Raw genomic sequence first — 140,558 nt, forward strand, 5'->3', positions numbered from 1 at the left:
TTTCCTTCTACGGGTTCTCTTGAAAATATCTTCATTTTCAAATTTTAATTTTTATATTCTTTTCCTCTGCAACTGGAATAATTTTTTTATCGAATCTGTAACAGAAATATAATAAGTTTAATTGCAAATAATATTTTAACACGTGAAATGAAATTGAAACAATAAAGATATTAAAAATAATACTGATGAAATTCTATTCTTCAAAATTCAAATAAGCATGCAAAAAATAGAGATGGACGAGAAAGAAAGATTTTATGTAATTTTATTACTTTCATAATAAATTTTGTTACAAAGTGCATGGTCAGAAGTCTCTACTATACACAATCCTACTCTTTTGGTAATTCTTACTTGCTCTCTGATTGAGTTTTGATAATACTTCTGTCTCCATTTCCCTTTTATCAGAACTTCACTGAATTCGGAGCCAATATATTATATATTCTCCGCTTAAAAGGCCGCTTTGCAGCAGCATAGACTAGAATTTACAAATTCTGCAGGTTCAGCAGCATAATTTGTAATGAAAAGCTTGAGGCATGTTATTAATATGTTATTCATGTAATTTCCGAAAACTAATAGTTGGAAGTTGTCCCTCGCTATAAGAACTTAAACTTTCATGTTTGAATATAAAATATTTTCTTAATGTAATCTATAAATAAATTGAGTTGAAAAGGTTTGTTTTATGTGGGTTATGTAGTTGTTAGAATGTAGAAATTTGAATCCCACGTGAATTTGATAATGAGAGGTTGGTGGCTTTATATTACCACCTCACATGCAAGTGTCGTGCACAACGGTGTGATTAGGGATGGGCATTTACCCCGCCCCGCTCGATCCCGCCCCGATCCCCGCCCCGTTCGGGTCGGGGATTCGGGGAATTTTTCGGGAGCGGGGCGGGGATCGGGGAAATGTTTATAAAAAATTCGGGGATCGGGGCGGGGTCGGGGATTGGTGTCTCCCCGCCCCGATCCCCGACCCCGATTATATATATATATATAAATAATAATATATTTATATATATTATACTAAATATATTATTAAAAATAGATAAACTTTATAATATAATTAAAAGTAAAAAATAATCTTTATTTTTATTGATTGATTATAATTATATTGTAATATAATATATTTTATAATTTAAAATTGTTGTTTATTTATATTATAAATCAATTTTAATATGATTTGAGGTTGAAAATATAACATAATATTATTTTATTAGGAGTTTGTAGTTTGTTTTTGAATTAAAAAGTATATTATATATTATAAAATTATTATGTTTTTATTAAAAAATAAAATTCCCCGAAACCCCGCGGGGAACCCCATTCCCCGTTCGGGGTGGGGATCGGGGAGGAAAATAATCCCCGTTCGGGGTTCGGGGCGGGGTCGGGTAGGGGTATTGAATTCGAGGATCGGGGTCGGGGATAGCACTCCCCGCCCCCGAAGTGCCCCGTGCCCATCCCTAGGTGTGATGGTACATGACCGGCGTGCGCCCCATATGGGTGTGTGCATGATGATATCATCATGTGCCTCAAGACGCCGCCGCCTCGCCACGTCACAACTCGAGTCCAATTGAAGGGTGTTTTGGGCGAAAAAAATTATTGTTGTATAAAATTAAAATAATTATAAATTTAATAGTATTTTAATGTGAATATACCGATTAATTTATTTTTTGTATTTTATATATGAAGAATAAAACCCGAAGAGTAGCGGCTGCGGGTTCCTACGTTAAAAAAAAATAAAAATTGATGTCCGTTGCGAGAAATCGTAATTGTATATTCCGTATTTAAAATCATTAAATCTGAATATTTTATTTTAACTGATTTTTATTTTCGGTTATGTTTTTGTTGTATAATATATACATGAAAAAAAACGTTTGTGAATTATAAGAAACCCTAGCAGCCTCTCATCTCTCTCTCTCTCAACTTTGATATATACATAAATATTGTTCTCGGGCAAACTGAGGTGTTGATCGCCATGATCATTGCGGTGTCTGTGAATGGATCGATTTAAGCTGTTTTATTAAGGAAGCGAAGAGCACCAACCCATCATAGCGTAAGTGGGATAATATTCACTTCAACAATAATCTAGTCTTCATAGTGGGGCTATGCGACGTGGATCATTTATATATCTTCTGGCTTGTATCTGTTAAAGCGACGATCAAATTAGATTTTATTTTTTTTTTGTTAATTTTTCGGTCTCTGAATTATTTCGTGTTTTCATCTTCGTGAATGGTCATTCTATAGTTCAAAACTCATCACAGATTGTGTTCTTTCGTCAAATCTCAGTAACGCCGTTAACAGAAATGGGGTAAATTCGTCATTTTATCTCGAGAACGGCTCTTTTGTCTAATTATTTTGTGTGATTAAGGCCTCATTTGTTTACTGCTTAATGATAGCTTAATGAAGTTAATTGACTGCTTAAGCTGATTCATCTCATTTGGCAACCTTTTTCATAGAGCTTAGCCTGCTGAGCGAAACATATAAACTGCTGACCCATTCCTGCTTGGATTTCTATCTCATCAGTTCAGTAGTGTATTAACACAAAGTAGTTTGAGGAAAAAATAAATTAATGCTGATTTTGTAGCTTTGTGGTGTGCAAAAAAATATTTTTACAATTTATGAATTAGTTATTACTTATTTGCACGAAGTCATTAAAAGATTCTTTCATTGTTTATTTATTAATAAAGATTTTTTATAATTTTCTCAATTCAAATAAATATGATTACATTCAGTGACATAATAATAATTATTATTATATGACAATTACTTAAGCTTAAATTAATTAATTAATGAGAAAATTAGGAAATAAAATCATTAAGATAAAAAAAATATTTATCAAATGATATTTAATATTCAGCATTCAGATATTTTATTGATTCAGATTTTTCAGATATATTATTCAGTCAGATATAACTCATTCTGATTTGCCAAATGGCCCCCAACTCACATGCACCCCCTTTAATTGTATTACTCTCTCTGTCCCCTTAATTTTTTTACACTTTTTTTGCATTACTCGACACATTTTAAAGCGCATATAAAACATAAGTTCATATCTTTTTTTTAATATTTTTCTTTTTTGTATAAAAATTTAAATAATAAATTTTTATTCAAAATAATTTATCAAACTATATTTTACAAGTGTGTCCCCGTCTGTAAACAACAATTGAGGGGGTTGGGGAGCACAAAATTTGACACGAGTATAATCAACCCTATCTCCTTCCTAGCCTAGCTCGAGATCTCCCCGATACCAGCCGCAGCCTCCTTCCTTCCGATTAAACATAAATTAAACAACTTTCTCCCAAAATTTTGAAATATTATAAAATCATTCTCTTGTATAAACTTTAACCTCCAATCTAAAATCACATTCGTTCCCCCCGGATCGTATATCAGTTGGTTGGATTGAATGCCGTACTGGAATAAGTGATTGAAATCCTACATATCATCCCTTACCGCTCGTAAAAATGAAGTTAGGACGCCTCCACCTGAAATGCAGAAGAGCTCCTACGAGTGCATTTCCGGCACTTGCATGCACGCGAGGTTTTCGATCAAATGCCGCACTGGAAGCACTAACCAAAGCCTCTGAAAACAAAACCCAAAACATTGTGCTCTACAACTACCCTTCTTTCTCTGCTGCTTACTCTGCTCTCTTTGCATATCTCTTTCACTCCCATCTTCAGTCACCCTGCCTCGTTCTCCCGTTTTCGGCGGTTGAACCCCTCAGGTACATTTCGTGTTTCGTGTATTTGCATGCATGAAAACATTTACTCGTTACTCCCACGGTCCCACTTAAACCGACTTGTTTGACTTTTCTCGATCAAATTAACCAATTTTAAATAGGGTTAATTATTAGATTGGGCACTTACTTCACACCAATATATCATCTGGGGCACTCTTGAATTTTCGGTCTCATTTGAAACACTGTTTTCAGAAATTGTATCAGTCTTAAAATTAAAAAGTTAAATTTAACAACAAATCGACAGTTTGAGAAGCGTTACTCATGGGGATTTAATACAGTAAGCTATAGAGATTGTGTAGGTACGATTAATTGAATTTCTGCGTCCAAAAAATGGCTATATATGGATTATTAGGGTTTTTCATAACCCATCTTTTCCACCATCAATTTTACCCATTTTTTGGACACAGAAATTCAATTAATTGTACCTACATAATCTCTATAGCCTACTGTGTTAAAGTACTATGAGTAAACTTTTTAAATTGTCGATTTATTTTCAAATTTAACATTTAATTTTAAAGACTGATACAAATTTTGAAAACAGTGTTTCAAATGAGACTGAAAATTTGAGAGTGTTTCGGATGATATATTGGTGTGAAGTGAGTGCCCAATTAGATAATTAACCCATTTTAAATATATTTTATGAAAAAAATATAGATAATATTTTTTTTCCAAAAAGTTACTAAGCTTGGTCAGTTTGACCAAGAGAAGTCAAACATGCTAGTTTAAGCGGGACGGGGGAGTATATATTACCCTGAGATTGTTTGTAATTTATTGCATTTGTATGTGTAAAGAGAGCAAGCTATGCATTTCTACGTTTGGATTGTGGATTTTGGTGCGAAGTAAAGGAATGTAAAGCAAATTTATAGGGAGGTGAAGTGATATTTCTTTTGGTACCGAGTTAGTGAGTTATTTTACTCCAATGGTGTAGGGTTGAAGATGTATGCATTGATGGGCTTAAGACGTGTTATTTTCTTGATTTTCTTGGACCGAGAGGGTTTGCTGCTGAGCTTTCTCGGAGAACGATGTGCCAGTAAGCATATGTGTAGCTTGCTTTATAAATAAAGATATTTATGAAGAAAAAAAAATGTAGTTTGTTTGCTATTAAGTTGATGATGGTTTTTTCATTCAGTTTTTGTTTTTGTATGTGTCAGGGTGATAGCATTTGATCATAGAAAATCTGTGGTCTCCAAGATTACTATACCAGAAGACTGTAGTCAAAACCTCATTTTTCATATGGACACCGAGAGGAGCAGCTCTACCATCGCGTATGAGTATTTCTCTGCTAAACTATTAGAGATGAGATCTAATGATGTAAGTACAAGGGTTGATTTCTTCTTTGTTCAAGTTTTTTTCTATCTTAATGCTTGTATAAAATTTAATTTCTAGTAACTGACTCTTATCTGAATTCTGGAAGTACTTAAAAATAAAGTTTATTATCTGCCATTTACGAGACCAGTTTTTTTTTACTGTCGAGTTATTTCAACTATGTTATTTCAAAGCAATACCTTTGCATGGCTTTGTCTTTATTATATTTAAGTTTTAAAATAAACCTGTCCAGTAAATTGTTTACGCGGAATCAGCTATGAGAATCTAGTACTGATAAATTGATGGTACACTGCCAGGGCCAGGGCACTTTTCACTTAGTGTTCGTCATGATGTACCCTGAGGAATTCGTAATGTATAGTTGGTCTAAGGCTTATAGGTAGTTAAGATGTATCACGTGTACGAATTGGTTTTATAGTACACGGAAATCAGAGAATATATGGTTTATATGTATCACAATGACAAGCAATTGAGATGCATGTGTAACTGTGCTGGTCTAAGGACCTGAATATGAAGACATGTGAATAAAGAATGTCAAACGTTTAGGTTTAACTTAGGTAAAAGATGATTAGTACCAACTACCCAAGGAAAGACAGAGAAGGTAATTAGCACCTACATTAGGGGAAATGCACTCCTGGTTCAGCCGGACAAGGGAAGGACTTTGTGCCCACACCCAATTCTCTATAGTTTCTTTAGATCAGAGGTTATCAAGTAGTGACAAATGTTTTCCTTAACACAGCCAATAAGTTTCACCATCTCTACTGTGACAATTTTTCATATCTAAAATGCTTGTATAAAATTAATTTCCAGTAATTGACGTTTCTCTGGATTCTGGAATCACATATGAATAAAGCTCAATATCGAAATTTAAGGAGACCAGTTTCTTTTGTTAATGTGGAATCATTTTCAGCTATGTTTTTGTTGAATTGCACCTGCCGCAAGTTTAAAGTTTGAATTTCAACACGTTTTTTCACATAGTTTTGTCTTTTTATATCTAAGATTTAGAATTAAGCCTGTCCAACAAATCGTGTACATGGAATTAGCTATGATTAGTTCTGAGTGTGTGCCATGATTTACCCTGAGAAATCCAGAATGTATAGTTTATATGTCTCACATGTTTATATACCTTTGAGATGGATTAGTTGGTATAAAGCTCCAGATAGTTTATATGTATCATATATTCAACACTGTTTTTCTAGTACCCCTGAAGTCTTAGAATATATGGTTTATGTGTATCAGATTTTTAAACAATTGAGATAGCTGTGTTGGTTTAAGGACCTGGATCTGAAGTTATGTTAATATAGAATGTTTAACAAATGATTTTAACTTGGTTAAAAGATAATAGGTACCAACTTGGCAACTGCCCAGATAAAAGAACAGCAAGATATTAGAACCTACATTAGGGTAGATGCATACAGCCAATAAGTTTCACAATCTCTACTGTGGCCTTTTTAGTTGCAATAATACACAAGTGTAATAAAAACGTTCTTTTATTCAGGCTGAGATCATAAATCTGCTGAGCTGGAAGGAACAAGATCGTGTGGAGAAGGTTCTCAAGTATATTGAGGATTTAGACCTCCGCAGAGGGACACTGGAAGATGTTAAGGCGTTCAGTATCGGGCTTAGCGAGTGTCGTTCACATTTAAACTGCATCATTAATCCACATATGTACAAACAGGTTACTGAATACTTTGACAATCTTCAGGAATCACTTTAAAATGTGCATTATTTTTTAGTGATCTTCTATCATTTATCATTTACCTTTCCTGTGAACGAGACTTTTAAATTTAGAATTTTGCATTTGACTGTTCGTCAGACCATGTTCAGATGTTCTTAATTTATGAGTGATTGTTTGTTCTATGATACTTTGTTTTTCCATCTTTGAGTCCCTGTGATGGTGGTAGTATATCTAATAGTTTAAATTTTTTAGAGGTTGAATTCTTCTTTTTAATGACTTCTGCTGTTAACTGGTGAAGATATTGTTGTTTAGTAAGGTTCATTTGAAGACTTTAATATGGTTTTAAAGTTGAACCAAGTTTCTTCTGAGCAGTTACTCAAAATATGCGCCAAGGATTTGATTAGCAAGGGGAATTCTCAAATTCGTACTCGACAGGAAGAAGCAATAAAGTTTCTGGACAGGGTATTTAGAGTTCGGCTTGGCAGAGGATTTTACGGGGACTGTCTGGTAAGTTTCTTTTTCCTAAGCTTTAAACTAGATGCTCCTATTATATGTATGATGATAGTTGTAAGAGTAATACTGCGCGTTTGACCTTTCCTAGGCCAGATTAATTTGCACTAGTTACCTCTGTATACCTATATTTACCTCTATAACCTGTATTTCTAAAAGTAGATCATAAATATGCATGCTTAGTGAGGCATATGCTATTTGTTTTTTCCAAAGTATTACAACCACTCTTCAAATGCTTTAACATAAATTTGTTTTTTGTTATTTGTAATGTGAGCAAAAACTTTATCTGTTTGCTTTTGTTCTAGGGAGTTCGGGCAGATGGAAATCCAAGTTTAAGTGATGAAATTGGCAAAGAACTTAGCAGAAGAAGTTCTGCAGCTGGATTAAGGTAGTTACTTCAATGGATTAGTGAACCTTTTGTAGCATATGCAGTACCTAGTAATACCATAGCTGATCAACCCAATAGTTATGTGCACCATTGAATTACTAAAAGACCTAACACCGGACGAGGAATAAATTTGTCAATTAGAAATTTATATTTAGTAGTATATAGTTTATACATATTTATTGTATGGAAATACATGTGTTTGTTTATATGTTTATATTTGGGCCTACGACTTGATCAAATACGATATTTAGTAGGTTTTTTATTGTTAAGTAAACATAGCATATCATTTCGAATGATATCGGAGCTCTCATACCATGTTGAGTAACCATACCTCTTAAAACCTCAAAGTGTTAGGAAGACGATTAGGAGAACTGGGATCTTATATTATTATATTTTAAAATTTATAATAAGCATTAAGCCCCCTTCTTATGGGTCTTAGCCCATTGGGTTATGTAGGACATGATTATTGGGTTATGTAGGCAATATGAAGTGCAGAAGTAGCTCGTTCAGACAAAAATTTTCACCGCTATTAAACGACTCTGTACTTGCTCCATGCATTCTAAGATTTACCAAGTTTTTAGTGCTTTAATAAAACAACTGAAAGGTTAAGTCTGTTCCCTTTTTCTGTGATAGTACAGTCGGCGAATTATAAAGCTTTACTATTTGCTTAGTCCTAAGTAATGCTTGCAGCTTGTCCATGCTATTATTGTCTTCATTAGCATATAAAATTAGACAAATAAACTTCCTGCTTTCTTTACTCTGGTAATAGAGATGGTTTTCTTTAAAAATTTTAGCTACTAACTTAAATAGTATGATGTTAAGGAGGATAGACTCCCCCTTAAACATGACAAAGTTTGTAGGTCAGGCCTAGGAAGAAAACTAGAAAAGCCCAATCTTGCAAACTCCAGTGTTTGTCACATAACATGCCTCAAAAACCTTACCTAGGGAACTCGTGGTATCCATAGCCAAGTAAGGCCATATATGTATATTAGCTAAGTCAGCCACAGACTTACGTGAACATAGGCTATGGTTGTATGCCCATCAAAACTAAGGGTGAAAACCAGAACAGAAATCACCAGATCATAGGAAGCGAGCCTCGTTAATCTTGCCACGTTAATCTAGTTCGGAACTGAAGACTATAAACCCACATTACAGAAATTTTATTCTGCAATAACATGCTTGCCATAATGCTATCACAAAATAAGCTAATTCAAAGAGTGATTACATCAGGCCTATAGGAGCTGTTATATACATGCAAGGGAAAAATTTGAAGATGTGCTTGAGGAGTACGGATGAGGGCACTGATACATCTGAAGTTGCAAAGGTGAGTAGCACTTTAATATCGACTAGGTTTGTTTTATATTTCATATCAACGTTCGTCAAACATAACTTCTGGACTTGGTTCTCTATTTTTACGTCTTAATGAATAAGGCATATGGTGGAGGAGGTTTCCCATGCTCTAGCTCCTTCATTATTCGAATGGATGAGTACAACGAGTGGCTATCGGTGAATACAACTTAAAGATGCCAAGGTATAGTACAATGGTGTCATACTTTCTTGTATGTTTATTATTTTTTCTGTCTTTCTTGATGGCATCTTATATTCTAAAATGTAATATGTGCAGAATAGGAACATTTATATGAATATGCTTATAAATTTGTGCTTTTAATACTTCCTCTTTTATTCCAACAAACTGTGTTCCTCAAATTTCATAATATCAGACTGGACACTATAGCCTCACTGCTTCAGTATTATCTTTTTTCTGTTTCTAGCTACTCAGATAATTGCAGGTAAACATGCCTTGACAGATTCATCAATATATTTCTCCATGCTGTCGTACATGCTTTCTTGGCTTTGTTTAGACTTAAGAGTACTTTTGGTTCTGTTGACCCCTGCTGCTTGGCTTGTGATATTCTGATGATTTGGCTCTTCCTGATCGTATTTAAACACCTGAGCATCATGTTTTGGGAAACTGTTTATGTGTGTGCATGTAAATAACCATATGGCAGATTCAGTGGCTGCTCAATGCCTCTTGATTCTTGAATCAGAAGAAGGAATTTTGAATAAGTTGTAAATAGTTTCTTTAATGTATACCATCTCCAATTACAAGGCGTGCAATGCAGCAAGTACATCTTGTTGAATTCTTTAACTGAATAATGTGCATGACATTTACCAACCCTAGTCTATTTAGTTTGCTGGGCACCCAGCAACATTTATGCCTTTGGCTGTTGGGCAAGTTGCCAATTCGCAGTGTTCACCGTTTGTACCCCACCAACTCAGTCCAATATCCTCCATGCTCAAAGAAAAATATAAGAGGACTGCCATGAAAGCCACCCCAGCATCTAGTGCAGCTGAGAGGATATAATTATATCTTTGCCACCATTGCTTCCGGTAACGGAAGACAAAAAAGTTGAAAATGGTACCAACAAGGATCCATGCATTATAATTTAAGGGTGTTGCTGGTGGCATTGCCCCTGTTGCCCCCAGAAGTACTGGTAAATTAATCAGAGGAATCCATGATTGTTTTGGAAATGCCTTGTGGAATAGCCAGACCACAATTGGCCCAAGTGCACCTCCAAGGAAGAACCAGTTCATGGAACTATAGTTTCCTTGAGATCCGAAAATCCTTTTAGGACCCACCAAGCCCCATATAACTGATGCATCAAAAAAGACCCGATCACCAGGGCAGGTCCAAGGACTATCAGCTGGAAGTAGATCATCTTGACATATGTTCTCTATACTCTCTAGCAGCCACCATGCTACTGAGAGATTAATAGTTCCGGCAATGATAGTTCCTATGAACTTGAATGGACAAAAGCATAAAGTAAAGCAGATGTCTCAGTTAAGAGTAAACTATAAATGGCAGTAAATAGAATGTTTACAGATTATTGTTTACCTGAACTAAGAACATTGATCTTGGAGGGATCTTCATGTAATGCCCCAATTTAAAATCACTTAAAAAGGAGACAGCCTGTGCCATGCTCATGTAGCCGTAGGTTTTGAAGCACACATTGGCTATTGGTCTCCCTGGTAATATAATTCCCATAATATACTCCGTGATTATATTCAATCCTGGTGTCTGCATGTGATTGATAGAAAATTATTTATGATTGGGGAAAATGGCCAAGTACAGCAACTTTACATGCATGATTTTCAAAGTCTAGCACCACGGAGTTATTTGATCTATGTATGCCTCTATGAACGTAATGCAGAACTTTATTGATATACACATGTGAATTTCCTTTGAAATTTTAATGCAGAGCTCGAGATGTTCTCGTGGCAATGAATGTGTACTAATAATCGCCAAAATTTGGTGTACATAAACTTTCTGCTTAATAACCTGATTGGTAGTTGCAGTTATAATGCTGATCGGAAGGGTGAAGATGAAGGCAATGACACAAGCAAAAAGGAGGCCCCACCATGGCATCTGCACTTGATCGTTCAAGAAGATGCATAATACAAGCGAGACTGCCACTGTTACTACAAGCAACAAATAGAACCACCAGGAAGGTATGTCCTTGTATCTCCTCATCATTTTTGTATGGATATCATCCTTGCCCTTGTATGAAGCCCGAAATCGTTCATAGATCTCCCTGTGTATACATGTACAAATATTCATTTGTAAATTCATAACTCATAAGGTAAAAGATCGTGTATTGTATATGTACTGTTAACTTGAGCAGCATTATTTTGTTATTTTTGGTATTAGGTAATGATCTTACTGATAATAATTATATATTCATGTCTACAATAAGGTTTTATAAACAGACAGAAAGGCAGCAGAGATTATATATGTGCAAAATAAACAATGGAATATCAGAGTGCATGTAAGAAAAATTATATTTGAATGAGGCTTATGCATGTTTAAGAAACTACAAGTGTACAGTATAAAAGAGATACCTCCCGTGGAAGAAGCCAACATGTGTCAGAGTAGCTGCGATAGTAGCAAAACCAAAACCATAAGTGAGTGCAAAAAATGTGCTTAAATGTATCCGTCCTTGCTCATTATAGTTCTCAAAGTCTAACTGGAATTTGTCATTGACAATATTTGATATGTTATACTTCTGGCCATCATGTGTAAACAAGTGTGAGGAGAAGATTGGGAAGTTCTTAGCACTGTATACATTCAACCCCCAGTATGCAATTGGCATGACAATGTAAATTATCATAAAGTACCCCAGGAAGACATTGACAATGGCAAAAAAAGGGCTTATGAGGGGGCTGAACAAGAAGGAGGCCACCACAGACCAATCTACTGTTACAGAACCAAGTCCAAGGCCTCTCATCCCTGATCCGATTTGCTGACCTGTGACTGATCCAGAGAATGCCCAGCACACCCAGGAGATGGTTGAGAGAGTTGAGAAAAGATATCCTGGGATCAAGTACCAGGAAAAGCTGCAAATTAATGCAATAAGGAAGAATTTTGCCCTTGACATGCGTTCTTCATCCTTTTCATGCAAAGCCCTGAATCATCATTGAGATGAAAATACCTTCGTTGGTCAAAAATGAACATGTAATACTTCAAATAAGGCATTAAATGGCTCGAGTTATTACAAAAATTGAACTTTGCAAAGAATACACTACAGAAAACAATTTTTGTTAGTTATTCCTATTACTGAACTTCAAAATAGTCTGACATGTCTTGCATGTCAGAAACGATAACAAATCTGAGGCATCTGCTGATTCCTGTAAAGATAATGTGCATATTGTTTCAGTGAAAATCTCAAGCCTGTCTGTTAATCTTATGTTTCATTCTACAAGGTACTAGGATGTAGATTCCTTTTAAAGCTTCTGTGTTATGGTAATTAGTAACTGCAATCTCCTTTTCTTTTCATGTTAAAATTTTTAGGATGCTCAACATTGTACACTGGTTTGTGGTTTTTTTTTGTTTATCTTGGTTTGGTGCTTCCTTAAAAGCCTAATTTTTTGCATGTGTACCTGTTTAATCAGCAGCTACTGATATTATCCATAACCATCTATCAGGTTAACGACAAATCCTATATTTTGTTTATTGGCAGTCTGGCACCTAACAAATGCAGCTCTCTGTATCCTGGCCCCTCTTTGTCAAATGAGGTACATCTCAAAGCTTTTGGATTTAATGTACCTGACATCTGTCATCGTTTATTCATCCTCCGGTGGAATTTGCATTATTATTTATTTATTTAGCAGTTATTATTTACTCTGTACCACTCTATCAGTAAGAATTCTACAGTCATGCTATCTTTACTTTTTTAAATAGTGGTATCTTTTGATAGATATGTGAAGTGAGAAAAGATATATAATGACACTGTTGTCTACTATATGTAGGGCATATACATGGCAGGTAGGGATAAGCTGTCTTGTTTGTTATGTAAATTGCCTTCTCTTTGCTCCTCTTTTAGGCATGTGACTGATTGCAGAATTGTTCTTGTGCAATTGTTTCTAAATTGAAACCTCTATCAATTAATAACCTTATTTTCTGAATTTATCAAAGATAAAAGTAAATATATATTCATAGGGATCGAAAATTATGGGAATTAAGAAAGCTTAGTAATCTATCGAGGCATATTTTCGGTGTGTATATATATATATATATCATATCCAGGGATCTGAATATTTTCTTATTCCGGGGGAGCGTAGGACACTGTTGCTGAGCACATAAATTCAAATCTATTCATCTGGTCCACAGTCCACATCCTATAATTCTGGTTGGCTACAACAACTTGACCAAACTCTGATTCTAATTTCCTGAAAAAGATGCTTACTGCAAGTTGTTCTGTTAGCTGTAAAGAATGTTATTTTAAAGCAAGAGCTTATAATCATCAGACCTGCATGTGACCTATGGGTTATTTGTAATTATTTGTAATATTATATGTCTTTGTGAAAGTGAATCTTTGCGTGGTTCATTATTTTAACAGTTTTACCTGGGTAAATATTTGTTTTGATAATAACATTTGTTTTTTTTAATATATTTTACCATTTTGTTCAACAAGTTCATATCATGCAAATTATCTGGTATCAAATCTTTATTAATCAAGTAGCTTTCTGGTAATTAATTAGGTAATGACTTGTTAGTACAATTGCCTAACTTCAACTTACATTAATTTTAGGTTTGTACTATCCTTCAATTATAATTAATCAATTTTCTGAATTTTAGTGTTTGGAGGGGTAAGTGTAGCAATCATCAAGAGGTGGAAACTTTGTGGACAACTAGGAATAATAACAATTATGAGATGATAGAAGCACAAAACAAAAAGAGACTTTCACTGTACAGTTAAATCTCGATAAATGAATACTATTTGATCCGATAAAACAACTCACCGGAAAAGTGAGACCTGAACCAGAGTGCTCGGCCACCACATTTGTGCCGGCTCTACCACATAACTCCTAAGTAGCCCTGCCCATCCATATCCTAGAACCTGCATATTCATAATACGAATTACAGCACAGAAATTTCTGTATGTATGTTAGTGTGGATATAGGTATGTTTACCTGGGTAGTGATAATAAGCAACCATCCAGCTACGAAGGATATGCTGCGGAAGTAAAATGCTTTGATGATGGTAATAATGCCAACAGCATAGGCTGAGCCACTTCCAAAGGCAGCTCCAGCATTAGCAAATACTGAAATGAGGACATGTTCCTTGATATTAAACGGACCAGGGTTGAGCGAGAACGATCTCGACCCACACCCTGGTATCCGAAACTTTGTCTCTGGTAAAACCGCAGCCAGAAAATGACCAATTGGAAGTGTAGCTACTTGGACAGTAATTTGCGTTATAACAAGTGGCTCTGTCCGGTAAGCAAAGAACTGGTTGAGAAACGAAAGAAGGCAACAAGACAGTAGCCCCAAGAACCACATCCGAAATGTCCACACTGGTAGACTAGGATCATCAGTGTTCAGAACAGTTAGTCGAACCTCCTCTACCGGCGAAACATCATCCTCGTCTTCATACTTGCCGATATCCGTCGAGTCAGCGGTTGCAGTCGAATATGGTGGCTGGAGTTCTAAGGTTCCCATGCTTAGAAAATGGGGAGGGGAGTACGGATGGTTGGTTGGTTAGTTTCTTAAGTTGTAGTGTGTATATGTAGTGAGTTCAATAGTCTAATATTGCTGTGCATGGTTGTCATCTCACATCTGATCTTGATCGCCTCAAGGCTAAAGTTGACTTGGCCGTAAGGAGAGCGGGAGAGGATTTGTTTGCTCTTTTTATCTGTCTTTATTTTCTAAATTCTTATTCGGGTGTCGGCTAGCTTTAGATTAACGGATTTTCTGAGCACACACTGACAACAACTTTTTAATTAGTCGGTGAATTTTTAATTGGCTCTCATCCCATTAATAAGATGGCCTCTGCATGCACAAAAATTCCCACTAATCAAAACCCCCACCTATGCAAAAAGTAGATGTTAGTGTGTGCGCGGTGTGTTAATATTTCAACTCGCAACCGCATCACGAAAAAGAAAAATCACATTTTGCGGTGTGGTGCGGGCGGTTTATTCGGTGTGGGCGGTTTGATGAACACCCCTAGCATAGGCAATATTATATAAAGTTAATTAGGTGTAAAATATTTTCGGATTTTCGAACAGTAGTATGAACGTGTAATACTGAGCCTGTGTGGATAATGGAGAAGTGCCATATTTTGATTACAAAGTATAATGCAAGTGTGGTGCTTGGTGTTGACCGTTGATTGTGTAATGTGGAATAATCACTTTATTTTCTATAAAGTAGTCCAAATAAGTTTAGCACAATTTCTCTTTTTTCGATTGACCCAGCCTAAATGTCACTCACATCTGCACATACGGTAAATTGGTCATATAAAATATTACTAGGGAAAAGTGCCAAAATATTAGATAATTTTTATTAGGTTAAAATTTATACCGCTAAAATATTGTATATCAAGAATAACTCGTATATACGCACACAATATATAAAATAATTTAACATAAAATCACTGAAACTTGTCGGCATTATAATGCTTGAGTTCCATGTACATGAGAGAATGTTTACAAATTTTTCGTGTTTTCACATGGGTATGTCTTATTGTCTTAACAAACGCCAAAGATACAAAGAGAGGGATTAAAATATAAAACAAAAGGAGCAAATCCTAAGTTTAGAATATTGTTAACGAAATCCGAATCAGTTTTAAGTTTTTACAGTTTACTGAAATCCGATAAAAAATTAAAATTACTTTTTTTAAAATACTTTTGTAAATTTTATAGATAGTAACTCTCTTTTCTAAAAGGAAGTTGTTTTGGATTGTATTTGGTATAAATTCGTATACAAAATTGCTTTTAGTTGTAGATAATATTTTAACAAATTATTTAATAAACTAGTAAAATTACAAAAAAGAAGTTAAAAGAAGCTTATTATTTTTTATAAACCAAAATTCTCAATATGAATAACAGCCCGTTGGCAACGGGCTAAAGTTATGACTTATACATTATGATTTAACAAGACTTATGACTTAACGTGACTTATTCAAGATTTTTTTTTTTCACTGATTAAGTTTGGTTTCCATTCTATTATATCCGGGAATTTTTTAATATTACTTTGAGGCAGCCATGAGGACCCAAAAATTGAAACCAAATATTAAAAGTAGTGTAGGATCGTGTAGGATCATGTCACTGTAGTCTGAGTAATACTCCGTATTAGCTAAACAGTTAACGTCGATCTCATTTATTTAAGTTGTTACTCCCTCTGTCCCATTTAATTGTATACGTTTCTTTTCAACTGCTCGACACGCATTTCAATGTTCTTATAAAATATAGTTCCGTAACTTATTTTTGAGATTTTCTTTTTCTGAATAAAAATATAACATCCAAATTTTAATTCAGAAAAAGAAAATTTTAAAAATAAATTACACAACTACACTTTACAGGAGCATTAAAGTCCGTGCCGCGTCCCCGTCCCCCAATATATACAACTCAGGGGGACGGAGGGAGTATATTTTGTCTTCTCGGGTAATAGAAAAATTGAAGATTCGGAATCCGGTTTGATAGGCACTCCATATTCCATGAGATAATATTAAAATCTAGAATATGAGATAGATTCTAATATTACACGTCATCCCATGTGAAGACAATAAATTGAGCTTGATAAGGTCAATTAGTCAACTCTATTATTATGTTGTTTATTCTCTCACCAATGAAAACCGATTTCATTTAATCTCTCGGCCCCCTAACTTGTTTCCGAATAGGACAGATGATATATATTTTATAAATTTTATAAATAATAATTTATAAACTATTATAATTATTTTTTATGATATTTGGAATTTTTTGGAATAAAAAATAAAAAAGTAAATCCTGACAATTATTGTTTATACATAATTTATACACGTGCCGAATAATGAAAGAAAAATAAATAAGTGACAGGAGTTTTTTTTTAAGAAAAGAAGATAATTCAATAAATAACAGCAATACGACGTCTATAAGAATGATCGCGCCGAACAAACATAGAATAAGATTAGATTAACATGCATGTCTTCGTATCCAAGATGAGACAAATAAACAATGTTGAAATTGATGATGGTTGTTTATAATTTTTGCTCTGTGTTCACCATTTTTTCCAAAAAATTCGTTAAGCTATTAACTACAAATACAATTTCCCGAAGCCTTTTATCGATAAATTCAAAAGAGAGAGAAATATCCACTCTCACCAGGATCACGGAGAGAAAGCAAATTATAATTATAATACACGAGTGAAAATTCAACTACAAACTAAAATAATTAGATCTGCACCACGAACTTACACTAGGAGATAATCGATTCACTCACAAATTCAAAAAGTCCGCCATCAGCAAATAAGAACGAAAATCAAAATTTTCGGTGATATAGATCTAAGAAAATATTTCTCAAAAAAGAAGATTTTTTAGAAAAATCAATGAAACAAGCAAGAACAATCAAAGAACAAGCAATTAAACGGAAAGATTTGGAATATTCAGCCGGAACGAGAAAATAGAGAGAAGGAGAGAAAAATTTGATTATTAGCACTTTGATTTTTCCAATAGAAATAAAGGGCTCAATCCGTTTCATCATCTTTATTGTGTATTAGAAAAAGTCGCCTTCGGTGTAAAATTCACACTTCGCTTTGCAAGACTTGTTAATCATCAACTAGACCCTTGTGATTAATGGTGAAGAAACAGCTATGAAGAGTATCTTCCATAATTAGTCAAGAAACAACTATTAAGAGGATCTAAATAGTTCAAATTCTTAATTAAAATGAATAAAATTGTATATATAAAGAGTATTTGCAAAACTTCATTTGGCCGAATATTCTTCACGTCTAAATATTTAGTAAATCATATGATATATACAGAAAAATGTTATATCATCTATTCCTATTTTAAAATTATATATTTTATATATTACTTGAAATGATAATAACATATAATTTTAATGTAAGACAATCATATTAACTAATCTTATGGGAGTATATAATCAATATCTTATATCATTTTAATCAATTATTTTAGACAACTGTTACGGATGCTTTTACAAATTAGACCATAATTTATAGATTAATCAAAGTGATGAGTGAGAATCTAAAATTTTGTAATTTCGTAATTATGATATTTATAAGTTTTCAAATATAAAATATAAGAATATTAACACGTTTATTTAATTATAATATTAACTTTTATCTATTAGACCTTAACAGAGGAATCGAGAAAATTACACCCTAACGGCTAACATAGGATTTCGAAAAAAAATGCTGTGGAATAGAATCTTTAAATAATGATTAAAAAGGTTAGGTGAAGATTTAGACTTGAAAAAAGGGTAAAAAGAGTGCTTAAAGCGAGAATCAATCTTCATACAAAGCGTCTTGCAACACGCAGCCCACTTTGTAGATTCCTTGAGGTTTTTCAAACTCAGCAGAGTATCTAGATTTGTTACAAACGGGCTTTTGTGTTCCATGAACACGTAATAATAATTATTTTTATTACATAACAAATTTTATTAATGAATATTTCGGCAGATATATGGGGTCATTGTATTATATATGGTCATCATGATTAACTAGATTTTGGAGTCAATAAAAGTACTTGATGTAACTGTTATTAATTGTGTGTTCATTAATATATATTAGAAGAGTTGATTATAAATTAAGCATCAAATGATTGACGAATAGAAATCGAAAACAATTGGATGTTTAAATAAAACTTGACAATGCACGTGTATTAGTTTCACTTTGCTAAGGCCTTGTGCTACTTGAGAGGGCTTTCCTCGGTCATCTATCTTTTTATTCTCATTGTTGCTTAAAGATGATAACTATAGAATCTGGCATTCAGTTGTTACAGACTCTGTTCTTTCTGTATGACTACATGGCTGCTTGATGATTCTTCTTCTTTTGAACCAAACCACCAATACAATCATCCAAATTGAACATCCCTGTCTAAGCAATTCATAGCAGAGTATGTTATGTGTATGACAACTTGTAAAATAATGGTGCAATCAGTCTTAGTTTATAGGTCTAAATTGCAGATAGTAGTAGCATGAGCCAGACTAAATTAAATCTTCTATCATTTCTTAAGAAAACAGTAAATGCTTCCCAATCATTTTACAGAATACAATCCACGGATGCTCAGTTGGATTACGCGCAACAATAGATGTAATAGATGAAATGATTCTTTAATTTTCAATACTCCAGCTCACTGGACAGAGATAGTACCAGCAGATGTTGGATTCTTTTTAGAAGACCTAGTATAATTAAAAATAGACGCTAAACAATGCATGATTATTTCAAGTACATAACAATTTACCTCACATTAAGCTTTCCATTCTACAAGATCTGACATCTTCTTTTCTTCGTCCCAATTAAATTTGGTAAGGTTTCGAATATCAGAAATCACACCATAGTGTTTCTTCCAAATCTTAATTCGGTGTTTCACATGATCCACAGTAGCCAATATACTCCTTTCAACCCGCAGCTTATCAACCACAGCCTGGTAAGCTTGAGTTTTAAAATTTCCATCGCCTTTATTTCCTTCATTAATTTGATCATACAATGTTGAAGTTAAGATGTTATCCATCTCAGGGTTCCATGCTTCATATCCCCTTTTCTGAGCTGGTACAGTTGGCTGATCAGTTGGTGGAGCTGTAGATTGTTTTCCTTGTCTTCAGCACCTGCAAAACAAAAGTATAGATGATCGAGTACCAAAGAATGTTAAGCAAAACGTTGCATAAATTATGAACACCACTGCACAACCTCGTTTCAGAAGTGAAAGTGAGCTCAATAATTGTTTCCAAGAATTATAGCTAAGATATTTATGCTAAAAATAATTATTAATGAGTAGATTCATGCAATACTTTTGCGAAAATACAAGTAAATAAAACGAAAAAGACAGACAATCCTTAGTTTCCTACAACATTAATAAATTTTAATCCATAGTAACACTAAACACAAAAACGAATGTAAATGTTTCTTTGCAGAAGAAAAGAACAATCCTGCACTAATTAACAGCCTTAACAAAGTTATCACATTGTCGCATAAAAACTCACATCCCACAGGGCTCATGCTTCTCACCTAATTCTGGACAATCAGTTGGATGATCCACTTCAAACAGTCATACTAATTCAAAAACACAAGTAACTAGCCATCTTAATACCGAGCACAGAGCAAAAGACAGCTACCGAGCAGGAATGTAAGAACAGATCTCACTTCTGACAAGATTTAAATCAGAGGGTTGCACAGAATTAGGCAAATCAATCATGATAACTTCAGAAGATTTAAAAAGACAATCATGTTTAGTACTGAATTATTTATTTTTATTATGCATGTAGTAAAGTAAACCGTCAAAGGTGAAGATGACCTTGTTATCCACTTTTCCATGGTTTACATATGTGTGAAAATAGGTAAAAACAAGAATCTAGCAAGGGAACAAATCTACAAAAGATTTATTACAATGGGAAGTAGACTACTTGCTGTGAAGAACAGCATCAGGTCAAGAGACAGAGGAACTCCTGAATTCGGAGTAGCTGTTGGTTCTGATCCATCAAATATTGTTGGGCGCGGCATAGAAGAATAGAACCAGATCCAGCAGGTTCACTGGGAGAAGGAGGATGGGGGTAACTGGTGAAGGATTTTTCGATGAACTATGGCTTGGCTTAGAAAAATCACTCAGCTTCAAATGCAGGACTGCTAAATTGGATCAGAAACATAAGGAGGGTTGCGGCCTGCAGGACTGCTCAAAGGAGAGGCTTTTTCAGTGACTTAACATTATTTCTAATCAACTCCAGATCATAAAGTCCAATGCATAACTATGACTTGTACAAACTTTAACAGCTTCTATAAGTGAACATGAGGAGTAAAATTTTAGAAAACACAATACAGCAAGATTTATGTAACTCGAAAATGATCTAAAAGTAGAGGGATACAGATGCAAAAGGTCATCTGAAATGCAAAGATTAAGACTATGATAAATAACAGAGCATATCTCCACTAACTGTAATAGTGCATAATTATTGACAAAAATAAAATAAAACCAATCTCCACAATATAAAATGCTTGTCTCAACAAAATATATGCCAACAGCTGCATCAGAAATGGTACAAAAAGGTCAAAACAGAAACCAATCATTTATGCAGCTCTAGTCCGTGCAACATTTTCTTTGCAAGATCATCTCTATATTCTTCCACTCATTTGTTGATCCAGCACTATAATAATTGTATTAATATTTGTCACTATCATCATGAGCTGTTCATGAGTAATATAGATTCTAGAAGGGGAGAAAATAAGGCCATATTCAATACTCAATAGACAAATTAAATCTCCAGTTACAGCTAAATAAGTACTAGAATTAACAGGAGACTGACTTTGGATGTGGGTCAACTCCAATATTATGTTGATCCAAGTCCAACTGCCTTCGATTGTGATTTTTTTGTATTAAATAGCCTCTTTATAATTGGTGAAGCTGCCTGCTGCTCCCTTGATGAGATGCTAAGTAACAGTTCAAATATTCACCTACAAGTTTATCTCTAGATTTGTTACGAGCAGTGACGGAACCAGGATTCCAACATCGCTGACCCGGAACTCGAATATATTGGAATTTTAGTCCATGACAACAGGAAAAGGTAAGGAACACAGTACAGCTTTGAATTTCACATTCAAGGCTTTGGCCTTTGGGTTGAGGACCACCATAATCTGAGGAGTTCTCAGTTTGCCTGTTGTCAAACAGCTGGAAAAATGGTTAGCTGTCTGGCTGAACCATGTTCACAGAGTGTTAGATGGTGTCAACTTTAACATTTAAAGCATGAAGCATGTGAGAGCAACTACTTTTGCTTATATTATTGTTGGCTTCTATCATTTTAACAACCCTACTATAATACTTTCATTTACATGTGTCTCCACTTCATTGTTCTTCCCATCTTTTCCACCAGCATACAGCCATAGTGCCACACCATACCAAACCAAACACTTTGGTGATGCACTTATAAAAGATGCTCTCAACAACCAACCAGACTTTAATAGTGTATGTTTGAGGTTTTCAATCTTCTCCAATAAGATCTTGTTTCTTTTTCTTCATTACTATGCCTTTATTCAGAGAACAAAATCCAACCCAAGTAAATTGCAAGGATCAAAGAACTGGTACTATATTTAGTGTTAGATGATATGTACAAGAAGAAAGCTAAGAGCTTCTAATTTGAGGGAAACTTCACTAGAAATCATCTAAATTCTCTACCATGGTTTTTACTACTACACTCCTGGCTTCACATAGTTGTAGAATCCAGAGCAGAGCTACAGCCTCGCAATTCTTCACTCTCCTTATCGATTCCTTCTTCCAAGCAACAACTCATCACTCAAAGAGATACTCTGCGGATTATAAAATGGGAATTGGCTCAGTTGGCAACACAAATTAGCATTATCATAACAAACAGAAACATTGTTACAATTTATACCTAAGAAAATAACCACAAACAACATTTTCAAGAAACTGCGGATTAATTTGCATTCCGGTGCTTCTCAGGCAATGCCCTGTGCTACTTCCTTAGGTAGTGCATTTTAATCAAAGTTCATGGTGCCTCCTGACTGAACTTGAATTTTATGATTGTGCTTCATCTGCATCGGAGTCACTGCCTGAAGAACTCCCTGAATCTGTTTTGACATATGCATGATAAGTAAGTTCCACAACTACAATCACAAACACATCAAATCTAACACACACACACACACACAAAAAAGAAGATATATGCTCATACCACTTGAAGAAGACGAGTCACTGCCAGAACTGCCAGAGCTACTCGAACTACTACTAGCATTACCATTTCCAGTACCATTCTTAATACCATTATCCTGACCATGCCCACCATCATCCTTCTCAATTTCAACAGGTGGAAAACTATTTTCCGGCATCTCATCCCCAATGTCAACATCCTCATCCCCTTCTCCCTTTTTCATATTTTTTGCGCTACCATCATTTCTAGTACTGGCTGGAGCCTGCAAAGCAAAAAAAAAAAAAGCACTCAGCATACCTACAATTGAAATCAACAATGTGACCAAATTGAAGAATAAGATTCCGACATTACCTCATCTGTATCAGTAGTGACTGTCTGAACAGCAGAATAATTTTCCATTAGTGCTTGCCTTTTTGTCTTGCTAACTAGTTTCTTCCAATTAGTCACAAATCTATCTAGCTCCCAAAGTGTTTCAGTATCAAGTGCCTCGATATCAAGCTCAATTTCATCACCTTCTTGAGACAATTGTTCATTTCTTTTCCTTATAATTTGCACCAACTGTGGCATTTTTTCTTGGGGCAAATTCTGCAACCCAACTCCTAACATCTGCTTCTCTTCCATGGTCATTTCTCTTTTATTTGAATCCTTAGCCCTGGGCTTCGGTAGCTTTGTAGTAGAAGCACCTTTCACTGCTCCAACCGGTTTGGTAGGTTTCACTGGTTGAGCTTCCACGGGAGATGGAGTTGTCACCGGTGATTGAGCTGATCTAGGATTCGAATTCGAGGGGTTTGAGCCGCTAGACAGATTTGGCTTCGGTGCTGGTTGAGGAATCCTCGGTGACTGAGCTACAGGGGGATTCGAATTTGTGGGGTTAGAGCCACTAGATTGATTTGGCTTCTGCAATGGTTCAGGAATCCTTTCAACCTTTCTCGGAATTGAATTCACAAGACTAGTCTTGGGCTTCTTCGGCCTTGGTGGTGAATGAGGTACTACAATCTCATTCCAAGAACTCCCTTGTAGCTCATTATTTATATTAGCAAAACCACTCCTTTCTTTTCGAGTACTGATCTGGTCCAACTTATCTTGAATCGGACCAAACTTCGTCTCAAACTCAGACAAAAGCTGAGCTGCCATCCGGTGAACTTCATCCGTCTTCGGATTATACAACATTGCATTATTAAAGGTCAACCTCACATCCGATGCAAACTCAGCCGGTGAAGAATACAAATTCTTCCCAAAATTCATCTTAACCGTCCCCAGATCCATCGGCTTCTTAACAATCAAATGATAATCATGAAGACCCAAAGCAGCCGCATCAACCGGCTTATTAAAAACCCAACTATGCTTATGCTTCATCAATCTAATTAAAATCTGTCTGCAGGACTTCATCATTTCCTCAATCCCCTCAATATTGCCACTCGGAACCCCCAGATTCTGTTCCAATTGACTTTGAATTTGTGGTGGACCAAGTGGCAACATCCTCTTTTGACCGGAAAGCTTCTTCATTTTACCATGGTTGGATCTAGGGGGAAACTGAGGCGCTTCGTTGCTAGATCTGGGAGGCAACTGAGACACCAATTGCCTCGACTCGATCCGATCATTCAGCTCGCGAACTCGCTTCAGCTCCAATTGAAGCTTCCGCTTCAACTCCCTCAGCTCGGCTTTCGAACAAGTCGAAACCTTGATGTTAACAAAACCACCAGCGGCGTGATTAAAACCACCGGCATCTCCGTGATTAGTATCCAGTGGTCTTTGATTGTACGAATATGCATCGTCCGCCACCGATTGAATAACCACCGGTGACTCATCGTGCCGGCCGTTAAGAGCGTGAAACTGTTTCTTCTTCTTCGACGATTTGGAAAGATGTTTATGATTACTAGGGTTAGAAATAGGGTTAGGATTAGGGTTTGTTAAAGGCACCGTCTTTGTCATGAATTTCCCAAGTGATTGTCCCCAGCTCGACTCATTCCGGTTACTCATCACCGTCGACTCCATGAACTCTCCGGCGACTTTCAGTTCCGGCGAATCTCGGATCCAGCTCCGGCGGCGATGAAAACATAAAGAGAGAAAACACGAAACGGCGTCGTTGCTTATGTATATGTGGAGGGAGGCGTGTTTGGGGAGACTAGGGTTTGTGTAATGAGCGAAGAATGAGAGCTTCATGGACGGCTTCTTAAAGAAATCAGATCTGCCAACTGACTGTAATGGACGGCTGAGATGAGTTTAGGTGGACACGTGGAGGCTTGTGGTTGAACGATCATGTGGGACTTTCAAGAATGGAGTGTTTTTTTAAATATCGAAGAGGGGTGATGCTAGAGACGCCAAAAAAAATTCCCAAAATTTTTTACCGAATGACGTGGCGAACACGTGGAATATTATGATTGGGTGATTGATGAATTTGCAGGGGGGTCTCATTATTATGGGAGTGAAAGCAACCAATCACACTATGACACATCATTTGGGAAAAAAATTTGGGATGATTTTTTGGGGTCTTTAGCAATTTCCATCGAAGAGTGGGGATTTAAGAAAATTAAAATGATGTGGAAAAATATAACCTTGATTCGTAAGCAATGCTCTTGTGGGGCCATACTTGTCCATGTACAGCTTCACTTTCTTACAGTAAAAACTAAAAAACAAGAAAGCAAATGGGAATACAAAGTGATAATCTATTTTGGGGATTTTTTGAAATTATTTGATTTGATTTTATTAATATAGATATGTGATGTTTGATCATATTATGTGAAAGTAATTATTGAAAAGCAAATATTTTTATTTATGATTCTAAATAATTCTTTTTGATTTTCTCATATTTCCATGACTAAAATTTTTGCTTTAAACAAAAAGTACAAGATATATACTATTATTTAAAAAAAAATGAAAAGAATATTTTATTATTAAACAAGTCTCATTGTGTAAATGATATTTATGAAGATGTATATATTATTAGGGAATTGATAAATAAGCTCCAAATTTTACTATTTAAGCTCCAATTAAATTTTTTTCTTTATCCAAATCACATCATCACCACTAATATGGATGAAACATGTGTAGGAGGCATGAGTAAATATGGTATAAATTTGGAATTGGAGTTTAAATAGTAAAATATGAAGCTTATTTATCAATTCCCTATTATTATGATGAAAGCAGATTATAATACTTTTACGAAAATAAACTACTTGTTTCTAAAAATTAGAAAACTCTAAACATTTATATGATACTATTTGATATCAAAAATATTATATATCCATGAAAATCTTTCCTGAAATATTTTGTATTTTAATCAGAAATACTGACCAAATATCCCCGGTGTCTGACATAAGCGGTAAATATCAAACACATACTCCCTCCGTCCCCTTTTACTTGTCCTTTTTGAAAAAATAACGCATCTTAAAAAAATGTCAGGTGGATATCTTGTTTTCATACATATCCCTAATAAATGTAATGAATTAGATAGAGTTGTGTGTATATATATGCTAGTCAAACATTGGAAATTGTTACATTTTGAAAAAACATACAAAAAATTGCTTTGAAAAGAGAAGTGGACAAGTAATTTGGGACAAATTTTTTTTCCAAAAGGGACATGTAAAAAGGGACGGGGGAGTACACAAAAGGGGGTCACCTGTTAATAACACAGCAGTAAATGCGTGGAGAAGTAAAGAAAAAGTTACACAGTGTACATGTGGGTGACAGATTTTTTGTTGTTTACATACATATGTATTTATTACAAAGTTGGTCCCACATCCAGCACACCCACCTTCACCACCAGATGGCATGTATAAAATTCAAACAAAGTGGACTAGCCTGCTTTTATCTTATCATCACTCATATTTCGTACACACAGCTCCACATAAATTGAGAGAAAACTCAGGGAGCTAATCAAATCTCAAATCTCATACTGTCCTTGTGAAAATTCCGGGAGAATTTCAGATCTCATCTGCCATCTGCATCCTCTTGTTCGGTCTGTTTTATGTACAATCTATCGTTATGTGTATGTATGTTTTACCGATTTTATAAATCATGAATTTTGTGTTTAATAGTCGACCAGACATAATGTGTAAGGGTGTTTATCGATTTTATAAGGCGTGGATTTTGTGCTCAGGCATGTTGGTGTGATAATGGTGGTTTTGACTTCTCCGGCCGGCAAGTAACTTGTACGATGGATCAAAGTAGATGAGATCTGAAATGGTAATACTCTCTGCAGGTGGTCCAGTTTTACATCTATGGAAAATTGGAAATAATACTAGTAAGTATAAAAAGGACGATCAAATTTAGTTTGGTGTGCATTAATGCATCATTTGGAGTGAATTTGAGGGCATGCGAAGATTATATATGATGAATCGGAACACCAAGGATGATGCAGAGCGCTCTATAAATCATTCTTTTAATTTTTATAATTTTTTGAGAGATTATAGGTAAGATAGCTAAAAAATAATAATCATAAAAGCGATATAATTGTGAGTAGTTAAAGAATAGAAATCTTAATGAAAATATAATAATTAAAATCTATGAAGTTCTAATTAGTTAATAATAAGAATCTTAAAAGAAAAGAGAGATAATTCTAAATAATTAAAGAATAAGAATCTTAAAAGAAATATAGGGGCCGTTTGGCTGAGCTTAAAATAAGTGTTTCTTGCTTAAAATAAAAAAGTGAAGTAGAAGTTAGAAGTTAGTTAAGACTTATAAGTGATTAAAGTGTTTGGCAAAAAAGTAGAAGTCATGAAACAAAAGCTAGGAATCGTAGCTTTTTTTAAGTGCTTCTCGACTTTTTACACAAACGGTACGAATAAGTGCTTCCAACTTAAAAGTCCAGAAGCGGGGCTTAAAAGCCCCGCCAAACACCCACATAATAACTAAAATCTATGAAATTCTAAATACTCCCTCCGTCCCTTTTTACTTGTCTCTTTTGAAAAAATAACGCATCTTAAGAAAATATTATGTGGATATCTTGTTTTCATATATATATATCTCTAATAAATGTAATGAATTAGATAGAGTTGTGTATATATATATGCTAGTCAAACATTGGAAATTGTTACATTTTGAAAAATCATACAAAAAGTTGCTTTGAAAAGAGAAGTGGACAAGTAATTTGGGACAAATTTTTTTTTCAAAAGGGACATGTAAAAAGGGACGGAGGGAGTAGTTAAGAAGTTGAAATCTTAAAAAAAATATAATAGTTAAAATCTAAGATTTGTAAAATTATAATCTTATTTTATTAAACTTTTTCAAACTATATATTTATAAAATAATTTTCTTACATTTAGTGACGTGGCGTGTGTAGAATTGTTAGATTTAGTCTTATAATTTTCATAATTAAATTTTGAATTGAAAATAAAATAATAATCTAAAAAGCAGTGTTTTGTGTTTGTATTATTTCTATCCTTAATAAACAATGGATGGATAATGAGGAAGAAATATTAAAAAAATAATAAACAGAAAATATACAATATCAGAAAAAACGTCAAATTTTTATTCAGAAAAAAAATTTAGAAAATATTATGAAATTATATCCTTTATAAGATCTCAGTGTACGGAAACGTGTAGAATGTGTTAGAACAGGAAGTATTAAATGAAGCCAAATGGTTCCAAATACCTTAATCATAACCTCCATGGTTCATAACATTTGTGACAACTTAATGAAACCTTGCAAGTAAGCTCTGAGTTGGACAGAACCTGTTCAGTAAAATTTGTAATAATTTTAAAAAACCTTCCGACCTAACTTTTAAGTTGGGAGAAAAATTCACGAGTTAAAGTTGGTTTATAATTTTTTTCCCCCTAAATTTTAAGTCAACTCAACTCATAAGTTCTCCTAAATTTACTAGAGAAGCAGCTAAGATGGCAGAAAGAAGGGCAATAAAACTCCTGCCAAACAGGTACAAATCTCGCACATAATCTCCAGGTACATAGCTTAACATTCTAAATTTGCAAATTAGTTGTAATAGTAGTAATTAGTACTCCCTCTGCCCTGGAGTTATATACATCGGGGGACGGGGACCCGCACGTACTTTAATGTTCCCAATAAACTATAGTCTTATAATTTTTTTTAAGATTTTTATTTTCTGTATAAAAACTCGAATGTTATATTTTTATTCAAAAAAAATTAAAAAATAAGTTATAAAACTATATTTTATAAAAGTATTGAATTGCGTGTCGAACAGTGAAAAGGAACCGTGGGACACATCAAGATGAAGTAAATAACATTTATTTACTTTCAAGACATCATTTTCCTGATCGTCCAAGCTCACTAACGGACGTGTAATTGTCGAAAAGTGGGCATAGACGTGTAGTATGCGCTATGCACTGAGCTACATCAAGAACATAAGGTCTGGATCGCAGCACGAGTCCACCAGGCAGCAGCAACATAGAGCTGCAAGACTGAAACAGGACCGAGGAAAATTATTTATTTATCAAATATATATTTTTTCTAGGGTTGGAATTCGGATCTAGAATTTTTTTTCTGGGGGCACCAATCATATATTTGAAATTTATCTTTGGATTTTTCTAGCATTTATAGTGATAAATAAATATCAAATTAATTTATAGAAAGGACATCCACAATGTTAAAATATAAGTATAAGATCCATAAATAAGCTTTTTCAGACACTTTTAACGTTTTAGATGGAATTCTCTACACATAATGTGTGACTATAGATAAGCTTACCAGCCCTCTAGAAGACCGGAACGTTTCCTGGGAGGAGGAGCTGACATGTACATCGGCGGTGGCATCACCGGAGGTGTTGGTGGATGCCCGTGTTGATAATAACTTGCTCCTGGAACTTGTATTCAAAATAATACTACCGCCTCAGTACTTTCTCAACCGCTAAATAAAACAAGACTCCCGTATCAGTAAAATCTAAAATACGTACCTTGATGAGCGGGATAGGGATAAGCATACTTGGGCTCTTCACTGTGTTTACCCATCTTTTGTGATTTTGATTCGAGATTACACAACCACAACAAGGTTGCACCAGACTTGTATACAATTTACAATTGTGCGCCTTCTAGAGTTATTGATTAGTTTCTTTCTTCAAGTAGAAGTAATAATTTATTACTCCCTCTGTCCCATTTAATTGTATACGTTTCTTTTCAACTGCTCGACACGCATTTCAATGCTCTTATAAAACATAGTTCCGTAATTTATTTTTGAGATTTTCTTTTTCAGAATAAAAATATAACATCCAAACTTTAATTCAGAAAAAGAAAATTTCAAAAATAAATTACACAACTACACTCTACAGGAGCATTAAAGTACGTGCCGCGTCCCCGTCTCCCAATGTATACAACTAGGGGGACGGAGGGAGTATGAAATATAACGTTTTCGACAACTGAAAAATGTAAACGTGGCAGTCATATGCAGTACTGCGACCATGTTAGGGCACGTGGCAAGAACAAACATCAACGTGGATATAGTTGATGACAAATGCTCTTGAAAGATATGCATCCAGTAGTAGTATTATTTTTTAGTTTTATACATCATGAACGGTGATTAAAAGAAATTATATTTCTCCATCATGAACAGTGATAAAAAATCATAGAAAAAACCTAAATACAGAACAGTTCGGAAGTATAAGAAAATTTATATCCAGGGCCTACAGTGTACAATAATGAAGCAGTTAACGTTTTGAGATGACTGCAAATTTCGGTTTTATAGCCTTGTATCTTTGGTTGCAAATAGAATCAGGTGTTTGCAGAGTAAGAGAGGAACTCCGTTATTTGGAAATCCCAAGTCTTATGTTCCGTTTGGTTGGAGAGAATGGAATGAAATGAGTTAACATGAGAATAGAATGGAATGAAATCCTAAGTCTTATGTTATTTGGAAATCCTAAGTTTTATGTTCCATTCTCTCCAACCAAACACAACAAATGACTAAAATTATTTGAAACTATAGATATAGGAAGGAAGTTTTGAAATACAAATTGAGTACAAAATTGCTATGATGGGATTTGAGAAGAGATTAGAGATAGGAGATGATAACTCCAAATCTCGTCCAAGGTTTCGGTGCACTGTTCCGGGAAGCTTCAGGCAAGACCTAACCTGCAAAACAACGCGACACGGGGGGTGACATCCCGCGAGGCGCCTCCGGCGTGATAATCAGTGATCGGAATGTGCTTGACAAGTTAGGGAAATCAGAGAGTTTTCACTCTAAATATATGGTGAGAGATGCTTTCTAGGGAGAGTTCTTCAACTTTGGTTGGGGAGTCTCTTATATAGGCCCTCGGCCGCCACTGTTGCTACAGTGGCGGGAGTGGGTCTGTAGACACTCCCCAGCATGGATGACTGCTTTGGTGCAACTACTGTCTTTTTTCTGTCCTTTTGGGATTTGTGCATGCCTGTTACCCTGTTTGCCTTGTACTTACACTACTAGAATTAGTGGATATGACATCGCACTTCAGACATCATGCCAAAAATCACCGATGTTAAACATCTTTTTAACATCGATAGTTAATAAGATGATGTCTTTTAGTTTTTTCGACATCGGTTCAGTAATTAAACGATGTGAAAGCTTCATTTTTAAAATTTCATCCCGCGATCTATCTCTTTATTTCCCGCTTGCTTAAAAAAACATACTCCCCCCTTAGCATATTTCCCCTCCCGCCTTAGAACATTAAAACAATATTCAGACAAAATAAATCAAAAGTAACTAAAGACATAATTTAAAACAAAATCTAAAACATAACACAGCTGAGCTAGTGTCGAGATTTTCTTCAAACGGTAAGCCCCTTTCTTCCTCGCTATAAACCCTAGAACCCAATTCGTTCAAACCACGGCATTCAATCCATTTTTTTGTTTGTTTCTTTGTTCCGAACCTCGATTAAACCTATTTTGTTTCCTTTTGTTTGTTTTTTCAGCAGAGCTCGAGCTTGGGATTTTAGGGTTTGAAGTGGGTGTCGAGGATTAAAGTGGGGTTCGACGGAATTGGCTTGCGAGGTTCGAGTTTGGGTTTTTTCAGCTATTTCGAGTTTCATTGTCTACTCAGGTATTTCGAGTTAGCTTATTTGTTAGTTCTTTCTCTTTGAATCTGTAGCTGCTTCGAATTTGGTACTTATCTGGTGTGTATATATCTCTATATGTGTATATCTATGGCTGCATGCTCAAAATGTTTGTTTAAAGTCCCCATAGAACCCCTAAAGTTCTCTGTTTGTAGTCCCTGAAATCAGTCCTGATTATGTGCTCTGTGATATGTTTGTTTTCTTGTATTACTCTGTTATTTGTATGATTTCTCTGTTAAATTTATTTATTTTGTTGCTCAATTTTGTGTGTTTAAATTAATTACAATGATGTAGGTAGGTAGCTTTTGGTATTCATATACATGGATAAGACGTGGATTTCCAAAGAAAGGGATTCTTTAGATTACGAAATTGGGGTAGAAGAGTTCTTAATATATGCTCAAGAGAATTCAAAAGATCCCAAGAGAATACCCTGCCCATGTGCACGATGTGCTAACTTCAAACAGTTTTCTGTAAATATTATAAGGGGACATATCTACGAAAATGGTTTTAGTTTAGGGTATGTCAATTGGATTTGGCACGGGGAAAACGATATTGGGACGACTAGGTCATCCGTTGGTAGTACACCTCTGCCTACTTTAGTTCCGAATTTTGACACAAACATTGATGTTGATATATCGGAAACGGTTAATGTCTGTGAAGCAGCATATAAGTCATATGATTACGACAATGAATCTTTTGAGTTTAGGAGGTTTGTGGCCGATGCCCAACAACCATTGTTTGAGGGCAGTGACTACACCAAACTAGAGTCCATGCTAAAATTACATAACTGGAAAGCTAGATTTGGAATTAGCGACACTGCATTTTCTGATTTGCTATCTTCCATTGGGTCTTTTCTTCCTAAAGATAACGTGATGCCTGCTAATTCATATGAAGCAAAAAAAATTCTGTCCAACTTAGGCCTCGAATACATCAAATTTCATTCTTGTCCGAATGATTGCATACTATATAGGGGTATATATGCTGATGAATCTGAGTGTCCTAAGTGTCATCTATCTCGGTGGAAGGTGGGAAAAGATGGTAAAGTTAGGGTAAACATTCCCGCCAAAGTTATGTGGTATTTTCCAATTATTCCTAGATTTAGACGGATGTTTAAGTCTGCTACTACCGCTGAACTGATGACTTGGCATGCAAATCAGCGACAACAAGATGGTAAGATGAGGCATCCTGCCGACTCTCCTTCTTGGAGGAATATAGATTATAGGTGGCCTGGTTTTGGTAATGAACCAAGAAATTTGCGTTTAGCTCTGGCAGCGGATGGTATAAACCCCCACAATAATGGTCTAGTCAATAGGTATACTTGTTGGCCAGTAGTATTGGTAATTTATAATCTTCCTCCATGGTTATGCATGAAACGGAAGTTTATGATGTTAACAATATTAGTCTCTGGTCCACATGAACCTGGTAATAACCTTGATATTTATTTACAACCGATGATTGATGATTTAAAGAAGCTTTGGGAAGATGGGGAACCAAATGTATATGACGCATTCAGTAAATCTTATTTCACATTGAAAGCAATTTTAATGTGGACGGTAAATGACTTCCCTGCTTATGGAAACTTATCTGGATGCGTTAACAAGGGTTATTTCTGCTGTCCAATTTGTGGTGATGATACGGTTGCTAAATATTTGGGTCATAGTAGGAAAATGAGCTACCAAGGCCATCGACGATATTTGGGTAAGTTTCATCCTTATCGGAGACAAAAGGCAGCTTTTAATGGTCAACAAGATTTTTCAGATGCACGTCCACCCCTTTCTGGACAAGAAGTGTTAGCACAGCAGGAGGCAATTGAGTTCTCATTCGGGAAGGAAGTGAAAAAATCCAAAAAAGTTCAAAGTCCATGGAAGAAGAAGTCAATCTTCTTTGAATTAGAATATTGGAAGTTTCACCATGTTCGTCATTGTCTCGATGTTATGCACATCGAGAAGAACGTGTGCGATAATATAATTGGGACATTACTAAACATGCGGTTTAAGTCGAAAGATAGTGTGGCATCTCGTCTTGATATGGTTGACATGGGTGTTAGGCATGATTTAGATCCTGGAGTCACGCATACCCTGAAACCGGATTTTGAATCTTATGTTGTTAATCGGTTGATAGAGGGCGGCTACAATCGCATATATTTAATGCCGCATAATCAGCAGTAAGGATTAGTAATTTAATTAGTAATTTAAACTGTTTTATATACCGACTAAGAGATTTTGGTAGTTTTTTTATAAATAAATTACTTATATTTTTTTTTAATGAAAACAGTGTCCATTGGATTTTGATTATGATATGGGATGGTGACATTTATATTATGAATCCTTTGCCACATCCGAGAAATTTTTCTGAAGTGGAAAATAGATTATCAAGGTAATTTAATTTTATTAAATAGTGTCCAGTACATATAGTCTGCATATATGTAGTAAATCCATATCATTATTATCTCATTCTCTTGTGCAGCGCGCTAGAATCTTACAATGCTCAAACTGGAAGGCAAAAGAGAACTCCTAGAGTAGTAAATCTTCTCGTAAGTATTAGTCAATTAATTTGTTTGCTAGTTAAATTTTTTTCCATTTTAGCACTGACTACATTCTATTTCAAACAATATATGCATAGGGATGCCCTAAACAGCCCGGGGGCATTGAATGTGGTTATGTTGTCATGCGGTATATGAGGGATATAATTTCCGATACGGAAATGGCTTTTCAGAGCAAGGTAACACACACACACACACACACACACACACAGATATATATATATATATTTAAACTAAAATGATGTGATCATTTTTTTTGTAATGCGCACAATTGTAATAAATTTTATATATGTTGCTGTTACATTTCAGTGGGCAGCGAAGACTCGAAGGTCGTATACCATGGATGTACTTGAAGAGGTGCGCTTGGAGACCCTTGAATTCATCGAAAACTTCATGTAATTGGTTCCGAATTATTATGTAATGACTTGAAAGCTGCAAAACTTTGATTTTTGGTACATAGCAAGATGTTTGGTAGTAGCAGCAGTATTTGTTATGGTATCGTGCGTCGTACAATGTTTGGTACTTATTTTGGTCTAGATGGTCTCCGTTAATTAAGATTGAAGGTCAGCTTCTAGCTAGTTATAGCTTTTGTGGATTTGACTTGGTAATTGGTATATACCTTATTTTGGTAGCTTTTGTGATGGTTGTTGTTACTTTTGTGGATTGCAAAGCTATTGTGGATTTTGTGTGATCCTTTTGGATGGTAATGCTTGAAATACAGAGGAAACCATGATCTGGATATTTAAAAAAAACATCAAAAAATAATATAAAACCGATGTGTTCAATGAGAAAGACATCAGTAGATATATCACTAAACGATGTGCAAAGCAGGCTACTAAATCAATTCCTTAAACAAATTTGATGTCTAACAGAACATACAATGTCGAGTCCTAAAAGAGAACTGATGTTAAATAAAAACAATTACATCAGTTACCTTTAAAAATGTGATGTGAAACAGCTTTACAACAACTAAACTCTTTATATATATGATGTCTTAAAACTGCGGAAATATCATAAAAAAAATTGGTCCTAAGTAGCCGATGTTATATATATATAACAATATCGTTTTTTTTGTAATGTCCTTGTTATAGAACATCTTTGACATCACATAAGAGTATGGACTGTTGTCTTACATTCCATTCAACATCAAATTTTGATTGATAATCGATTTAAATGTCTAATTTACCTTATAGGTTATATATTAAATGGTATTTAAACCTCATATTATATTAATATAAATAAAATTATCATGTAATATTTTTATAAAAATGAGTCAAAGACATCAGATTTTGTAATATGAACGATGTGCAATTGAATCATAGACATCGGTTAAAATACGATGTCTAAAATATACACTTTTAACATCCCCGCGTAGACATCGGTCAAAAAAATTTTAGACATCGGTTTTTAGCCGTTGTTGTAGGCAGTTTTTCTAGTAGTGTTAGTAATGATGAGATTTGATTTCAGGATCCCCGAGTCCTGTAGCGGGGGCGGGCACTGTTGAGAGATACTGTAGCGTGGTGCCTTATCAGGAGAGAATGGAACATTCCATCTCAAATCGATGATAAATCGATGATGTGATCTTTAACACGTGACGCAAAGAATGAAATGTAGGAAGGAATGAAATTTTTTAATAACCATCCATAACATAGTTCATTTTTCATTCCATTCCTTCCGGAATCATTCATCCCAACAAAACACTAACATCAATGTCTAATGATAAAAGCATATTTCATCCATGAGCTGCCCTCTGTTGGATCACAAGCTTCCGATGTGTGTGAAGGTCACCTAGGTTAAGAACCGCTAATTGTTTCCCATTTCAGGAGCTAAAACTTCATATTGCATGTAAAGGCAAGTAGGAAGTGGCATATAAACTGCACCAACAATCCATGGTGGCAGCCAAAGTTCTTTACTTTTACACATAGTAACCATTCGAAAATCGAAATGGTGTATTGCCTCACTTTAGTCACATAGTACTGGCTGAAAATGGCGTATAAGGTTTAATTTCATAGCTTTCCACATTTTTCTTGAAATATATCTCAGCACTTCCTATGGTGAATCTGCGAATCATATCAGTCTTGTATCTTCAACAATTACTCTTTATTCTTGCTCTCTTGTCTTTGAGGTTTGAAGAAGGTATGTCAGACCAGTTCTTTTGTGCTGATTTCGGAGGTGAAAACGGTGGTACTATTGCTGTTATGAACCTAGTATTTGTGAAAAGGATCTGGAAAGGAAATATTGTTATTATCAAGTATATGCACAAATCACATTGTTTAAGTCTTAATTTCTTTTGATAAAACATTGTTTAAGCTTCAAAATATTATTCATACACCGAAACAGATTCATGTAGCCATCTCTGTGTAATCTCTAAGATAGAATCACAAAATTTATAATAGATGATAAATTGGTAAATAAGGTCTCAGAATTTCTTAATTCCAAATGTTGATCATATGTATCTGGTTTTATATTATCTATTTCTTTAATTTTGTTAGTGATGCATGGATTCAAGCAAGAGGGGTATATTGTGCACGGCTGCTAGCAAGAGAGGTAAGGTTCTTTCCCCATCCATTTTTGCTATACTGCATATTCTTGGCCCTGCCTGCGCGTCTTATGTGCTTCTACCTATATTCTCCTGTCGATTCTAAGGTTTACCTTTATAAGATTATGTTAGTGGATTGAGATATCTCATCTTCCCTGGCAATTTTGTCATTAATTTATTTCAAATGGTCATTTTTTTATCATCAGATACCCGTCAAAGTCTGACTGGAACTTTCATCATTTCCTCTGTCCGGTTCTTGGATCGAATTATTATGACTACTATTATCAGTAAAGACACGAATAGAAGACTTGGTTCATCATGAAACTGCAGGCCACTGCATAAGACACCAAAATATGCAGGCCACTACGCATATTAAAGCATTTATCTTTGGTAGTTAGGACTTTTAGATATGGCATTAGGTTGATATATTTCTTGGTGGAAATTGCAAATATATGCTAAAATTCTTGTAAGAGTATTCATCCAGCTGAAATAATAATGCTGTTATGCAATTTTCAGTTCAAGATTCATTACTATACTTTCTTGATCATTTTTCACTACTCTATCATAATCTCATGTGGTGCTCAGCTTTCCTTTAACTACTCTACGTTTAGTCCAAACACGAAGGGGATAAACTATGATGGTAATGCCACAGCCTCTAATCCTGGAATCCAGTTAACCCTCAACCAGAATGACAGAGGTTTGAATCAGAGTTCTGGCCTTGCCACATATTTTGAGGCAATGCATCTGTGGGACAACAAATCCGGGAGCATCGCAGATTTCTCTTCCAATTTTTCATTCAAAATTGACTCACGAGGTCTCAGTAATTATTCGGATGGGATGACTTTTTTCCTTGCACCAGTTGGTTTCACCATGCCCAGGAAGCAGCAAGGTGCTGGCCTCGGCCTTGTATATGTTGACCAGAATTTCAACTCGTCACTTATTCAGTTTGTAGCAGTGGAGTTCGACACTCATGCAAATCTCGACTACCCTGTAGACCCTCCTTATGATCATGTAGGTATAGACATTAGCTCAATGACATCTGTAAAAACTATGAGATGGAGAAATCGTATTCCAGATGGATTTATGAATGAAGCTTGGATCAGTTATAGTTCTTCTGCCAAGAACTTGACTGTTTCCTTCACATCTTTCGTCGATAGTGAGCCTTCCATAGAGAGTCTTTGGTATGAAGTTGATCTGAGCAAGTGTTTACCTGAAAGAGTTGTTTTTGGCTTTTCAGCTGCAACAGGACGTCTTTATTCGGAAATACATACAATTCATTCTTGGAATTTTAGCTCAAACATACAGATCAATGAGGACAATACAACGCCTCCAGAAACGGCTCCTAAGGTAACTATAAGCTTAAGGCCAAAAAAGAAAAACAGCGAAAAAGTAGTAGTGGGGCTTGTTGCAGGTGCCTCAGCCTGCATATTGGTCTTAGCGGTGGCTTTTCTTTGGTTCAAGTCAAAAAAGAAGAAAAAAGCAGTTAACAATGAAGAAAAGGATGTTTCCATGGTTCCTTATGAATTTGAAAATGAGACTGGACCAAAGAAGTATTCATACGAGACGCTGTCTACATCGACAAAGAACTTTGCAGAAGCAGAAAAGATTGGACAAGGGGGTTTTGGAGGGGTTTATAAGGGTTTCTTGAGTCAACTAAACTCCTATGTTGCTGTGAAACGGATATCAAAGGGATCTAAACAGGGAATAAAGGAGTATGCATCTGAAGTAAAGATTATTAGTCGAGTAAGACACAGGAATCTAGTGCAGCTGATCGGTTGGTGTCATGAAGAAAAGGAACTTCTACTTGTTTACGAGTTTATGCCTAATGGTAGCTTAGATTCCCATCTTTTCAGGGACAACGTGTTCTTGACATGGATGATGAGGTATAATATTGCTCGTGGATTGGCATCAGCATTGCTCTATTTACATGAGGAATGGGAACAATGTGTTCTCCATAGGGATATCAAATCAAGTAATGTTATGTTGGACTCAGATTTCAATGCAAAGCTTGGAGATTTCGGCTTAGCCAGACTTGTAGATCATGGAAAGGAAATAGAAACAACGCTTATAGCAGGGACAATGGGCTACATGGCACCAGAGTACGTCATGACAGGCAGAGCCAGCAAGGAAACAGACGTTTACAGCTTCGGGATTGTTGCCTTAGAAATAGCTTCAGGGAGACATCCTATCAACTCTAAAGGTAAACAAGGCGAGGTTTTACTAGTTGAGTATATATGGCTGCTTTATGGGCAAGAAAAGATTCTTGAAGCTGCTGATCCAAAACTTTCTTCAGACTTCGATGACAAAGAATTGACACGCTTGTTGATTGTCGGGCTATGGTGTGCTCACCCTGATCACAAGCTCCGACCTTCAATAAGGCAAGCGATTCAAGTGCTGAATTTTGAAGTTCCACTTCCCCGACTTTCATCCACGATGCCAGCATAAAATTATTCAACTACGACAAGTACATATTCGGATTCTCATACAGGGTCCACAAGTGCTTTTAGCAATTAGAAATCACCAAGTCATACTTCAAGTTCCAATTATAATGCAAAAACTCTACAATGGAGCACTTTCAGTCTTGAACATCTGCAAGATCACCCTCCTCTGTAAAACAAATTATATTTGTTGAACTTGAAAATCACTTGGTTCTTTTAGTCGTTGCTGTGGTTTATGTTATTTGACTAATTTGCTTCTCTTTTCCCTTAGGTTTATAGCTCATTTTTTCGATTGTATTTGAACTTTTTGATCGTATTTGATTGAATGATTGTTACCTTTTCAATTAGTTTGCATGTTTCCATCATATCTTCATTTGAGAAAAAAAACAGGGTCAAGATTCCCCGTCTAACCTTCAAAAATCAATAGATGATTTGTTTGACGAATCATGATTTTTTCTTAAAAATTAGTAAAAAATTAATTTTAGGCCCCGGATAATCTCCAATATTTAACGGTCTACTCTTTCAGCCACGGCGATCTCATACTCCTGGTTCCTGCTGAAGCCAAGAACACACAGATTTAAGTTTTGACGAGGCAGATATATTAACTGGTCACAATATTGAAATGCTTAACAGCTTAAGTAGGTGGAAAGAATATTAACATGTAAAAATTTTAAAAAAAACAACTTGGGATTTATGTGAATATTGTAATTTTCTTGACTCTCATGACATAAACTATCAATTCATAGATCCTCCTTGTCTCCCAACAACTCTTTTTATATTAATGCATTTAAAAAAATAAAAATTGAATCTCTCTGTTGCAAGTCAAAAATGGTACTCCAATCTACCCATATGGCGTGCTGCTGATAAAACAGTAAAAACATGAACATATTTGCAATGATTCACAAACACATAATTTGTGAGTTTTTATAATTTTACTGTGCTTGAGCCTGAGGCAAGTTTTTTGCACAGTGATTATGGATCATGATTCATGGTTGAAGTTCTTGCACATAGACTTTGGAAGTGGAAATTTGTTATTGGGGCGTGTTAGCGATGTTTCTTGTTTTTTAGGCCTGTTCTTCTTGTTTAGTTTAGGGTTCAGGCGATTGGAATCCGATCATGGAGGCGTTTTGAGTGTGTTAAAGAGTGGATTTGATTTTAAGTCTATTTTTAATGAAAAATCCAATTCGAAGATTTTATCTTGCATTAGTAGAATATTGAGTTTCTTGAAAAGGCCAGAAGGACGAAAAACTGGGAGTGGTGATGATGATTCTAATTGCTGTGATGGCGATGAAGAACTTGATGTTATGGACTTGAGGAACTTGGTGAAGATTGAAAGGGACAGAGCAGATGCTGCGTGTATGGAGCTTGAAAAGGAGAGGTTGGCGGCTGCCTCAGCTGCTGAGGAGATGATGGCAATGATTTTACGCGTTCAGAATGAGAAGAGCTTGGTTGAAATGGAGGCTAAACAGTACCGGAGACTGGCCGAGGAGAAACAGCTCCATGATAAAGATGTTATTCAGTCCCTGAAGTGGATTGCGGTAAAATATAAGACAGAAAAGAATTGGTTGGAAGGTCAGGTAAGGTTAATGAAACAAAAGCTGAAGCTAGACTCGGAAGATGCTGAAGAGGATCAATTAGAAGGCATCGGTGAATCTCCATCTTTTCGCGGTGCTAGTTGTGGAGATGGTTTTGAAGATGGGCTCATTAGTTCCCTTGACAGTGGTTTGTGATCTTTGTGAGTATTCATTTTCACAATTCCACTGATATACTTTCCAAAATTCCATCAATAAGTACTTAAAAAATAAAGAAAAGATAGACACTTTTTACTTATTGAGCTAATAATATGAAAAGATAATGTATTGAGATGGATCATGCTCTGGGTATTGTTCAGACAATGGCTTTTGGCAATTTGTTTGCTTCTAATACTAGGTATATCTCTCAAACAGTTTGGTATACTGATATCTACCGAAACTCTTTCTGTTTGATTGTTGTTTAAAACGGAATTTGAATTTCTTGGGGTAATAAAGTTTCAGTTCTGTTATAGGATGTCTGATTACAGTTATGATTTTCTGCAGTACCTGGGCCGAATGCTGCTCAAGTATATCGATCCTAAAGATGATTATACATTTTCCAAATATTTTACATAATTCTATCCTTTTAATATTACAAGAGCAGCTGAAATGTCTTATCATTAAGGTCAAAATTAGAAAATTTGAATCAGAACAAATTTGGTGCTGCCTAAGCAACGGATTTCTGTTGGTTTAATCCTTCACCATGCTTGCATATCGCATGAAGTAGCCAATCCTGTACACAAATATGCATGTTAGCATAATCATGTAGTTGACTGGCACGTAAATTTGGCCTTCATAGTAGTCTGAGGTGTGTACTAATTTCACCTTCGGAGACCCCCTAAACTTTTGAGACTTGAGAATATGGGGAAAGCTCCTGATATAATTGCTTGGCCTCAAACCTCAAGTTTAGGGTGTGTTTGAAGGTGAAACTAGTACACCCCTCAGCAATAATGGCCAAATTTGCATACCATAAATCAATTACATGATTATGCTTTTATGCATTTGCCAGCCAAGCAATGATATTGATATCTGGAGCAGCAACAGCAACTACAAACATCGGCCAACATAAAAAGTCTGCAGAAACAAACTATTTGCCTTGTCATGTCATTAAGAGTAAGTCAAACATGTACAAGAAAAGCAGCAAAACATATTCAAACATGAGTACATGACGATGTTTTACAGGCTCTTAATACAACATGCATCGCTGATTTACTTCAGAAGAAATGGTGAGAATGGATGAAAGACACTTCACGGAGTTGTGTTGTGCATTGATTGGTGGTGAAAATGGATCCATCACAGCTGAGGCATAAACCGCATACCTGTAATGCGCAAAACAACTGTATTCAGTGACTGCCATTCTCATTATTTCTTCTAAAGTAATCAACAATGCAGATTGGCCGCAGTGCTCACAAAACCCGATTTCGATCATGGCTAAATATGTTGTAAACTCCCATGGAGCTGAAAAGAGTAAAGCACACGAAGATTACAGGGTTGATGTTATGAATAATGAGCAAGAACTGCATGCATTTATAGGTGTGGAAAAGCTAGTTTCCAGTTTACAGCTAGTTATCAGGGGTGGCAACTGGGATCTTAACTTAACAAACCAAATCAAACCAAATTTTGGATTTTAGTTTGAGGGTTGCTACATGCATAAAATTGGGTATAAAATTTTGCACAAAATGACATAGACAATTGAGGCGTGAATGCGTGATGTTTTAACTGGTGCTTTTTACATGAATATAGGATCATTTCCATCAAAACTTAACATATTACTCAATTTTATGCGGAAAACATTTTCCTCTTAGTTTGGACATAGACTACATATGACATTTTAGGTGCTCTTTTATTGGTGTGTTATTGTGTTTAGATAAGCAGGCTACCCAATTCAAATGACGCAAGAGTAGTTACGGATCGCTATCTTTTGTGTGCATAACCAATCCAAAAAATTGAGGAAGGTGACAATGTCAGTTAAGAACATGATTACTTTTAAAAAAAACACAACTAAAATTAATATTCGTCATGCTTTAAATCATTAATTATATATAGAAATTTATTTTCTTTTTTTTTCACTCATGAATTATCGTCCAATTTTGTAATTTTATATATTAGTATTGGTATAGAATCGAGATATTTATAATATAAAATTTATTTTATTCTGAAAAAATATTAATATAATTTTTATAAACCATCATAAATTTATTCTATTCTATAAATATGAATATTAAACTATTAATATAATTTTTATATGTGTACTAATTTCACCGAAGGTCAATTTAAAGTCAAAACGTGAGTCCCATTTTTTTTAACAAGGACTCTGCACACATTTATTATATGTTTATGTTTATTTCCTTTTTCTTTTAAGGTTTTTATTGGTTAAAAAATAGTGTCAGAAATTACATTACACTGCATAAACCATCGTTGCACTATTTTCCGGCAGAGGAAGCTGATCGGAGAATCCGTACAACCCCGCCGCCAGTTCGCCGGCCGTTAATTATTTCCGGTAACTAAGCTTGACACTCTCTGTAATCTTCGTTTTATATGACCTATATATATAGGCATTGCAATTCACTTTATTGTCGTTTAATCAGTAAGTTACCTAGTTAATTTAGTTTATAATTCACTGATTTTGAAATTCTCTTTGTATTTGATCATTTTATATAGTAATTAAATGTTATATGATGATTTGATGCTTTACTTGTGTTGCGGTGAGGCATTAGATAGCTGTGACTCTTTTTCGATTAAATTGTTGTAGTGACTGTTTATTTTTGGGTGTATGTGTGCTTATTAAAGATGTTCGTTTTGATATTATATTGTTTGCTAATGTATACATATTGCAAACGATGTGACACGAAACAAGTGTTAAGATACTCTTGATGGCTATCACATAACGCCTTGTAGAATACCATAGACAAATTACGCGAACTGATGAAGCTAAGATTGTGTTGTTGCATGTCACGTAAAACCTTTTAAATTTCTGTAGCGGAACAGTAGGGGCGGCATTTGGTTCTTTTAGGACATTAATTGATACCCTAAATACCGGTTTTATTGTAATCTTTATTTGTCTCATTTGGAAACCTAACTGTTCTTCAATATTGTTCAATTTGATGCGTGGAGGAAAGCAGTTGGTTTGCTAGTGTTTGGTATATTGTTGTCTGATGAGACGTGTATTTTTGTTTTATACCTAGGTAGGTTTTATGTTCCGTTACTGGTCATGGACAGTAATTGTTCTGAGTTATCTGAAATTGCACGGATGCTTCCTCCTGACCCTGGAACTTTCGTTGATCGCGAAGAGTTAATTCATTATGTCGGGAAAATTGGTGTGTCGCAAGGATACGTAGTTACAATTAAGCAATCTAAGAAGGACAAGGTTGTAATGCTTGGCTGCGACAGAGGTGGTGTTCATCGCAGTAGACGTAAACATGATGGCGAGACCTCTGGTGAATGCAGCCGCAATAGAAAATCTAGTTCTCGTCTTACGAACTGCCCTTTCGAACTAATGGGTAAAAAGGAGGATGGTGTATGGGTACTTACAATAAAAAATGGCTCACACAATCATGAAGCTCTAAAAGACATCACAGAGCATCCGTCTGCTAGTCGCTTTACGGAGAAGGAAGTTATGCAAATTAAAGAGATGACTGAGTCCGGCTTGAAACCACGTCAAATTCTGAAGAGACTGAGACAAAGCAATCCGAAGCTTTTATCTACACCGAAGCATGTGTACAATGTAAAAGCTAAGCTTCGGCAAGGAAATCTTACAGGTTTGGTATTTCCCTTCATCGATTTCCATCAACTTTTACCATTATTTTTTTCTTTTCTTAGTTCTTGAAAGAGTTGGCATCATAGATCACTTTCTGTTTTAATGTCTTGGATATGAGATTATGTGCGTACCATGCCCCCCCCCCTGCCTGTAAGTTTTTGTTCAGCAGCCAAAGTTAAAAAATTGACTCTTGATCTGTTGTAACGAAATTATTGTGCAATATACATAAGCATATGTGTGTGTATTAATCATCAATATCCGTCTGCCGGTCATGGAGTGAGATGCCAAGAACATGTGGTAAATAGTGAGTTTCACATTGTGGCTGTATATTTACGCACTTCTACAACTGCAACCAAATAGAAGGAAATTGGAATCCAGAATTTATTTGCTACTTCATATTGAGGCCTTGTTGCTTATACCTTACCTAATACTTGCACCCACATTAAATTTACATCTTATATTGTCATCAAACAAGAAACCCTGTTTTATTCAATCAAATTGAATAAACAAATACTTGCTAAAAATATGTGTTGCTTTCGTGCTAAAATAGAAAATATGGCCAAAATGAATGCTTAATTTACTGTATTTTGTTGATTGCCAACATTTTTTGGGATGAAGATATAAAATAACAAGGTAATCATAAACAGGACGGAGGGGGTATCTTTTATCAATACTCGGAATTAATGAAAACAGTAGTCCAAATAACATATATATACATATATATCATTTTTATCTGAAAAGGCTTTAATCTACTTTCTTGTAAACATCTTATTACTTGGGTTAACCTCTGTCTTTGTACTCCGCGGTTTTTAGAATGATGGTGACCATGCCCACAAGTTTGGTTTGTAATTTTTGTTTGGAAATGAAGAAGTAAGAAGCAATAATTTTTTGCCCCTTATATATAGTTTTACTTTGATAGTTGGTAATCTGCACGATAAAAGGGAATGCATATATATAATATGTAGAAACATGCATCTCATTTTCTGAACAAACTATTTCATGATTCAACTTTACCTTCTTTTTTATCATTTCTTTCATAATGTTTGTGTGTTTCTGTTCAGTAAAAACATTAAAAACGTTAAGTCATGAGAAGCCCACTGAGGGAAATTTGCAGTCTTCAACATCTAATGCTGAGCCATCTTGGAGAAGAAGCTACCCTTCGGTAAACCTTATTTACAACCTAACTCAAAACTTTTTACTATAATTCTAATGGGCTGGTATATAGCTCTGATGGATAAGAACATGATTCAAGTAGTTAAAGTTAGTTCTATGAGAGTAGCTCTTTAGGATTAGTTATTGTGTGTGAGTGTGTCAGTATCTCTCTGGCATGCTACACAGTAGTGTTTTATGTGGATTACGAATTTGGCACTTCCGAATTTCTGCTGTATTAGGTAGAATGATTGATTGGGTCTTGAGAATCATGATCATTGTCTTCAGAGTACTGAATGATGTTCTTACCTGACATATAAACTTTATCAAGGAGTCTTTGGCAAAAAAGAGACCAAAAAAGCTACTTATAGATTAATAATATATTTTGACACAACTTCCAAAGAAAGTTCAACCATAGGGTAATCATCTAGCAACCTTTTGTTTTATAATAAATTAATAATATAAGCAAAATTTTCTGTTTGGTCTTCTAAATGATTTCTTGTTGTCTTTGTCTGATTGATGTTCAATAAATTCTGAGAAAAGGATTTTTTGGGGGGGGGGGGGGGGGGGGCAACACCTTAGTAGTCGTGAAAATGTATCATAATTAATGTAGATTAGTTCAGAATTATTTTAATATTAAGAAAAGTTTCATGCCGCTGATATTATTGATATTACTCTTACTTTACTACTGTTATTATATATTACCGTACTCTTGTAGTTTAAAAATATGATTATTCAAATATTTTATCAGTAATATGATCTTTTTAAATATTCTTGCAGTAATTATGATATTTTTTAACTATTCATTATTGTTTTCCTTCACTTCAACAGTATTCTTATCTACCTCTCTCCATTCTTCTTTTTCTTCTGTTTTTTCCTGTTCTTTCTCCATCTACCTTTTCTCGTATTCTTCATATTATGCATAGATATGAATACATCTATAATTCTATACTATGTATTATTATAGCCAAAACATTAAAGTTTGGGGTGGGTGGGGGTGGGGGGGTGGGGAGCGAGGAGACACCTTAGTAGTCGTGGAAATGTGAATTAGTCTAGATATCTATCCATAAGTTAAAGATGGATAACGTCATTTGTCCAGATAAATGAAATATCATAATAAATGTAGATTAGTCGAGAATTATTTTAATATTAAGAAAATTTTCATGCCGTTGATATTATTGATATTACTGTTACTTTACTACTGTTATACTGTTATTATATATTACCGTGCTCTTGTAGTTTAAAAATATGATTATTCAAATATTTTATCAGTAATATGATCTTTCTAAATATTCTCGCAGTAATTATGATATTTTTAACTATTCATTATTGTTTTCCTTCACCTCAACAGTATTCTTATCTACTTCTCTCCATTCTTTTTTTTCTTCTATTTTTTCCTGTTCTTTCTCCATCTACCTTTTCTCGTATTTTTCATATTATGCGTAGATATAAATACATCTATACTATATATTATTATAGCTAAAACATTAAAGTTTGGTTGGTAATTTGGTATGATGAGTATTAACTGTTAGATCTATTTAACGAAAATAGATCATAATCATTAGATGTAATACTTAGTACTCCCTCTGTTTCTTTATTCTTTTCTCGTTTGATATGTCAGGGTTGTTCATAACATGAGACAAATTACTAATTTACGTCTAATCTGTGACACTAAATATGGTCGTGAGTGATCTTGTTGGATTCATATTCACAAGTACCTTAATACGGTGAAGTTTTTATATTTAATACTAATACGAAATTAAAGATATTAACGGTCAAAAGTGTGTGTTGGCAAATGTGATAAAGACAAAAAGGGAAAGTAATAAGAGACGGAGGAGTAATATTTTATATTTTAATATCAGAAATACTATCAAAGAGTTAAGCTTCAATAAAACTAAAAATTTATATTATTAGTTTTAAAGATACAAACTAACTATATGTTCTATTTTATATTAATTTATATTTTTATTTTAATAAAGTTATATATAACTATAATATAATTACATATAGATAAGAAAATAATAGATATTAATGAAGACTCGTGCACTGCACGGGTTATAAGCATGTCTGCGTGTGAGATTATATAAACACACAATAATTTATACAGCGATAATTTTTGGTTCCGTGCCACCAGCTATTCAGTTTCGGATAATAAGTTTCAGTAAGCCTCTGTTTTGATCCTTATCGATTTGGTGATTAAATATTTCTCGCAAAGATATGGCTGCGAGAGATTTCTTGGTAAGAAGATGTCTCCGATTTGATTTCTTTGGGTTGATTATTGTAAATTTGATGTTAAGTTTAGTGAATTGTTTGGTTGATTGAAAGATACTGACTTATATTTTCTTGAAACAAAAAAGCCCAATTTTTTGTTTACTAAGTTGCAAATGATTGATTATGATTTGAATTAGTTGATTCTTAGGGTGCTGCAACTAATGTTACCTTCTATGCGATTATATGTATCTTCAATTAGATTAAGATTTGAAGTTGCGTTTATGATCGACTTTGCTTTATTGTAGTTGCAAAAAACAATAAATTATTCCCAAATATATTTTATGTGCAACCCAATTAAGCATATATTAACCTGTTTTTGATACTACTAGATTTTGGTTTATTTTCTTGAAATTGCAGTGCAAAATGAACTTTAGTTGATTTTGGTTCAGTTACTCAAAAATTGGTAGCTTTGCTGGTTATGCAATTTAATGTGACTTCAACTATATTTAAAATTGAAGTTGCATTTGTGGTTGATTTTTGATTGCAAACATAGTTGCAAAGTAGCAAATTTTTGCTAACGAGTTTGATAATTTTGTATTTTTGTAATTCTTCTAAAAAAATTCATATTTTTGCTAAAAGATGTTTAACTCTTAACTCTATGTATTTCCGAAAACCCTCCTATTTCTGAAAATCGTACTGGTTGTCTGTTGTAAGTGTGTTCTAATTAAAATTTGTTGGTCCATTTTTCAGAGGGTTCCAAATTTTATTGGAGGTAAATTTGTTGAATCACAATCATTGACATCCATTGATGTCATAAATCCTGTAAGTTTTTAGAACATCTGTAGAGCTTATGTTTCAAGTTCTCTATTTTAAGTTATAAGTTTTGTCAATAACTTGAAGAAGTCTTTTATTAATCATAACTAGGCGACACAAGAAGTTGTTTTTCAAGTTCCTGTCACTACCAATGAAGAATTCAAGGCTGCAGTTTTTGCATCAAAACGTGCCTTTCTGTCATGGAGAGATACGCCACTTTTAGCTCGTCAACGTGTTATGTTCAGATTTCGAGAACTTATTCAAAGAAACATTGTAAGTTCACTTGGACCTAATCATCTTCCTGTTCTCCAAATTGATATAATCACTTGTTATGTTCGAAGTAAATTTATCAATACAACTTGCTGCATCTCTGGCGTAGGAAAAAATTGCTCTGAGTATTACGACTGAGCAGGGAAAGACATTGAAAGATGCACGTCATGATGTAGTCTGTGGGCTTGGTTAGTACTTGTTTGTACTTCATTTTATATAAACATATAGATCATGCTCAAGTTTTTAACTTAATTATTGACAGAAGCGGTAGAAGATGCCTGTGCAACAAGTCTGCCAATGGGGAAATATCTTCCGAACGTTCTGGATGGAACTGATACTTACATCATAAGGGAACCTCTTGGTGTATGTGCTGGGATTTGTCCTTTAAACTTTCCAGCATTGGTTCCACTCTGGGTATGCCTGTTATTGTATTTTATAATCTCTTTTGTTCTTCCCCTCCACGCTCTCTGTACTTACATGGGGCAGTATTGGTTTCTTCTTGTACATAAAAGAGGAAATCACTATTCAGTTTTCACAAACTTGCAAATCTTTTCCACATTTTTTACATGTGATCATTGCTTGTTATCTGTTGAACTGTTATTAGCGACATTGTTCTTTTGGTTCCTGAGAGACTTCAGTGCCCTCTCTGAAATTTGGAACCCTGATTCACATACAGATGTTCCCAATCGCTGTGACATGTGGCAATACGTTTATACTGAAGCCATCAGAGAGAGATACAGGTGAATTTGTTTCATTTAATTTATGTGAAACTCGTCTTTAGTGAAACTTTTAGAGTCCTGTAGTCTTTATAAGGGTTATGTTTTGTATGGCATGCTCCTTAATTTTTATATTTCGTCCTATATTTTCTACTTTTTTGGGACTAGGGCTGTCAAACGGATAATTAGGATACGGATACAGCTATATCCGAATCCGAATCCGGAAGTCCGAAACCGTATCCGGATCCGGAAATATCCGAGAAATGAATATTCGTATTCGAATTCGTCGGATATTATCCGGATATGGATAATATCCGGATCCGAAATCGTTTATCAAAAAATGAATTTTTTTATAAAAGTTTTAAATACTAGAAAAAATAAGCAAAAAATATGATAAAAAAGAAACAGTTTTTTACACCAGGAGCAGCACAAAGATCTAGCAAATGATCTAGAAAATCAGATCTCATGCAAGCCATTTCATCAGCAAGTCGGCATTAACAAAAAATTAAAAAAAACAAACTACAACATCTGCAACTAATCAACTATCTTGAAACTAGCTTGCGGCTACTTCAAGTTTATAACCCAGAGAAGTCATCCTGCGGTGATCTTGACAGAAGCCCTAATAGGTAATCCCTTAAGAATTAAAGTGTAGATATGCAAATCAAGTCTCGTAGATCTGCAAATTAAAGCCTCGTATAATTATATTTCATATTCATCTTAAGTAGTCGAATAAAGGAATTGGATTAGGGTTGTGAATCAAACCTTTTTTTAAAGAAAGAGTATGGAAGATGATTCAGAGAAGATTGTGGGAGGCGGCGTGAGGGAAAAATGAAGAGGCGGGGGACTGTGGGAGACTTTGCGAGTGAGTCAATAGGGATTTAGATTTTAGGGTGAACTGGTGAGTCATGAGTGGTGTTAAACTGTTAATAAATCAAGTAGTCAAATATGAATATATGATCCAAAATACAAAAGTATAAATGATACTCGAATGTTATATTAAACATTTAAATAAATAAGTTTAAATTTTTTTATAAAGGGAAAATAGATTTTTTTGCCACCCAACTTATTATTTGTTTAGAAACCTACCACTGAACGATAATTTTTTTCTTTTTTGTCACTAATGTTAGGTTCGGACTTTTTTTTGTCACTAACGTTAGGTTCGGATTTGATTATTAACACTATGTTATATTTTAGCATTATTAAAATATAGTGTTAGTCTGCAATATAATGGCGATCTGATATGTGTCTATATCTTTATATGTAGTGTCCTAGGTAGTTTACCTTGGAGGACGAGAGTTGGACACGCATATTGAGACTCCAAAAAATTTCAATAATTATTTTATTTTATTTTTTCTGAATAAGATTTAATGTTGGGTTTTTTTTCCTTAAAAAAACGTTGGGTTTTTTTTTGTCACTAACGTTATGTTTTGATTTGATTATTAACAATATGTTATTTTTTTAGCATTATAAAAATATAGTGGTAGTCTGCAATATTATGGTGATATGATATGAGTCTATAACATTATATACAATAATTTATATGTCCCCTGGCTAGTTTAACTTGAAGTACGAGAGTTTAACAGGTATTTTAAGAACCTAAAAAATTTAGTTTTATAAATTATTTTAAGACTCCACAAAAATATAGTATCACTTGACTTTATAGTTCTTTACCACTACTTGTCACGGATTTTAAGGTTACCACTTTCTATAAATATAGTTCCATAAGTTAATTTTGAGATTTTTTTTCTGAGTAAAAAAATCCATACTCTCGTCCTCCAAGATAAATTACCTAGGACACATATGGAGTACTACATATAAGGATATAGACACAGATCACCATTATATTGCAGAGTACCGAAAAATAGATTTCCGAAAAATATCGTTTAGATGGTCGGAAAATTTAAATAAAAGTCTGATTTTAATTAAATATAATAAAATTTTCCAAAATGCCCCTGCAAAAGTTAACGGTAACGGCAAAAGATAACGGAAAGGGTGCAAAGTGTCTACGGGTTAAAAGTAAGGGGCTGCATAGTATTTATTCCAAAACTATTAAGTGCAATGTGCAACATGCTGAAATCAAAAGGGTGCCAAATGTAATTAACTCTAAAAAGAATAACATAGTGTTAATAATCAAATCTGAACCTAACGTTAGTGACAAAAAAAAAAATCCGAACCTAACATTAGTGGCAAAAATGAAAAAAAATATAGTTCAATGGTAGGTTTCTAAACAAATAATAAGTTAGGTGGCAAAAAAATTTATTTTCCCTTTTATAAAAATATGTTAAATATATAATAAATATATTAATTAATTTCGGATTCGGATATTTTCGGATGCGGATGTGCCTAGATCCGTATCCATATCCTAAACATTCAAATTCAGATACGGATAATATCCGGTTCACTTCGGAACCGGATACGGATAATATCCGTTTTTTTCCGAATACGAATACAAATATTTCGGACGGATATCGAATTTTTCGGATTTTTTTGACAGCCCTATTTGGGACTAAGATGTAGTCTTTGTGTCCAAGTAGTCATTCTGAGATTACATCAACTTGGTGCTGGCTAGGTTCTAAATAATAAAATATAATTACTTTCTGAAATGAGGAATCACTGCATCATGTTAACAATTAGGCTTTATGTTGGCCATGAAGCAAGGTATAGCTTCAGCTTTAGAATTAAAAGAGCCAGAGAGTGGAAAGATGTCACAATAGACTGAGATGTGCAGTCGTAACTAGAAACCAACTGGTCTTGTGTTCTCTGCTACTTGGATAATAAGGAATATGTGAAGCTCGCTCTTTTTTGTACTAAATTAAATAAACCAGAGGTTGATGGTCACATAATTAGTAGTATTTATTTCTATTGCAGGCAAGCATATTGAAGGTGTTTATATTTCTTTCAATATACTGTTATAATAAATTGTGACTTAAGCTGCCTAAGTGTTGCTTTCCCCAGTGATATAGATACACTCAGCACTTTTGTAGACTTTAATCAGCTTGGTTTGCCATTGATCTCCACAGAAACACTGGTAGTGCAAACTTCTGGATTACATAAACACTTAATATGATGGATATTCTGATACTTCTGAGTTCTGACAGATAATGTTTCTGTGGGTGTGTTTTAAAATTATTTCTCTTTTACCAAGTCGTAAAGTGGTATGTTTCTGAGCAGATACTTGCTTCACGTTTGATGGTTGTATGGTAAACAATGTGTGTGTGTGTGGTTGTGTTATGCTGGTACATACGTAGTTCTACATGGGCTTTACATTTACCTTAATTTTACTAATTAGTAATGTTGCATTCTGTTGGTTAGCTGCTTGCTTGACGTTGGCTGAGTTAGCAATGGAAGCGGGGTTGCCTAATGGTGTCTTAAATGTTATTCATGGGGCTAATGTGAGCTTTACTTTCCTCTTCTTTTTTGAACAGCATGTGAACTTTACTCTGTTGTTGACTTTAAAGTTTGTTGTACCATAATCTTTCTCATGTGCATGAAGATGCACGAACTGTCATATGGTCATTATATGTATGTTATTGATCTTTGTTTATTAACAGGCTCTAAACTTATTAAAGAATTGGCAGTGTTCTGCTTTAAAAACCAGCTTACACAATGCATACATGGTTTTGCATAGATATTTTACACTTATATCTTATCTACCATGTTCTTCTTTTCACCAGGATATCATTAATGCCATATTGGATAATGACGAAATAAAAGCTGTATCTTTCGTTGGTCCAGATACAGTAAGTTTTTCTGTTTAAGCCTAGATAGACGTGATCACAATTTCCCAAATTATCTGCCTATATGTGCGTGTGCATGTGAATTAGTGCTTTTGTTGCAAGGGGTTGTTTTACCCTATTTCGAACTAAATTAGTAACCTTGGTCAATAATAGCAGATTTCTCTCTAGGCATAATTGTATTTCATGGTTTATTATTATAATACGCCCGTGTATTAAAATCAAGCTTGATCTACAAATGTTTTATTCTGCTGCTTGTGGGCGGTCTTCATATTATATGATTTTCAGCTCAGTTAATATATATTTTTTGAAGTCTTTCTGCTGCTTCTCTACTTTGAGATCCTTTGCTGCAACTATATTAATGTTTTTCACTGGAAATTTGAAAGAGACATGACTGATAATCTCGATAACTCACCCAATTATCAAACATGAATGTCTCTGATGCTATATTAAGTAGCCAACTCTCTCAGAACCTTGTTGAATCATATTATATTCAACAAGACTGCACACATATTATTTTTGTATCAATTTGTGCTCTTTCCAATATCTTAATTTGGTTTTCATACTAATACTAGTTTCTTCTACTGAAATTTGTAACATTGTGTGTCTTTGGTATCAAGGCTGGTATGTACGTAAATGCAAGAGCATTAGCTAATGGGAAACGTGTTCAGGTAAGTGTCCTTCATCTCGGTCTTGCAGCAATGTGACTGATAAGGGTGTTAATAAATTGTAGTAATTTCTTAGTATAGTAAAGGGCGAGAGGTGGGAGGTGAGGGTAAGGGGTTACAAGCGAGTGGTAGGTGTTTGGGGCAGATTATAAACTCTCGATTCCTAAAAATGTAAGTTGCTTGCCTTAAAGGGGGTAGTTTATCCTAGGTATTTGAAAACAAACAAGTGTGTTTTGGTTTGATAAATTAATTTTTAAACACAACTAATACTATCTTTTCCACTGTGAATACTCTCACTTTGAAAATATTTTGTAATATGAATATGCTTTTAATTTCACATCTGCGACTGCTACTCTAGATATAATTATTATTATTATAGAAAAATATAATTCTAAAAACACAACAATAACATAATATTGTAAAATATATGAATCATGTTATGTATATTAGAAAATGGAAGATAAGATGGGCTTTTATGTTCATATGTCTATGATAAAAATGAATTACTACCAGTAAAAATACAAAGTACAAAAATGAGTACTGCGTATGTTCAGTTGTATTTTGAGTAAGTTCACACTGCAACTTATACACCGTTGTGAAAATCTCCCATTAAATATGTTCTTGTAAAATTATATCAATATATTGCACGAGTCTGACCTTCATACATGTATCCATGCACATAGATTAGAGATTTAAATAAATATATGAGAAGATATAATATACTTCTAAGTTTATTTATCAAATTGTATAATAAACAATATTTGGGCCTTTGTCACGGGCCGTTTTCCATTAAAGATAATGACTGGACCTGGAAACTTTTATTAGACAAATGCTGGAGCCAGAAATCATGCAGTTGTGATGCCTGATGCTAGCATGGATGCTACTCTCGATGCTCTAGTTGGTTCTGGTTTTAGTGCAGCCGGACAGAGGTGCACGGCTATCAACATAATTATTTTCGTTGGAGGTTCAAAGTCATGGTAGTCTGCATCACTTCTCTTTTTGCTGTATCAAATTTCATACTGCATTATACAACGCATAGTCGATAATAATAAACCAGAAGATAAAAAAACTTGAGGCTTTTAGTTGCATTCTTAAAGAACAAATACCATCTGAAAAGATATGCAAAAAGCATAATTTGTACATTGTTGAGTTCAAGGGGATAAATTTCAGTACTAGGCTCAAATATACCCCAATATATCTCGACCTTAGATGGAGAGTTTGGAAGGGACTGGATTGTGGCTAAATAAGGCTGCTGGTAAAAGTGTAAGAAGACCAAGTTCCTCTTCCCTGTGGGAATGTGGTGTTTATGTGAATTCTTTTTTGTGGAGATTTTTTTACCAGACGACTTGACTAGCGAACTCCTTTACGTTGTTTTACCCTATTTCTCTACATGCTTTTATTGCCCAAACATATGTTTTTCTTTACTATTCAGATTATCTTTTTCCTTTTAATACCATTTTCAGCTGCTTAAAAATTTCATGAATTTTTCGAACTCATCCATAAAATTCCAAATATATTTTTCAAAGGCAAGGTCTTCATGGAAACAGCTTCTCTACTCCTAGGGCCTAGGAATGGAGTTAAGGTTTACGTACATCTCAGCCTCCGCAATTCCCATCCGATGGGATGACCTGAACATGCTTATGTATATGTGTATAGTGGATACATCATTGCTGATGCATACTGTATATGTGTCTTTAATACTGGTTTCGCATATTTTGAATATAGCGGACGACATGTCTGCAATCCTCGACCTTTTTTTTTCAGCTTTATCACTTGTTTTTTCCCCCTCCATACATTAAAATTTTGGTTTTGAAATAAAGATGTTCCTGAAAACATTTTACTTAATGGTTATCTGCATGAGCATAACATGGTACTCCATTCATTTTCCAGGGAGGATAAGCTAGTAAGTCGCGCCAAGGCACTCAAAGTAAGTGCAGGAATTGAACCCGACGTCGACATTGGTCCTGTAATTAGCAAGCAGGTCAGTGCTAGTTTAGTTCTTATACCTAAATTTTGTGCTAAAAATGTTAGCCGGTGAACTTTAAGAATATATGGATTTAAGACAACTGTAAGGTCTTTGTTAAAATTGTAAAGCCATATTCTTTGTATGAATTTGACATTTTGTTAATAGTCATCAAGTTTTCTGTCCTACGAGTAGTTGTAATGACTTGAATGCTTTTGGTGCTTGTCTATGTATCCAAATCATGTGGTGTGCAGGCCAAGGAAAACATTTGCAAATTAGTTCAATCAGGTGTTGACAGTGGTGCCAGACTAATTCTTGATGGGAGGCAGATTACGGTACACTGTTCTCCATGCTCTACCAGTTCTGTTTTTTTTGTAATTGGCAGGTTATGTTGATGTGCTCGTTAGTCAATACATCTATCTCAGATCTACTCTTACCTATGAGGGTATCTACTCAGGCATGTATTTCATGAGTAAACATTTTTGAGTTAATGATATTCAAACTTAGGTGAAGCTAACAGGTATAAAAAACAATTCTCCTGCAAACTAGCACTAGACCAGCGGACATTAGAAACCCCGTAGAGGAAGGTTCAAGCAATAAATGATTAAATGATGGGTTGACCTATATGCCTGCTGCAAACTGCAAAATGAAAACTCGGGATAGAGAATTTACAAATGTTAAATCAAAGAACACTTGTAGAGAACTTGAAATTAAGTGAAGCCAGAGATCCTAGCTCGTGGTAACAGAGAAATGACCATTGCACTGATTAGAAATATATATGAATGATCATGATTCTTTGCATCAAGAAAGAAAATTGACATGGTGAAGTTTTTAACTCCTAAAATGGATATGAATTAACATTATATCAAGGGAACTATCCAGGTTACGTTGAAAGAAGATGGGTGACTTGACAGATTGGCATAATAAATTGGAGAAAGTTCTAATAAAAACTTTTTAGTTTTTTGTTAAAAACTTTTTTGTTTTTTCCTGAAAAGACAAGAAAGGGGGTGGGGGAATAGAGTTCCAAGGCACCAGATTGGCATAGAGTAGACAATGTTAGGTTTGAGCAGTGTTGGGAAAAGCGCGCCCTTAGCGCCTCATATATGTCGAGGCGAAGCAACTTCAATCAAGCGCACGCTTTTAGCCTTGAAGCACAAAGCGCGCTTAAGCACGAAGCGGTAGAAAAGCGCTCTTTAGCGAAGTTAAGCGTATAGTAAGATATTTAATGTTATTGGGCCACTTTAAGGCCCAAAAGTACAAACCCATAACAAAAGAAGAATTTTGGGTCACTTTTAAGGCCCAAAAGTACCAACCCATAACAAAAAAAAAATATTTTAGGCCCAAATAAAAAGGCTATATCAGGCTCTCATCTTTCAACGACTTTAAAAGGGGAAAACCCTAGTCGTTCTCTCCTCTCATCTTCTGAAGAGCGCCGTTCAACACATGAAACATAAATTTTGAATTTTAATATTTAATTTTAGGATTGTTTTTCCCTCTAAAAATATTATTTAATATATTATAAAGGATAAATTAAGTTATTTTTGGCTTAAAGTGCGATTTAATATATTTTGAAGTATAAATTATGTTATAGACCTATATACATATATCTTAAATAATAAATAAATAAATTTGTAAAACATGCGCTTAGCTTCAAAGAAGCGCGTGCCTTGCTCTTGCGCTTTGCGCCTAGGCTCCAGAGAGTTTTGCAACTCGGTGCGCTTAATGCTTTTGATAACACTGGGTTTGAGTTCTGTAAAGTTCATGCATTATAATCTTATTGGACAAATAAAAGCAAAGGATGAATGTATTGAGTGCACGTCACGTTGCGGTAATCCCGACACCATTTAAAGTCAACCATACACAACTCACATGCAGAATTTTTATTATTGATACTGGATTTTCTATTGATTGATGTCAGTTTTTATTTAGTTTCATGTCTACATGTTTCACTTCTGCTGTGATCAGAAAATACCCCAACTTTGTCTACTTGCTAATTGTTGATGGCCAATAGGTTCCAAATTACGAACTAGGAAATTTCATCGGTCCAACCATCTTATGTGATGTCACCAACAGTATGGGCTGTTACAAGGTATCATATTTGCACCTTCTCATGGTCTGGGTCTGTATCTTGGATTTCGTGACATACTAATCGGTGAAACATATATCCTAACAGCAAAGTTTGTTCCCCTGTGCAGGAGGAATTTATCGGTCCAGTTCTTCTTTGCATGCAGGTTGATATGTTACTGCTATTTCCGTAATATGTCAAATCAATATCTTAGGCAATCAATTTCCTACTTCGATTCTGTTACAAACATGCTTGATAATTTCTTCAAATTTTGTTGACACATATCTTTTTTATGCTCAGGCTGACAGCTTAGACGAGGCCATCAGCATTGTTAACAGAAATAAGTACTTTCTTAAATTAATTGTTATTGTTTAAATCTAGATTATAATGCTGTATTGATTCGAACTCATAGATAACTCATACATTGCTGCTCTTGGCAGATATGGCATAGGAGCTTCCATCTTTACAACATCCGGCATTGCTGCAAGGAAATTTCAGGATGAGGTAGAAGCTGGGCAGGTACGGGCGAATTTAGATTTGTCAACTTGATTTGCATGTTCTTACTGAGGAAGAAAAAGATCTTGCTGTTTCTTCAGACTTGAGTATAGTAGTACACCTGTTCAATTTGTACTGTATAAAATTTTTTTAGGATGTTGCAATATGCAAGCTGCAGAAAATTTGTGGATCCCAGACCAAAGCGTACATCAGTTGCAATTTTTTTTATTTACAGTATTTCTTAGGATGGAGCTTTACTGTAAGTTGCACTTGATTTAGGTTGGTATCAATGTTCCTGTTCCAGCTCCGCTCCAATTTTTCTCATTAACCGGCTCGAAGGCATCTATTTCTGCAGATCTTAATTTCTATGGTAGGTTTGAGTACTAATATGTTTCTTCCTTGTGCTTTATCTTAAACAAATTTCTCAAACCAGATGTCATACTTTCCACTGTATCAACTAGAGAGTTGACATTTACGTAATGTTAGGCAAATCAGGAGTCCATTTTTACACCCAGATTAAGACAGTGACTCAGCAATGGAGCAATTTGGACTATAGTGATGCAACATCTTCCATACCGCCATTAAGCAACGTCCCCGGTAGTAGTGATATTGCTGACATTTATTCCCAAGGATTGCAATCAAATGATTATCAGGGCATAGATGAAATGCAGTCAAACGATTATGAAAACATGGATGGAATCCAATTAAATGATCTTCAGTGCAGAGATGGAATGCAATCAAATGACCTTGGTAGTATGGATAGAGTTTCCCTGGATTTGCAAAGAAATGTTTTTCGTAGTAATGATGCAGATGCTCCGACGTTGCAACCAAATTATCCTCAGAGTAGCAACAGAGTGTCAATGCCATTGCAATATGAAGATTTCCAGAGTAGAAGTGGAGTATCCCTGACATTGCATTCAAATGATTTTTCAAGTACTGATGAGGAAGGGCAGCCAATGTCAAAGTCCCATGCGATATAGTAAAACGGGTAGCCTCAGTTCATGCGGAACTGGTGAGCTTAAAATATTTAACCCGACTTTGTTTTTTGATAAAGCTTTCCCAGATCAGAGTTTTCGCCCTATTTTGCTCTATTGCTCATCCTGATGGTAGAAGTTAAGATTTCTTTGTACCTTTCAGGAGAAGCGGCAATGAAGGTTACTGGCCATCAACGGTGTAAGGTGGTCTTCATATGCAGGACTTCTCCGAAGTAGCCTTGGTATGGAATTGAGGCTTGGTTATCTTAGTTGAGAAGACGCGACATTAAACTTAGTGATCAAATACTAAATTCCAAATTAGCACCAAAAAAAACCAGGAGTTTAGAACATAGTTCCGTGTTTCTTTTACCCTAACCTACAGTTTCTTTTTACAGTTTCTCTCCAAGCTAAAAGAGAGGGGGATTCAAAGTTTTTTTTTTTTTTTTTAGGAAAACAAAAACGACCTGAATACTGGGATTTTATGATATGGTAGTTCTGTAAGTTTTATAATGCACCCTTTGAATCGTTATTCTCCCCCGTTCCAGATGGAACTTGTATAAATTAAGTTCCGGGTATAACGGAGAAAAGGCGTTTAATGTCTCTATTTTAATACATACCGCTCCAATGTTACAATACAAAAAATAAGGTCTCTACTGTCATTTCAAAACACAACTTAAAGTTGTGTTTTCATTTTTAATCAAAACGTAACATGAAGATAAGTTTTCCTCTAAAACAAAACTTTATGTTGCGTTTACGAGAAAAGATAAATTTTCTTTTTAGGTTTTCCTCTAAAACACAGTTTTAAGTTGCGTTTACAAAAAATTTGAAAAAAAAAATTAAATTCTGTTAAGCAAAAGATAGTATGAAGTTGTGTTTTAGCATCTTAAAACACATATACGACTTGAACTTGTGCTTTGACATCTCAAAACATAATTTAAAATTATAAACTCAAGACGAAGTTGTAGTTTTGTAAATGTGAGACGAATAAATGTATTAATTTTTCATTCATTTATTAAAAGTCACAAAATTTATCCGCTAAGCCTTATTTGGCCCGGTTCATGGCCATTATGAGGAAATCCTTTACGAAATTTGTGAAAAATGTCGACTAATACGTAGGCACGGACACCATTGAAAAGCTCGTGAATATTTTTGGTTTCCAATTACATTTTCGAGTAGTGTTCGATCAATTACGTAGACTTGAACCTTGTTCCTACATGACCTGATTAATTTGGGTCAGGCACTAACCGTCTATTTTCATTGTTAATTTTTACACTATCGCTTGGTAGTATCCGGATCATTTCAAGGCAAGCGAATCTTTTATGATGAAGAAGGATGAAGCATTACTAGGTTACGTTCTGACCCGAGTAACATTGAGCACGGGGAATACCGTGTGAATTAGCAAGGATTTTGTTGAGATAAGATCTAAATTGTAAAAAGAATCAAAAAGCAAAAGTAGCGGATAACTCTTTTTTTTTTATCAAATTCGTGGACGAACATATGAAAAAACACTTATTTCAAAAGAGAAAAAGGAGGTAATTCATGAAAATGTATGGGCTAATAAATGTTAACATTGAAATTTATATAAAATTTATATTGAACAAAGAAGATCAAATAATATGTTTTTCAAGTACTCCCTTGATTAGTAGATATTAGTCCCTTAACTTTTTTTAACGTACTTTTAAGAGTTTTGATCATATATTTATAAATATTATTTTTAATTCTTTTAAAATTAAAAATATGACATTAATATTTTTATTCAAAAAAAAAATTAAAAAATTTATTAAGTTTATGGTCAAAACACTTTAAAGTACGTGAGAAAAAACAAGCGACTATTATCTTCTAACTGAGGGAGAATTATATTATATTTGAAAAATGTTTTTAAAATTAAATTAATATTGAATATATGGTTCAGTTCTGAAAAAAATTAAATATATAAAGGTTTCAGTTTAATAAGTTAAATCATATTTACTTGATATATCCCTGTTCGTGAAAGAAAGAGAAATTATATGAGTAATATTTAAATAATTTCTAAAAGATAACTTGGAAAAACAATTCTTAAAAGATAATAAAAATTTATTGCAAAAAAAGATTTCGAAGTAATTTCGCTTTTTAGATGTAGCGTTTTAAAAATTATTACATTAATACTCCTTTTATTTTATAATGATAGTGAAATTAAAATTTTCATAAAACAACTTTCCAAAAAGTAGTTTTATTGAAATATCTTTCAGAAATCCTTATCCTGATAAAACAAAAACTGAAATTTGCCCCCAAAATTCATCAAAAAAGTAACGTTTATAATTTAAATCATTTTGCGATACTATTTAGGTGAAGGTGAATCAGTCATCTGTTTTTCTTAAGCATAAAATAAAATAAAATAATTTAGTTTAAACTATTTATAATCTACCAGTAAACTCCATATTCGTAAATATATGGTAGCCATATTCCAGAATCCTTCCATTCCCTCCAAAACAAAAAAAGTTGGAAGCTTCTCTGAGCATCAGTAATCGTGCCTGCTGTTTATTACCGTACGCACACAGACACACACCAAACGTACATCTCTCTCTCTCTCTCTCTCTCTCTCTCTCTCTCTCTCTCTCTCTCTCAGTTTGTACATTGTACACAGTCACCTAAATCTCTCTCTACTCTTTTTTGTTGCGACGATGATGAGTCACATTGTACGGAAAAAGCTGTTGAGCTCGGCGACGTCGTCTTCCTCTCTACTCACGCGCATTTCACCTATAATCCCTAACTTCACTCGCTCTGCTTCTCGCAAACTTGTTCACTCTAGGTTTTTCACTTCTCGCTGCATAAATCATGATCCTAAATCAGAACTAGTAAGTTCTTTCGAATCATTTTCACCGTCTTTCATTACCGATAAATTTTTATAAAATTACTCCATCCGTTTCGTTCTATACATTCCTTTTACCTTTTAAGCATTTTTAGCTAGTGAAATACTAACATCTACGTTTAAACATAAACGTCTCGTATAAAATGGGACGGAGGTAGTATATATTTTAGCTCGTCTGTTATTTCAGAACAATTTTTGAAATCAATAAGGAAAATAATGACCAGGATATTTGTTGTTGTATTTTTAGGTCTCAACTGCAGTTTGTATTTACTTTATTTATCGTCATGTTAACAATAGACATGATATTAGAGTCCACGACATTACTAGGCAGGAACGTGTTAAGACTATTAATTGTGTGCTTAATTTTGTGTTTGGTAAAATATGGCTAAATTAATCGATTCAATAATTAGTACACACTTGGTTACTGATATGAACGTTAATTATCTGTTTGTGCCGTGATGTGTTAACAATGAATATGCGAGTCTCTGGTTTTAGTTGTGATTTTGTTACTCTGTTAACTTTCGTTATCCATCTGTTTACTGGAGGTCTAGAAGTTACTTGCGAGAAAATAATGTGGATGTTCTTACTTAGTTATGTTATCAATTAATGTATATTGAACGAGAAAGGCATAGTTTTCATTGTTAGGAATTTTCTTTTTATCAGATCCACTTGTTTTCTACATCTTGGGGTTGATTTGGTGTTTTTTTCATGTACTCTTTGAATTGTGGATTTGTCATCGTTTTACTTAGCGAGTATGTGTGGGGACTTGTAACTTCCTAATGCACACATCTGACTCTGTAATTATTTAGTACCATTATGTTATAGTTGAAATTGGCACCGAAGATTGTCTCTGGTCTTACGTACATTGGTTTTGTTTCTACGTCGTTTTCAGGTTGGGTGGTGGTCTGGGGTCTCTGAAGAAAAGAACCATCCTTATGGTCAGCTTATTCATATAGGTGCAGAGAAGGGAAGATACTTAGCAAGAAGTTATAGTCCTTGGTATGGCCACTAGCTTTGCTGACACTTTTACTTAATGCCTTCACTCTTTCACAATCATCTGTTTTAGTAATAAGCTTGTAACAACAGTATAGTATTTATATCAAAGAGTAACGACGATAGTCACAATGTCAAATCATATCTGACTTGTCGATACATTATTGATAAATTACAAAACAGTTCCGCCTACATTACATGTGGATTCTTTTTGTTCGCAGTTCACTTCTCTTTAGTTTGTAAGGTCATACAAGTGACATGAGTATAAAGCCTTGGTGTTGCACTTATCCAAAACACATTATCTATGAGCACTATACGTTCTGACATTATGTAATACCTTGGTCCTATACTTCTATTAGTATATACCAAATTCTTCTTGCACTGAATTTGATAACTCTTTATCTGTTCAGTTAAAAGCTTCTGATTGGCAATTGTGTTTTGTGTTTAGGCAGCTTGCAACTGCCAAAAATGGAACCCCAGTGTTCGAGATTTATGTCACAACTGGTTGACAAGGTGAATACAAGGAGCAGGTACTTACATATGCAACCTGAGTCTCCTGGCCAATCATTTCCACCAAATACAATTGCCCTTACACTATGGAGTATCACGTAGTACACAAATATGGACTTGGTTTCGGCTAGATGAAGTATTTTCATATTTTTACTTATTATCTTTTTCAGTCACACTCAATTTGATGAATATAGCAAATAGTGTTTGTTGATTTTACCTAGTAATGAGGACAGTAGTTACAAGTACATTTCACGGTTATATACTATGATTCTTATAATACTCTCATATGGTTGTTTTATAGGCCATCTATATAAAGCATAAGAAAGCTTGTCACCATTCTTTGGGGTCTTTAGAAGGCAAGCGTATAGATATAGGCGTGTTTCCCTTGACAGCAGCAGGTAGTAAAGCCAATCATGATCAGTGGATTAACACAATGAAGAAATTTGAGGCAGCAAGTGGAAAATATATTGACAAAGAGGCAGCTAAGAACTTTGTAGCAGAACATCTGTCAAACCAACAGGTTGTCCGTGACGTGGGAACTGATGTTGCAGTTGATTCTCTCGAAGAGAAAACTGTAGTATACAATATATTTGCTGTTGGTGACATTGAAGATAAGGTTACTAGGACTCTTGATAATAAAGTACTTCGAGTGCCAGGAACTTTGGAGAGAAAAGATTGCTTCTCATTCTGCCTGACATTGGATAAAGGCAAAGACCAACATTTTTCTGATGATAATCGTGAAGTTTATCGTACTACAGACCTTAATTCTCTTCATTTGGCTGACTGCATTGGCAGAGGGATACCCATAAAGGTTTGTTTGGACTGCTTATTAGTTGAACTATGTTGTTAATGAAACTATTATTTTTTATTATTATATGGTCTAAAAGCCAATATATATACACACACACATACATATATTATATATATATGTGTGTGTGTGTGTGTATTCATTTTACAGGAGGTTTTGCAGAAGGAAGATCACTGGTTTTCACTCCTTGTCAGTCGGGCGAAAAATCAACAACCGCTGCTATCTCGACTAACCACATTTAACCGGATTGATGTTCCAGCTTCATCTGATCCTCTAAATGGTAGTGCAATTTATTAGAAGTGTTTGTATTCTGTATCAAGACCTGTAATATTAATGTGTCACAGTGTTTTTGTACTTCTTATTTAAGATTGGAGCTTTACATTCTCTAAAGTCAACTAGAATATTTTATGTTCGCAGGTATGTATATTGGCTCAAATGGTTACCTTGCTACGGAAGTCATTCAACTAAAGAAATTGTTTGGTCCTTGGCATAAAGTTGATGGCATAAAGGAAGTTTCAGAGCCTGAGTTGTGCGAATATGTTGAAGCTGTAAACTTGACTGGTGATATTGATATGCCAGCTGGTCAGGCAAGTCTTTACACCTCTTTGTCATCATTTTTTATTCTATCATCAAGTGCCATGTATGTCTCCTTTCTGTAGTGTGTTAGTATGAGTATTAATATTATGCATCTAATACTTGTGTTTTTCCTTCACCACTTCAGTAAGTTTAAGGATCGGAGCAGTCTGTTTTTCAATTATTTTGATGCAATTAAATCTATGATTTCACCACTAATTTACATTGCAAATGTAGCAAAGAGAACTAGAGTTTGATCATCAGAGATGTGGTATTAAACATTATATGAGAACAATCGTTGTGATATTGCAGTCAATATTATTTATTTTAGTTTCTAGTAATTATATTTTTATCTTGTTTTTTTCCATATTAGATGGTTCCTCAGAAATTTGTACATCAGTTTGCTTTAATTCTTTATTTGGCTAATCTTTTGTCCATCAACAAGTAGTCTCTCTTAATCTACAGGTAGCATTTCAGGCGAAGATTGGAGAAAAATATAAGCTTTATCCTGGGATCATTCTTGAAGAAAAATATGGAGCTGTATGTTCTGTAGCTTGGAACTTTCGGTGTTCTTAATGTTTATTTTAGCTTTAATGAAATTGTAAATCTTTTTCATTTTCATCCTGCACACGAAATCTGGTATATTGGTGACCTACCTGGCCACCTGTCTTCTTTACTCTCTTTATTGCATTCTGATTCTTACCGACAATTCAGGTTGCTCGCTACAAAGGAAAAGGAAGGCTTTCTGGATTCCAGAATTTTAAATTGGTTGATGTTGATGTTCTTATTCTTGGGGAAGAGGTGCCATTTTTTTCCCTTTGTAACTAAAAGTTATTTATAGCATCTTCTTACGAGTTTATTTTTTTCCTTTGTAAATTTTATAACAATTACTTGCTATGCACCTATTCATATGTCTGTACAGTATCGTCGCAGAGAAGGATTTGCTATTGCAGTTCTGTATTCAGCCCCCGAACATTATTTCATGAAGTTCTTTAAGCAGCTCACACTGCAGAGCTTCCATGAATCTCACTGAACCAGAGTTCTGAAGTGAGTCGCTTTTAGTTTTTAATTAATCTAGCCTAATTTACACCGAAGCACACTCAACATCAAATGACCAACTGAATGTTCAGATATCTTAATAGTTCATTCCTCTTAGCCTTTTAGAGCTTACATAATCCTATATGAACTAATATTACAGCAAACCTCGTTAGCCATGATCCCCACGAGCATAACAAAGTTTAATTTTACTCGGTCAGTATCTCCCTAACGCAATTTTTCTTCATTTGTCTTCTTGGCAGGAAATGACTTTTGTCTTTTGCTGCCCTGAAGTCACCACTGATTCCGACTGCATTGACATACGACAGTGAAGAGATATCTTATTATGTCGGAGTTTTAATGGAACAGCAAACCTAAGTTGGGTGATTTTCAGAGGATAAACTTTGTGCTACTTCCTATGGTCTAATTGTTAAAATTAGGAGCGGTATGGTTGCAGAAGGTGAAATGCAGATTAGTAGTTTATATACAGAAAAATTTCAGTTTGATATGCATGTCATGTGGCTGATTTACGCAGAAAATTATCACGTAGATATGCGTATGTTATGTGGCTGATGCACGGGTATTATACGAGAACCCAATTTTTTTTTTTTTTTTTTGGGTCGATCAATTAATTGGCGTCTTAGGAGTGCACTAGATCACAATATTTCGATTCGATACAAAATGGAAATGTCGAATGGAGGGAGAATAATCAAATACTGGGGCTTGGGTCGTATATAAAAGAATTCCCGATTCTTATAAAAAAAATATGTTAAAAGTTCAAACTTTGCCAAAAAAATTCAAACTTGAACAAGTAATTAGATGATCAGTTGCCCGATTTTAATGTCACTTTGTGATGTATAAAAAAGGAGAGTGCGAATTGGTGATCACGGGAATGAAGATTTTTCATTTTCGATTCCATTATATTGTCTATTGTGCCTTCCTTTCAAAGTTATCACTATCCCAACTGTAAACAATTTTGATTCTTGGCAGAGTATTAAGAACATATTGGCAGAGTATGGAATTTACGAAGGTGCAGCGGGCGACAAAGCAACTGAGGCTACAAGCCATGTATTCTTTCGAAGAGAATTCACAAAGGCGTAGCAAGTGACAAAGCAACAGAGGCTACAGGCGAGGGATTCTTTCAAACAGAGAATTGTAATTTTACATGATTACGTTGGCTTTGCTGTTGGCGACATTGTAGAGAAGTTTACCAGATCTCTTGTTATAGAGCACTTTGGATACCATCTATTTTTTTCTAAGTGGAAATCTAGTACTTAACTTCTGTACTTCAAGTCTTCCCTTTGCATTACATATCAATTAAGTCTACACTCAATTGACGGTGATATTTAGAAAGAGAGAAACTGGATTGAGCAGGGCTGGTGATTGATAATTTGTTATGCTCCACAGCCAAGACACAAATTTAAGTCCATGTTATATGAACCAGCATACAAGTCCACATTAATAGCATATGTAAGAATTATAATTAATCAGATAGGAAATGTTGCAACTGAGTTCAACAGCGTCTAATTTGGTTCTTCTGCTTGAATATTTGCAGTTCTGTATGATTTCATTTTAGCGTACTTCAGTATAAGATTTTCCAACATATACATGTACGCATTAATAACAGATATGAAAATTTTACCTTCCGAACATGGCTGCCTTCTATCATCTGCCAATTACGGTGCCTCTTTCTTTTCCACTATATCACAGGCTGATATGAAGCACTACATGTTTCTAACTTAGTAGCACTCCTCTGATGACCCATAAACTGCAAGTTTCACAACTGCGATATTCTGGTATGCGTGGCGGATCAATCCGAGTCATATAGGTTGGAGTCATGTGTCTTCCCATTGAGATGAGAGGCCATATCAATCTCACTTTGGCATTTCACATCACATATATCACACCAATAATATACCCCTCTCGTGTGAACTGAATCTTCAACTCCGGACAAATGTCTCTTCCCACGGAGATGAAATGCCATGTCAGATTCACTGGTGCATGTTACATTGCATATAGAGCACCTGTGAAATCCATTGCTGACATTAGCTTCTATCTTTACCTCTGCTTTGGCACTTGAATTTTTGTTTACTCCAGTAGTGTTTTTATCTGAAGACTTGGCAGACGAGGTAATCTTGTCTGTGTCTGTCGTCTCTTTTGCTTTTAATTGTTCAATTTTGGCCTTGTGCTTTGACCCTTGAAGATGTGATTTCAGCGTTGCCTCACTCTGTAATTTCATCTGACATATATCACAGCCAAACTTGTTTGGTGATGATTTTTTCTGATCTTGATTAGCACAACTAACCTTATTTATTCCACTGCCAGATGATACTTTCTTCAGAACTTGATTAGGTTGTTCTGACTTATTTGTTGTACTCGAGAATTCCTGCCGTGACTTATTAGTTCCTGTTTGCTTTCCTGCCGTGAATTCCTCATGCAGGGATGAAGTCCATGTTGTCTTACTCTGAGTTGTTACCTGACTAATCGCACAACTCCTCTCTTTGTTTGGTACACTAATAGAGACTCCTTTCCTTGTCGCTGTCTGCTTTCCTGCTTTCAATTCCTCACATTTGGTCCTGTGTTTCATCCCTTGAAGATGTGAATTTAAGGTTGTCTCACTCTGCGTTGTTACTTGACACACAGCACAAGTCCACTCTTTCTGGACATTCTTAAAAGCAGGAGGTACTAAATATGCATTCTCTGTTGGTTTTTCTGGCAATGCTGTATTGTTAACCTTGAATTCTGCATCCATTGTTGTTGAAATCTGAGGGGAAAAGTTGCAAAGACAGGAACAGTTCAATACAAAGCAGATGAAGAAAGGAAACATAAAGATTCGAAAAACAAACTACAGGTAACAAATTCCCTTGATATATGTGGAACGTGCAGGAGTTCTGTATATTTATTTTCAAGATGATGAGAGAACAGTTATAAATTATCTTCATACTTCTAAGCATGTCTCTAAGCTGCTTGTGAAACCTAAAAGTAACAGGAAAGTTCTATAATTTACTCCATAAAACATAACACCTAATAAAATTAATCTTTAGCAGCTTCATATCAATCTTTTATCTTAGGTCACTAACAACTTTCTGTTTGTTCAGAAAGCAAGAGTGTCTACAAACTGACTTATAAATTTTAATTTTAGAGTAGAATATAAGTACTTATCTGAGTAGCTTATATGTTAGCTTTGTAAACTTCATAAATAATATCATCATCCCAGCATGTAACTTTTAATTTCTTTTTTCTATTAATTTATCAACTGAACTCATGTACAGATAAAGTAATATAGGTCTAGGTGGACTTGAACGTCATGTCAAAACTTCAAATAAAACAAACAGGCCATGCACTATTTCATCTCTCAATGGTAGGGGTGCATGCTGCGGTTTTGACCTGAAACCGAACCGAAACCTGTGTGGTTTTTAAAATTTGAAACCAGATACCATTGGTGCAGTTTATAATAACTGAGGTTGGGTTCGGTTTAAGACCAGTAGAAGCCACGGAACAATTAAACAGTGCATCATAATATTTTCACAGGACTTCAAATGTTTAGGACAGCTTTTTCCTGCCTGTTGTTTTTCAGCTCTTGCTTTCTGTCTCCTAGAATATCCAAAGAGCATCTCATCTCCACTGGAATCCTGCAAGATAATGATGCACACTTGACATAAACCAATGAAAAAGAAACTCGAAATGCAATAGACCAGGGGTGCAGAAATTGGCAATTAGAAAAAATAAAAAGGTTCATCGGTCATGGAAAAAATCCGAGAGACTGACCTCAGAACTAATGATACACTATGATTTCAAATTACAAATCCGTATAAGCAAAGATGGTAACATTGATCCAGTGATTGGAAATTAAACAATGCCAATCATCACATAAATCGTCCAAGTCATAGAATAGAGTAACACTTAATATCAAATGAAGCAGCTTGCAATCTACAGTGATGGATTTAAACAATGCCAATCATCACATAAGTTGTCTTAGTCATAGACTACTGTACAACTTAATATCAAATGACGTAGCCTGCAATCTGCATCCTGAAGTATCACTGCCTCGCTGTCAGTCCAAGTTCGAGTTACTAGATTGATATAAGGAAGTTGTTTAAGATCGGACCAGCCAATTGTATTATTAGGAAAACAACTAAGTGATCAGTTTCACTCAGTATACATAGTTTCTTACGTGTAATAATACTTTATATTATTTTCAGAAAGAACATCTTAAAAAAAGAACAATGAACACTATTATAATACTTCATTTTTCATAGGAAATGATTTGTTTAGATTGCAATTATATAGTTAAACACCAATTAAACTTAATATATTAAATCTAACATCCAACTTCATCCAAATTATTAATATGATTTATTATAGAATCCAGAATAGGAGTAAAGAGAAAAGCACGGAAAACACAACTTAATTCGGCTTGCACAACATCAACAATCACATATTACATATATAAGAAAAATGGATACTATTATTCAATAAATCATCTCAATATTGGAATATATCACAGAAAAATAATTTTAACTTAAATTTGTTAAAACATAATATTTTCTGTTAAATAAATGGAGTCTTAATGACATAAAACCAATCTAGAGACCGACCTTGTTCTCTGCAGCTGCCTCATGTTTGTCCAGAATATCCACAGCGTTGATATCCTTTTGAGCAACTGGAGGCTCATTTATTATTGGCTGCTTTATAATATTGTTAGACATGACACTCAAAAGGAAATGACAAATTTTTTATCACTACAAAAAGCACTCGTAAAAATGTAGATAAAATTATAAATGCCTTATATCACCTAATTGAAACACCTCAGCCAGTTAAGCCTACTTAAGAACCAACTAACATAAAAATCCTTTGTTCTAGTAAAGTCAATTACAAGAAGTTTATATAATTATACAGGCATGTATCCATTGAGAATTGAACTCTCGACCTTTTGTCACCAAGGGAACAGGCGTAATTAGTTGCCTACAATGCTGCAGATAAAATCCCACAAATAATCATGATTTAATTGTACATCGTGTTACTCAAAGAATGTAGAACAAGTCTAAATTTATTATCTGGATGATCAACAGATATGCGCCATATAGATTCATGACGTATGACGTGTAACATGAAGATTCATGATTTTAATGTACTTCCCTTTATAAATTAATATAGAACCAATTTATTTATCAAGAGACGATAATCAAAGGTATTCATACTTGTCATATTTAATTCCGATTCATTCACAGAAGCTTCAATATAAGAAGACACTAGAATGTACCTTGCTAGCAAAAAGTTTCTCCAAAGCCTCAGTTCCATTCTCTTTAACATATCTTTCTGTCTCTTCTAAAAAGGATTCTCTAGTAAGAGATGAGTACTGCTTCTTGTTTAACATGTCGACAATGATTTGAGGTAGTTGCATAGATAAGCATGGACGAACTACATTGTTGTAGGCAATACTAGCTCCATTGAAGTAGGGTATCACTAACCAGCATACCACTAATATTTTTACATAAGGCCACACTGAAACCCTAGCATAAATGGATGGGACAGCGAGATTAGAAAATGCGGTCAGGTCTCTTTTTAATAAAGACGTCTGCATTACAGAAATAGTTGATCGAGGCATTGAACTACCTATAGATGTTTTGAAATAATTAGTGTACATATATGTATACAATTACTATTCTCAATTACTTAACACAAAAACATTTATTCTCCATTAGACAACGAAGTCAGCTTATCCATATATTTTTTCTAACAATAACCTTTCAACTAGTTAAATTTGTATAATGAGTCTAGCAAAACTTAGCAACTTGAATCAGCACATGCTATATAATGATCGAACCTACACTTCCATACTCGCAAGGTTCTGACTATCACAAAATAATTAATAATATAAGAACATGTCCGCATTAGAGATAGCATAATTAGCAGCGGCAAGCCTAATTCTAGCCATGCCTCTGACGAAGACAACCAAAATTTCTATAATTGAAAGGCCACAAATTCGCCAATTTCCAAGAATTTACACTTATGCTTTCTTTTGTCATGCAATGAAATGTATATTTATCTACAGAGACAAGAAATGATTACCATTCCAGGAGTTTACTAAATGTATACTCAAAAAGAGATATCAAAGAAAACAAAATCCAATAAGCAACCAACTTCCTCATATGGAAATCAGAATTAGTCTCAATTGCCCGAATCGAAGCACACCTATCAAACACCAAATGCAATCACATATCCACATTTTAACACTATACAAAACAACAAATACATAAACATATAATCTACAAAACAAGCTAAGGTATCAAGAGTAAAAGCACTTACAGAGGGTACCCCAGAGCAAATGAGGGCCTGGATTTCATCAAAAACACAATATTGTGATTAGCAAACACATGCATGGTTAAGTACAAACATAACAAAACAAAACCCAAAAACAGGGGGAAAAAAATTAATTAAAGGGGGAAGATTCAAAGAAAAGTACCAGGCAAGTAGTTGGATGCATTTCCACAAGAAATCAAGAAAGCCCACCAAGCCCATATTCAATTTGATTTCTATTCTCAGAATTTTACTAAAGAAAGATCAGTAGTTTTCACAAAGTTGGATGAAAATTCTTGGGTCTTAAGCAATTGAATTATGGAAAGACCTTTACAAGACAAAAGTAAGTTGAAGAAACCCCAAGGCTTTTCTTAGTATACTACTACGCTTCTGTACGGTAACTTGACTTGATTGACTTGTGTCTCTTTTTGTCAAAAATCCAATACAAATTTTAGCCAATACTCCTACTTCCTGTTTGCAGTCTACACTTATTTTGAAATTTCATAAAATACAGTTTTTTTTAAAAAGATAATTTCATTTTTTTTGAATAAAAATTTAACCGCCAAATTTTTATTCAGAAAAAAATTGAAAAAAAATATTATGAAAATATATTTTATAAGAGATTCAAAATGTGTGTAAAAAAAATAACATAAAGAATCTGCTGCAGAGAGAGGATAATGCTATATATGATGAGGAAGGGCATAATAAACGACGAAATACTTCGAGGAGTTGAAAATAAACATAGATCCGGAGATTCCCGAATAGGTCAACCTTTCAAATTGCTGCTGAATCCATGAGCATGTAAGAGACAACCCGACGAACTGAAACATATCTTAGTCAGACTTTCTGTCTTCTTGTAGCAGGATCTCCTAATTTTTGAAATGCTTTAAATTCTACTTGAGCATCCAGATTTGGGTCAATACCACCAAAAACATCTATGAACAAGGTTCTAGCACCATGCCAAATATGTCCAAAGAATAAGAGCAAAGCAAAAGAAGCATGCCTAAAAGTAGACCAACCTCTTGGACTGCTACAACTCTCCATTGCCTAATGGCAATACAACAGGGGTGGGCATTGTTATTCGACATGACGAGGGTTTCATCTTGGCTATAATCTCAGGTGCCCACGTGTTTTGAAAGAAATGTTCATTCCATTTGTTCATCATCTTTTCCTATCATCTTCTACATGAAGAATTTTATCTCACTCATATTTAATCATTATTGCCTCATACTTTCTTTTTATATATAATCAATATATCATTCAATCAGGGTGAGGAAAAAAACTCCCCACTTAAATCATCCAGACATCATATGTGGGCTGAGCCCCAATAACAAATATGTTTCAATTACAACCCCACAGAGGGTTTGTACTCTTGGAAGAGAGAAAATGAATCAGTTTCAAATAAGCTTAATTAACTACTTAATATAAGAGCCCAAAAGATAAAGCATATCAGCATGTAAACTGAGAAAAGAGCCTGGGGTGGGAAGCAAAGAAAAAACCTCAATCGATATCCAGTGCACCCTGACATGCATTGCCCCCCACGACTGACCATCCACTTTCGGTGGCCTGAGCTCTTGCCGCACCCACATCCGCTCTTTGATCATCCATCATCAACTCCTGCTGCTGCATTGCATCATATTCATCCTCATTAACAACCTGGAAATTTCCTCCAATGTACCCTAGACCCATGTCAAGGTGCCAGAGTTCACTGATTCTCCCGAAAGGCCTACAGATTCCTACAGCCCTAGAATTAGTAGCTGCTCAATGCTCAGTCAAGTACCTTACGAGCATGTTCTGATTCTGAACAATCACCTTTTTATTCAGAGTGATTTTCCCCACGCTGATTCTTTGATTAAGTTGTTCCACAAGCTCAGTGTGTCTTGGGTCTGTAAACCACCTCCAATCATTCCACTCTCTCAGAGCAACAGACGCTTCAGTTTCCAGTTCTATAGCGTCTTTGCCGATTTTGAAGGCCGGCTGCAGCCCTAACTATAGCCAAGATCAAAACATCGTCATCTCGAATGACAATTCTCACCCCTGTTGTATTGCCATTAGGCAATGGAGGTTTGTAGCTAACAGCATGGACGTTGATATTCACAAAACCAGCACTGGGGCGAGACCACATTAGAGCTATATTGAGAGAAAAATCAAGAAAAACATATTGAGAGAAGGGAAAATGAGGACTTGCAAGCACTTGCTTAAGGTTGCTAGATAAATAGCATCTATAATCATTACTGCTATCTGTCCAGTTTCCCCATGCACGCCTCCTTAGGTAAAACTCCCCCATTGGTTCTGGAAAGCCCCCATTTTCTTGGTAAAATGTGAAGCATAATACTTGGAGGCTCAAGAGATTTTTTGATGTTAGGGACAACCCTCCATTGCCTAATGGCAATACAACAGGGGTGGGCATTGTCATTCGAGATGACAAGGGTTTCATCTTGGCTATAATCTCAGGTGCCCATGTGTTTTGAAAGAAATGTTCATTCCATTTGTTCATCATCTTTTCCGATCATCTTCTACGTGAAAAATTTTATCTCACTCATATTTAATCATTATTGCCTCATACTTTTTTTTTATAATCAAAATATCATTCAATCAGGGCGAGTAAAAAAACTCCCCACTTAAATCATCCAGACATCATCCATGGGTTGAGCCCTAATAACAAATATGTTTGAATTACAATCCCACATAGGGTTTGTACTCTTGGCAGAGAGAAAATGAATCAGTTTAAAATAAGCTTAATTAACTACTTAATATAAGAGCCCAAAAGATGAAGCATATCAGCATGCAAACTGAGATAAGAGCCTGGGGTGGGAAGGAAAGAAAAAACCTCAATTGATGTCCAGTGCACCCTGACCCGCATTGCCCCCGATGACTGAGCATCCACTTTCGCTGGCCTGAGCTCCTTCCACATCCGCTCCTTGATCGTCCATCATCATCTCCTGCTGCTGCATTGCTTCATATTCATCCTCATCAACAACTTGGAAATTTCCTCCAATGTACCCTAGACCCATGTCAAGGTGCCAGAGTTCGCTGATTCTCCCTAAAGGCCTATAGATTCCTACAGCCTTGGACTTAGTATCTGCTCCGTGCTCTACCAAGTACCTTGCCAGCATGTTCTTGTTCTGAAAAATCACCTTTTTATTCAAAGTGATTTTCCCCACACTGATTCTTTGATTGAGTAGTTCCACAAGCCCGATGTGCCTTGGGTCTGTGAACCAACTCCAATTATTCCACTCTCTCAGAGCAACAGACGCTTCAGTTTCCAGTTCTATAGCGTCATTGCCGATTTTGAAGGCCAGCTTCAGCCCTAACTATATGGCCCATAACTCATTTGCCCTAGTATTAATATGACCTAGGGTTCCTGAGATTATAGCCAAGATGAAACCCTCGTCATCTCGAATGACAATGCCCACCCCTGTTGTATTGCCATTAGGCAATGGAGGGTTGTAGATAACAGCATGGACGTTGATCTTCACAAAATCAGCAGTGGGGCGAGACCACATTGGAGCCATTTTGAGAGAAAAATCAAGCAAAACATATGGAGATAAGAGAAAATGAGGAGTTGCATGCACTGCTGAAGGTTGCTAGATAAATAGCATCTATAATCATTACTGCTATCTGTCCAGTTTTCCTATGCACGCCTCCTTACGTAAAACTCCCCCATTGGTTCTGGAAAGCCCCCATTTTCTTGGAAAAATGTGAAGCATAATACTTTGAGGCTCAAGAGATTTTATTTTGTCCAAAAAATATTTCTCAGATAATAGTCCTAGAAGATAATGTTGTGTTTTAATTATTGAACGCGGGATTCATTTTTAAATAAAATGATGTAGTAGAAAAATAAAAGCCCGCTACTATAGGGAGGTCATATGACTTGGAGTTTTCATGGCTTTTAGAGATTAGCACCATGCATGTAGCATTGTCGACCTCTTGCAACTTTGTCTAGCCAAGTTATGTGCTCCTACCAGATTTTCCCTCGATACATAATTCAATTTTATTCCCATGTCTCGAATCAAATTGAGCCAATTCTCAGAACCCTCTAGCTTCATTATTCCATCTCTTTGCTTTTGGAATTAATCTATTAGTGAGAGACAGTTAGTATTTATCTGGAGCCTTCCATGGATAGATCTCTGTGAAGTAAAAGCTTTGAAGGCAAAAAGAATAGCTTCTCTCTCAGCATCTTTGGGTGAGACTGCACTTGATGGTCGAGAGAAAATGAATAAGAGACTGTTATATCTATCCAGAATGCACCCTATCCCAGCTAAGTAAGAACTTTTAGAGATAAATTCCCAAGACCCATCAGTGTATGCACAAAACTCACTATACCACCAAGTCATATCTTGAATCAGATTGGCTTTTCCTGTGGAGTAGTGAGGCTCCCATAGGGTTTACTTGCTAGATGTTGAACATTTCTTTCGGAAAGTTTAATTCATCCTTTAACCATTTGAAACTTCCGAACTTGATAAGATTTGTAGTGGTACTAAGTAATTTCCATGTGGAGTTAAATGCCAAATTGTTTCTCCTCAGCCATATTGACCATATGGTACTTTGAGCTTCCATATGGTACTCCAGTTACCTGGTATTTTGCTATCATTAGCTCCCAACAAATCTTGGCAAATTTTTGAGCTATAGTGACCTTGACAAGGTTTCCAAATGACTGAATCATAACTCTCCACCAGGCTAGCACTATCTAGTATATTTCTGCAGTTCTTGAACTAGATCTCATTCCCATCCTATCAACTCGCTACTCCACGAGTTTATCCCCAAAAGAACATGAGTTCCCAGGTCTTTTAGATCCTTGATTCTTCTAAAGTTTAGACTAGAGAGTCTATATAGTCTAGAGAATCTGGTGTCAAGAGAATCAAAACCATGCCAGATGTCTTCCCAGAATAGGATTGAGTTACCTTTTCTCATTTTCCATTGAAATTGCTCCTTAGCAAAAAGATTAGATAGGTTTGGTTGAGTGCTCAAAGAGTTAAGTCCTTTGATGACTCCTGATTGATGAGTGATAGTAAGACACTTTGGGAGATCATCCTGAGGCATGAGATTATACTTATCTTTAATCACCTCTCTCCACTGTTTGCCTCTGTCTGAGTACCATTTCCACCACCATTTTCCCAATAGTGCCACATTTTTCTATCAAGCCTAGCCAAAACCAGACCTTCATACTTCTATGGTACACAGATTCTTGCCTGATTTATAAAGTGTAATTTTTTGTTGGCCCAAAGGAAATTTCTCATTCTAAGCTCAATTTGATTTGTAATGCCTTGGCATCTTGAAGATATTAAACCAGCAAGAATGGATATCATTGATGGTTGCCTTAATAAGAGTGGATCCGCCTACCATATTCAAACATTTTCCCTTCCAGCTAGCTAATCTTTTATCTATTTTTTGCAACAGAGGTCTCCAAAATGAGATTGATTTTGGATTATCTCAAATGGGGGCTCCCAAGTATGAAAAAGGGAAGCTACCTACGGAGCAACCAAAAATTGATGCCCAGCTTGCAATTCTTTCTTCTTCCACCCCTCTTGCATAAATAAAATTTTTTTGCATATTTATCTTTAATCCAGAAGTGAGTTGAAAACATTGGAGGATTCTTTGGCAGTTATTGATACTCTCCTCATTTTGTTGCAAAAAAATGATAGTGTCATATGCAAATTGCAAATGAGTGATTTCTATTGCTCCATGATTAAAGCTAACCCCCTTAATAAGGCCCAGGTGTTTGGCTCTTTCCATCATCAGACTGAAAACTTCTCCAACTATATCAAACAGAATAGGGGATAAGAGATCCCGTTGTCTTAATTCTTTTTTAGGACTGAATTCCTTTGTAGGGGAACCACATGCATTGATAAGAATAGAGGCTCTCATGGTTTGTAGAAGAGTCCTTATCCAGCTGATCCATTTGTTTCCAAATCCCAAGCTCTCCATTGTATTGAGTAGAAATGACCAGTCCACTGAATCAAAAGCCTTTTTTAAAATCTATCTTTAGAATTACTCCTTTGATCTTGCCCGATTTCATTGAGTGTTTAATTTCATTTGCTATAAGGATGCTTTCTGATATTTGTCTGTCTTTTATGAAACCTTACTCGCTTCCACTGATTAACTTTCCCATAAGACCTTCCAGTCTGTTAGCTAGCAGCTTTGAGAGAATCTTGAATGAGCAATTTATGAGGCTAATGGGCCTGAAATATGTTATCTTGATAGGATCCAGAACTTTAGGCACCAAAGTGATGAAAGAGGAATTAATTCCTTTGTGATAGTCCTCTTTTATCCATTTCTCAAAAAATTTCAGAGCCCCATTATTTATGCCATCAGGGCCAGGAGCTTTATCATCCCATGTACTTTTCAGATCTATCATCATGTGTGAGCTTTTCTTGCACCAGACAACCATTTTTGAAGATAATATTTTGGGATCTATTTCCAAATAGCACCTGGAAATTATCTATAGCTGCCTCCTTTATCTCATGATGGGTGTTGACTATTCCGCCTTTTCACCACAGACAACCACTTGATTCTTGATTTTTGTCTGATCATTGAATCCCTGACTAACTGCAAATCCTCGATTTTTTGTTTAATGACAGTGATCACCCTCTCCTCGTTCCTAGATTCCTCCTCCTTTGCTAGTTCTTCTTCAGCTTCCTTGAGTTTTTGAAAGATGTTGCCATTAAATTCCTGGTTCCATGATATGATTACCATTTTAACTTTTTTTAGTAAGGATTGAAGATCTCCTTTGCTTTAATCTTGGGCTTCCAGCTTTTCTTTCACTAAATCCATGAGAAATCTGTCCTTTAGCCAAATGTTAAAGATTCTTAAGGGCTTAGGACCCCAAACGAAGACCTCTTGGTGAAAAAAGAACCCCCTACGATTTGAGTTCTTCCTTGGAGTAGCTGATGCCACCCATTTTCCAACAAATATTATTCTTTGGTTGATGATTACCCTGTCAATTCGACTCCTCTTGCTTTGACTACCTATCCAAGTGAATAGTGCATTTGACAACCTTAAATCTACTAAGTTGTCTTCTTTTAGCCAATTGTCCAGGACTCCCACATCATCCCTTGAACTCCCACAATTTGAGCAATCCGTTGTTCCTCTAATCATGTTGAAATCACCAATAAAAATACTGAGAATATCTTCTTTTCCTAGAGTGAGACACTTTAAGTTCTGGATCAATTCTTTCTTTTCATCCAATAGCTGAGGGCCATAAATGTTAACTATGAACTCTTCTCCACCAGCTATGCATTTAAATTTACTGTAGATGCCCATTCTCTAACTGGCATACTCTGTGCATGTAATCTCCTCTCTATTCCACATGGAGATAATTCCTCCTGACAATCCCACAGCTTCTTGACAAATAGCATCTATCTAACAGTTGTCCCAGCACTTCTGAAGCTCTGCTATGCTAAAGTTATCTACCTTTGTTTCCTGGAGGCAGACTATGGTAGGTTTAAGGGCTAAGATTTGATCCCCTAGATTACTCTTGTTTTTCTGACTACTGATACCCCTTATGTTCCAACTGAATATCCTAATTTGATTCATTAAAAAACTACTTTTTCTGCTGGTATATTCCAACTTAGATTTGAGCCTTTCTTAGTTGCTCCTTGATCTCTTTGACCACCTCCTCTTTAGGCTTTTTCAACTGTAAGCCCATATCTTCAGCCATTTGTAATATTTCATCTGCTTCCATGTCCACATCCTTATTTGGACAAATGATTCTTTGAGATCCCCTATTGGATTTATGGTTGCTCTTTCTATTGATTCTGCTGAGCTTGCACCTGCCAATATCAAAAGGGTTATTTCTAGAGCCTTGGTGCTTCTTCTTCCTATTCCTGCAGATTTTTTTTCTTCAGAATGTTGCATTTGGAACTATGAGATTCAACCACCAGTCAGTAGATATCTCCAGAGTTTATACTTGGTTCGAATTCTGACTGAAAGTTAGCTTTACTATATGAATTAGGAGAGTTTTTGCTGTCTTGGCTTTGTACTTCAGCCACTCTTGTTGACTCAACTAATATAGGAACTTTTACAGTATCCCGAGCTCGGATTTTGAGACTCTTGCTGCTATATTAGGAGACTCAGGTACTTCTTTTATCTTTTGATCTTTGTATCCTACTATGGGAATTAAACATTCTCCTACATGACCCTTTTTCCTCATGTTAGTCTTTAAGTTGCAATCTCCCTGTATTGTGCACCCCTCTCCTTCAATTTCATACACCATAATTTGCCTGTTTACTCCTTCTATCTGTACCTTAACTGAGGTCTGGTAACTATCCAACTTTTCAGATTAAATAAGCACTCTAGGAGTTTCTAAGCCGGAGTGATACATTGGGTTATTTACCCACCAACCCCATGTTCAAATCTCTTTTGTAATCTTCTGCAGATTTTCCTCCTTCCAAGTGTTACAAGGAAGACCTCTGATTTCAACCATTGCTTTTCTGGCTACCCTGAAGTCTTCATGCTCCATCGGCCTGGGATGTGACACCCGGTCCACAAGATCTGAAAATTTAAAGGAGTCCCTCATCTTCTTTGATTTAAAAGAGAAAATGAACTTGTTGCAGCTGATTTCCTTTACTATTATATCTTTATATACAAGTTCCCCTAAAACTTCTTGTAGGATATCTCCATTTAGTGGAAAATCAGAGAAACAAATTATGCTCTTTTCTGCTATGGATTCGATATCCTCACAAGTCTTCAATGAGATCACTTCTTCTTCCAGGATCTCAATTGTTGGACTAGGTCCATCATTAGTATCTTTGCTCTTCTTACTACCCTGAGCAGTCTCTACTCAGCCTTCAACCAATTTTTTTATCATCCTCCTTTGTCTGTTACTTTCATCCTTCTTTCTTTCAGGAGTCTGCTGTTGATTTCTCATCTTTCTTGAAATCTGATCCTTATTTTTTGCTATTGTCGGCTTCATAACCAGAGGTTTAGAATAGAAAACTTTAAATTGCAGATCCTCCATCATATCTTGCATATCCTTAGCACTCTTGGTTTTGACAAATCCATATCTTTTGTTGTTCTGATCTCTTCTTTTAGGCAATATCAAATCCACAACTCGCCCTTTTTTGTTAAAGAACTGCCATAGTTCCTTTCTCGTTGTGTCTCCTACAAAAATAGTATGTTGTGTCGTCCCCTTCTTCCTAGGTTTTCTGACTACCACTTTCCATTCCCTTCTTCTTCTGCTTCTCTCTCCGTGTTCCGAAGTTTGCTGCCTACTACCACTTCTGCAAAACTTTTACCATACGCCATGTTTCTTAGGCTCTTGTAATGTGTTTGATTTGAAGCCATCCTAAGGCCTTCCGCACATCTTCTCCTGACCATTTCCATAAAATTTTCGTCCACCCATTTCTGACTTTGTAAGATGAACCTTTTATGAATAAATTCACATTCTTCTAGTCTTTTTTGTAAAGATGCGTCTTCGAACTTGACAACAGGTCCTTCCCAGTTACTGATCAATAGCCTCTTAAGAGCTTCTTCCATTGCCTTAGGGTTGCCTTTGGCTACTTCATCAAGTATATTCTTCCCCCCACATCTCTTTATTCTTTCCAGCCTGTTGCAAGCATACCTCATGAGGTTGATGTTGTTCGCGCTGAGGGCCTTCGAGACTTCTTCTTCCATAAGATCTTTGAATTTTCAGTTTCTTCCTTGATCTTCTCAAGCTCCTTGATGCTGGTGTATATGACTTATTTCCCCTTACCATTGTTCTCCTCCTTCTTTGCTATATTCCGGCGGAATCTAGCCGTTTTCGATATTTATTTTGAATTTTTGCCCATCGGACTTCTCTTCTCTCCTCCTTTCTCTCTCCTCTCCATACTTAAGTCTTACTTGCAGTTACTCTTTCACCTAAATAAATTCAAGAAGTCAGTTTCGAGAATGCTTCATACTTTATACTTTCTTCTTTATCCATAAAACTTGTCCATATATTTTCATTCCATTCTCCCCTCTAGTTCATTCCATCCAAGTGAACGCAATCTAAGAATTTTGATCACTTATTTAAAATATTATATATTATATCTTTTTTGTGCGAATAAAAATACGATACGAATATTCCAATTTATCAAAAGAAAATTGTGAAAATATTTCCTCAATGACAAACTACACAGTCTCTTTCAATTTTTTAGAAGCCAAATGTCCAATTTTTGACTAGATATTAAAAAATATTTATTTATTTGTAAAAAATTGAAAGTTACATTTTTTAATAGACTGGATGTACTTTTAAATAAATTTTTCTAATTTTCTTCAATTATATAATACATATAAATCTCAATCAAAATATAGTTAATTTAACTATTTAAAATTTCAAATAACATGAGGTAGTAATATTTATAGATATGTCAAAATTTATAAATAGACGTGAAAAAAGGTTAAAATGCTGACATATCCGACTGGAGTGAGATATAGGTCATGTTTGGGTATTGGCGGTTAGCTATTAGCGGACTGAAACAGATGTTTTGAATTTTGATAGTTGATTAAAGTAGATGTTTTGACTAGCGGATTGAATTACATGTTTCTCGTTGTTTGGTAAATAGTTAATTGATTAGCCTTTTTTGACACAAGCCAAAACCTATAACCCAAAAAACTCCTCAAAGTAGATTTTTCGAAATTAGCGTTTTAGATCCAAACCTCTGTTTCAATTCGCTAACTACCAATCACTAATTTCAACAGATTTTAATGGTCAAAACTCTAAAACACCTCAAACCTCTGATTTTTTTCCCAAACCTCTAATTTCCAAACAGGTTGATGGACTAAGACTCCAAGATGGTTTGTTAAAATTGAGTGACTGAATTGATATAGTAGGTGGTCGGTTAAAATTGAGTATTGAGTGACTGAATTGATATAGTGGGTGGTCGGTTAAAATTGAGTGACTCAGTTGAACCAACAGGATAATGCGTAAAAGTTTGTTGAATATGTAAGAATTTGTGCATATTTGTTATATCGGTTAATAATTTATGTTGATGCAAATTTAATATATATTATTTTAATATTATAATAAATAATGTGAATTATTATTTTAGAATTTTTATACGTTTGTAGATGTTGGTCAAATATAAGCTCTATTTATATAAAAGGGCAACCTCTCGGTCGTCCACTAGGTGAGTGAGAGAGGTCTTATTGGGAGAATATATATTGAGTTGAATTTCTTTTACATCAAATTTTATATTTTATATATATAATATATTTTAATAATTTTTAGTGAGTTGCGTGTGATCAGAGATCCTCAGTTATCCCCACAGCTCCAATGTTGACTAATTATTATCCTAATAGTGTGCTTGTTTGGCGATGCATAAGAAATGCTTTTTTTTCCAAGAAAATGACTCCAGCTTTACCGGTTTGGGTAAAGAAACAAAAGCGCTTTTTAGAAGTTACAAATGCCTCTCATGACTTTTGCTTCTTTCCCAAACACCAGCTAAACGGCCCCAGTATGTTACAGCACACCGTTTCGGCCGTCCTGGTATCTCTTTGGAGTTTCACACAGAAGTATGCGAGGACTTGTAAACTCATCATTCACCAATAAAACGGAGTGCCTCTAACTGTATTTTAATTCAAGTTGTCCTTATTTTATTTATTTATACGATCATATTATAGGAATTATAACAACCGACAGGTTTCATACAAGTCTGATTTTTTGAGCAAGCAGATAAAAAACTTTGACATATACTCCCTCTGTCCCTCCCATTTTTTTACACTTTCCTTTTTGGATGTCCTATCCAATTCTTTACATTTCAAAACTTACCCAAAATAGTCAATGGGTCTCACCACTTCTTCACTTTTATTTCCTTTTCACAGTACTTTTACTCCAATATCTTCTTTTTGTACATTAAAAATCAGTGGGTCCCACCACTTCACCCACTTTTCTTTCTCTTTTCCACTACTTTATATATATTTCTTAACATCTGTGCCAACCCAAACGATAAGAATTGGGAGGGACAGAGAGGGAGCAGTAAGCAGAGTTTGTTTTATCTGAACTGTAATCTATCACCGCTGTGGCCTGCTTTCAGAATAAAGTAAGCAGTCGCTTCTTGTGACAAGTGACAACCATAAATTTGTTTATATATTTTTCATGTCCTGATTTGCACTACAAATCAAATAAGCATTTGATCCGAAACATTATCAGGTAAACAAGAGGAAATGATGGGAGGCACAGAAGGTGGTGAGGTAACTTGTGACATTGTCATAGTTGGTGCTGGAATATGTGGTCTTGCCACGGCTCTTGCCTTGCACAGGTTTTTATGTACTCCCTCCGTCCCGTTTACATAGTCCCTTTTTCTTATCTTCAAGTCCCGAAAAAATGGTTCATATTGAGTTAATATGATAATTTATTATAGAATAAGATGTTAATTCTGATTGGTGGACAAGAAAAACGGGACGAATGGAAAATATGGTTTTGATCAAGTTCTTGAAGTTTTTCGGTTTTGTGTTGAAGTAAAATACTTGGCTGAAATGAGTGTCGGTTTGTTGATATGGTGCAGAAAAGGAATGAAATGCATAGTTTTGGAAAGATCAGAGGTGTTGAGATACGAAGGGGGAGCCATTGGTATTATGACGAATGGATGGCTCGCTTTGGATCAACTTGGTGTTGCCTCCATCCTTAGAGAAGCTGCTTATCCGCTACTAGGGTAAGCATATGTAATTCTGCCCATATCTGAGTATATTATGACTAATTATCTGAGTATATTATGACTAATTAGGGAGCTAGCTTCAGCTTCGGGTTTCTGGTCGTGTTCTTTTGTGTCGTGTCAATTAAAAAGAAAAGCAAATAAGAGCTTAAGTGAATATTTTTATTTTACAAACTTGTCTTTGATCTCGTGCCATTCTTGGATTTGTCATGTTGATAGTTGAGTTAGGCTTCGAGTTGGGTTTGCTCCAGACATTAACATTTAACACCCATCCCCTATCTGAACATGAATGGAAATAAGTTTATTAGATCTGTAAAGAAAGTAATGCTTTCACAGCTGGGCTTCTTCTGTTTTTCGTTGTATTTACTCGTAAATTTAATGCCTCAATTGTGGAATCATATGTAGGAGAAAAATCATATGGCTTGACAGCAATAGGCAGCAAGATACGCCATTCATGTAAGTTCATGTTCATCTGTTCTGCAATTTTCTCAAGTCTAAAATGATGCATATTGTTTAACACATAATTTATTAGCAATATATTAGAATCAACTGATGCATAACTTGACGCTAAAACACATTTTTGAGTTTAAAGCAACTGAAGCTTTTGACTTGCCAATAATGAATAGCAGAAGGGCTTCGATCAAGTCTTCTTGTTGCAATTATATAATAAATCTGTCCACGTGTAATTGAGGTTGGATGGTGGTGAGTAGTGCAAGATGATTTATATTGCCAAACCATTGCTCAAGTAGATTACTACTAGTGTAGGTGCAGTAAGCTCCATACTTGGTTTCATGCCGGTTAATAGGCCAAACCAGAGTAGATCAAACTGGTGCCTTCTAGCTTCACTGGTACCCCTCACTTCATGTTTACCAGTCAGATGAGGCATTTATCGTGCATCAGTTGTGATTACGTCACTTTCTGATCCACTGCAGATCATCAGTTGTGATCTTAGATGCCTGATATGATTGACTAGTAGTAATTCTTTAGTTCTAGGAAACCTATATTGAGCTTTTAGTTTTTTTAAGTAAATTATGAAATTGAAATTTGAATTTTGAAAACAGCATATGATGGTTGACAAAAATATCAGCCAAGAAAATTTAATCATTTCTGTTGACAACTAGGGACAAACCTTGATGCAGTGGAATAACTCCTCAACAGGAACACTTATCAAAGTATTAAGCAACGAAAACACAAAGACAGAAAATTTTGTTGGCCAAGCGGTCACATATGAAAACCTAGCTTATACACTCCAGTTTGCATATGGAAATAAACATGGGCCGAAAACAACTAAGGTCCACGGCTCTATATACGGTTTCAACTAGAACCAAGTAACTTAAGAAATATGAAGATAAATGTTATTTGTCTTTAAATTCAATGTTTGGCATAATACTATTTTTGATGTAGATTTAATGCTTAATCAAGAGTTCTCTTACAAATTTAAGAACTTCTGGAATTGACAGGAATGGTAGTGAAGAAGTTCGTCGCTTGAAGAGGAGTGATCTTATCAACACCCTTTACAATGCTTTACCACCTGATGTAGTAAAGTTTGGACATCAAACTGTCTCAGTGAAACTGGATCCTCAAACTAATTACCCAGTTCTTCAGCTTCAGGATGGAAAATCTATATCAGCCAAGGTATTGACCAGCTATTAGTATCAGTTACTGTAGCAATTGGTACCAGTCCCTTATATTTTCAGCAATGTGTAGTGCTTATTGCAATATCGCCTTATCCTGTCAAGTAATGATTCAGAGCAAAGTGTGCAGAATTAGGACCAACTCCATCTTTAAGTTATACGTTTTGATGTACTAATGATGATGACTTGACAGAATCGAGGGTAATGTTTCAGATTATATCTATTAGGAAATTATAGAGACACTAAAAGTGCCTGGTAAATATTTTTAGATATGTTTTCTTCCTTTTAGGCCTTGTTAAATAACCATGAATAGATGCGACTCCTATAAGATAAAAAATGTGTTATGATTTGTTCCCTTGATAGATTTTGCTTGGGTGTGATGGAGCCAATTCAGTGGTCGCAGATTTCCTTCAGCTCAAGACAACAAAAGTACTTGCGCGTTGTGTGACAAGAGGGTTAACCAACTATCCAAATGGTCATGAACTTACTCCCGAGTTTGTCCTCACAATAAGAAACAACACTTCAGTGGGTCGAATTCCTGTTGATAGTAAGCTCGTTTACTGGTTTGTTTCTCACCCTTGGGTACAAACAGGTAAACTCTTGGTTTTCTCTTTTATGAAATTTAAAGTTTCGTATTCCTTTTTAAATCTGAATATGAGCTCTCTGAAAACAGCTTATAGCTTTTTCCTCAACCTTTCCTGCCTCTTATTGCAGCAGACCTGCCTTATATTTCTTTCCCATGTGTTGATTTTACGCTTTACTTGAACAGATAAAAATGTGTCTCAGGACAATGAACTCATAAGGCAACACACTCTGCAAGTAGTTAGAACTTTCCCAAAAGAAACTCTCAAAATGATAGAGGACTATGACCCCGACTCACTATCTTTGACACGTATGACATATCGCGCACCCTGGGATCTCCTAGTGGAGAATTTCCGCAAAGGAACAGTAACTGTAGCTGGAGATGCAATGCATGTCATGGTTCCATTCCTCGGCCAAGGTGGTTCAGCAGCTTTAGAAGATGCCGTTGTACTTGCTAGAAACTTATCCAAGAAATTTCTGAGCACCGCGACTGATCCAAGAAGCATCGAAGAAGCACTTGATCAATATATTAAGGAACGGAGGATGAGGATATTTGAGTTGTCTGCACAAAGCTACATTACTGGTATGCTGGATATTGAATCCACCCCTCTGCTATTAAGGTTTGTTTTTAATGTCCTCAGGGCTATTCTGTTCCGTGATGCTAAACGTCATAGTAGATATGATTGTGGAACCCTTTGAATCTTTGATCACTTGATGTTAAACTTGAGAGTTGGCATAATTAGCAGTGGTGAGTAAGTGAACTTCATGCTTCATGAGGATGACAGCCGAAATTTGTATAATTGCAAGACTGCAGGAGTTTATATATTTATGTTTTCATTAATTACGTTTATATGTGTTACCGCCAACATCTGTTCAAACAAATTTCGAAGTGAGCGAGAATCCAACTCTCAACGAAGTAAGCAGCACTTGAGTTGTATAGCAATAGCGTTCTATACAGAATCCTAGACTAACCAAACAACTGAAAAAAGGCTTGCACCAAACCCGAATTTTAACAATGGAGGAATGGAGTAAAGCAGGTGAAAATTAAGTAGCATGTGAAAATTAAATACGGTTTTTCTCCGTATTCATGGCACACAATAACCACAAACTTTTATTAGTTTGATGCATTTTTATTAGTCATCTAATCATTAATATCGATGTCTTTGCATCTACACCAATTTCACTGATTAAAATTCATCAAACTCATCAAATTTAGTGTTTATTATATGCCCTTGGGCACAAACTAGAAAGACCCAATGAAATGAATTAGTTTTGTTTGTACTCATGTTTCTGTTGGAAAAATGTGGGTTTAAGCCCCACATTGTTGTGCCGATTTTGAGTCATATTGTTTGAGTGAGTATTGGAATGTGTTCTCCTCCGAGAGATTTTTTCGAGGCACTTTGAATCACTCAAAATGACTAAGAGATGAACGAGATAGAAATATCCAAAGGTTGTTTTTTAGAAGTGGAAAATGGTGCTTCAAACCTTATATCCCACATTGAAAAGAATATGGGCCTTCAATGGGTTTATATAGTAGAACACCCAGATGGTTTTTAACTCGTGTTTAATGTGTTATGCTCCACGCCGCAAAATTTGTGGCTTCGCAAGCCTCGGAATTTTCCGCGTGTGCGACCTGTAGACACGAATGCAGTAAAATCATTTTGCGGCTTCGCAAGCCTCGGACTTTTCCGCGTGTGCGATCTGTAGACACGAATGCAGTAAATCTGGGTCCGAAGAATTACCGGACTAATTTTGCTTTGCTGTGACGTCTTCTGTCGAAGGTACTGCTTTGCTGCATTGCAATCCGTTTTTTCCTAGGAAGCCTTCGTTCCACACATACGATGAGGAGGCGAATACGCTTTAAGGATTATTGTTTATATCCTTCGATCTGTTTGTCTCCTTACGTTTCTTGTTCCGTTGCGCACGCACAAACACATATATTGAATCATTGGTTTTTTGCACATATTGTTCAACAGTTTCTGCTCCAACTACTCCCTCCGTCCTCTTTTACATGTCTAGTTTAACTTTTGACAAGTCAAATTGACTATAATTTAATTGAAATTTACATATATCACATAATTGTAAAAATAATTAAAATTATATCACTAGAAAATATATTTGATCTACTTTAATATACAACTTTCAGATTTTAAAAATAATGAAAAAATAAATTATAATGTTTAGTCAAAATTGATTGATTAATATGGACAAGAAACCTGATTTATTAATTAATTTTGTAATAAATTAATATAGATTAATATAAGGTTCATTAAACATCCACACAAGTTTCATGGACGGTCAGAACTCAACAGTTGGTCATCCATTCCCCCAACCCTGTCAAGGCCCATATGTAGAATCTTAATCCAACTAAGGGACCGTTTGGTTTGATTCAAGGAAACGGAATGGAATTCAGAAAGACCCAACCCTGTCAAGGCCATATGTAGAATCTTAATCCAACTAAGGGACCGTTTGGTTTGATTCAGGGAAACGGAATGGAATTCAGAAAGAGAAATGAAGAGAAAGGAATGATGCTGAATTGTATTACCTGTTTGGTTTTAATTTGGAAACGGAATGAAAAATTATATGATTATCTTTATTTTTGATCTTCAGAGATTAAACAATATCAAAATACTCAAATATATTTATGTTTATAATAATATATATTTTTTATATTTTTTATATTTTTATACAATTTATTATTTAAAAATGTCATTAATGTTTTAAATACCTTGACTTATAAATTATATCATAATTATTTTTAATACATAAAATCTAAATTAAAATTTATTTTTGATTTTCAAAGATATTTTACATGTTATTTTTTATTTTAATGACTTCTGAAATAAATTATAAATAAAAATGAAAAAAAAAATCAAAGGGAAAGAAAATAACTGTAAAAGGTACTAAAAATAACTGTTCAATGGACGTTGACCGTTATCTTTTAACGGCAATCGGATAAGAAGTTGTCCTTTGTTTAAGAATTATAAATCTTGGGTTACAAAGATGAACTTACTTCTTCCATTTATTAATTGCTTATTAATCAAATTTTGTATTTGGACTAATATTTATTCCAATAAATCAAGATTATTGATGCGAATAAAAATGGAAATTATGAGTGATGTTTTTTTTCTAAAAGAGAAAAATATTTACATTAATCTGAACATAATACAGCCAAGACAAACCCCAACTGCTGATACAAGCAGGTTAGAAACATATAATATAAAAGAAAACAATTATCTCATTTGTTTCTTGATCTTTTAACACATAGACTTAAAAATCTTAAAATTAAAAATAAAATCAAAGAGATTCCAAGTGATCCAAATTGTACCAACATCACAATTAACTTTTATTACATAAAATCATTGTTCAGATAATATAAACATTCTAAAAAGAGGCATACGAACACCCAAAAAATGGATTTTATTGAAAGAAAAACAAAAAGACTTTTCACCGGAGATAAATACCGGAAAATTCTCGACTAATTTAGAAAAGAGAAAGACAGGGGATGAAAGACGGTTCCTTTAACCCAAACATTAAATTATGAGTAATTTTAAAATGTCTCAATAAAAACGACTTATATTATAGATGAAGAGAATATATCATATTAATAATTAACATCAACATGTTACAAATTCAAGGGCAACTAAATAAAATAAAATTTAATTGACAGCCTATGATATATTTTCATTAATCCGAACAGCCGTATAATATGATGTGCTTTTCCTCTCCGGTGATCCAAGAAACAACTAGCTATTCGTGCACTGCTCCGCATAGTTCTTGAATTAAATTAAGTTGAGTTACGCGGTTGCAGTTAAGTACACAACTTTGTTCATAACAAACCTCCGCTAACTATTCTATTAATTTAACGACCTATACGCTTAACTCTCCCCCTTTTTTCTTATAGAATTAAAACTATACGCTTTACTTTCCTCCTAAGATCATCACCTTTTATGTGATCTTCACTCGTTTAATTTTCGTAATCGGGCCAACATGAGAAAAGAAATGCAGAAACAATATAACGCGTTGTACAGGCATTGGACAAGAAAATGCACATGTGATAGAATATCACGTGAGCGCTTCCATGTACCATTCTGACAGCTCGATGTCCACAACGATTCCTTATCTCTAGCTTTATTCAACACTCACTAATCAATAAACGCATAATATGGATGCGGTAACATTTAAATTGATTTAGATGTTATGTAATTATGTTAAATAAGATTTATAATATATTTATCTATTTTTTATTAAAAATAAGAGATTGATAATCAATAGTAGTTGACATTACAAAAATAAAAAATATAGCCAGCCTCTTGAAAAAATCGCACTCCAACCATATTCATTTGTTGTTTACAATTTTAGCCAATGTTCTATAGATGATAACTATATTTGTCCAATCTCTATAGTCCTGTAAAAATATCTGTAGGAAAATTACACATCATTTATTACCATATTACACTGATATATCCTATTTTAACGATCTAAAATATTAATAAAATAATATTTTTAAATTATATTCAACCAATATAGTCATAGCTATTGAAGCACAATGTCTTACGGATTAAACAAATTTTATATAATATCTAACAAGTCCGGTTTAACCAACAATTATAACCAATCCAACGGAGATGCTCTTAGAAGTTTTAAGTGCCTAGGTTTACCTAATTATCCTGCTTGTTCTAACAATTTATATTAATAACTAATATAATTATTTTAATGATTTCTTTTACAATTATTCTAATATAAATAATTAATATATATGTGTAATTAAGCATATATTTAGAATTGTATTATGAAAGAATCGGGTCGAGTAGAATTTTGTTAAGAGTTTGGCTTTTTATTTATGGGATTGTATTTTATTATTTAATTTATTAATATATTATATTGTTTTAATTCGAGTTCCGAACACAAGGCGAAACGAGTTAAAATTGTTTGCATATAGTGGCCGTTTGGGTGAGTTTAAAATAAGTGATTCTTGCTTAAAATAAATAAGTGGAGTAGAAGTTAGAAGCAAGATAAGACTTATAAGTGATTAAAGTGTTTGAGAAATAAGTAGAAGTCTTCAAATAAAAGCTAGCATTTCTAACTTTTTATAAATGATTCTTGATTTATTACACAAACGGTACGAATAAATGCTCCAAATTTATAATCCAGAAGCTGGGTTTATAAATTCTAACCAAACACCCACATAATTTAATTTTCCTTCTTATTTTCGTACTAAATTTTAAAATGAGTTGAGTTTGAGTTACAAAGATATTATGAAATAAAATATCACTGGTAAAAACAGTAATAAAACTTCCTACCGTCTATGGCGATAATCCTTCAAATTCGCGTACCGAGATCTTGTCTTGATTTTAGATTGCTCGAATGTACTTCTTATTATATAAAAAAGATTTATGGATATATTAGTAAATTCAAACATGAAACAAGGCCATTTCCATATGTCCGTCCCGTTTATAAACAAGTCAGGTTCGCCTTTATCAAGCCAACAAAACAAACAAACTGCACAAGCACAACACACCACATTTCTTCTCCTCTGAACCCCCTCTCTCGATCTCTCTCTGGAGAGAGAAATCAGCACAATGGGCGGAAAGAGATTTGGTGTTCTCTTATGTGCAGATGACTCAGATTACGTGAAAAAGAAGTACGGAGGGTATTTCGGAGTTTTTGTGGAAATGCTGGCGGAGGAAGGGGAAACCTGGGATGTTTTCAGAGTCGCAGCTGGTGAGTTACCCTCCGACGATCTTATCGGACTCTACGATGGCTTTGTTATTACCGGGAGCTGTAGTGATGCTTATGGTAATGATATTTGGATCTGCAAGCTCTTGAATCTGCTACATAAGTTGGTTTCTAGCAAGAAACAAATTCTTGGTATTTGCTTCGGTCACCAGGTAAATTATTTTAAATCTCAACTTTTTTTTTTCAACTTTTTTTTTGTATTCGTAGTGTCGTGTTCAGTGAAGATCCGTAGTGATTTTAGAAACATGTTAGAAAAAATAAATTATGCATGTTTTTTGTGATGAAACAAAATTTTAAGAATCGGTTAGCTCGTTGGTTAGCCTCTTGATTCCGACCGCAGCGAGTACTTGTCGCATAAGACGCTTTGAGTGATTGTGAAAATTGTGTTTATTAATGGATTTATAATTATGTGCCAGTTGTCGTATTTAAGTTTTTTAACGAGTAAGTGTCGGCTATGTTCATATTCGTTGCTATATTAAAAGATGTCCTTTGATGTTATTTAAGTGATAGCTTATAATACATGCTTATCGTTGATGGTGATTATCTTTTTAAATGCCCTTTTGATTATAGATTTTGTTTGAAATCTCTCTCTTTGTTACCTTGATACTAACAATGGTAGACTGGTAGTAAGTTTGTGAGTTTTGTAAATTAGAATATACTCTAATACTGGTTTAGTTATATGATCTGTTGAATTTCTCATATCCATTTTCAAAATCGTTTTTTTTTTTGTATTTTAAAATTTTTAATTTAATAATTAAAATTATTAGTTTTAAAATTTAATATTTATATATTTGTTTTTTCTGTTCAAAAATATATATATATATATATATATATATATTTATATATATTTGTTTAAAAAAGAAATATTAAATTAAGTTACAACCCCTGCTCGTGAATATGCACAGAAAAAATGAAAATGAGTTGTAAAATAGAGTTGAGGAATATTAATTTACCGAAATGGGAAGTTAAAAGATGCATAGCATTGCAGGACTATTGAAAATAAATAGAAGAGAGGGCAAGGAAACAGAAAGTGAGCATAGGGACATTAGAGTATGGACAAACGCAAAAGCCATCTATCTTTCGTCCAAAACACCTTCAATTTGTTAATGAGCTGCCACCAATTTTTTTTTTATTTTTTTTGCCAAGACCTTTTTTAGTTTTTATTTATTATTATTTGGTTTTGCTAGATAAGCTGCCTCCTTTAGTTACACCTGATCAAAATCATTCTGCGTAAGAAGTTAGGTATGAGAGTGATTTCGAAACTTCGTTGTGAACAAAAAACATTTTGATACAATTTTTTATTTTATATAAATCAAGTTTATTTTCGATTTCTTACTCCAAAAAATTGACTAGTTATCTATCAACTCACCGTATATTGAACCAATTTTTTAAAAATATTTGATATGATTTCATGAAAATCACTTATTTTAAAGGTGGTGTTTGGCAACAGATTATAAGCACATCTTCTGGTTTATAAGTTAGAAACACTTATTCGTATTGTTTGTGTAAAAAGGTTAAAAAGTAACTAAAAGAAGTGAACTTTTATTTCACTTTTCTAAATTAAAAATATTTTAAACTCAGTCAAACGACCCCAAAATATTGATCAAAATATCGGTCTCTGCGTAAAGAAAATGGATAGCAATAAATATGGACGGTTGGAAAGTAGGTAAAAGAGAGGAGTCAAGTCAGTGTAATGGCAGAGAGTAGATACGGTGAGGATGGTCCATATAGCCCACCTAGGCCGTACAATCTTGGAGCTATTAGGCATGTGAATTTATGTATCCAACTCAGGTTTAACCAAATTTAGCTCTGCCCATAAATTTCTTTGGGCCCACAAGTTTGCAGCCCAAATTTGTTTTGTGCGTTCCGGTCCATATTTGCAGGTCCGCTTACACGGTTCCTGTCACGAACCCAATCCATCCTATTTTACATCTTCTTTCTGGAATATACTTCGTATCAAAATAATTTCTCTCACTTTTTAAAAATAATTGTTAGAATATATTTGAAATATAATTTTTATATTTTCTTGTATAAATTTTCAAAAAAGGACATATTTTGGGACATAAATTTTTATATTTTCAAACAGATGCAATCAGCATACAAATGTGTATTTAAACTTTGTTCCTCAATTCATTTATTTTTTGATCAGATATTGGGACGTGCACTGGGTGGAAAGATCGGTAGAGCAACCACAGGATGGGACATTGGTGTTACTAAAGTTCAGCTCTCATCATCATCTAAGTTGTTCTCATCTTTGAAGATGCCTGCTTCCTTGTCAGTGATCGAATGCCATCGCGATGAGGTACATTTTCATTACACTAATTTCAGCTCTCTTCGACGAATACTCCTCTTCAACTAATGTCATAGCTAAATAACAAACAATGCACCGCAATAATCTGTTGACGCGTTGTGTACTAGGTGTGGGAGCTTCCTCCTCAGGTCGAGGTCGTGGCATGGTCCGAGAAGACAGGGGTGGAGATGTTCAGGTATGGTGATCATATTATGGGCATCCAGGGTCACCCTGAGTACACAAAGGATATACTACTCCATCTGATTGATCGTCTCCTCCAACGCAATTTTATTCTGGTAAATTCAACTTTTAACTTGAAGCCGTAAGCCTAAAACCCCTTGCCTTGCAATCATCAACGCGGAGGGTAATAATGTTATGTTTGCAAATTTGCAGGAGTCTTATGCTGACAACGTGAAGTCGAAAGTGGATACAGGTGAACCGGATAGAGAAGCGTGGAAGAAGTTGTGTACCAGTTTCCTCAAGAAAAAGCTGTGAACGAAAGCTGGAGTGGAATGTACATACGAATTGCTCGAGTAACCTCCTGACATCCCTTCTGTCATATTATTAGCGAAAAATGCACTTTGTCCTTGTCAGAACTTTTATCCACCAGAACTCGAATGAGACAATTCTATCTTCATTTCATTTCATTCCATTTTTCTTCTATTCTTTACAACAATTTGAAAAAATGAATGACAACAGAATGCAAAATCGCATATTAAACCAATTACAGCATCAAGGAAGTACCTGGGGATTACTTAACTCTCTGCGGGAGGAAATGAGGAACTGCCAATCGAAAACAATAAACACAAATTTGAGATAAATTACTTTAGATACTCAACTACCTGGAACGAAAACATACCTTCGTGAATGCATCGATGTGCATTACATAAACGTCTTTGGAAAATCTCCCAACCGTGTAGTTTGTAGATAATTTTTAAACAAATTGTACTTAATATATTTAATCCTGCAACATGCCAGACATTATTACCGCTAAACACAGTTAGACGTAAATCAAAGATGATAACAAGTATCCTAAGAGACACAGATTCTTTGTAACCCATTAAAGTCGTGACAAATTTTAAATGGATGACATTCTGAGTTCTTCATGTTCTCTTTGTTGGAAATATGGGTGAAGTCCCCCATTATAAGTTTTGACCTTTAAATTAAGTGAGTCTCTTCATAACAAGTTATGCTTAAATTGAGTTCTCCGTTGTGTGAAATTTCAAACGTATGTTTAATCACTCAAAATGACTATGAGATAAATGAGATACGATGATCCAAGATGCAACCTTTAGTGGAAATTTTGAACTGAAATATCAAGTCCCAAGTTGGTTACATAAAGAGCCTTTAAAGGCTCATCTAGTAGAACACTTGTGTAGTGCTTAAACACTTGTGTAGTGCTTAGATGTGTTCCCAGTGTATTGTTTCATCATCTACGTGTGCGTAGAGGTACAAATCGTGAGAGTTCGAGGTAAATTTATGACTTTGCATTTTGCAAGTCTCGGATTTTCCCCGACTTGAGAACTCGAATGCAGTAAAAATTTGGGTCAAATAAAACAGGACTAGTTTTGCAAAAATGTATTGACTTAAACTAATTCGAAGTTATTATTGAATTATTAGATTCGATTTTGCACTGTGACTCGGCTTTGTTCATATTTTCATTATCCGTCTCCTGTGATTTTATTGGCTATTACATACACACACCAACACGATTATTATTTATTTGCTTGTTTGCTACAGATAGGTTAACATTTAGGGATGTAAATGAGTTGATACGCTCGATAACTGCTCGGTGTTCGGTTCGAAAAAAACTCGGTTCGATTCATAAACGAGTCGATATTGAGCACAATTTTAAAGTTCGTTTTATAAACGAGCTGAACTTGAGCACAGTAGAGTTCGACTGGATAGTTCGCGAACAAGTTCGAATTATGAGTTCGTGAACATGGTTCGTGAACTGGGCTCGTGAGCATAGCTCGTGAATATGGTTCGTGAATTTGGTCTGTGAACTTGGCTCGTGACCATGACTCGTGGATGTGGGAGTTTTATTAATGGATGATTTATTACGAATTTATAATTCCTTAAAGTATAAATTAAAATATTGTTAGAATTTTAATTTATTTTCTTTAATTAAATTAAATAACAAACAAGCTCGTAAATAAATTTATAAGCATAAGTTAGCTCGTTAGCAAAGTTTATTAAACGAACAAAATTAATGGGTGGTTGCTGAGCAACAATTCGTGAGACATGTTCGTGAGCGTAAGTTAATGAGCAGTTCGTGAGCAAAAGCTCGTAAGACATGTTCGTGAGCGGTTCGTGAGCCGTTCGTGAACAGAATTATTCCTCAATGAGTTGATCCTCAAACAATATTTTTGGCTCAATCCAAACTCGAGTTTGAGTTCGCTAATTTTTCAACAAACAATACACGAGCACTCTAGAGTTCGGCTCGGCTCGACTCATTTACGCCCCAATAATAACACTCTTGCCATAGAAAACTCCTTCCAAAGGCTTTAATCTCAGCTTCATCAGCTGAAAATATTATGTTATTATGCCATTAGATTTTCGCATCAGTTTCTCCCATTATCTTTATGCTGATATCAGTACATCAATTCTTTCAGTTGTCTCCCCATGTGCTTTTTTATGTTATTATGCCATTAGATCGTTTTAGCGAAAGGATCCTGTCCTGAATAACATTGAATCATCAGAAGCTTTCTATTAGCCTACTGCCGACTTCATTGTATTTTAAACTTGCACCAGCACCACTAGTTTTCTACAAAGAAAAACACGCTGACAGTACCTCAAGTCCGGGACGATTTTATGGTTAAAGTATTTGATACTGTATAACATGGTCTCATCACAGAGTACCCAGTATAAGACAGATTATGTATAATTTGTATACATTTTTTAATAGTCTTTTGTTATTTTAACATTATATATCTTTTGTTATTTTAACGATTATATTATACATATGATTTGGTAAAAAATTAGAAGTTTTCTGAATTATTCTCTGACATATCACACGTAAAAAGAGACTATAAATATATATTTTTTAATAATTTTAAAGTTTCTGAAACGTTGAGGTCTCAAGTCATTGGCTAATTGACTTGATAGTGGGATCGAAGCTAGTGGTTTTCTATTACAATGGACCTGTGTTTTATCCGTGCCGGGATTAAAAATGATCAGACACACGGTAAAACTTCAATGAGAAGTGGAGACACACGGTAAAACTTCAATAACACTATCATTATAAATAATAAAATATTATAAATTTACTTTCAAAATGATTTTATGTATTTTTAGTTGCGGTGAATTTCAACTTTGAGGCTTAGAAAGCAGCAATGGAATTTATTTTTTCTTTGGTTGTTTTAAGACTTACAAGTTATAAGCAAGAAAGCAACAGCCGGATTTACTCTTCTTTGCTTGTTTAAATGAACGAAATGAAATCTGTAAAAATTTAAAACCACTAATTTACTATAGAAACATGTTACGCCAAAAGGCACTGTTAAGTGCTACCCTGTAACCTGTATGGTTTTGCTTAAGTTACAGGGCAGTTGAGATGCCAAGTGCCTATATTATTATCTAGTTCAGAAAGCTTCTCTATGGTACCAGAGTGGACTCATTCTATCCTGAAGCACAATGACACTATTCCTTACTTAAAATCTTCATAACAAATTTAAAAATATGAAATGATTAAAAATATGAAATGATAGCAGAACAGTAACCAAATTATAGAATTAAGAAGTACCCAATATATTATCCGCTTCAGCAAAAGATATAATAGGTTCATAGGAATATTATTTCAGACATCACCACTGAAAATCGATAACGTCAATCAATAGGAACCCTACACATTGTTCACCAGTAATTATACCAATTCATATTAAGTACTGTCTTGCTTCCAATGCAAGACATGCCATCTTTAAGCATTTATCATAGAGCCAGAGTTGTTCTTGCACTCATTCAGCATATCCATATAGAACTGGCACTTGCTTATCTCGCTTCCTGAGGAGTTGAGGCACTGCCAAACCACACACAATAAACACAAATTTTAAAAAGATGTCTTTTTACTGGAACCCAGTAGAGATAAATAACTTTGGATACGGATCTACATATAATCAAAACATACCTTAGTGAATGCATCAAGGTGCATTCCACAGGCATCTTTGGAAAGTTCAGGTGCAGCAGAACCAGCAGCAGCTGGTACTGTTTCGTGTTGAATGGTGCGAGGACCCATCACACTGTCGACAGCTCTGTGTGCAACTGCACTTCCAGTGCCAAAAGCCATACCTATGTGACAGAAAGACAAAAACACATAAATACATTACGTGAAAACCTTCTGGTATACAGAGAAAATATAAACTATATAATAAAAACCATTCAGGTCACTAATGGTGTTAATATACCTTGAGCAATAGTTGCACCAAGGCCTCCAAGCATAGATCCACCACCACCACCACTTGAAGCAGGAGCAGGGGGAGGAGCTTGGCGAACTGCAACAAGAACAGTAAAACCGTTAACAATGAGCAAACACGTCAAAGCAGCAAATATAACAAAATGATTAGACTTGGAGAACAGTACCAGGTGCTGGGGGAGGTGCCCGACGAGCAGCTGGGCGAGGGGCTGATCTTCCTGGAATGATTTATAAAAAATTAAAAACTCAAATGCCAAGTAATCAAAGCATCATTATGCAAATTGAAAAAACACCAAGCTTACAATCGTCTTAAAGGACACAGTAAAACACAACTCACAAATAACACAGAAAAGAACACATTTTTTTGATACCCACCAATAAAAGTATGCACATTACAAACACCTATTATAATAAATTTAAATCTTTCAGTCTCAAAAACGCCACAGTCCCCATTCACAGTAAAACACAACTCACAAATAACACAGAAAAGAAAACCTTTTGATACCCACCAATAAAAGTATGTACATTACAAACACCTATTACAATAAATTTAAATCTTTCGGTCTTCTTCCAATATACATACACATATATCACCCTTCATGCAAAGGCATGATGCTAACTAAATTAACTTTTATTAAACTCCGAGTCACCATATTCAAAACTTAAAAATGTTAAACACATATCCAATACAACAATACATTGCAATTCCAATACCCCAAACAAATCCACAACCTCGAGTCCTAGCTAACTAACTGCCTAGGTTCCTTTAACTCCTATTTGTGATATTCAAAACCTAAATCTTAAACACATTACACATGGCAATTGCAGTACTCAGAAACAAATTGAGCACAACCTAACCATCCATTTTATGTCCAAACAAGCAATTAATCCCAAAAATCTCTCAAAACATTATAAACAAAGACAAAAATCGAACATTAACATCATATACCCAAATTAAACCAACAAGCATATAAACTCAAAATATAAAACTCTATGACTATCATCCAATCCAATCAACATAACATACACAATAACATCACTAAAATTAACACAATTAAAAAAAATATCATAGCAGGGATTAAATCTCTCAGACAGTTATAACAAATATACATCAACACAACAAAAACAAATCTTCAAAATAATTAAATCAAAAAAATTGAAACCCTAGTTGCAACATGTACACACAAGGGCAGGGCTGTATGTAGAGGTTATAGATCTCACCGGAGCTACGACGAGCCATGGTTCAGAGAGCGGCGGCGATTGATTTGATTTCTAGAGAGAGAAAATAGACGAGGGTTTGGTTTCTAGAGAGAGAAAATTGTTTATAGCTTCACAAATCACAACAAAACGACCTTATATGTATATGTGTATAGAGGGAGGTCACGAGATAGGTCAGCATAACGAGTAGGGTATTACGTGGCAGTATCTTGACCGTAGATGGAGAAAAGGAAGAGTCTAGAGGCGGGTGCATTGTAAGATGGTGTGTGGTAGGGTGTACTGGATTGCGACTTATTAGGAATAGATTGATCTAGAAGAAAAATTGAATATTGTGTTTATACGGTGATACACTGATATGTTGTAACTAGAGAGGAAAACGCGCTCCGCGCGAGTGAGAAAATCATTGAATATAATACATTTTAAGAGACCTATATGATTTACAATTTTTAAGGCTTTTTGTAATTAAAATAAAAAATGTTATTAATTATAAAAATTCTTGTATTTAATCTTTTATTCTAGTAATTGAGCTACATGAAATTCTTCATTTATGTTCTATTTTTCAAATTTAACTCAAATTTGTAATTGTAAGAAATTAGCCATCATCCAGCAAATATTGATATAATTTAGATTTAGGATACTGTGAATATTTATATCATATTTTCCTTTTTGAAAGAAATTCATAAAAAGAAGTTTTATTCCCATTCATTTCTTTCTAGTAAGATCATCCCTGATTTATTTGTTAAATGTACAATAGAACTACAAGCTCATGCGGTGTCACTAAAAAAGGGGCAATGCATCATTTCATTTTCAGGTTGGTAAGATGAGAAATGGCCAGTTCAGCAAACTATTAAGCATACCGGCACTATGAATGGAAAAGAAGAAGAGTAAAAATATTTCAAATAGAGAAGAGATCAATATAATATGAGAATAAAACCTAAGAAAACATTAAACAATACCTATAAATTCGCTATACTATATAGCAAATCACTCGAAATAGATACAATGATGTTCAAGTTAATTTAATTTTAAGCTTGCATATAAGAAAAGATTGAATAATAGTCTAAAAGTGAGAATCACAAGCACTAAGAAGTAGCTTTGGCACTACAAGCATCTTCAGCATCCAGGCCAAGCGAGTATGTATCCACTTCACACCATCCTAAAATATCCTGCTGCCACACAATAAGAACTATAAGTATCATTAGACTAAGGTTCTCATCAAAGAACAACATTTTTCTCCAAGTTCATCAATAGACCCATTCTGAAACATATAATATAAAATAGTCAAATTTCTACCTGAGGTCACAACTTACAATAATATAATAAGTGATTGTGGAATGATGTACATATGTAAAGCTAAACAGAACAAAGTAACAGAGAAAAAATAAGATAAATTGACTTCTACAAGTTGCCAGCTAGAAGTGCTTAAACTGTCTTATTCATGGAAGGCGGAACACAAATGCTTAGTAGAAGGATAACAGATAATCTAAGCAAGCGTCGTGAATGAGAAGCAAGACAAGTGTCAGGATTAGCCAAGTATCTGTAGTACAAAAAGACAACTTTATAACTGCTAAGAAACCGATACCGTTAAGAAGATTTCCCTTTTGACTTTTCAATTTCCATTAGAGCAGCTATCGTGATTTTGTGTTCCTGACAGAACTCTCGCAACTTCCTTTATTCGCAAGTCGGGTTCATCTCCACCTTTGAACATAAACAGATTAGGCAAACAAACATTAACACACCAAAATTTATATACTTACGAGACTTAACTGACTATGACCTGGTTGAGAGCAGGGCCTTTCAAGATCAGGATGAATAGATTTAAATCTCCAGAGCAGTAAATTATGCGCAAAGCAGAACTTGCAAACAAAATCTATAAGGTTCAAGCATATCATTTCTAAGTCAGCCGTTTTAGCTCAAGGCCAAATAATACACAACTGATAAAGAAAGCAACGCAGGACCAAGAAAAGTCTCATTGTGTTGATGTTAATAAAGTGATTTTTTATGTGCTTTATCAAATATACTTTTATTCATTTGAACTACTTGTTCAAGGGCTTTGAATTCATGTGCTTGTAAACTGTAATTACTCTGTCTTGTCCTTGGATCTCCAATGGAGAAACTATGTTCTATGCTGATGAGTCTGGGGTGCATATAAATCAGGTGGAAGTAAAGCATTATAAGTAATGGATTATAATCTAAATCAAGTGTGCATATAGATCTGGGGGAAGTAAAGCACAATAAGTAATGGATTAGAATCTAAATCAAGAATAAGATTGGCCGTACATAGAACCTATTCAGTGGACAAAAAAAAATGTAAGGGTTGCTATAAACCTATTTTCTCCTAGACTTAAATTCCAATTTAGGTTTCTTATATTTTTAATTAGCTGTATCCAAGTAGTTTCAGACAGATTGAATTATAATATCATGTATCTATAAAGCTTCTGCTCAATTCATGGCGAGATCTTTAGAGTTTTGTCTTGTTCTTCCATTCTACACCGACTGCTTAATTAATTTGCTACTGGATTTAACTGAAATGTCTATCAATTGGATACCAAGCACGACCTTTACATCTACAAAGAGATATGGCCACAGCCTACAGACTGCAAACCTGTGAGCCTGAGTGAAAAAATCTGGTGCACCTATCATGACGACCTCCTCCAGATGCAAGCAGATTTGCCTGAAACGGAGACCAAGCTAGAGCTTTCACAACAGCTATATAATCTTCGAGTCAGAAAAGCCAATGTGTTGGAGAATTTGAAGAAGTGGTGGATCTATCCTATATGTGAAGGAGATTATCATTTCCTCCACTGGCTATCTGCTTGCTACTGCCGCGGCCTAATAATTCAAGTAGTAATCATCCAGAAGACCCGGAGCACCTAATGTTTTCTCGGATGTCTGCATTACAGCCTTGGCTTCGGGTAATCTATTAACAGACCACTCCATTCAACTCTGGAAGATAATATAGAATTTCGACCATTTAAACATGCTAGTGTGAGTAGCTACTAACAAAAATCCAGTTTAATAAGTATGTACCATACTGACTATTAACTAAAACTACAATTAAGAAACGTATTACATTAAAAAGCACCAGAGCACTTTGCATTAGCTGAACCTGGAATTTCGTGGCCTCGGAACTTTTACCCAGGCAACAAATATTCTTCAGTGTTTAATAGCTAATACAGTACATATATACCAAGGCTATGTAATAAGAGAGTAAACTTCCACTAAAAGAGAAGAAAAACCACTTCGACTCTTTTTTGTTTTCAGGAGAACTCATGTTACGAGAGCAATATATATTAATTAATAACTCTACGGAGGATGTGTCTTACAACTCAACGAAGGATGGGTTCCAAAGATGAACAAAGCTTCTGCAGGCTATCCACCTTCAAGGTTTCCACAATGACACTGCAAGAATAATGGTGTGAAAACAAAGTCAATATTCCATATACTTTTTTCAAGCCAGAACAGCAAAATTCACATTAACTGAAGACATAAGGCACATACACGAAACATAATATAAAAACAAAATTTCAAGTCAATCTAAATTACCACTTGCGGAATGTAACGACAGCTCTTGGGCTTAGGTTGGTAAACCGCAGTTGAGGAGCAGTTACTTAAAACAGATTCCACCGGCGCTGGAGGGTTCTTTTTATTTAACTCACAGTTGGATCTTCCTTACCTTTCCTTGCGACATTCTACACAAATCTAAGACTTTATTCTGATCATCAACAATAAAAAAAAATCAAAATCCCCGACAAATTGAACATCAAAACCCTAATAAAACACAAACAAAAATTCAAGTACACGGACAGAAAAATTGACAAAGATAAGGAAGTGCACATACATCTTCATGAGGATTTCTCCGTTGAAGAAACTGTTCTTGCACGGCTTCAACTGTTGATCAGTCAAATCCATCTCTTCAGCACAGAGAGGGCAAGTCTTTTCTCCCTCGTCGGTCATGATTGCCTACACATGAAAATCCACAGAGACTCAACACAGTTTCATAATCAGATAGTAAACTGTAGAAACTCTAAAAATGATTAGACAAAAGCAACAAAATCAACAACATCCGAGTAATCACAATTTAATATCTTTCAAAACATACAAATACACTTACAACATTTCTCAACAAAGAAAGATTCAAACAGATCATCCTGTCCTCTAGAAGGCTTAATTACATTTTTAAAAAAACTATTCATCACAAAGCTTTATGGACTGATGGATTGATGATTGGATTTATAAGACGCGATCGATGAAAAAGATAGCGAGGAAGACTTTTGAGAGAGATTGAGCTGAGTTGGGAGAATGGGTTTTTTATGCTGCGGGGTTCTAGGTTCTAAATTCTAAAGGCGTTTGATATACGGGATACTAAAAAGACACCGATCGAGTGACTCTTCATGAGCTAGCTTTTAAAAAAATTATAAAAGAGTAAAAATCCAGAAAATCATAGAATTTGAAAAAAAGGCTGCAGGGGCCTGCCACGTCAGCGTCGCAGGAACCTCCTTTATATAAATATAAAGATAGTATAATACTAAAAATTAATTTTCTATAAAAATATTAGGTGTATCATACATATTCAACGTCAGGTGTGTTTGAGCATATTTTTATAGTTCTCGATGATAAAAATTAAGAATTAGAAAAATAATATACGAAATGATATACATCACTGTTGTATGTCTAATTAAGACATTATTAGAATCCTTAAAATTCATTTTAATTATTAATGATTTTATAATATTACGTGATTAACATAAAAGAATAGATGCACACTCATCCTATAATTCTTTTTTTAACCATTGTAGGAGGCTTTCATTAATTTTTACCGATGAAAAATCATAAATCAGTTATCTTCTTAATTTCATTTTTGTTTTTTAATAATACTTTTTTTCTAGTAAAAAATTCTACATTTCCGGGTTGTATTTGTTTCATAAAATCTTTTCAGATTGAGGGGCCGTGCGCGCGAGTTTAAAATAAATGTTTTTTTGCTTAAAGTAAAGAAGTAAAATAAAAGTTAGAAGCAAGTCTATACTTATAAGTAATGAAAGTGTTTGAGAAATAAGTAGAAGTCAAGAAACAAAAGTTAGGATTCTCAGTTTTTTATAAGTATTTCTTGACTTTTTACACCAGAAGTACGAATCCAGAAGTCGGGCTTAAAAGCCGCGGCAAAACACCAACCGAGTTTATTCCCAATTTATTTGACTTTATTTATTTTTCCTTGTTGAGATCGTGTGCTTTTTGTATGATTGGGTGTAATTTAATGTTATTAGATCCGCTCAAATTTCGAGGATCTGATTCAATGATGAAAATCTTTATGGGTTGAGGATCTGATTCAATGATGAAAATTTGAATGGGATTCAAATATAGGTCAATATCTCAAAATGGTTGTGATGAAATCGATATATGTTGTGATGAAATCGATACACATACATATATCTACATCGCTTGATTGTGTCTTTTTAAATAATAGATTAATCAAGCACTATGAACTTTTTTATGTTTGTAGTAAATGTTGTATGATTGTCATCATTGAATCAATTTCACTTTCAAAAAAAAAAAATAGATGAATGAAGTATAAGTGCTTTTCTAACGGTGATCGGGTAAAATAATCACTTAAATGTTAATAGACAAATTGTAAATGACAGAGCGGTGTTAATTATGATGATATTATGTATAACTCTTGCTCTCATTTAATTCTATACGTTTTTTTTAACTACTCGAAACACATTTCAATACTCTTATAAAATATATTTTCTTAACTTATTTTTAAGATTTTTTTTTCTAAAAAAAATTAATTCAAAAAAAAATCTTTAAAAAAACCCTTACACAATTATATTTTACAGGAGTATTAAAGTGTGTGCCCCAACCCGTCCACTAATGTATGATATCCAAGAAGCCGGAGGAAGTATAATTATTATATAATTAAATTATTCCCAAAAAATTGATGGTTGACTTAAAAGTAAAATGAACAATATATACAACTAAACTTGTCTATATTTATCCTAATTAGAAAAACATATATATATGTGTGTATACATTATTTTTTAAGCTGCAGCGAGGAAACAATGAAATGTGTACTCTAAATTGGAATTCACCGGAAAAATTGTATATGATTTTCATTTTTTCATATGTTTTTGAAGGTAATATGCATTCTACTTCAACATCATATTTCATTATGATCGTCATCATAAAAAATTTAAATCCACTCAAATTTATTTGTTGTTGTCTTCTTTCTTATTCATAAAAATTATTATAATTTTTTCATTTCATTCTTTTATCTATTCAATCAAGTTATTGGAATTTTACATTCAATTAAAGTGATTGCAATTTTACGACTACGAGATTAGACATGCATGCCCTTATGTTCCTGTGTACATCAACTTGGTTTAGCTTTTGTAGTTTTTTTTTAAAAATCAAAATTTGTAGGTTAAACGCTAAGATAATTTAAACTAAATAAAATGCAAATAAATGAAATAACACAGGAAATTAGTGAAGCCAAAAATCCCGGTTAAGGGTAAAAATTACAAACAAGATTGTGTACCCAGTCTCAAAAAATTTCACTAAAATATTTATTTTTAATGTGTCACAAATGTATGAAGAACTAATAAGTATTGTTAATGAAATTTCGCTTAAAACAAAATTATGCTATTTGGTCCAAACTGAATCGAGAATTTTGCTCAATTATAACCAAAAATCAAACTAATCGGGTAAAAATTTCAAACCAAACCCAACCGAATTTGTATGGTTTGATTATTTCAGTTCGGTTTTGCTCGGCGTAATTAAAACTATCTCAATAAAAATCACCACTCCAATGTAATGCTATCTGAGATGCCAAAATAAAATTAAAAAAAAAATGCTATACTTGATTCTGAATATAAAAGCAATTTTGATTTAATTTTTTGTATTTTTGTTCATATTTTACATTTCCTTGATTTTATTTTAAAACCAAGCATTGGAGCATGTAAACTATTTTAGCATAAAATGTACTTTTTGATTTCATATTATAACAATAGATACATCTATTCAGTTTAAGCATGGACTTGCTCCTGTCGAACTCAAGTTAATATAGATTGTAGACCAATGTCAGTATGCAGAGCTGCTCCATGAATTTCCTTTTAAACTTCACAATTCACATGCATTATAAATTATATCAAACCAACTAAGCTCAATGTAATTATTCAATATAACGTTAAGACCAGTAATAGTTCTAGCAAAGACGAGTGATTCATTTTGCAAATAAAACAGAGTTCCCAACCATCATTCTGCCAGTACAGTGGGATACCAAACAGACACTACAAGTACAGCCTGTTTTCCGATTAGAAGCATCTTCTTCTTATTCTAAAAGATCATCCACACATTGGTTCATTAGTCACCAAAAAGAAGTTAAACTAGAAAGGAAACATTGCTGAATAGTGCCCCACATAAAACTCCCAAGCTTTGCCATCAACCCCACCAACTCTGAAATAACTGCAGAAGATGTGGCCGTCATCATTCTGTCAAAACATTTTAAAAATTAGTAATTCAGTAAAACGAGTTTCAATAGGTACTAATGCTCGAGGAAACCGGAGTACCTTTCAACTTCCATCTACCAAATTTTCTGGTAAATTTAGAGGCTACTGCCTCAAGACTCTTAGAAACTTTATTATTGGAATTGCAGCAAGATTACAAACTCAACTCTAATGCAATAATTATTTTATTCAAAATACTTGCATATAAAATGTTGGATGACTACCTGTTTATCATCATCTCCTGCGCCTATTAACCGTCTTCAAGTTCTTCATGATGTAGCTGACAACTTCCTTAACTGTTGCTTTCCGATCCTCTTTTGTATTCCACAATTCAGAGACCACGTATCTACCACTGGGATTGTATTCATTTATCTCGAGTAAGGCTTTACAAATTGCTTCATATACTTCGATTCCCCATTCCTCTTTAAGATTTCTTAGCAGTTCATCATCTGGATTAATTATTTCCTGCCATGAGGAAGATATTCACTAGTTACTTCCAGTTCATAAAAAACACTAGACAACAATATAAGATAACTTTTACAAGTCCTGAGTAGCTTCATTTCTGCAACATGCCATACAAGATCACTTGACATAACACAGATAAATGCAAATAAAAGATGATAACAAGTGTCCAATTCTTTATAACCCATTAAAGTCATTTGCGGTACCTGATGCTCAGAACTTCCTTCAACCATTACAATTTTAAATGGATGCCATTCCGAGTTCTTCACATTCTCTTGCCATAGGGAACACATTTCCAAGGCTTTAATCTCAGCTTCATCACCTGAAAATCTTTCCTTGCATTTTTGCTGAAAGACTTTCACATCGATTTCTCCCATTCTCTTTACACCGATATTTGTGCGGGGGCCGGTTAATATCTCTTCCAATCCCTGTCATAAAAAAGTAAGCTATCAACATGCAAGAGGTAATACCTGATCCATGGTGCATTATAATTACTTCAGTTAAGTGTAATATTTATACAATAATATCCTAATCAGCCAACTCCAACTAGATCAGCATTTTTTTTAATAACCTAACACAGCACTAATTAGTTCAGTTGTCTTCACTTGTGCTTTGATTTATTATCTGTTAAATTAAATTATTTTTAACGAAGGGATCTTGTCCAGAATGTCATCGAATAGTAGCCAAGTACTTGCATCATTAATATTTCCAGAAAGGAGCACGGTTGGATAGCTTATCCTCTGTCGTCCCAGGTCATGGGTTCGACCCTGGCTCACCCCAAGAGTTTCGTAGAACAGATACTCATATGTAAGGCTATAAGCCATATTTGTCAAAAAAAAATATTTCCAGAAAGAGAAACATCTGAGACTGACAGTACCTCAAGTCGGCTACGATATTATGGTAAGTTGTACTAACATATTTGACATTGGAAGCCATGGTCGCATAGTACCCGCTATTAAGTCATTTAGAGCTACTAGAACTTTAGTGCTCCATCACTCCACATGCCACTTAATACCGCAGTTCAAAGAAAGGCAACAAGGAAAAATATCATACCTTAATCAATGATTTACGAGCTTCTTGCAGCTCATCATTACTCTGACGCTCCTTAATAAGAAGAGTCTGGTTTAAGGTTTCCATATGAGTCCTATGATCCTCTTTCTCTTCTAATTCTTCTTGCATCTCCTTCATCTTGCTTTGAACAGCTTCATCATCTTCATTTCCAAGATGTTTCATCACTTCTAACTTCCCTTTTAATTCTTGAATTTCCATCTCCAGTTTCTGTTTCTCATCTAGCTCCCGCTCTAGTTTCAGTATGTCTTTTAGGGCCTCCTCCTTCTCCCTCTGCATATTTGAATACCAAATCAACAGTACAACAGAGATTAGACATGAGGTGTTAATATCTAAATACAGAGACAATTAGATAAATAATTAGTTTGTGGTAATACACACCTGCTGCTCCTCCACTAGCCTTAAGACATTTTCATCCGCCTTTTTCTGCTCCATTGAGGCCAATTGAAGCGAACTGTTTCTCACATCATTCTGACAACACAAGAAAGGGAGATAAGTGGGCAATCAACACTTATCTTAATACACTTTACAACACTTTCTGAACTTTGTAAATAACTATTCCCATGAGAAAAAAAATTAACATTTACTCACATTTTTTAGTTGTTAGTCAATAATCAATATGGATCCCAACATGCAAACAAACTAAGCTAAAAAATTATAAATGAGAACTAAAGATTAAAACCATACAGAGGCATGTAACTAGGTGCACAGATACTTTATTTTATTTAAAGTATCATACCTTATTCTTCTCTTCATCAAGCTTTAGCCGATCACGTTCAGTCCGTGTTTCACGCCTGTTCAATTCCCTGCTCCATGAATCAAGTTCTCTTTTCTTCTTTTCCAAATCTAAGTTGAGCAACTCTTGTTCCGCCAAAACTCTTTGAATGTGTGCCCGAGACATTCGTTGCATCTTCCTTGTTTCTGGAGAGGTAAAGAATGTTAAGAACTAACTTATCCATTCTTAAATATCAAATCAGATATATTAATAGTTAATAGGTAACTAAAACTTATTCAAAAAAAAAAAAAAAACGGGGCAACTAAAACATCTAAGAATAAAGTAAGGTATGGACTACAGAGTGACCAAAACACAATTTTGCCAACCATTGAGAATGTAGAACCATTAGCAGTTCAATCACATTTCTATGGTAAATATAGCAATGAAAATTATTAATATGTTGGAGTTGGGACAACAATGCAGTTTCACATGCACACCAGTCTACATATGCGTACACAACGAGAAGACAAAGAATGATGAGAAGAAAAAAACCTTCGAAAAAATCTTGGTGCAATCTGTCTTTTTCATCGAGCAACCTACTAAGTGACAGGTTCTTCTCATTAAACTTGATCTGCAGATCATCCAGATTTTCAATCTTCTTGTCAAGTTCATATGCTAGATTATAGATTTTGTCTTGTCTACCCCGGTCCTCTTCATCAACAATATCAGATATTGTTTTCAGCTCTCCATTCTTACGAAGATGATCACCAATTACACCAGCAGACTCATAATCATCAGCACGTGCAAACCACCCATACATGTGCGGGCCAGAAACAGCTTTGGTAGATACCCAGTCTTTCTTACTACGATGATCAGATTCGAAGGACTTCTCAAATTCCATACAGTTCCTGTAGCCAGCCCAATTATTATCAAACTTAATGATGGCTTGTCCAGTACTCTTTTCATCATCCCAAAACAAAACAACTTCTTTAGGTTTACATTTGTAGAACTTATCCATCAAGTATTCTTCGCTAAAAATACACTTTCCACTCTCAATACGTTTCACTATATTAACGACAATTCCTGTCCACGGGACGCACAAAAGTCCATTCTGATCAGTCTGTGGAGCTACAGGTGCAGGTGGCAGGGCCGGAACAGGTGGTTGCTCTGCTTCATTTGCTAGTTCATTCTCTAGGTACTCGGCTAAAGCAAGGTGGTTGGCCTTTTGTTTGGCTCTTCTGTTAGAGGATACTTTACCCGCTCCGGTTGCATGCTGAAGAAGGTCTTTATACTTGTAGTCTTGCTTCTTCTTCCCAGCACAGAAAGGGCACCTTAGGGTGCCATGGGGGCCTTTTACTTTTAATTTCCCGGTCGTTAGTAATCCATAAGGTTTTTCCTTATATTCAAATATCTCGGAGTCACTTATTTCAGACTCTTCACTGGAGCCAGAATCCATCTAAAATTGATATTCAAAGTCAAGTAAACAGTGTTAGGAATAATGTAAATCTAATCATAACAGTAATATGAATAATTAACTTATTAACATAATTATATAAATAACTAAGAGCAAGGGAAAACAAGCAACAACAATACAAATACAAGAATTTGGCAGATGTCTCATGCATTTGTTACTTTCATCGCAACCTTATACAAGATAATCCCTTATACAAGATGATCAAAGTAAAAACAATGGTAAAAGAAAAACTCTATAAAATTTCCATATCCAGATTTATATGCCAAATTTTAGTATACGACAGAGTAGAGAAACTGAGATTAGATATATACTATATGCAGAGGCTACTAATAATCATAATTTTTTATTGCATAACTAAAGTATACTTTGTACAATGCTATCCTCTACGTGATATGCAAATACAAAAAACAGTGATATTACATGACAAAGAGGAATCAGTTATGTGAACATGACGTATACCAAATATGTTCTTTTCTTCTTCTCGTCCCACAGTTTAATAAATTAGCAAAAATGACGAGATAAAGGAGATAATGCCCAAAATATCACGTCAAAAGAGTTAGTTACAGGACCGACAAAGCCATTGATTCTAGGCCACACTAACGACACAGTTCATTTAGGGTTTTGCAATTAAACATCACGATATACACAGTTTTCATCTAAAAATACAACCTAACAAGCAATATATTCCATACGAACAGGTAAAACTCACAAAAAACGAAGCTCGCAAATTCCGAAGAAATAACTGATTCCTGCTATGTATCACACAAAAACAACAAACACAATACACATGGCAAGTAATCTACACAACAAGAAAACAAAAGCACATGCGATGCTAAAAAAGTTTATCACGCAGATTAGGGTTTCACAACGAAAAAAGCACAAATTACACAATTTCATCTCAACATTCAAACTCAACACCTAACTATCAGTCAAACGAAACAGATTAAGTAATAAAACAATTAATTATACACGGAAATAAAAAACGGATACAAATAATGAGGAAACGATTATAAACAAGAGCATAACCTCGCGGCGGTGTTAGATCGGAAAGTGACGGCGGTGTCAGACCAGAAAGTGACGGCGGCTAGAGAAAATAGCGCCGGCGAGAAGCTGCGAGTTGTCACTTTTGCACTGAAAATGACTATAGTGCAAATGATGCGCTCTTAATTTTTTCATATCATTGTTTAGCTGAGGTATACGTGGAAGCATCTGAGGCGTTGAAGTGTGACTTAATGAACGGTGGATGAAGCGAAGGGCACAAATTAGGGGAATGTAACACGTGTATATGCTCCACTTAAAAACCCCGTGCAAGTTATAATCCATAATCACTATTCCGTACAAATCTGTCGTTAACTTTGTTTGAGAAGTAACAGTGTGTATATTAGTTTCCAACGGCTATTTTACCGGTGACCCCTCGAAATTTATATATTATATTTTGAAATTATTTCGAAACACACACAACGATGTAAACAAAATTAAAATAATTTTTAATTTTATTTACATGATTGTGCGTTCAGAAATAATTTCAAAATACAATACATAAATTTTGAACATGTATTTATTTTAAAATTTTAAAATAAGTTAAATCATTTGTGTAAAAAAAATTCAGATTCTAAATCTAGAATCTAGATACATATATATTATTTATAATTATGTTATATATAGATATATATATATATTTGTTAAATCTCTTCAAATAATAGTTAATTATTATTTTATCAATCTCGCATTACTATCATACCAAATTTGTATGAAATGATTATATTATGATAATATATCTCTTAGTACTCATATTTATTATTATAGTTATACTTTTATTTGTATTATTTTAAAAGTTGTTATAACTCTGAAATGATAAATATCATATTAATTCATTAAAAAAATTTAATTATTGTAATTTTAACTAAAAATATTTATTCTTAAACATACAAATTGCACCGCACCGCATTTTTGTGGTGCGGTTTTTGTGCATTTTAGTAGTCATGTGTATTATTTAGTGGGTCTTACTCCAATACAAATTAATAAAATACAAATTAATGTGATTATAGAATAATAAGGATTTGGGGAAGGTGATGGATCTCGAGATGGGTTTAGATGAAGTCTAATTGAAGCCTCGTGGGATCTGGAGTGGGCCTATTAAGATCACAGTATGATCAAGTTTTGGCTCTTAAGACTTTCTCGAGCCTGTTCAGGATTTGTGCGGGACCATGGCGAGCCTCTAGCAGGTCCGAAGTGGAATGAGGGGGGGGCGAGAATGAGACCTAGATGAATGATGAGATATAGGGCACGCCCGGCACGGGTGATTGATCATTTAGGTGTAATTTCACTTAATTCTTATTTTTATTTTTATTTTAGGCTATGGTTGAACAATAATCATTTATATAGTCGCATGCTAATTAACTGCCTTATATGAAGAGGTGGTTTGGCTGACGAACATATTTATGAAAAAAGTATATATAATTCTGAATTTTTTATAAATAATTTTTGTTTTTTTTATGAAATAACGACTATAAAACACTTATTTCATATTTATACGCGATATTTTTATAAAAACATATAAATTTATAAAAATAAAAACTTATTTTAATAATAAATTGGTTGCCTAGCATCCCCTAAAACATATAGCAGAGCTTTCTTTTAACAGTGCACTAATCCTTTCAACTGTCTGCGCATGTGCTTTATTCTATAATAATCATAACATCAAATGATAAATAAGCGCAAAAAAAATCATTATAGTATATTTGATTTTGTAGTTATATATTTTAATGAATTAAATGTGATATTGATTTTATGTGAATTTCTGATAAAATGTCACAGAGTTAATATAAATTCTTTATGATTTAAGCACAATGATTCAAAATCTCGTGATTTTTGGTGAGATTTCAAAAAACTTAAAATACACCGAAAAATCCTACAAAATTCATCGTTTTATGAAATCCAAAAAGATCCATCGACATTTGAATACTATCAGACTTTAATAGATTTTAAACAATCTCAATTAAATATCATCGGATTTTAAAACGAAATTTAAAATTCCGATCGAATACCATCAGATTTGGTTGCATAATTTAATATCTCAGTTGAATACTCCAAAATTTTAATAAATTTTAAAGAATTCCAATTGGATTCCCTCAAATTTCATGAATTGAAAAAAAACTTTAAAAAACCAATCGAATATACCCCAGTAAGTTTACTCCTTCCGTCTGATTCATATCTATATAATTTTTTTTTTGGATGTCCTATCATTTCTATACATTCCAAAATAGAAACTTTTAATAATATAAAACACAATTACACCCGTAATTTTCCTCTATTATCTCAAATCTATTATTAAATGTAAATGGATCCAACCATTTTACCCAATTAAATGTAAATGGATCCAACCATTTTACCCAATTTTTTTAAATCTAACTTTACGTTTTTTTACACTTTTTCTTGGTCTCCTTAGTCCTTGTCCACAACTCAATGTATAATTACGTGGGACAGAGGGAGTATAAATTAACGGGGTGTATTGGATTAAGAATTTAAAGGATTTTTTTTTCATTCATGAAATTCGAAGATATTCAATTGGGATTGTTTAAAATCCATTAAAATCTAGAGATATTCAATTGAGATTTTAAATTATACTACAAAATCTGGTGGTATTGCTGATGGATTTTTTTTGGATTTCATAATATGATGAATTTTATGACATTAATTTGTCAATGTTTTTTTAAGTTTTTTGAAATTCCATCATAATCCATGAAATTTAAAGTATTGTGCTTAAAATCAATATCAACTCTATGATAACATGTATCTGTACATCTGATTCAGAATTTATAAAGAAACTTGAAATATTTAGAGAACTAAGCAAGGATTTCACATTTTATCCAAAAAAAAGGGGTAAGGATTTCACACATTAATATACAGCATAACATACATTTTTTCTACAGAGAAAATCAACCACGTAGAAACGAGGTGGATGAAATGCCTGGCCCGAGCCTCCAGTCGGAAGAACTAAGGTGGCAGTGATCAAACTTCGTATCCAGGATTCACTTTTTGTTGAACATCTTCATAGCTCTCTAACTCTTCCATATCCTCTAGACTCCCCAAAAACAGAGGAAGTCTTTGGTGTAACTTTACAGGCTGAATTGATAAAATTTTCTGTTTGCCATCAGAGCCTCTACCTCCAGCGTGTTCCACAAGAAAACTGAGAGGATTTGCCTCGTAGACGAGACGAAGATGGTCTCTAGGATTCATTGCCACTCCGCCGTACAACAAGGTTCTGTGGAAATCGGCAACAAGAGAACATATATACCTGGCTGAGTATTTCTTTGGGTACTTGCCTTTGCCTTGTCGGACAGTGTCGATATATTTTCTTAACCCTTCAGGCCAGTCAAAATATCGAGCATCATTAACCGAATATATTTGACCTGAAATAGCAAAATGAAGCCTTATAGATACTGACAAAGTGAGTTCAAACAATTTTGCATGAAGTCATTCATATATTCTTGGTGAGGAACAATCAGCACTGGATCTTGAAGATGAAAGTCACATGCTAAAATACAGATATCATTGAAAGCTGTTTTTCTGGCCAACTGTAGCCTCTAATACAAGTAAATTATCGATCGCTTAACTTTCTTGGTGTAAAATAGACTATTCTTGTAATTAAGTAGTCATTAACTGACAAAGTAACTTCAAACTGCATGAAGTCCGTGGTGGATGCAGAGAGTAATGTATAAGGGGGCACAATTTTTTTTTACTAACCTGCTAACATCAGAAGACATACTATGTCTATTACACAAGCTTTATGGCATTTTGACCAATCAAAAACATTCTTCTCCCTAATCTTTTTACGCCATTTTGTCCATTCATGATGTTCTATCTGCATTACTGTGTCTTGTTCCCACTTTAGTTCTTTTCCTTTATTTTAGTTTTATTAATTTTAGTGGAGGCAAATCAGCATATATTAAAAAAGTAAAAATAAAAATATTAACATTTTTTATTATTGTGTGGGCACGGAACCCCAGGGGCCCATGAGCGTATCTGCCTCTGCATGAAGTCATTTCATATATTCTTGGTGAGGACCAATCAGCACTGGATCTTGAAGTAGGTTATCGATCGCTTAATTAACTGTCTACAATGTAGCAACATCAAAAATATGCCTTTGTTTCATATGGTACCGGTTACCACTTTATATTCAAACTACAAATGCAGAAGCCAATATCTAAGGTTGGACAAAGTACCTCGCGGAGGAATTTTAATGCTCGGATGCGTCAAAATAAAATCTCCAGTTCCGTGATCCAATGTAAATGCATGTGTTCCTGAACCAAAGCTAATGCACATGATAGTGGCCGATGAGTACAGAACGTAACCTGAAGCAACAAGCTGGGTTCCACTTTGAAGCGAATTAATTGTTGCCTTTTCTTCCACAGGCAAATGATCAACTTCTGCAAGGCGGTTGTAGATCCCAAAGATTGTTCCTGTTGGAATAGAGGCATCAATATTGCGGGAACCATCTAGAGGGTCTGTAACCACGACAAAGGGACCACCATCAGTAATCCAAACTGGTGCATCATCTTCTTCTGAAGCCATAACAGCAACTTTTCCAGATTTCCGGAGAGAAGACAAGATAATCTCATTCTGCATACGAACATGACAACTATTATTTTTTCACAAATTGTCCAACCAGTCATTTTCATTTTTTCTAAAGGGCACATAGAAATCATCATTAAGCGTCAAATCAAGAAAGGTATATATACTCTTATTAGAGTCATTAATAATGAACAACTTCTTACGAAAATTATCCAACTTGAGATCACAATCTCACTTTAAGCCATAGGCTTAAAACCATATCTGTTCAACTTTTATAAACCCTTACTCTAGCATTAAATGAAGAAAGTAGTATATCATAAATGTATAAACATTCATTTGACTATTTGAAGCAACACAGTACGCATTAAAGGTCTGTTATCAGAGTTACCAAAGACGAACACCATAACACAATGATACAACAACAATCCCAGCAGAAATTACCAGTGTAAAATCTACATTACCGTGAAAAGTTACAAATTTTAAGTTTTACGTCAAGGGCGGAAACTATATACTTAAACATTCCTATAACAACTCAAGTAGATTAATCTAAATCAATCATCAACATAACAACATGCCATCAAAAAAAACTAAAGCTACAAATTAGTACACGAACAATCTCGAAAAACAAACCACCTCACCAAACTATAATATTTGCTACAAGAACACAACCACTGATATCAACAGAAGACCACAACCACTAATATCAACAGAAATACACTACACATTCAAAGGAGAATTACGCACCGCGACAATATCTAGTGGCTTGGGTTTATCCCTCTCTGAGCTTTGAACATTATCAACGGAATAATTGGCAAGGCTGGAATTAAATGGAGAAGCCACGAGAGCTGCAATTCTCTTGCTAGCATACTCCAAATGACCAAACAATATGACCAAGTCATCACTCATATTAGCACCCTTATGACCCACATACTCTAACAGAGTACACAACCCATTATCACTCACTGAAGATTCAGCACAGCCCATTTGTGAGCTACTCTTGATTGTGAATATACTAGGTGAGTTGAGCATTCTTGGCCCAAAAAGATCGAGTCTTGGCTGAATTTTGTAGAGTTTAGGGGGAAATAATTGGGGTTTTGGGTGGAAATTGAGAAAGTGGTTCAAGGGTATTGATGATGATTGCATTCCAGATGATGTGGGGTTTAGAACAGGTACAAAAGATTTGAGTAGATAGATGGTAAAGTGAAATTTGGGACAAGAAGACGAGGGCTTGACTTCTTTGTCTGAATTTTGTGTGGAGACAAGAGTGTAATGGGGGAAATTAAATGTAAACAATTGTACAGCCCACTTTTACGACCAACAAATCGTGATCGTTGGTTGGGTGAGATCTACGGTGCTGGTTGCGTACATCAGTGACTTAAAGTCACTGATCAGTGACTTTATATCACTGATGTCCCCTCCATAATTCCTTTTCCTATCATACCCTTACCGCATTAATAACAACAGTGAGTTCAAGTCCCTAATGGTGTATACATTAATAACAACAGTGAGTTCAAGTCCCTGATGGTGTATACATTAATAACAACAGTGAGTTCAAGTCCCTGATGGTGTATACATTAATAACAACAGTGAGTTCAAGTCCCTGATGTATATAATGTTATTTACATTTTTACTAAATGATCCATACTTACGGATGTTGAGGTCTAAATGTATCAGTGATATTATATGAATTTCAGAAGAAAAAAAATAACTCTATTTGTATTGAGATTTTAGCAGTCAAGTAGTAGTTTTTTTTGCTTGTACTATTATCGTGTACTTTATCATGTATTACTGCTTACATTTTTTTAAAAAATATTTTTGGATGATCCAACCGTACGAATGTCAAGATTTATATATTTTGATGATATTAAAAAAATTTCAGAAAAATATAATTTTATTTGGATTGAGATTTCAGTAGTCAACTAGTGTTTTGAGTTGTATTAGTATCTAGTGTTTTATCATGTATTACTGCTTACATTTTTTTAAAAATATTTCTGGATGATCCAACCGTACGGATGTGGAGATTTATATATTTTGATGATATAAAATAAATTTCATAAAAAAATAATTTTATTTGGATGGAGAGTTTAGCAGTCAACTAGTGGTTTGACTTGTACTAGCATCCAGTGTTTTATCATGTATTACAGCTTACATTTTTTAAAAAATATTTCTGGATGATCCAACCGTACGGATGTGAAGATTTATATATTTTGATGACATTATAAAAGTTTCAGAAAAAAATAATTATATTTGGATGGAGAGTTTAGCAGTCAACTAGTGGTTTAACTTGTACTAGCATCTAGTGTTTTATCATGTATTACTACTTACATTTTTTTAAAAATATTTCTGGATGATACAACCATACGGATGTCAAGATTTATATATTTTGATGATATTAAAAAAGTTTCAGAAAAAAATAATTTTATTTGGATGGAGAGTTTGGCAGTCAACTAGTGGTTTGACTTGTACTTGCATCCACTGTTTTATCATGTATTATAGCTTACATTTTGTAAAAACTATTTCTGGATGATCCAACCGTACGGATGTGAAGATTTATATATTTTGATGATATTAAAAAAGTTTCAGAAAAAAATAATTTTATTTGGATGGAGAGTTTAGCAGTCAACTAGTGGTTTGACTTGTACTAGCATCTAGTGTTTTATCATGTATTACAGTTTACATTTTTTAAAAAATATTTATGGATGATCCAACCGTACAGATGTGAAGATTTATATATTTTGATGATATTAAAAAAGTTTCAGAAAAAAATAATTTTATTTGGATGGAGAGTTTAGCAGTCAACTAGTGGTTTGACTTGTACTAGCATCTAGTGTTTTATCATGTATTACTGCTTACATTTTTTTAAAAATATTTTTGGATGATCCAGCCGTACGGATGTCAAGATTTATATATTTTGATGATAGTAAAAAATAATTATATTTGGATGGAGAGTTTAGCAGTCAACTAGTGGTTTGACTTGTACTAGCATCTAGTGTTTTATCATGTATTACTGCTTACATTTTTTAAGAAATATTTCTGGATGATCCAACCGTACGGATGTGAAGATTTATATATTTTGATGATATTATAAAAGTTTCAGAAAAAAAATAATTTTATTTGAATAGAGAGTTTAGCAGTCAACTAGTGGTTTGACTTGTACTAGCATCTAGTGTTTTATCATGTATTACAGGTTACATTTTTTAAAAAATATTTATGAATGATCCAACCGTACGGATGTGAAGATTTATATATTTTGATGATATTATAAAAGTTTCAGAAAAAAATAATTATATTTGGATGGAGAGTTTAGCAGTCAACTAGTGGTTTGACTTGTACTAGCATCTAGTGTTTTATCATGTATTTCTGCTTATATTTTTTTAAAAATATTTTTGGATAATCCAACCGAACGGATGTGAAGATTTATATATTTTGATGATATTATAAAAGTTTCAGAAAAAAATAATTATATTTGGATGGAGAGTTTAGCAGTCAACTAGTGGTTTGACTTGTACTAACATCTAGTGTTTTATCATGTATTACTGCTTACATTTTTTTAAAAATATTTTTGGATGATCCAGCCGTACGGATGTCAAGATTTATATATTTTGATGATAGTAAAACATTTTCAAGAAAAAATAATTTTATTTGGATGGAGAGTTTAGCAGTCAACTAGTGGTTTGACTTGTACTAGCATCTAGTGTTTTATCATGTATTACTGCTTAGATTTTTTAAAAACTATTTCTGGATGATCCATCCGTACGGATGTGAAGATTTATATATTCTGATGATATTAAAAAAAATTTAGGAAAAAATAATTTTATTTGGATGGAGAGTTTAGCAGTCAACTAGTGGTTTGACTTGTACTTGCATCTAGTGTTTTATCATGTATTACAGTTTACATTTTTTAAAAACTATTTCTGGATGATCCAACCGTACGGATGTGAAGATTTATATATTTTGATGATATTATAAAAGTTTCAGAAAAAAATAATTATATTTGGATGGAGAGTTTAGCAGTCAACTAGTGGTTTGACTTGTACTAGCATCTAGTGTTTTATCATGTATTACTGCTTACATTTTTTTAAAAATATTTTTGGATGATCCAGCCGTACGGATGTCAAGATTTATATATTTTGATGATAGTAAAAAATTTTCAGGAAAAAATAATTTTATTTGAATAGAGAGTTTAGCAGTCAACTAGTGGTTTGACTTGTAGTAGCATCTAGTGTTTTATCTTGTATTACAACTTACATTTTTTTAAAAATATTTTTGGATGATCCAACCGTACGGATGTGAAGATTTATATATTTTGGTGATATTATAAAAGTTTCAGAAAAAAATAATTATATTTGGATGGAGAGTTTAGCAGTCAACTAGTGGTTTGACTTGTACTAGCATCTAGTGTTTTATCATGTATTACTGCTTACATTTTTTTAAAAATATTTTTGGATGATCCAGCCGTACGGATGTGAAGATTTATATATTTTGATGATAGTAAAAAATTTTCAGGAAAAAATAATTTTATTTGGATGGAGAGTTTAGCAGTCAACTAGTGGTTTGACTTGTACTAGCATCTAGTGTTTTATCATGTATTACTGCTTACATTTTTTTTAAAATATTTTTGGATGATCCAGCCGTACGGATGTCAAGATTTATATATTTTGATGATATTAAAAAAGTTTCAAAAAATAATAATTTTATTTGAATGGAGAGTTTAAGAGTCAACTAGTGGTTTGACTTGTACTAGTAACTTGACGTTTATCATGTATTTGTGTTTCTATTTTTTTGAATATTTTTTCTCGATGATCCAACTATACGGATGTCAAAGTCTATATATTTTGATGATATTAAAAAAGTTTCAGAAAAAAAATTAACTATTTTCCGTTTGAAATCTTAACAGTCAACTAGTGGTTTGACTTGTATATGTAAGTAGTATTTTATCATGTATTGTCGTTTCAATTTTTTTTGAAAATATATCTCGATGATCCAACCGTACGGATGTCAAAGTTTATATATTTTGATGGTATTAGAAAACTTTTAGAAAAAAATAATTTTTTTTCGTTTGATATTTTAACAGTCAACTAGTGGTTTGACTTGTATTTTGGTTATTTGTAAGTAAAATTATTTTTCAAAAATATGTCTGGATGATAATAAAAAATATAAATTATATTATTAGTTATAAGTGATGAGTTTTTTATGTCAAGCAAAATAATCATCTAAATTGAAAAGATAATATGTGTTGTGTTGAACTTATGCAAAATTCCATCATTTTCATTTTATTATTGTTCTTAAAAAATCACGGACTTAGTTTTTTTCGTTAATTATAGATATAACGAAACTCCTATATCTTATGTTAATCAAATGCTAAACAAAAATCAACATTTTTTTGAGTTTTACTTAAACTCATGTCAGTGACTTAAAGTCACTAGTATTTACTTGGAATTTTTTTTCCCGTGTCGCTTATTTTTTACTTGAGATTCTTTCCAAACCTCTAAATCAATCTCCAAAATTACAACAGTGACTTGAAGTTACTGATTTTCTTTACTTAAATTTTTTTTCAAGATTACGCATTAGTGACTTCAGCTCACTAATGTTCTTTACTTAATTTTTCCATCCCTCTAGTTTTGGGGAGCTACTTTAACGATTTCATCAGTGACTTAAGGTTACGAATATTCCCAGAATTACATTAGTGACTTCAAGTCACTGATGTTTTTGACTTAGAATTTTTTCCAGCCCTCTAGTTTTGGGGAGCTACTGTAACGTTTTCATCAGTGACTTAAGATCACGGATATCCCCAGAACTATAACAGTGACTTGAAATCACTGATGTTATTTACTTAAAAAATTTTCCACCGCTCTAGTCTTGGGAGCTAATATAACGATTTCATTTCATTAGTGACCTTAATTATGATTTTTTTACTAGGTAGTTGGGGTGTTGGTACATTGTTGGCTGATGTAAATTAGATGCAACATCAGTGATCTCATGTCACTGAAGGTGAGAGGGATAATACCGACATTTTAGGTTTTCGCTCAACATCAGTGACTTCCAGTCACTGATTAGTGACTTGTGAAAGGATATCTTCGATATATATTTATTTATATATTTGTTTCGGTATTTGTGACAAACATTAAAATTAAATTCACCTAGTAATCCTCCCAAATAGGACATTAATTTATTTGATTAATTAAAAGTGGAAAGTTATTTTTGGCAAGTAATTTTAATCTCTAAATATTCCTTCACATCAAAATACATTTATTTTAAAGGAAATTTTTCGGATTACGCAATAGTGGCGCAGAGGCGTTTCGTGAGATTACGATTACCTCTTTCTTGCTACTGCAACATTAAATTACATGAAGCTCGAAAAAGGACTATCAATATTTGGTATTCTCTAGAGTACTCATGTTACATTATTTTAAATCTTTCAAAAATTACTAAATCCTTCATTCCTCAAGATTTATTTTATCCAAGGAAGGATTTATTTTCTCCATATTAATATTTGTCTCTAAAAATATTAATATCAGTTTTATACCTCTTCTGGAATATTTTCTCCCGGTCTCTCAAATTCAGCATTTTTCGGAGAAAAATATTCGCAATACTTAGAAAGCTCCTTCAACGTATCAAAATCATGATTTATCATGAACAATATTTTTCTAAGTATTTTGGTATCAAAACCTTCGTCAAGTATCCTTTTGTATTTTTCAAAAGACGAAGTGTTTCGTTTTTCATAAAACGGCTTTTATCTTAGAAAATCGGTTTAAATACCTTAAGATTATTCCCGTCCCTCAAAAGTATTTTATCTTTATGGGAATATATTTTAAGTATTTATTCAAGTTTTAAGTTTGGCCATAATCCCTCTCTGATAATTTCAAAAGAATTATCGTATTTTATTTGAAACCCGAAAACCTGATTTATCGTTTTAAATCCAAATAAAATACTTCCACTTGCCAAAATGACTTGAAACTTGAGATTAGCCAATTAAATATTATTCTTAGTGCATGGTTAAATTTTCGTAATTTTCCGAGAACTTTCATTTCGGAGCGTTTTCTGTCTGCCGACCCGATCACTGGCTGAACGTTTGACCAAGCTAGGGTTGACCAAAAATTACCAAAATTTCCAGAATGCCATTTTCTAATATTCTAAGATTTATCATATTTTTTCCGTAATTTATTTCGCACGTTCGAAATATCGCATTTTTAATGTAACGATTTTTATCGGTATCTCGTAAAGCGTGTCTGTCTTCTAGTGCAATAAATGCCCTGCATTTTTAGTCCAAGATGCTGGTCAAGAACACCTTTTTAGGTGTGGGGGACAAGGGGACAAAGTGGAGTAGTGGCCAAGGTTTGCTAAATTACCATTTGCATTTTTACTTCTACTTTTCTTACATTTACCCCACCCATTCTTGCCTATAAATACACCCCTCCACCCATTCATTTCTCCTAAGCTAATAGCCAAGTATATGCTGAGATTTTAGAGAAGAAACACTCTCCCAAAGTTTATTCAAGTGCCCACTTCTTCTACTTCATCTTTAAAACCTTCGATTCTTCATATATTCCGATATATACAAGGTTTTAAACCCCGAAGCTTCGTTCCACCCAACCAAGCCTCGCTCATCTTAGCATTTTCATAAACCACTCTTTTCAACCTCCCGAAGGGCTGCCCAAATTCGTTCGTGTGCTTAAAGTCGTATCGAACCTCCGACGAATTTCTCCGGCGAACTTTCGTGCATTAATCGTGTAAGTGGTTTCTTTTAGCTTCAATTATCCGAGTCTTAATCGACCATTTTCAAAGGGCTTTTTAAACAAATTTCTCTTCATCTTAAGCTCTCTTGATTTTAAAATACTCGAGTTGGCCACTCGTTATTATCGGGAATATTGTGCACTAACTTTACTTGCTCACTAACTCATATTTGTGCTCCCATTCCCATCACTCCCATACCCTTCTTGTTTTAGTGAGAAACCCATTTTTCAGCCCTGTGCTCGGTGGGGATATCATTAAGATAAGATACGTGGTATTACGTGTTTATTTTCCGAACGTGTGTGACGTGAGTGATTTTACTTGTTTCGGTGGTAAACCCCGTTTGGGCCTTTTCGCTATCGCGGGGTGTTATCCGAACAAGCTACTTGGTTCGATTGCGTTCGTGAGAGTGTGTGCGATATATCTTGCTCGACTTCGACTCCGTCTTTTCAAAACTCACTCATCACTCGATTTTATTAAAATCAACAACTTATATTTCTCCGCGCGATATAATTTGTTAAAATTGAACCAACGATTTAAACCACCATACTAAAACGTTATAATCGACTAATTTCAACGTGGTTAAAATTGGACTAAAACTTGCGGAACCAAAACTTTTATAAAACAAGGATATATTTGCTTGTGGATATTGTGTTCTAACTTTTGCAGTGAGGTGAAGTGAAGTGAGGTGATCTTCGTTCTAAGACCCAAGTCTTTGACGTATTGACGGGGAGTTGATAGTCATCGCACCGTGAAGAAGAGGAAAGACCCAAGACCTAATACCTAAGATCCAAGACCGGCGAAAGGTTTAGAAGTACAAAGACCACTGGAGGTGCAACGACTTTGAGGAAGTAACGAGGATAGTTACGTTCCGAGACAAGTCTTGTTATTTACATTTATAGTGAGGAGGTAACGAAGAGTTACGCTCCAAGATATATATTTGTAAAGGCTTCTCCGCCTACTGTAAAGGAGTTCTTTATAGTAGAGAAAATCTCGAGTCCGGGGAGGAGCTCGGGGACTGGACTAGGGGTGAGTGGACTCCAAGGGTTGAGTTAGCCACCGCGAACCAGGATAAAATCGCTCGTGTGATATTTTCCTTTTCTTTTCTTACACTTCCGCACGTAACTGCCAATACTCTCGATACAAGTTCTAAAGAAGGGGTGAAAACTTTTTAAAACGACATAAATATTTTTAATTGGTGATTAAGCTATTCAACCCCCCTTCTAGCTTAATTAAACCATCTATCGGGACCTAACAACTTGAAGTCACTAACGTAGCTATTTAATCTTTTTTTCATGCGTCCGGAAGATCATGTCACTGATGTACTTCATTTAATGCACACCATTAGTAACTTCAAGTCACTGATGGTGTACACCTAACTTTCCTGTACAATTGTGTACATGTAACCGGCCCCGAACTTAATTTAGGAGGAGTATTAAGTAATTCGGTTTTTCTATGGTGTGCCCATGGGCACACACTAAGCACCAAAATTTATGAGTTTGGAGGGTTTTTATTGGCTCATCCTCTTTAATAATAGTGGACCCCCCTGCAATTACACCAACCACACCAATCAAAACCCTCCAATTTTATAAATGTTAGTGCTTAGCATGTGCCCATGGGCACACATTAGACAAACCCTAAGTAATTAATGGAAATTCATGTACTCATTTACAGTTTTGAAATTAATAAATCAAATAGAGCTTTGGAAATTGAAAAAGAGTGTAGTTTAAGTGTATTGAGATTATTGTGTGTGTCACTGCTATGCTCTCTCCGTCCCATCAGATCTATTTTTTGACGCGCATTTTACGACTCATATAAATTATAGTTTTGTAATGTATTTTTCTAAAAAGAGTTTGACGTTTAAACTTTTGTTAAAAAAATTAAATTATTATTGAACTATACTTTATAAGAGACTCAAAATGCGTGTAAACAGTGAACGTAAACATCTTGGTAGCGGAAGGAGTAGTTAAAGAAATCATGTCGAAAATAAATGGTATCTACTTCTATATAATAAAGGAGAATCATGGACAAAAAGAACCAAAATAATAGTTGTGAATTTACCAAAGTAACCCTTTTAATTTTAAAATAACAAAAATGCCAGCTTCCATTGTGTGTGATCGTTTTATCTACCCGTATCTATTCTTTATTGCACTAACCTAACATCTACCGGAATACACAAGCGCATCAGATTCCGTAAACTCATCCGCGGAAAAGAATGGTGGATTATCCGTCACTTGAAACCATAATCCTAGACATTGCCTAAATCTTCATGTCAGGTGAGTATATAAGTGTTTATGTTGTAATTTCTACAATCTTGATTCACCTGTCGGTGTAAATAACTCAAGCTTCATGTATATATATGATATGGATAAAAACATGTTCCTTGCCATTAATTGAATTATTAAGAATTTTTTATTCATTTAGTGATTTACGACCCTGTAAGTTGATATAGATTGTCTTTAGTGATTTCTACCTTCTATTGTTTTTATTTTTTTTATAAGTGAATTCGTCGATGGTTCTATTGTTTTGTGTTTGATCATTTTTGACTGAAGGTAGATAATATACTCCAAATAGAAGGTACCTGTAAAATCCTGTGATTTTATTTATTTATTTAAATATTTCTATTTAATTAGTATTGTTATTATGAGTTAGATTTTAGATTCAAATTGTTTGTATTTATATAATTAGATATTAGCATTAATTGGAAGCTTCTAGAATTTATTTTGTGTTAGTTATTTAAATAATAAAATAGATAGAATTCTTTATTATTGGAAAGAAGCGTAGAAATATTGTTGAAAATCGAAATCTTCTTGGGAAGACCTTATATTTGGAAATTGGTTTATGAGGTGGAGAAAATTTTGACCCAAGTTTGGAACTTACAATCTACGATTAGGTATTATGTGCTATATAAGAACCCCTTTATAATCCGAATAAGTCGTACAGCAATTTACGTGGACGGGTATGCTCTCTTTTTCTCTTTGATTATAACACGTATATTTTGACTTGAGATATTGATTTCTTGTTCCTTGTCATGTGTATTTGATGTAAATATATCATGTTTGCTTAATTGTTTATGCTGAAATTCGTATATAGCAATTTCTGTGAATCAGTTGGGTTGTAAAAATCGTAGTAAATTGAAAATTGATCGGATTTTGTTGATTGTAGACATTCTGAAAAGCTCCCTTCGATACCTACAACTTTTATCTCAGGACTTATTTCGAAATTAGGAGTGTATCTATGCTTAAAATCACATTCTTTGTTACCCTTCAGTTCTTAGTCCCGAAACTTTTTCCCCATGTTCAAAAATTCGCTATAAATTAATCGTATGTCGAAAATTTACTCATGATACCAATCTGAAAAGCTTGAGATATAATATTTCGTTATTAGTCATACCCATTTGTTTTTTAAAATTTATTTAATTGTCTAAACTGACTTGTAAAAATTCAAGGCTGTTTATACCTTTCTACTAAGTTGTTTCATGTTTAAAAATTCACATCTCCCTCGTTATTTGCCATAAAATTATGATATTTACCAATTCTGAAACCTCTGAGAATGATCTTTAAGTGTTTAGTTATAGTCTAGTTGAGATCAGTTTGTTTTCTTCGTCAAATTCTGCTTTGAATGTAAACTGGTCCTGAGTAAAATTCTGCTGTGTTACTTGAACTTCTAAAATTCATAACTAATTCGTTATCTGTCCGTTTATTATGAATCTGGTCATTTTGGAATCCTTGTTGAATGTACTTTGATTCTCTAGTTCACTATTTTCTCATATTCAGAAGCTATCTTTGGTTAATATTGAGATTTGTAACAGCATGCATTGTTATTTGTCTTATTCGGTAATTAAATTGTGTTAATTGTTATCAGTTGTTAAAGTTTGAATTTTGTTAAGACTTGTTATGTGTCTTGCTCGTGATTGTTTAGGCTACATGTTAATTATGTTTTGTTTATTAATTAAATGTATATGCTTTGTTCGTGTTATTAATTTCGGCTTTTAAGTGTCGACTTTGAGGTAAGTACTTTTTGACTTACTTTTATTTTATGAAAGATATTTTGGCTATGTGAATTTCAGATTTTTGTTTTGAGATATAAGAAAATTTTGTTTCGAGATTTATAAGATATAAGAATTTTGTTTCGAAATTTATAAGATATGAGAATCTTTGAAGACCCAGTCTCTACGTTTCGAACCCGTTCGTAATTTACGCTATAGTTCCAGAACTAGCCTTAGATACCTTTAGTAGGCGCACAAGTGTGCAACCTTAGATACCTGCTAAGGGCGCGTGATTATTGAATTTTAGATCCCGGTCACTGGGTAAGTGTGGCAAAAGAATAGGAATAAGATCCCGCTCACTGGGAAAGTGTGATCGTAGAGTAAGACTGTGGTATTTATAAGATTTTCATTTCTGTTTTGTTTTAAATTCTGTTTGCTTTTAAAATATAAACTATGGGTTGGATTTGCTTTTACAAGTGTTTTAAAAATTATTATTGTTTTGAGGTACAAGGTTTTATAAAAACACCCACTGATTTCGAGATTAATTGTTAGTCAAATTGTTACTTGCTGAGCTGTGTAGCTCATCCGTTTTTCTATATTTCAGGTTCTATCATGTGGAAGAATTTTGAGAATAAGATTGAGGACTTTTGGATTTTATGCTTCGTGATTATTTGCATTAGTGAATAAAGACTTAGTATTTATTAAGAATAATTTGATGAATTTATTAGTTATTAGTTTTGGATAATGGAGCTGCATCTCCAAGTTTATGACTTTTGATTATTGGGTTTGACCGCTGCTTTGACTTATATATTATTTGTGGATTTTGATTTAAGTAATGATATTATATTTATGTCGTGAAATTAGTTTTTAATATTCCGAAAAGTCGGTGTGTTACCGTACCAAATTGGAATTTGTGTTTGTGTTATTTTATTTGCTCAGCATTAATGCCCTGTTCTGTACAACGTTGGAAATATGTACACTGAAAATGTTATTGTGCTATTTATGCCAATCTGCATTCTGCTACCTATGTAATGTATCTGCATCTTAGGAACTGGATCATGCACTCTACTTCATATTTCTTTAAAGTGTTCCTATATTTCTTATATTTATAGAGTAAAGCTATGTGGTTGGTCTTCCTTTAGAATTGGTATATTACTACAAGAGTTATAATTGGATAAATTACAAGATTATATTACTTTAGTATCAAGTCGATTTTGAGATTTATAGGCATTTCACATGATTTTACTGAATATTTTTTTCCCTCTACGTTATCGTAATTTACTGTAAAAGAGAAGTTTAGTGTATAAGATAGAAGTGCAAGATTCAAAATTTTGTATTGCTGCACATTCTTATTTTATTTTTGTGGTTGCTGCAGAAAAGAAATGCTCTAAAACTCCTACCACAGCTACACGGCTAGACAATGAAGATTCTGGCGAAAGAAAGATTTAGAGGTAGCAACTTAATATATAGTTCATTCTGCAATTATGTATCTTGAATATTTTTTTTGCTCATGTGCCACGCATATGCTCCTTTCTTTGCTCCGACTAGCTAAACATAATTAAGATATATGTTAAACATTATTTGTATTTGGAGATGGATGTTTATACTTGCTAATCTACTGATAAAACAGGCTGATGAAAAAATAAAAGAGAATTAGAGGCAAGATGAAGGGCTTTTAAGACATTAAGACTATGCAGGTCATGTGTGCGACCTCAATGAAATAGCACAAATTAATTTTTCATTATGTACATGGAAGTGATAGCAAGACTGAGGCAGGAGTTTCCAGTCACAAGTATCTATAGATTTAGAAAAATAGGAGCCCTGTAGTTGGCAAGATCAAACAATTTTCATAATGAGCGCAATATTTTAAAAACACGTCAAGAAACAGATGTGCATAACATAAAGTCAACAAAAAGGTTTTAGCTGCCGGGGTTGATCACGGATATGCTATCTGAATTGTCTAATATCAAGATTATATACAGTGCTACTGCGACAGTATAATTAATTAATGTTAGGCCATATAAATAAGATTTTTTTTCACATATGACAATGTGGGTTAAGATAATTTAATGATATAGCAAGATCACCACAGCTTAAAATTTTTTGGTGACACTACCCCTAAAAGTCGAGGCTAATCTCTCTTTTTTCCTGACTAGCCGTGTCTTCTTGAGATTGATGGAGTATTGGACTCAAGTTTTTTAGAGGTACCCATTACCATATGCTGCGCCACATGTTTTCAAGAGATAGATTTTTATTCAAAATCTTTGATACTCTTAGAATGACTAGCTTCTTTTATCTTAAATTCGCGTAGCACTGATTATAGATGTTCTTTAAATGCATTTTTACTTGCATGTGACAATATTTACAATTATGATCTCTTGTTTATTATCACGCTTTGAGTCCCCATTTTGTAATTCTTGATTGTTATTATACTTGATTGCACATCACACATTTGAGCTTTCACCAAAAGACCTTTTCATAAAATGACAGGAGAGTCCAGCGGTGACGGTGCTACGGCTGAAGGGCATGGAAGGTGAGCAGGTAGCACATGTTGTTACTGCAGCATACCCCTCCTTTCTCCTTTCTTTTGTTGTACCATTTGAAATTAATTTTTTCAACATGTGGCATTGTCTTTGATAAACAGAGCATGTGACCGCTACAATGAGGCTAAAAATACACTAATAGAATCTGCTAAACTAATTAAGTGCTAGATAATGTTGAGAAACAGTTAAATTTAAAGAAGAAAATTGTTCATGCACAACTTACTAATAGAATTACAAAGTCTAATTAAAATTTGGAAATATTAGATATTCATGAAATCAATATGAAATATAAGATAAAGTCAAAATATTATTCTTTTTGTATTTTTATTTACAAAATTATTATAATATATGTGCTCCTCCTGGGCTTGCGTTTCATAAACACGGTAACCAATTGAAAATAATCAAATTTAACAGCGATATATTTGCTCTTACGCTTCTAATGTAGTCTGTAAGAAGCCTCTAAAAGATGTATTTGTCCACCTAAAAGATTTATTTTAATTAGTTCAATGTTTCAGATTTGTGCAGGTAAGACACACGAAAAATATCAGATTAAGATAAGGAAGTGTTATGCAAAAAATACCTTTCTTTATAAAGTTATCGCTTATTTTTGTAGATTATATACTCAAGAAATTATATATATTATTAGTCGTTTTTAAGCGTATAATTTCCGTGTTTCCATATTGTTCTCAAGATAGTCTATACTCATATTGCTAGGTATGTCACTAGAAAAATGGAATTGCGGCTGCCACATTCTCATCATATTTCCCAGTCGGTTAAACCCGTTCTTATAAAAAAAATAATCACTTATTTGATTTTGTTGAACTGTTAGCTTTCTAATACATAATTATATCCAATCATATCAATTATGCTATCAAATTCGTGTCATTTGTTGTTTCGCATGTACTGATTGGTGTGTTTTATGGTCATTATCTGGGATTCCTAGACTTGGCTAAAATATTAGTGTCATTTTGATCATTGTGATTAATGAATTGGTGTTGTTTAAGGTGTTCCTGATGTCTATGTTTGGTTCAAGCACATTGCTTTTTATGGTCTGAATTGACTTATATTATATAAATGTAAAATGATAATCTTATTAGTATAGATTAGTACTCTAACTCATCTTATTATTCTGTGAGTTAAATTCTTAAATTGGGGATTAAACCGATTCTTTTACTTTTTTTTGGGATTTCTTAGATTTGGAGTAATGAGATGGCATTTTTAAAAGTCATGGGTTCTACATAACTTAGGCGTATGATTCGAAAATTTGTGGCATGCAATACAATGACATGAACTACTTTGTGATATTCTTTCTGCTGTAGTTACTAATTAATAATTCTGAAAAATTGCATTTTCTATATTATAGACATTAGCACAATTCAATTTTAAGGTTTTCACCTAAAGATGGATAGGTAAAACTATAGAAGTCCACACATTTTAAAAATTCAACACTCAAAGGACTCGTAATATTAACAATTAATGTAGAAAGTATTTGATGATGTATTGTGCTTATTATGCTCTTCTTGTCTCCAACCAGCGGAGTTTGCCAGTCAGGGGTAGAGGCAATGCTCCAGACACATATCATTGAATTTCTGATGATGAGAGCTCAACTAGCATATGTATTTACTCTAAAGGAAGCCTGATTACGTGTGTTGTAACTTGTAAGCATTGATATGCGATGATTTTTGCACTGTTTTTTATTTGATATTCTTTCGTATTGTGTAAAAGTTTTGTAAGAAAAATCTCATTTTTCAGTTGGGAGAACGTCATCTAATTTTCATTCATTTTATTTTGCCAGAGCAGGGTTTATGAGGCCAGATTCTGACAATGTTTTAAATCTGTAGTTGGAAAAGTACATGTCGACTCATTCGGAAACGGTTAAAGTCATTCTATTGTATGAGTGTTGAACTTGCCTCTTCAAGATTGGATGTTGGTGGTTTAGAGTTGCTGCTCCCTCCTATATTGGCCTACTTTGTGGCAACCCATAAACACAATAAAATCTCTTTATATTTTCTGAGTCTCTTGTATGTATGTCTCAAAATATGTATCCTGTACTATTATCAAAATTGATTATTACAGATTGTCAACTAGGTATGTGGATTGGGATAGACTCAAAGCTCACAAAGAAACAAAACTCAAGCATTTAGGACAAAAAAATAATGGCATATAAAAAGACCCGTGCCTTGCACGGGCTACTACGCTAGTTATTTTTTATGAATGAACAGTGAACTAGATTGCCGCTTATTAAATCTTATAATTCTATGTAAAACATGAAAATAATCAAATATATAGTCAAAGAAAAGGTGAAACACATATATAAATATTCAAAATTTTGTTAGGTGGTTATACATGATATTATTTGATGACTAGTGTAGATCAAGATTAAAAATTGAGGGGTTTGGCTTCTTGAATTAGTAATTATGGTGGAGAAACTGATTGAAAAGGAATTTAACTTGGCAGGGCTCAGACATCAATATCATCATGTATTGTGGCTTTAGCTGCTGCACTGCTTTGCAAAGGTATGAAAATTGAGAAATGAAGAATGCTGGTTAGTCTGATAAAGAGTATGCATGCAGTCTTACTGCTAACTCCATTTTTTAGATCATAATCATAGTCATAATCTTTCTGCTTAGCTGATTTCTAGAGTGATCCATCTTAAGGGTTATTGTATTAGTTCCGCAATTTTTTAAAGTAATTGTTTTATACTAAATATAGACATTAATCTTCCATTTTCTCTACTGCAAGCTTGTCAGATAGTAAAAAAGATTCATGGATTACTTAATTTGGGTATTGATATGATAATATGATAATGATATTCCAGAGTTCTTGTGTGGATTTTTGATACGGGGATGAAACTATGTGGGATAAAATTATAGTTGAATTGATAGTTGATACATAATAGTCATTATTTTTCCATTTTTTTGTGACCTTGGTAAACTTTTAAACAAACAAATGCGCCATCTATTTTGGCAAAAGATAAAAACACCATTCAATGAAGTAATAAAGTACAGATAGAACCAATTTCTGGTCACTAGTCACCAACGTGTGATGTAAGGTTTAGATTCTACAGCAATCAGTCTGCAGGGAACCAAAACTTCAAGAAGAGTTGGGACTTGAAAGAAAGCTAGAGTTATTACTAAAGACCCCTAATAGTTCAAGAAATCAAGACTTGCTGATTTTTCAAGTCGAATAAGACCCCTAATGGTACTGCTCCTACAATATACAATTTATATCAGACCAATGAATAGATAAGTTGTAGCATTGTAGGTCCATTGCTTATTTGAGCGGTATTGGTTCTATGATTCCATATTTAGTCAAGTCGGACATAATATTTTAGCTAATTCAGATTTTTGAGCCAAAGTTGGGTGTATCGGACCACTTATTCTGTTAAGAATACCACTAGTGGTTTTATATTGAGGGAAAGTTTTCATAATTTTTCCCATGAAGCTCAGATAAAAATAGTACCAAAAACAATCTTCACGGTCAGAGATGGTGACGACAGAATTGAATTAAAAACAGAAAATTCAGATATTCTTGGGATCCATCTTATGTACAATACTGAGGTGCAATCCTGAAAGTGCTTCAGGATAGAAGCAACCTTCTAAAAGGTCAAGGCCTGTGAAATGCAACATGATCAGTTTGTATGCTCTCTTAAGAAAAGGGTAAACCAGATAATACTTTGTTCAAGGGATGCTATTTGTTTTGTATCCCCACCTACATGCAACTAAAATTTAATCGGATCAATACGGTTCATCGTCATTGCTTGCAGTTACAGCTATTTAACAAATAAATTGGGGCAGAACCGCAGAAGGAAGAAGGGGAATATAGATATTTCCAAGACATAGTTTTGCAGATTATTGAAGGAAATTGAAGTCGATGTGATTGTTAATTTCTACATTACTTCTCAAAATGTCGTGTTAGAAGTTAAAGAACAGGCAATTTTTTTTGTTTGTGTACTTGTAAAAACTAAAAATCAGTTGCATGTAACTGTACTAGCTCTATTTAATGTTTTTCACTAGTTCTCAGCCTATCCATCTACTCTTCTACTCTTATATATAAAAGGAGAACCAAGGGCAAAATACGACAAAAAAATACCCGTGAAATCTCAATTGCACCCTTAGTTATAATGTAATTACAAAAATACCAATAATTAATGTAATTATTATATTCTCACTCATTAATGAACTATGTACACAATAAATACTTAAATTGATTGCTCTCATTAATAAAAGTATTATTGTAATTTATTCATTTGCATAAATTTAATAAATTGTGTGCACATAATTTGATATCACTCATAACCAAAATAATTGGTTTTATTGAACTGAATTTAATATTTCAATCAAAACCGAATAACGAAACAAAAAATTAAATTTTTGTAGAGAATATTACTAGCAAATTTGGAAATAAATTTAAGTAAATACTTTAATTTATTAAAATTTGTAGTTTCGAACTAAATTACTAACAATAAGATTAATATACAATCCAAATTACTAATACTAATAATACTAATATATACAAAAATCATAAGTGAATAAAAATCAAATTAATTTGCTTTTGTATTCGGTTAACCAAAATAAATGCTTACTCGTATGTGTGTGACCCAAAACAGAAAGAAAAAAAAAATGGAGAGTGAGGGACCTCATCTATATACCGTTAATTATTAAATAATTTAGTGAATTTGAATTGCACATTAAAATTATTTAGCTTAATAAGCCTGTCGAGAATAAGTACTTAGACTTGAAAAATACTAGCATCAGAATGAGATGTATCAAAAAAATTATTTAAATTTTTTATGATAATTATATGTATATTTATATATTACATGTTTTTTTTCTTCAAACTCTTGAGTATAAATTAATTTAGTTATGTTGATATTTATTTTATTTTATCTAAAAAGATCATACCACGTCGTCTAAGAGCCAAAACTTGGCCCCATCATTGTCCCAGGTTCCTCCCCGACCCTACTAGGCCCCACTTAGACCCCGTTTAGGCCCATCTCGGGGTCCATTCCCGATCCCGAAAGCCTTACCATTCTACTTAATCGCATTAGTTTGTACTAGAGTAGGACCCTATATACATGTGCGCGCGCATGTTCCCTAGCTAAAGTTCAATTAAAGATCGTCTATCATATTCTGTCAAAAAAAAAATCGTCATCATATGATTATATCAAATTAATTTTAACTATCGAATTTTGACTGAACAATCGACTAAACAAATTAATATCAGTATAAATGTTTCATATATAAATTATGTTATGTTGGTTCAAGTTGAATAATAATAATATGTCCATATAACAACTTGAATCATGTATTATTAACATTATTAGTTGATTTTAAATAAATTTATATTTATAAAATTATAAAATCAAATATATTATGCAAAAAATTAAATTAAAATTGAAATATATAATTTTAAAATAAATATTATAAATTATGGGCCCGTGCATAGCACGGGCATTTATGCTAGTTATGTAACAAAATCGCAGCATATGTTTTCTGTTGGACCTCAGTTGGTTCTGAGCAACACATATTTTTTATTAGGACAATTTTTTCATTCCCAAAATAACAACTAAAAGGGATGGCAGGAATAATAATGAAATGAAATGATTATCGTGAAAATCGATTAATTTATATATGATATAATTAAATCCATTAATATCATCGTCATTGTTTATATATTATTACCATGAACATTATTATTAAATTTATTAAATCGAATATAATCGGATAAATGACCCGAATGAAATGTATAATATACTCCCTCCGTTCCTTTATGTTAGTCGCGGACTGTGTGCATATGATTTGAGGTGTGAAAAAAAGATGTTTTTATGTATTATTTTTCAATTTTTTTTAATTTAAAATAATAAAATCTGAAAAATAATATGTAGAAATATTTTTTTACACTTTAAAATACGTGCAAAATTAGAAGGATCAAACTGGTCGAAATTGATTTTTAGCAACTAATGTTCAGGAACGGAGGGAGCGTAAAATAGGAAGGGTCAAACTGCTCGAATTTTAGTGGTTAAATTGCTTTGGTTTCATAACAGCATGTACAAATAACCAATAATGCTTTGTAAATTTTGGGAATTGATAAATAAGCTCCACATTTTACTATTTAAACTCCAATTCCATATTTTATACCACATTTACCCATGCTTTATACACATGTTTCATCCATATTATAGATGATTATGCTATTTGGGTAAAAGAAAAAATTGAAATGGAGTTTAAATAGTAAAGTTTGGAGCTTATTTATCAATTCACATTTTCTATTACGAAAACACTCAAACAGTGTATGCAAATAGTACCGGGAGGTGTCCGTTAATTAAAAGCCCGTAACGGACACTAACCGGTCTCTAACAGAATTTACATTGTTTCTGAAGAATCTTAACAAAACGAACAAAGTGGATACATATTTTGTGTGCATTAAATCTAGGGTTTATGTGAAACAATCATATTGATTTAGTTGTATGATCATATGTCTTCTGCTGAAGGAGAGAGCTCGCAGTCGCAGCAGCCGACGAATGGACCCAGAGTTCGAACTAGACCCGACCCGTTTCTCATTACCTGTCGTTGCTTCAGCTTTATTACTTGTCTTGCTTCAATTCTTTGCATCATTGTCAATGTTCTCTCCGCTGTTCGATCTTTTAAGAACAATTCCGATGTAACTCTCTCTCTCTCTCTCTCTCTCTCTCTCTCTCTCTCTCTCTCTCTCTCTCTTTCTCTCGCTATGTCTCTCTCTGACTCTCTGTTACAACTGAATGACATAGTAGAGAAATGCTCGCTTGTTGTGTGTCAGTGTGAATTAAAGTTAAGTTTTAGTGAAATCTGATGTGAGCATTTGTGATAATTGTAGCTATTTGATGGAATTTTCCGGTGTTACGCCGTTGTGATTGCTATTATTGTGGTTGTTGCTGAGACAGAATGGGAAGTGGTTATGAGGTTTTCGAAGGTAATAATTAAGCTTGTTTGTGCTTTAATACTTGTTTTTTGTCCGATTTCGTTTTATCTTTTAAAAATAGATTTGCATTTGTATGTGTGTAACTTCAATGGGAGGCTAGCTATCGCGGAAGTTGAATTTGCATAATGAATTGTTGCACTTTTAGTCTTTTACTATCTGGTTTAATCAAGTAATTTTGGAATAGTGTGGTCATTGCTGTCAAATTATCTCAGAATTCGGTAATTACAGATGTAATCACATTAATGGGATTTTATCTTCAACTTAGCTATTGTTTGAAATCTTATATGATTGAAATATATGAATGGTATATTGATTTATCTGATCTTATTGTCGATTTACTTTGATGATGCAGGTATTGGAATATTGGGTTGGCAGGGGTATGCTGCAGATCTTGTATGTTTAATCTTTAAATAATATTTATTTTTGTGAACTAATTCCTTTTCACTAACTCTAATTCGCTATATCAACGGTTTTGCTGATAAAGTTTACAATTGTTTTTCCCCTTAGTAACACGTTCATTAACTGAGAAGGCATTACACTGTAGAAGATGGATATTACCGTTTAGAGATGTGCGGCGTGGGTGAGAGGGGTGGTGGTGGTGGCCTTTTTTCTTGTTGTTTAGCTCGAGATTTGAACTTACAATACAAGATGCTGAATATTAAATTATGAGTTAGAAAAATTAGAAGGAAAACAAGCTGAATTTCTATGTATGTGACAATCTCCAACTTTCTAGATTAGCACACCTTGATTTTAAGTTTGAGGTTTACAAGTTGCAACATATAAGGTCCAACATTACGATGCCCAAGATCCATAAATATTTGAAACTTTTAAACGCTGTCAGTTCCTCTTCATGTAAGATTGCCATAGAAAAAGTAGGCTCCTGCACTTTACCTAAAACATAGTTCTTTTTTCTTATTTTCCTTTATTTACTAATGCGGAATATAGTCAGAAGAACCATTGCATCTAGTTTTCACTCTTCAGCAATCGTATGCTGACTAGCCCTTGGGAACTGACTAAGCGACAAATCTAAGTTGCTTTGGAGTAAATTTTCTAGACATTTAATAACATTTTAATGGGGTGCAGTGCTCTTTAATGAAATTTGATGAATATTATTGGAAATTTGGGATATATATGCATTATATATATTGTTATGATTGGATTTAAATTTACAACATGCTCAGAAGGATGAATCTGCTACAATAGTCGGATCATATTTTTTGATTTTGGATCACCTCAAATCTATCTTGTTAGTTCAGATCATCTCATGGCTGATGCGCTTGCACTTGTGTAGCTAGACAACAAGAGTTCTTAGTTTTA

The 140,558-nt window shown here is 34.2% G+C and overlaps 15 protein-coding genes and 4 long non-coding RNA genes across 35 annotated transcripts in view; 11 read left to right on the forward strand and 8 right to left on the reverse strand.

Moving 5' to 3' along the window:
* The first annotated feature begins 3,137 nt into the window (after positions 1-3,137).
* LOC108204582 (uncharacterized) lies at positions 3,138-13,569 on the forward strand. 7 transcript variants are annotated; one of them, XM_064094570.1, is made up of 11 exons: positions 3,139-3,711; positions 4,655-4,756; positions 4,878-5,037; positions 6,548-6,727; positions 7,100-7,234; positions 7,543-7,625; positions 8,856-8,949; positions 9,057-9,156; positions 9,398-11,135; positions 12,609-12,698; positions 13,245-13,569. In XM_064094570.1, the coding sequence occupies exons 1-8, from the start codon at positions 3,452-3,454 to the stop codon at positions 9,144-9,146; spliced, it is 1,104 nt and encodes a 367-aa protein (XP_063950640.1). In that variant the 5' UTR covers positions 3,139-3,451; the 3' UTR covers positions 9,147-9,156; positions 9,398-11,135; positions 12,609-12,698; positions 13,245-13,569. The 7 variants fall into 7 exon arrangements, with proteins under 7 accessions (XP_017229586.1, XP_017229587.1, XP_063950640.1 ...); XM_064094566.1 differs by having other exon boundaries at positions 12,644-12,698; XM_017374097.2 differs by lacking the exon at positions 13,245-13,569 and having other exon boundaries at positions 3,138-3,711; positions 9,416-11,135; positions 12,644-12,912.
* LOC108204581 (oligopeptide transporter 4) lies at positions 9,662-14,833 on the reverse strand. Its single transcript, XM_017374095.2, has 6 exons — positions 14,097-14,833; positions 13,926-14,023; positions 11,526-12,089; positions 10,966-11,218; positions 10,522-10,704; positions 9,662-10,427 (listed from the first exon to the last, which is right to left on the reverse strand). The coding sequence occupies exons 1-6, from the start codon at positions 14,622-14,624 to the stop codon at positions 9,813-9,815; spliced, it is 2,241 nt and encodes a 746-aa protein (XP_017229584.1). The 5' UTR covers positions 14,625-14,833; the 3' UTR covers positions 9,662-9,812.
* Positions 14,834-18,752: 3,919 nt separating this feature from the next.
* LOC135153008 (uncharacterized) lies at positions 18,753-21,169 on the reverse strand. Its single transcript, XR_010292487.1, has 2 exons — positions 19,366-21,169; positions 18,753-18,998 (listed from the first exon to the last, which is right to left on the reverse strand). It is a non-coding gene; the product is annotated as an uncharacterized LOC135153008 (long non-coding RNA).
* Positions 21,170-22,170: 1,001 nt separating this feature from the next.
* On the reverse strand, positions 22,171-24,933 carry LOC108203417 (transcription factor GTE2). The gene is made up of 4 exons (XM_017372340.2): positions 23,129-24,933; positions 22,802-23,039; positions 22,502-22,697; positions 22,171-22,415 (listed from the first exon to the last, which is right to left on the reverse strand). The coding sequence occupies exons 1-3, from the start codon at positions 24,770-24,772 to the stop codon at positions 22,645-22,647; spliced, it is 1,935 nt and encodes a 644-aa protein (XP_017227829.1). The 5' UTR covers positions 24,773-24,933; the 3' UTR covers positions 22,171-22,415; positions 22,502-22,644.
* A 4,032-nt stretch (positions 24,934-28,965) lies between these two features.
* Positions 28,966-29,784, reverse strand: LOC135153010 (uncharacterized). Its single transcript, XR_010292488.1, has 3 exons — positions 29,644-29,784; positions 29,439-29,553; positions 28,966-29,152 (listed from the first exon to the last, which is right to left on the reverse strand). It is a non-coding gene; the product is annotated as an uncharacterized LOC135153010 (long non-coding RNA).
* LOC108199985 (uncharacterized) lies at positions 29,754-34,942 on the forward strand. The gene is made up of 6 exons (XM_017368023.2): positions 29,754-31,754; positions 32,062-33,931; positions 34,042-34,143; positions 34,234-34,300; positions 34,390-34,488; positions 34,619-34,942. Exons 2-6 carry the CDS (start codon positions 32,088-32,090, stop codon positions 34,706-34,708), a joined length of 2,202 nt encoding a protein of 733 aa, XP_017223512.2. The 5' UTR covers positions 29,754-31,754; positions 32,062-32,087; the 3' UTR covers positions 34,709-34,942.
* Positions 34,943-36,313: 1,371 nt separating this feature from the next.
* On the forward strand, positions 36,314-37,181 carry LOC108200908 (uncharacterized). The gene is made up of 3 exons (XR_001802862.2): positions 36,314-36,445; positions 36,802-36,856; positions 37,055-37,181. It is a non-coding gene; the product is annotated as an uncharacterized LOC108200908 (long non-coding RNA).
* Positions 37,182-37,204: 23 nt separating this feature from the next.
* Positions 37,205-39,505, forward strand: LOC108204503 (L-type lectin-domain containing receptor kinase IX.1). The gene has a single exon (XM_017373977.2). The coding sequence runs from the start codon at positions 37,344-37,346 to the stop codon at positions 39,291-39,293; it is 1,950 nt and encodes a 649-aa protein (XP_017229466.1). The 5' UTR covers positions 37,205-37,343; the 3' UTR covers positions 39,294-39,505.
* A 755-nt stretch (positions 39,506-40,260) lies between these two features.
* LOC108204504 (uncharacterized) lies at positions 40,261-41,016 on the forward strand. Its single transcript, XM_017373978.2, has one exon. It carries the CDS (start codon positions 40,261-40,263, stop codon positions 41,014-41,016), a length of 756 nt encoding a protein of 251 aa, XP_017229467.1.
* A 2,209-nt stretch (positions 41,017-43,225) lies between these two features.
* Positions 43,226-60,186, forward strand: LOC108204502 (methylmalonate-semialdehyde dehydrogenase [acylating], mitochondrial). 3 transcript variants are annotated; one of them, XM_017373975.2, is made up of 21 exons: positions 43,226-43,357; positions 44,043-44,615; positions 45,676-45,776; positions 48,725-48,796; positions 48,899-49,060; positions 49,167-49,245; positions 49,320-49,471; positions 49,734-49,797; positions 53,086-53,165; positions 53,448-53,513; positions 54,128-54,178; positions 55,001-55,152; positions 56,066-56,156; positions 56,393-56,473; positions 58,150-58,227; positions 58,334-58,369; positions 58,504-58,547; positions 58,644-58,722; positions 58,978-59,068; positions 59,185-59,710; positions 59,836-60,186. In XM_017373975.2, the coding sequence occupies exons 2-20, from the start codon at positions 44,069-44,071 to the stop codon at positions 59,676-59,678; spliced, it is 2,520 nt and encodes an 839-aa protein (XP_017229464.1). In that variant the 5' UTR covers positions 43,226-43,357; positions 44,043-44,068; the 3' UTR covers positions 59,679-59,710; positions 59,836-60,186. The 3 variants fall into 3 exon arrangements, with proteins under 3 accessions (XP_017229464.1, XP_063950657.1, XP_017229465.1); XM_064094587.1 differs by having other exon boundaries at positions 59,194-59,710; positions 59,836-59,976; XM_017373976.2 differs by lacking the exon at positions 54,128-54,178 and having other exon boundaries at positions 59,836-59,976.
* A 2,067-nt stretch (positions 60,187-62,253) lies between these two features.
* LOC108198140 (protein EXECUTER 1, chloroplastic) lies at positions 62,254-67,884 on the forward strand. 3 transcript variants are annotated; one of them, XR_010292499.1, is made up of 11 exons: positions 62,254-62,506; positions 63,413-63,519; positions 63,962-64,043; positions 64,325-64,834; positions 64,982-65,111; positions 65,249-65,422; positions 65,874-65,944; positions 66,119-66,205; positions 66,327-66,451; positions 66,703-66,899; positions 67,430-67,882. XR_010292499.1 is itself a non-coding variant. In XM_064094604.1 (10 exons), the coding sequence occupies exons 4-9, from the start codon at positions 64,457-64,459 to the stop codon at positions 66,435-66,437; spliced, it is 951 nt and encodes a 316-aa protein (XP_063950674.1). In that variant the 5' UTR covers positions 62,254-62,506; positions 63,413-63,519; positions 63,962-64,043; positions 64,325-64,456; the 3' UTR covers positions 66,438-66,451; positions 66,703-67,884. The 3 variants fall into 3 exon arrangements, 1 of the variants encoding a protein (XP_063950674.1); XR_010292502.1 differs by having other exon boundaries at positions 66,703-66,884; XM_064094604.1 differs by having other exon boundaries at positions 66,703-67,884.
* A 7-nt stretch (positions 67,885-67,891) lies between these two features.
* On the reverse strand, positions 67,892-73,132 carry LOC108205925 (uncharacterized). 3 transcript variants are annotated; one of them, XM_017376090.2, is made up of 7 exons: positions 72,906-73,132; positions 72,749-72,775; positions 72,512-72,634; positions 71,703-71,952; positions 71,038-71,124; positions 70,003-70,071; positions 67,892-69,203 (listed from the first exon to the last, which is right to left on the reverse strand). In XM_017376090.2, the coding sequence occupies exons 1-7, from the start codon at positions 72,959-72,961 to the stop codon at positions 68,250-68,252; spliced, it is 1,566 nt and encodes a 521-aa protein (XP_017231579.1). In that variant the 5' UTR covers positions 72,962-73,132; the 3' UTR covers positions 67,892-68,249. The 3 variants fall into 3 exon arrangements, with proteins under 3 accessions (XP_017231579.1, XP_017231735.1, XP_017231659.1); XM_017376246.2 differs by lacking the exon at positions 72,512-72,634 and having other exon boundaries at positions 72,906-73,125; XM_017376170.2 differs by lacking the exon at positions 71,038-71,124 and having other exon boundaries at positions 72,906-73,125.
* An 11,596-nt stretch (positions 73,133-84,728) lies between these two features.
* Positions 84,729-88,413, forward strand: LOC108205119 (monooxygenase 1). Of its 2 annotated transcripts, none has more exons than XM_017374921.2 (6): positions 84,729-84,960; positions 85,207-85,353; positions 85,759-85,809; positions 86,814-86,988; positions 87,351-87,579; positions 87,757-88,413. In XM_017374921.2, exons 1-6 carry the CDS (start codon positions 84,866-84,868, stop codon positions 88,266-88,268), a joined length of 1,209 nt encoding a protein of 402 aa, XP_017230410.1. In that variant the 5' UTR covers positions 84,729-84,865; the 3' UTR covers positions 88,269-88,413. The 2 variants fall into 2 exon arrangements, with proteins under 2 accessions (XP_017230410.1, XP_063950683.1); XM_064094613.1 differs by having other exon boundaries at positions 84,796-84,968.
* Positions 88,414-93,042: 4,629 nt separating this feature from the next.
* LOC108211617 (gamma-glutamyl peptidase 5) lies at positions 93,043-96,245 on the forward strand. The gene is made up of 4 exons (XM_017383264.2): positions 93,043-93,460; positions 95,458-95,610; positions 95,727-95,894; positions 95,992-96,245. Exons 1-4 carry the CDS (start codon positions 93,152-93,154, stop codon positions 96,091-96,093), a joined length of 732 nt encoding a protein of 243 aa, XP_017238753.1. The 5' UTR covers positions 93,043-93,151; the 3' UTR covers positions 96,094-96,245.
* Positions 96,246-99,321: 3,076 nt separating this feature from the next.
* LOC108206886 (uncharacterized) lies at positions 99,322-101,369 on the reverse strand. The gene is made up of 5 exons (XM_017377318.2): positions 101,228-101,369; positions 100,174-100,224; positions 99,999-100,085; positions 99,722-99,882; positions 99,322-99,613 (listed from the first exon to the last, which is right to left on the reverse strand). The coding sequence occupies exons 1-5, from the start codon at positions 101,244-101,246 to the stop codon at positions 99,515-99,517; spliced, it is 417 nt and encodes a 138-aa protein (XP_017232807.1). The 5' UTR covers positions 101,247-101,369; the 3' UTR covers positions 99,322-99,514.
* A 7,009-nt stretch (positions 101,370-108,378) lies between these two features.
* LOC108204548 (factor of DNA methylation 1) lies at positions 108,379-113,676 on the reverse strand. Its single transcript, XM_017374046.2, has 8 exons — positions 113,472-113,676; positions 111,524-112,427; positions 110,996-111,177; positions 110,638-110,727; positions 110,242-110,529; positions 109,395-109,616; positions 108,951-109,191; positions 108,379-108,711 (listed from the first exon to the last, which is right to left on the reverse strand). The coding sequence occupies exons 2-7, from the start codon at positions 112,425-112,427 to the stop codon at positions 108,961-108,963; spliced, it is 1,917 nt and encodes a 638-aa protein (XP_017229535.1). The 5' UTR covers positions 113,472-113,676; the 3' UTR covers positions 108,379-108,711; positions 108,951-108,960.
* A 2,581-nt stretch (positions 113,677-116,257) lies between these two features.
* LOC108205466 (uncharacterized) lies at positions 116,258-119,273 on the reverse strand. The gene is made up of 3 exons (XM_017375436.2): positions 118,764-119,273; positions 117,671-118,067; positions 116,258-116,857 (listed from the first exon to the last, which is right to left on the reverse strand). The coding sequence occupies exons 1-3, from the start codon at positions 119,160-119,162 to the stop codon at positions 116,457-116,459; spliced, it is 1,197 nt and encodes a 398-aa protein (XP_017230925.1). The 5' UTR covers positions 119,163-119,273; the 3' UTR covers positions 116,258-116,456.
* An 8,399-nt stretch (positions 119,274-127,672) lies between these two features.
* LOC108214183 (uncharacterized) lies at positions 127,673-134,388 on the forward strand. 4 transcript variants are annotated; one of them, XR_010292513.1, is made up of 5 exons: positions 127,673-128,026; positions 131,114-131,189; positions 132,229-132,271; positions 133,816-133,939; positions 134,034-134,055. It is a non-coding gene; the product is annotated as an uncharacterized LOC108214183 (long non-coding RNA). The 4 variants fall into 4 exon arrangements; XR_001805534.2 differs by lacking the exon at positions 134,034-134,055 and adding an exon at positions 134,123-134,388 and having other exon boundaries at positions 127,722-128,026; XR_001805533.2 differs by lacking the exon at positions 134,034-134,055 and adding an exon at positions 134,082-134,388 and having other exon boundaries at positions 127,727-128,026.
* Positions 134,389-138,630: 4,242 nt separating this feature from the next.
* LOC108205625 (uncharacterized) overlaps positions 138,631-140,558 on the forward strand; it is a 4,605-nt gene continuing 2,677 nt past the window's right edge. The window contains exons 1-3 of the mRNA XM_017375609.2: positions 138,631-138,944; positions 139,137-139,232; positions 139,594-139,634. Coding sequence (XP_017231098.1) covers positions 138,759-138,944; positions 139,137-139,232; positions 139,594-139,634 — 323 coding nt within the window. The 5' untranslated portion in view covers positions 138,631-138,758. The remainder of the gene's footprint in view (positions 138,945-139,136; positions 139,233-139,593; positions 139,635-140,558) is intronic.

The sequence above is a fragment of the Daucus carota genome, chromosome 1 (genome assembly GCF_001625215.2).
Source record: "Daucus carota subsp. sativus chromosome 1, DH1 v3.0, whole genome shotgun sequence".
Classification (NCBI taxonomy): domain Eukaryota; kingdom Viridiplantae; phylum Streptophyta; class Magnoliopsida; order Apiales; family Apiaceae; genus Daucus; species Daucus carota.

Bases quoted from the DNA above. Each gene is read 5' to 3' on its own strand.
- LOC108206886 (XM_017377318.2), bottom strand. The intron at 99,883-99,998 runs GTATATTAACAC...TCTGTCACATAG, and splicing joins TGGTGCAACTATTGCTCAAG to GTATGGCTTTTGGCACTGGA. The intron at 99,614-99,721 runs GTATGTTTTGAT...GTGGTTTGGCAG, and splicing joins ACCTTGATGCATTCACTAAG to TGCCTCAACTCCTCAGGAAG.
- LOC108205119 (XM_017374921.2), top strand. From the start codon at position 84,866: ATGATGGGAGGCACAGAAGGTGGTGAGGTAACTTGTGACATTGTCATA. The intron at 85,354-85,758 runs GTAAGCATATGT...AATCATATGTAG, and splicing joins GCTGCTTATCCGCTACTAGG to GAGAAAAATCATATGGCTTG. The intron at 86,989-87,350 runs GTATTGACCAGC...TTCCCTTGATAG, and splicing joins GAAAATCTATATCAGCCAAG to ATTTTGCTTGGGTGTGATGG.
- LOC108204548 (XM_017374046.2), bottom strand. From the start codon at position 112,427: ATGGATTCTGGCTCCAGTGAAGAGTCTGAAATAAGTGACTCCGAGATA. The intron at 111,178-111,523 runs GTTTTTTTCTTC...TTACCTCTCCAG, and splicing joins GCACCAAGATTTTTTCGAAG to AAACAAGGAAGATGCAACGA. The intron at 109,192-109,394 runs GTACCGCAAATG...TCCTCATGGCAG, and splicing joins AAGGAAGTTCTGAGCATCAG to GAAATAATTAATCCAGATGA.
- LOC108204503 (XM_017373977.2), top strand. From the start codon at position 37,344: ATGCTGTTATGCAATTTTCAGTTCAAGATTCATTACTATACTTTCTTG.
- LOC108204581 (XM_017374095.2), bottom strand. From the start codon at position 14,624: ATGGGAACCTTAGAACTCCAGCCACCATATTCGACTGCAACCGCTGAC. The intron at 14,024-14,096 runs GTAAACATACCT...ATGAATATGCAG, and splicing joins TGCTTATTATCACTACCCAG to GTTCTAGGATATGGATGGGC. The intron at 10,428-10,521 runs GTAAACAATAAT...TGTCCATTCAAG, and splicing joins GATCAATGTTCTTAGTTCAG to TTCATAGGAACTATCATTGC.
- LOC108199985 (XM_017368023.2), top strand. From the start codon at position 32,088: ATGGATAAGACGTGGATTTCCAAAGAAAGGGATTCTTTAGATTACGAA. The intron at 34,301-34,389 runs GTAAGTATTAGT...ATATATGCATAG, and splicing joins CTAGAGTAGTAAATCTTCTC to GGATGCCCTAAACAGCCCGG. The intron at 34,489-34,618 runs GTAACACACACA...GTTACATTTCAG, and splicing joins AAATGGCTTTTCAGAGCAAG to TGGGCAGCGAAGACTCGAAG.
- LOC108211617 (XM_017383264.2), top strand. From the start codon at position 93,152: ATGGGCGGAAAGAGATTTGGTGTTCTCTTATGTGCAGATGACTCAGAT. The intron at 93,461-95,457 runs GTAAATTATTTT...TTTTTTGATCAG, and splicing joins GTATTTGCTTCGGTCACCAG to ATATTGGGACGTGCACTGGG. The intron at 95,895-95,991 runs GTAAATTCAACT...GCAAATTTGCAG, and splicing joins TCCAACGCAATTTTATTCTG to GAGTCTTATGCTGACAACGT.
- LOC108204504 (XM_017373978.2), top strand. From the start codon at position 40,261: ATGGATCATGATTCATGGTTGAAGTTCTTGCACATAGACTTTGGAAGT.
- LOC108205925 (XM_017376090.2), bottom strand. From the start codon at position 72,961: ATGGGCTTGGTGGGCTTTCTTGATTTCTTGTGGAAATGCATCCAACTA. The intron at 72,635-72,748 runs GTAAGTGCTTTT...GGTGTTTGATAG, and splicing joins TTTGCTCTGGGGTACCCTCT to GTGTGCTTCGATTCGGGCAA. The intron at 70,072-71,037 runs GTCGGTCTCTAG...ATTATCTTGCAG, and splicing joins AGGCAGCTGCAGAGAACAAG to GATTCCAGTGGAGATGAGAT.
- LOC108204502 (XM_017373975.2), top strand. From the start codon at position 44,069: ATGGACAGTAATTGTTCTGAGTTATCTGAAATTGCACGGATGCTTCCT. The intron at 49,798-53,085 runs GTGAATTTGTTT...TCTGTTGGTTAG, and splicing joins GCCATCAGAGAGAGATACAG to CTGCTTGCTTGACGTTGGCT. The intron at 53,166-53,447 runs GTGAGCTTTACT...TCTTTTCACCAG, and splicing joins ATGTTATTCATGGGGCTAAT to GATATCATTAATGCCATATT.
- LOC108204582 (XM_017374097.2), top strand. From the start codon at position 3,452: ATGAAGTTAGGACGCCTCCACCTGAAATGCAGAAGAGCTCCTACGAGT. The intron at 6,728-7,099 runs GTTACTGAATAC...TCTTCTGAGCAG, and splicing joins ATCCACATATGTACAAACAG to TTACTCAAAATATGCGCCAA. The intron at 7,235-7,542 runs GTAAGTTTCTTT...CTTTTGTTCTAG, and splicing joins GATTTTACGGGGACTGTCTG to GGAGTTCGGGCAGATGGAAA.
- LOC108205466 (XM_017375436.2), bottom strand. From the start codon at position 119,162: ATGCAATCATCATCAATACCCTTGAACCACTTTCTCAATTTCCACCCA. The intron at 118,068-118,763 runs GTGCGTAATTCT...GTTCGTATGCAG, and splicing joins AGCCACTAGATATTGTCGCG to AATGAGATTATCTTGTCTTC. The intron at 116,858-117,670 runs GTACTTTGTCCA...TTGCTATTTCAG, and splicing joins CATTAAAATTCCTCCGCGAG to GTCAAATATATTCGGTTAAT.
- LOC108198140 (XM_064094604.1), top strand. From the start codon at position 64,457: ATGAAGAAATTTGAGGCAGCAAGTGGAAAATATATTGACAAAGAGGCA. The intron at 65,112-65,248 runs GTAGTGCAATTT...TTATGTTCGCAG, and splicing joins TTCATCTGATCCTCTAAATG to GTATGTATATTGGCTCAAAT. The intron at 65,945-66,118 runs GTATGTTCTGTA...CCGACAATTCAG, and splicing joins TTGAAGAAAAATATGGAGCT to GTTGCTCGCTACAAAGGAAA.
- LOC108203417 (XM_017372340.2), bottom strand. From the start codon at position 24,772: ATGGAGTCGACGGTGATGAGTAACCGGAATGAGTCGAGCTGGGGACAA. The intron at 23,040-23,128 runs GTAATGTCGGAA...TTTGCTTTGCAG, and splicing joins TCACTACTGATACAGATGAG to GCTCCAGCCAGTACTAGAAA. The intron at 22,698-22,801 runs GTATGAGCATAT...ATGTCAAAACAG, and splicing joins TGACTCGTCTTCTTCAAGTG to ATTCAGGGAGTTCTTCAGGC.